This window comes from Oryx dammah, unplaced genomic scaffold, assembly GCF_014754425.2.
Source record: "Oryx dammah isolate SB20612 unplaced genomic scaffold, SCBI_Odam_1.1 HiC_scaffold_18, whole genome shotgun sequence".
NCBI lineage: Eukaryota > Metazoa > Chordata > Mammalia > Artiodactyla > Bovidae > Oryx > Oryx dammah.
The window spans coordinates 66,254,852-66,399,030 of NW_024070202.1; the positions used below are offsets into that span (position 1 = coordinate 66,254,852).

The 144,179-nt window shown below is 38.8% G+C and overlaps 1 protein-coding gene and 1 pseudogene across 2 annotated transcripts; both read right to left on the bottom strand.

Annotated features, from left to right (window-relative positions):
• Positions 1–5,511: 5,511 nt before the first annotated feature.
• On the bottom strand, positions 5,512–98,078 carry ZNRF2 (zinc and ring finger 2). Of its 2 annotated transcripts, XR_005724330.1 has the most exons (6): positions 96,949–98,078; positions 44,279–44,374; positions 30,035–30,111; positions 21,213–21,318; positions 14,527–14,606; positions 5,512–11,304 (listed from the first exon to the last, which is right to left on the bottom strand). XR_005724330.1 is itself a non-coding variant. In XM_040259701.1 (5 exons), exons 1-4 carry the CDS (start codon positions 97,400–97,402, stop codon positions 14,549–14,551), a joined length of 714 nt encoding a protein of 237 aa, XP_040115635.1. In that variant the 5' UTR covers positions 97,403–98,049; the 3' UTR covers positions 5,512–11,304; positions 14,527–14,548. The 2 variants fall into 2 exon arrangements, 1 of the variants encoding a protein (XP_040115635.1); XM_040259701.1 differs by lacking the exon at positions 30,035–30,111 and having other exon boundaries at positions 96,949–98,049.
• Positions 98,079–132,750: 34,672 nt separating this feature from the next.
• LOC120877402 lies at positions 132,751–133,180 on the bottom strand (annotated as a pseudogene).
• Between the last annotated feature and the right edge of the window lie 10,999 nt (positions 133,181–144,179).

Below are 144,179 nucleotides of genomic sequence, written 5' to 3' on the forward strand. Positions count from 1 at the left end.
TTCCTGACCCAGGGATTGAACCCAGGTCTCCTACACTGCAGGCAGATTCTTTACTGCTGAGCCACCAAGGAAGTACAACAGCTCACTAAGAGCATAGGATCCCCACACCAACTGGAGAATATCTTATTGAAGAGAGCTTAGAATTAACTACTGGTGACTCTCAAGCTGGATTTTGAAGACTCAGTTTTGTGAATGAGAATCAGGTGAACAAGCTTAGAAGTTTAAGCATGGATGTGGTAAAAAGTTAACCACTGGCTAAGGCCTGAAACTCACAAAACTGTCCCCGCAGAGCTCGACACAGGGGACAACTCAAGACAAGTGCTATTCATCAGCACTGCTAACAATTCCCATTGGTCACTTGGCTAAAACACAAGACACTCATTCCTAACTATCAATTGACCAGTTATTCAGAGCCTATGTGTGCTCACCAAAACACTAATCACAGCAAAAGTCAGTGACACTATGGAAGACAGTATGGAGATTCCTTAGAAAACTATGAATAAAATGTGACCTAATTAAACTTAAAAGCTTCTGCACAACAAAGGAACCTATAAGCAAGGTGAAAAGACAGCCTTCAGAATGGGAGAAAATAATAGCAAATGAAGCAACTGACAACTAATCTCAAAAATATACAAGCAACTCCTGCAGCTCAACTCTAGAAAAATAAACGACCCAATCAAAAAATGGGCCAAAAAATTAAACAGACATTTCTCCAAAGAAGACATACAGATGGCTAACAAACACATGAAAAGATGCTCAACATCACTCGTTATCAGAGAAATGCAAATCAAAACCACAATGAGGTACCATTTCACGCCAGTCAGAATGGCTGCGATCCAAAAGTCTACAAGCAATAAATGCTGGAGAGGGTGTGGAAAAAAGGGAACCCTCTTACACTGTTGGTGGGAATGCAAACTAGTACAGTCACTATGGAGAACAGTGTGGAGATTCCTTAAAAAACTGGAAATAGAACTGCCTTATGACCCAGCAATCCCACTGCTGGGCATACACACGGAAGAAACCAGAACTGAGACGTGTACCCCAATGTTCATCGCAGCACTGTTTATAATAGCCAGGACATGGAAACAGCCTAGATGTCCATCAGCAGATGAATGGATAAGAAAGCTGTGGTACATATACACAGTAGAGTATTACTCGCCCATTAAAAAGAATACATTTGCGTCAGTTCTAATGAGGTGGATGAAACTGGAGCCTATTATACAGAGTGAAGTAAGCCAGAAAGAAAAACACCAATCCAGTATACTAACACATACATATGGAATTTAGAAAGATGGTAATGATAACCCTGTATACGAGACAGCAAGAGACACAGATGTATAGAACAGTCTTTTGGACTCTGTGGGAGAGGGAGAGGGTGGGATGATTTGGGAGAATGGCATTGAAACATGTATAATATCATATATGAAATGAATCGCCAGTCCAGGTTCGATGCATGATACAGGATGCTTGGGGCTGGTGCACTGGGATGAACCAGAGGGATGGTACAGGGAGGGAGGCGGGAGGGGGGTTCAGGATGGGGAACACATGTATACCTGTGGCAGATTCATGTTGATGTATGGCAAAACCAACACAATATTGTAATTAACTTCCAATTAAAATAAATTTATTAAAAAAAAAAGAAAACATGAATAAAACCACCATATGACCCAGCCATACCACTATTAGGCATATACCCCAAGAAAACCAAAACTGAAAAAGACACATGTACCCCAATATTCACTGCAGCACTATTTACAACAGCTAGAACATGGTAGTAACCTAGATGTCCATTGACAGATAAATGGATAAAGAAGCTGTTAGTACATATATACAATGGAATACTATGCAAGCATAAAAAGGAACACATTTGAGTCAGTTCTAATGAGGTGGATCGACCTAGACCTTATTATTCGTAGAGTGAAGTAAGTCAGAAAGAGAAATATACATATCATATAGTGATGCATATATATGGAATCTAGAAAGATGGGACTGATGAACTTATTTTCAGGACACCAATGAAGAAACAGACACAGAGAACAGACTTATGGACAGAGGGTGGGTGTGGGGGAGGGTGAGAGAATGAAGAGTAACATGGAAATTTACAATACCATATGGAAAATAGATAGCCAAGGGGAATTTTCTGCATGACTCAGGAGAACTCAAATAGGGGCTCTGTGACAATCCAGCAAAGTGGGATGGGGAGGGAGACGGGAGGGAGAGGACATGGGTGCACCTATGGATGATTCTTGTTGATGATGGAGAAAACCACAAAATTCTGTGAATCAAGATTGCCGGGAGGAATATCAAGAACCTCAGATATGCAGATGACACCACCCTTATGGCAGAAGGTGAAGAGGAACTAAAAAGCCTCTTGATGAAAGTGAAAGAGGAGAGTGAAAAAGTTGGCTTAAAGCTCAACATTCAGAAAACGAAGATCATGGCATCCGGTCCCATCACTCCATGGGAAATAGATGGGGAAACAGTGGAAACAGTGTCAGACTTTATTTTTTTGGGCTCCAAAATCACTGCAGATGGTGACTGCAGCCATGAAATTAAAAGACGCTTACTCCTTGGAAGAAAAGTTATGACCAACCTAGATAGTATATTCAAAAGCAGAGACATTACTTTGCCGACTAAGGTCCGTGTAGTCAAGGCTATGGTTTTTCCTGTGGTCATGTATGGATGTGAGAGTTGGACTGTGAAGATGGCTGAGCGCCGAAGAATTGATGCTTTTGAACTGTGGTGTTGGAGAAGACTCTTGAGAGTCCCTTGGACTGCAAGGAGATCCAACCAGTCCATTCTGAAGGAGATCCGCCCTGGGATTTCTTTGGAAGGAATGATGCTAAAGCTGAAACTCCAGTACTTTGGCCACCTCATGAGAAGAGCTGACTCATTGGAAAAGACTCTGATGGTGGGAGGGATTGGGGGCAGGAGGAGAAGAGGACGACAGAGAATGAGATGGTTGGATGGCATCACGGACTCAATGGACATGAGTCTGAGTGAACTCTGGGAGATGGTGATGAACAGGGAGGCCTGGCGTGCTGCAATTCATGGGGTCACAAAGAGTCGGACACGACTGAGCGACTGAACTGAACTGAATTATCCTTCAATTAAAAAAATAAATTGGCCAAAAAAAAAAAGTGACATTTATGAGAGCACACAAAGAGAGCTCGTTAGGCCATCAACCTTTTCAAGACATTTCTAGCCTTTCTTGTTAAAAAAAAAAAAAAGGCCGGAAATTCTATTTCCATTTAGTAACAAAATAAGACCAGCTCTGCTCATGCATGGTAGCTCATCAACTTTGAGAAACTCAGGTCTCCAAAGTTAGAATTACAAGGCTTTCAAAAATATTCACGTTAAGGATAGAGTAGAAAAACAACCTCCTAGTCATCTGGACCTGTGTGTCTAACTAACACAGTAGCCAATGGTCACATGTGGCTCTTGAGCACTTAAAATAAGGCTAGTTCTGAATACAGATGTGCTATAAATATAAAATATATACCCAATTTTAAAGACTGAAAAAGAATGCAAAATACTTCACTGATAGTTTTTACACTGATTATATACTAAAGTGATAATAGTTTACATACTGAAATACCCTAGCAAGGCCTTTACCTTTTGCAGTGTTTGAATTCTAACAATGGTTGAACCATATACCGTTTAACTTCATTGATGGCTATCCTCTGAAAACTTGAACATGAATCCTTTTAACATTTACAGATTTAACAACATTTGAATTATTAATGATTTACTTTGAAAAGTTCATGAGATACAATAACTTGATATTTTTCTGAAATACAAATTCACATTGCTAATACTGTACAATTACAACTGCTTTCAGTTATCCAGCTACAAAATGATCAAGGTGATCCAAAAGCATTTAAATCTCAAACTGACTTTGTTGGGAAGATATTTTTTGTGTCATGTACTTTTTAAAATCTCATAAAATAATGAACACTGGATTCATAAGTTTATATGGAAAGAACCATAGAAATAAAGCACTGTGTGACTGAATTTAACAATTGCTAATAAAGATCAAAATGCAGCCAGCAGCACTCCACAGTCTTCCGGGAACTGGTCCTCTTCTGGTCCTCTTGCACAGCCTAACCTACTCATCCCAACAGCAGCATCCATTAGGACAGCAGGATTCATCCTTCCTGTCTATTTCTAAAAATACTCTTCTTCCAAGAGTAGAAGACTGGTACACAGAAAGGGTAAGGGACAAATGACTCAAAGAGAAAACTTCAAGAAGGCTTCAGTGTGTGTCTCAGGATTTCACTAAACACACCTAGGAAAGCATGGCCCTACTCCAACAGGTATCTGAGGTTAAGGGGAAGATTAGTGGTGGAGGAGTCCAAGTCACCCAACCTAGATGTCGATAACCTAGTTCAGTGAAGCCCACTTACCATATACTTGTAATAGCGTTGGCCACATTTTTGTCTAGATGCTCCCTAAACACTAAAAACAGACACACACACACACACCAGCTGTTCCTGTCTGGTTCTCTCAAGACTCTCTCATTTAAGATCCTGCAGGTCGGAACTGGTGCTCTTTATCTCTGGTTCTCCAGCAGATTCTTCAGCATAATTGGCTTTCCCAAGGGAAAGATATTCTGTCCTTAAGATTCCACCCTTCAAGATGTGGGAAAAGTACTAGCTGGGAGTTGTCTTGGTCTTACCTGTCATCCTTTACATCTAAGTGACTACCAAGATGAGTTAATTCTACTCTTTACATCTTTTAAGCTCTTCCATTTTTGCTCTATTATCATTGCTTTAGTTTTGCTCATCATCTTGCCTGAATTAATATAAACTTTCCAACATGTCTGCCACTAGTCTCATTCCTCTCTAATCTGACGGGTGGATCTGATTGTGTTTTTCCTGCTAAAAATCCTTCAATCTTAGTTTGGCACATACATCCCTTCGATATTTGTCACCTGCTTACCTCTCTAGACACAGCAAATGTCCAAGAGGGTTATGATTCTATGTGCTATGTTTTCTGCCTGAGAATACTCTTCCCAACCTCCTGCTTCCCATTTCCTTTTAATCCATATACCCTAGAGCTATGATCTATTTCTTCTTAAAGACTTAAGGTGATTCTCTTGCCTAGTCTGAGCTTAATGGCCCTTCTCCCTACCTCCACAAGAGCCTTTACTCCTTATTATATGTTTGTTTACTTATCTGCATCACATACTAAAGATTAAATTCCTGCAGATCAGTTATTCTTCATTTCTATATTCTTAGTTCCCTAACAGTCCACAGAACCAAGTAGTGCTTAATATGTAACTGCTGAAATAATCTTCAGATTTCAGCAAGAGGGAAGATCAGAATCCACCCTGTCCTCTATTACACTTACGTTTCTTAAATCAAGGTCTATGAATTACTCCTATACTTCATGAATGAAGAGAATAACAAAATTTATTCACAGATGGGCAAAAATATTTTTATTTATAAAAACTACTAACATTATTAAGTGCTTACTCTGTCTGGTGCATACACGTACTTTCCATTTAATCCTCCAACAACCTTGAGGTAGGCAGTAGTATTACCTGTTTTTATAGGCAAAAGCGAGGCACAGAAAAGTGTATTGCCAACATTAAGAAGATGGCAAAACTAGGCACTGTGGCTCCAAAATCCATGTTGTTAACCACTATGCTAAAAAATTCAATACCTCTTCCATCATGAAAACTGTGCTTCAAAAGATTAATTACTCTCCTTTTAAAAACATAATGGAATGTTACTAAAATACAATCTACATTTTAAGTTATGATTGTGCAGTGGCAGACCATCATCCCTCCCTAAAATATAATAGCTCTCCAATCACATTTCAATTACAAATTTACAAAGTAGGTTTTACATTACAAATTTCACAGTACGTCTCTTTCCTTATGGTTACAGTAGTGAAGAAAGGCCTCTTTGTCCACTACCACTACAAACAGTTGCTTCTTAAGCTATTGCAGAATTTTAATATTTTATTCAATTTTTGTGGCAATGAGTATACAAAAATAAAGAAAATTGTGACATAAGTTAATTCATGGTAACCTTTCAGAATTCAGATAATTCTGTTTTATTGTAATGTATTATCAACTTCTAGACATTAGGTGGATATGACACAAAGTTCCCTGAAAGAATTCTTCTCTTATTTTCTACTTCTCAATAGTGGGATAATTGGGCAAGATCATTTGGAAGTCTTATTTATTAAAATATTAATAATGAATTGTTCCACTTTACAGCATACAAGTTGTTCCCAAAACATTTTCTCTATTTCTTGTGATTGATGTTTTTGATACCAGGAAAACCCTAACAGAGGAAATTAAAAAGTATTACAGAAGAGCTGAGGAAACCATGAACCTCTAGAGCAGTAGAGGTAAATATTCATTATTATCATGATTTTCAAATAAGGAAACTCACACAGTCATTACAAAGCAATAAAATGTAATGGAGATCAATATCATCATCAAATCCCCAAATCTCTTGTATCTCTCTATAGGATCTGCTAATTGTATTAAATGCACACAGATGCTCAAAATGCTTTTGACTAACAACAGAACCTTTTCAAGATGCTGGCACCAGATTCACTGGTAACAGGTTGCCCAGAGAACTCTTTAAGTTTATAAACAGAAATCATTAGTACTTACCAATCTCAGCATACTAAATGAAAAAGGAAGTCATGAGAATCTAGTGACAGAAGAAATTAGTCACTTCTGATTATAAGACTTGCAATCCTGGAAGATGCCACACAGTCCAAAGCAGAGTTAAGAACCACAAAGCTGGTTAACAGATACTATAATATCACTTTTTAAAATTTCATTTCTTTCTGGGATGTGAGTTTATGCCATGCAAGCAACAAGCAACCAACAATTTATCTTATTAGCTATTGGTCTCCCCTAAGTATAGTAATGTTGCATTTTTGACTAAAACTAAACATTATCAAATCTGATTTTCTTTGATGTCTTTTACTTTCCATAGAGAATCAGACAACTTAAAAGACAAGGTATTTCTGATTCAATACAGGAATTCTGTGATTTGAAAAGAATATCCCTAGCTTAAGCAGAGCATTCATAGAATATGGTTTATTTGTAGTACTGTCTAGTGAAAGTTGCTCAGTCATGTCTGACTCTTTGCAACCCCATGGACTATACAGTCCATGCAATTCTCCAGGTCAGAATACTGGAGTGGGTTGCCATTCCCTTCTCCAGGGGATCTTCCCAACCCAGGAATCGAACCCAGGTCTCCCACATTGCAGACAGATTCTTTACCAGCTAAGCCACCAGGGAAGTCAAGTATTATCTATTATTACATAAAAATTTTTACCAGCTGTTCCTGAATAAGGATCACTACTATACTAAGTAGCAATTTCCTATATACATATACATATAAATCAAGTAACAACTGAGTTTCAGAATGAAAAAATCTGGGTAGAGAAGAAAAGGGGACAATAACACAGATGATGTAACTACCATAATATTTCTCATAATACAGCAAAGAAAAAGATCAGAAGTTACATACTTCAGAAATAAAGGGGAATGGGCCAAAGACAAAACACTGGCATGCTAGATTTTTTTTTTAAACTTAGAAAATATCTGTACATGAACAAGGGACACGTCACATTTAACCATCCACTGTCAGTATGTTCTGAGTTAACCTCAAGATAAATCAGAATGCAAGAAAATAGCCCAAATGAACTGAAAAGCTTCCTGCAACTAACAGGTTGTACTGTATTTAGAGCAATATGTATCTCTATGCACTTTTATAAAATTCTTAATAATCTGACTTACCTGGAAACTTTCTCTGTGGAAATGTAAGATGACTATTAATATCAATGTATAATAACATGGATGTCAATCAGATGGTTAAGTCAATTATTCTTGAATTTTAAAAATGTTTCATGTTTTGTTCAAATGTAATTTCCCTTCTTCAATTCTGTTAGTAAATTAAATTAGGTAATATTTACATTAAAGTCCTTTTTCAACTAAACGAATATCCTTGTGTCTTGCTGTAATGTTAAACAACTGCTTTTAAACTCCACTAAATCCAAATTTAGAAAGCAAACTAAACTTTGAAAAAAATCTGGTATTTTCATTAAGTCAAGATACATACTGCAAATATGCTCGCTCAGGCATTTCGGGGCTACATTCCAGTAGACTGTTTAGTAGGTAAAAACTGAAATAACTGTATAATATTTAAAAGAAATAGAAAACTTGCACTAAGAATCAATCAAAACCTACACAGTATCCAACAGTTAACAACGTGACTTTTTAGTTGCTTTGGCTACTACAAAAAAAATGAGTTAGAGAAACCATTATCTATATTTCAATCACAAACATTACTCTTAAAACGCACTCTATATCTGATTTAGGACCAGATCTGAAATACAGATTAAGATTATTCTTAGTTTATTTCTCTGGGAAAGAGCCAAAAGAAGACAGAATAATTGTACTCATATACATCCTTACACTCTTTTATACATTCTGGGGGAAAAAAAAAATCAGATCAGCATGAGTCAAAATTGGCAATAAACCCATTAAAACGAAGAGTGGCACTAAAGTGAAATTTCAGAATATACTGCTTTCTATACACCTAACTTAAAAACAAGTATTTACAAAGTTTCTAGAAAACTAGAACCAACTTGATAACTAGGGTTTCAATCTTTATTTTGTCTCCATAATATTCAGCTGTCAGCAGTTTCAGCTACACACTTAAACATCTAATGTGATTTTATTCGGTATCTTTATATAAATTTATAAATATTATAAGTGACATTATGCACAATATTACTTATAATATTTTCCAGATGACTTTAAATAAAAACTGGAGCATTTGGGCTTTAAAATTTTTTCAATTTCTAGATTCTTCTTTTTAAGAAGTCACTGATGGAGACTGAATTTAAAGGTAAAAAAAATGCTACTTTTTGTAAATTTTAACAAAAAGGGATCACTATGAACAGATTTATTAATAAGTAAATACTGTTCTAAACAAATATCAAGTGGCACTCGACACTGGCAAACAGTGAACTTTCCTTTCAACCACAGGAGCTTCTATTGTAGGAGCTGCAGCACAGAACCTTGTGACAAACAAAGGCTAAGTGAATGAGACTGCGAGAGTATGGTACTGGATAAAGAAGGAAAAGGGAATTTAGGCCAATAAACTTTAAAAGTCAATGAGTAAATTATACCAGAAAATCAACTTCCAAGAAAATATCAACAGCTAGCTACCACAGCTATAGTACATCTTTTCCTTTAAGAATGGAGTACAAAGTAATTCTTACCATGACAACATACCAGTAGAAAAAAAAAATCATTCACATTCTAAGAGGTTCTTCTTGCTCTGTGTGTGTGTGTGGGTGTGTGTGAGTGAGTGACAGATTAAGAGAGCACGCACGCGAGAGCAAGAGAGGGAGAACTTACAAAACTGAAAATGTGAACTAAAATGCATTCATATTAAGATTTCATGATAACAAAACATTTAAGAAGAGAATATTTTCCTTGAAGAATATTTTCCACAACTGGTTAAAAAAGCACCTATGAAACTGTGCTGTCAGCTTGTCACAATGGAGGTTTAGGATTCCTTAATCAACTGCACCATAACAGAAGGCATTTCACAGCATAACTTTAGGGAAAATGTTATCTGCTCTACAATCACACAAATGACAATTAAAAACTCTTTTTAAAAATTGTTTATAACACACAAATTTTTCTGGGTAGCAGCAGTTGCTCCTGCACGTGCCCTTAAAAAAAAATATGAAACAGAAGCAACAGAACAAGGGAAGAAAATCGAGAAGGATAAGAGCAGCAGTAAAAAAGAAAAGCAAATACTTAAATACATTAAAGAAAGCTTAAAAGAAGGAAACAGTACTGTGTAACTCTTAATTATTCTGAGTAAAGTGCACTGCTTAAATCGTCCTCTGATAACATTTTCCCTATGTTGAAAACATGAAATTTATGAATTGGTATTTTTGATACTAAAAAAAAAAAAAAAAGACATTCATTGTTGCAGCCCTGATAGCTCTCTTCCAGTACTTTGTAACCATTCAGATGTATTTTGTGGGAATATTTATTCACATAATTTTGCTTAATACATTTCTTTCTATACAAGACTGAATTTAAAACTCTCTAACATTTTAATTATAGTAATAACACATTAATAAATTATAAATTAACAAAATCTTCATGTCTGCTTTAAAAAATCATTTATCAAATGCTAAACTCCAGATTATCTGGAAAATTAAAGATGCAAATTGCTATAAATCTGGCATCCCAATTAAATTCTGATTTTTAAAAGTATATAAAAATGTCCCTCAAATTATTCCAAGTTCCACTCAAGAAAATTTTATTTTACCCTTTTCATAAGTTATTAAAGTATTACAACCTGCTAAACATTTTACCTAAATGTAGGAAAACTGCCTGGAGATGCAAAGCACATTACATGAAAAGAACACATAAAAATACCCGTTAAAACAAAGTTATTATAGCTGGCAGCACTTAAAATTGGTAATTTTTTTTTTAAGTTGCATAGCTGCAAGATGATTCATTGCTGATTACCTGTTGAGCAGTTTTATTTAAAAAGGAAATAACATATTTAATAAATTGCAATTCAGTAGATAATCCTAGATTTTATTAATTAGAATATAATATGTAACTTGATTTTTTATTCTTTGGACTGCATCCTGATAATGTTAAACCTTTAATTTAAAATAGTAATATACTGTAGCTTTCCTATGTAGAAGCCTATTTTCTACTCTCGGGGGAGAAAAAAATCGAAGAACTTGAGATCATGGTCTACATTCAGAGAATGTTTTACTGCTTGATTACATTTCTTGGTTTCACATTTAAGACTTTAATTTTTAAGAAGTAAATTACGTGGTCTTCAATTTAAGAGCTGATGAATGCAGGAACATCATGTTGGGAAAATAAAGGGTCCCCAAACTAAAAACCAAAACAAATCAAACACAAGTAGTTGTGCAGCCCTAGAGAACTTAATAAAAAGAAAATCAACTTGTAAATCAGTTAACTTTGGCGTCTGCATACAAAATGTTCACCAGTATTACCTATGTAGATGACTACTAAGGGATGTGCAGCATTTTCAAAATCCCTGTGTGTCCTTTATATGCATGTCTGGTACACTGAGTTCTGTGGCAATTGTCCTCTCTCCAGCAGGATTTTTTTCCTATATGATTGTCCATCTCTGCATTATTGAGTCTCACAGAACTTAGATATCTGGCTGAGTGTGCCTGCATTTTGTTTTTGTTTTTCCAGAGACAGATCTTCGTATCCTCTTGGTTTTTCAAGCATCTTGAAGTCAAGGAAACCTGTGTAAAAGCAAATACATTCAGCTTAAGCAATGGTCCGTGATAGTAACACAAATCAAAATTAAACACCTATTTCCCCATGAACATTGCTTTAGACTGTAAATTTTCATACACTTAGCATTTTAAAAAGCTGATAAAATCTATGTTCTGCAAAAGAAAAAATCAAGGACACCAAAGAACAAATTAAAGCTTAAAAATGTTACCCAAAAAACCCCCCAAAACAGTCCTTCCCCCTCCACAATAAAGACTACAATAGAGTACAGAAAGTACAAACACATACACATATGCACAATTCATTAATCCTTTTCCAAGTTGCTCAAAATCTCAAATTAAGAGTAGTAAATTATTTCCAAACTAATCAAGACCTTAGATATTCATGTATCTCTATTTTAGGCTGACTACTAAATTCATATGCTGAAGAGTATCAGTACATGTTGCCTTAAAAAAAAAAAAGTTTTAACACCGAATCCTCTTCAAACCCATACACTTTTAATCTAGGACAGCTAAAGAGACAGGAGGATTCATCATTTGACAAAGGCAGTCAGAACAAAGATAAAATATGAGTTGAGAAATCCCATGTATATATATTCTTAGAAATGACTCATCATTTGAAAAGACCCATAGAGACAGATTCCATCGATTCACATCCAAACCCAGGTTCCACATTGGGGGAAAAAAAAAAAAAAAAAAACTAAAGAAGATAGAAGATAACACTGATACACAGGGTAAGGAAACTGAAATGCTGTTTAAAACCAACACACACGATGTTGCCCATAAGATGAGATGCCATGTTCCCATACACCCCATAAGCTCACTGTGACACTAAAACAAAGATTTAGCTGATTAGACCAGGTAATAACAGATTTTATATCATAAGACTCCACTTACACACAAAAAAGTTTATTGACTAAAAAGACAAATTTTACCTATGGGTGAAAGACTTAGACATATTGTTTTTGGTCCATAAAATACTATATTTCATTCTATTAGCACTGGTGTTAGTACTTCTCTTAAAAAGCTTCTATAATTTAACCATAGCTTTATTTTAGTGACCCAGATGTAAGGTGACACTGAAGACGTTCCAAAGCATCTTCCTCTTCAAAATCCCTTTAACAAAGTGAGATAAAAGTATACATGCATGCATCCTCAAAATATCACTCCCATCACCTTATCTTATACAGTAACCTAATTCCAACTCATACTTAAATGTGTCAAGGTATGATCTGAATCAACTCATAGTGAAAAGGTTCAAAAGCTGATAGTTCAGCCAGGACTTCATATTTCACATGTGTAACCCTACTGTTATTAATTAATACAGAGGTCTCAAAGGTGCAGCTCTTATTCCAGCTGCAATAGCTGTTATTAAGTTACCTCAAATCTCCTTTGTCAATATTCTAATCTGTCGCTATTAAATGATCCTCATTAAGAACAACAGAATTCCTCGAATGTGTTTATTATCACAACACTTCATATTTAAGACCAGGAGTTACTGAAATAAAAGGAAGTTGGGGGGACAGCACAGAACTAGAACTTAGGATACTATCTGCTCTAGTTTCCTGCCTGCGATCACAGACATTCAGAAAAGATGGTTCTGTGACTACCTTGAGCCTCTGAACACAGAGGCAGTAACTCCTTCCAAAACAATTTCAAGATTGGCTAAAATATTCTGCTTTCATGTAAAACACAATACTTTATACCATTCTGAAGTGATACAAATAAAAAGCTTTTCATACAAATGAAGTTAGCAATTAACATTTCAAAGCTAAATGATGTCATTCAATTCACTTCATGGAACTCAAAAAAAAGAATACACAAGTGAGGTTTTGAGGTTTTCATTCAATTCACTATACATTTTCAGAAAATGCAGAATCATGAATAAGCTATGTCAACAGTGCAATACAAATTCTGTATCTAGTTTAAGAATTCTTTTCTTCTGTCTACTGTGTAGATAGGATACACAAGTGAAAGATAAAACTGAATGAATGACTATAAAAACAGCTTTCTGAAGAAAATGTTCTCACTAATAACAGCAAAACAGCAGACAACACAATCTTTGGGTTCAATTCCCAGCTCTACTAAGGAACTAGCCCTGTGACCTTGACAAGTCAAGTTTCTTACCCTCTCTAAAACTTAGTTTCCTCATCTGCATTATGGGAGTAGTTAAGAGTACTGAGCTCAAAGAATTGTTATAACAATTAGATGAGTTATTAACAGATGTAAAATGTTTAGATCAATGCCTGGTACATAATCAGTTCAGATGTTCAGTCATGTCCGACTCTTTGCGACCCCATGAACCGAAGCACACCAGGCCTCCCTGTCCATCACCAACTCCCGGAGTCCACCCACACCCATGTCCATTGTGTCGGTGATGCCATCCAACCATATCATCCTCTGTCGTCCCCTTCTCCTCCTACCCTCAATCTTTCCCGGCATCAGGGTCTTTTCTAATGAGTCAGCTCTCTGCATCAGGTATTGGAGTTTCAGCTTCAACATCAGTCCCTCCAATGAACCCCTAGGACTGATCTCCTTTACGATGGACTGGTTGGATCTCCTTGCAGTCCTAGGGACTCTCAAGTCTTCTCCAACACCACAGTTCAAAAGCATCAATTCTTCGGCGCTCAGCTTTCTTTATAGTCCAACTCTCACATCCATACATGACTACCGGAAAAACCATAGCCTTGACTAGACGGACCTTTGTTGGCAAAGTAATGTCTCTGATTTTTAATATAATAACGCAATATAAATGTTAACTAATTATGACTGAAGAACTATAATATATTGCATTACCTAAAAAACATACCTGGGAAGTTAGAAGAAGAGTGTGGAATTTGATTCTGTTGCTAACTATATAACCTTGGATTGTTGGGACAACACGCTTCTTAATGTTATGGAACTTATTTACTCTGACCCTTGGGTTTCTCATCGGTAAAATGGGGTCAGGATAGTAGTTCATGGTGTTTTTGAAAGCATTAAACTAAAATAAGTTAAAGTGCCTTAAAGTACCAAAATTGTAGAGTTTACTTAATACATGATTCTCTTCAGGAAATCAAGAAAGTTGTTTCTGTGTAACTTTTCACGTGAGTTTTCTATACAGCAGCCTAATACAATGTCTGGAACACATACACACCTCAGTGACTAAATCAATGAATAAAAACGGTGGTTGAGAATGGATGACTCAGGTAACAGTTTAAAAAGCCATTTTTTTAAAAAAGGGAAAATTACCTATAAGACAGGAAGGTGATGCTTAGTCTGAAGGGTGCTCAGGACAAGATCTATTTACTTCAAACCATTCATCTATGCAGCTAGAAAAGAAAAAAAAAGAAAAATTGAAACATGTTTAATTATCTATATAATAGTTATAATAAAAATGCTTATTGATATTAATATCTCTATAGAAAAAGAATTTGATATTTTTAACAATATTTGGCATATATAAGTAAAAGGATATTTTTATTACATTCTGATTATTCTAAGAAGGAAATAAATCTTTCCAAAATTATGCTATAAAGTACTTTAAGGTTTAAACAGAACCACCATTCCCAAAAGAGAACCTGAAGAACTACCACTTGACCGATATTCAAAGTTAAAGGCCAAATCTGGATAGATATATGTCTCCAAAATAGTTGTTCAAATTTATGCAAATGTCAACCACAAATCAAGCTTTTAAACTTTAATTCTTGACAATACTATATATTACATTTTAAAAGACTATATTTATATGGGAGTATTGAAAACCTAATTCTGTCCTTTTCTTCTGACAATACATGTACAGATACAAATAAATATACCATCATCCATTTATAAACTATCTTACAAAATGATAGGAAGTTAAATATCAGGGTGCATATATAATTATCATTATAGATCGGCATTGTTCAATGCAGTAAGCCACGAGCCACATATGGCTATTTAAATTCATTAAAATTAAAGAAAAATCCACTTGCTTAGTCACACTAGCCACATTTCAAGCACTCAACAACCACATGGCTAGTGGCTACTCTACTAGATAAAACAGACATAGAACAGAAAGTTCTATGCAGAAAGTTCTAACGATAAACTCAAGGCCTTAAGAACTTAAGTAACTTGCCCAACAGCTAGGAAATTACCCAAGCAGATTGCTTTTAAAGTGTCAAACATTCTCACAGTTAACAGTGCAAATTAATATATGCCACAAAGCCAGATGGCTTGACTAATATGCTGAAGGGCAAAATTAATAGTTATCCATCCTCACAGGTTGGTTTGATAGGTAAAACCAATAGATAAATTTAAAAGGAAAGAAGGTAAAAAGAAGATCCCATCCACACGATATTCTTACAAATATTTTAAAACAATTTGTTGCCATTAAGACTTTTGCTGTCTAAATAAATATGCCCATTTGACTTATGACACTGTTTTCAACTTGCTGTTTGACTCACTTCTGGTCTACGAGAATGCCTCTTAACAACAAAATACTGAGAACTGAACAAAATACGCCAGATGCGTTAACAATTCTCAGTACATCTGAATGTACAGTTCTGTGATCTAAAATGGGTACTTCCTATTTTATAACCATGCGATTTTAGTTCATGTAGACAAAGAAGGCATTTAAAATCCCCCCTTCTTAGATAAACTGCTATGAACCCATGTTATTTAAAACATTATATTCCCCTCCCAAGATCCAGCAGGAAATCACTCTCCTGTACTCTAAAACTGTATGTATGTATTCCAAAATAACATATAGTACTGCATCCATGTTTTACATATCAAACCTTTGTTATACGTACTGAAAACATACTGACATCTAGTTTTTAAATTTTTTATAGGTGAGTTCAGTTCAGTCGCTCAGTTGTGTCCGACTCTTCGTGACCCCATGAATCTCAGCACACCAGGCCTCCCTGTTTATCACCAACTCCCGGAGTTCACTCAGACTCACGTCCATCGAGTCCGTGATGCCATCCAGCCATCTCATCCTCTGTCGTCTCCTTCTCCTCCTGCCCCCAATCCCTCCCACCATCAGAGTCTTTTCTGATGAGTTAACTCTTCGCTTGAGGTGGCCAAAGTACTGGAGTTTCAGCTTTAGCATCATTCCTTCCAAAGAAATCCCAGGGCTGATCTTTAGGATGGACTGGTTGGATCTCCTTGCAGTCCAAGGGACTCTCAAGAGTCTTCTCCAACACCACAGTTCAAAGGCATCAATTCTTCGGCACTCAGCCTTCTTCACAGTCCAACTCTCACATCCATACATGACCACTGGAAGAACCATAGCCTTGACTAGACGGACCCTTGTTGGCAAAGTAATGTCTCTGCTTTTCAATATGCTATCTAGGTTGGTCATAACTTTCCTTCCAAGGAATAAGCGTCTTTTAATTTCATGGCTGCAGTCACCATCTGCAGTGATTTTGGAGCCCAAAAAAATAAAGTCTGACACTGTTTCCACTGTTTCCCCATCTATTTCCCATGAAGTGATGGGACCGGATGCCATGATCTTCGTCTTCTGAATGTTGAGCTTTAAGCCAACTTTTTCGCTCTCCACTTTCACTTTCATCAAGAGGCTTTTTAGTTCCTCTTCACTTTCTGCCATAAGGGTGGTGTCATCTGCATATCTGAGGTTCTTGATATTTCTCCCAGCAATCTTGACTCCAGCTTGTGTTTCTTCCAGTCCAGCGTTTCTCATGATGTACTCTGCATATAAGTTAAATAAGCAGAGTGACAATACACAGCCTTGATGTACTCCTTTTCGTGATTCAAAAAACAGTTCTGAATTTTACTGTAGTCAAATACTTCAACTTTTCTTTTTAACTTTTTGTGGAGAGGTTATCTTGGCCCCAAAATAATTCCTTGCCATGAGGTTAAGAACATCTCTCTATATTCTTTCCAACACTTTAGTTTCCATAGGCAGTTAATCTAGAATTAATTCTTATTTCAAAAGTAAAATAGAGATTCAATTAGTTTTTCATGTCAATAACTGATTCCAGTGCCATTCAATGAATAGTTTATTCCTTATTATCTTTACTATACTGTAATAACACCTTGGTAAACCAATTTTTCCATTTATTCATGTTAAACACTTATATAGCATCTATTATTTGCTAACACTTTCTAAAATTAACTCATTTAAAACCTCAGAACTACTCTACGAAGTTAATACCAGTGCTTCATTTTACAGATTAAGGCACAGGAAGTAACTTGACCAAGATGACACAATGAATTAGCAGAGGGGCTGGGATTCAAATTTTAGGAATCTTGACTCTGAACAGTCCATGTTCTTTCAGTTCAGTTCAGTCGCTCAGTCCTGTCTGACTCTTTGCAACTCCATGGACTGCAGCACGCCAGGATTCCCTGTCTATCACCAATTCCTGAAGCTTGCTCAAATTCATGTCCATCAAGTCAGTGATGCCATCCAACCATCTCATCCTGTTGCCCCCTTCTCCTCCTGCCTTCAATCTTTCCCAGCATCAGGGTCTTTTCCAGTGAGTCAGTTCTTCACATCAGGTGACCAAGTATTGGAGTACTGGCCATGTTCTTTACCTCCATGCAATGCTGAATCTCCATTTTATATGCATGGGTGTTTATGGACTCTATTCTTTTCTAGTTACTTGTCTCTATTCTTTCCACACCACCTTAATTAAGAGTCTTACAGTGAATCTGTATAGGATAAGTACCCCATCACCACCACCCAGCATCACTTACTTCTTCATGATTGTCTTGACTATTCCTGACTCTTTGCTCTTTTGTCCATATATATGTAAGAAACAACTTGTCAAGCTATCTGAAAAAACTAGTTGAGATTTGATTGAAATAGTATTAACTACATAGATTTGGGGGCAGTGACATCTTTATGATATTAAGTTTTCCCATCCACAAAATCGTATGCCACATATTTATTTTAGACCTTCTATAATATCTTCGAGGAATGTTTTAAAATCTTGAATATCTTTTTGTACGATTTATTCTTAATAAATCTTATTCCTGTTACAGTTTCTGTTGCTATTAAGTTTATTATCCTAAAAAAGTTATATATATATATATTTTTTATTTTTACTGGGATATGAATGCAACTGATTTCATATGTTGAGCTCCTATCAGACAACCTAGATAAATTCTTATTAATTTTAACATATTATCTCTTATTTTTTGCTTTTGATTTTAAATTAATAGTAAATAGAGTTTATTAAATTAATATAGTCTTCTTCCTTTGCTAATGTGGTAAATTATAAACACAAATTTTCTAATCATATAGTGTTTTTACATCACTATTAATAACATAAATCCAATTTGGTCAAGAGGTTTTATTTTACATATATACTGATGAACCTGGTTTGCTACTATGTTTTCAGATTTTACATTTATGTTCATAAATGAGAGTGTCTTTTAGTTTTCTTTCTTATACTATTCTTGTCTGATATGGGTATCAAGTATATACCATACTCATAAAATAAGTGGGAGAACCTTCCATCATTATCTACTTTTTGGAGGAATTTATGATTATTAACACAGTGTTTTGTTGTTGCTGTTTAGTTGCTAAGTCATGTTTGACTCTTTGTGACCCTGCAGCACGCCAGGATTCCCTGTCCATCACCAATTCCTGAAGCTTGCTCAAATTCATGTCCATTAAGTCAGTGATGCCATCCAACCATCTCATCCTGTCGCCCCCTTCCTCCTCCTGACTCCTCTGTCCATGGGGTTTCCCACGCAAGAAATACTAGAGTGGGTTGCCATTTCCTTCTCCAGGGGAACTTCCCAACCTAGGGACAGATCCGGCGTCTCCTGCATTATAGTCAGATTCTTTACCACTGAGCCATCACGGAAGCCCATACAATGTTTTGGCTACACGGTAAACTTGTTGTCAAACTGTCATGGTAGGCCTGTCTTTAGTTTTTGTTTCGGCTTTTTAAAAAATATTTGTTACTTTTGGGGGTTAGTCTTAATAACTACTTAGGATAGTTACTACTTTATTTGGATTTCCTATTTCTTTTCCAGTCATTTTGGACAATATTATATTTCTAAGGAAATTACCTGTTTTAAAATTTTTAGGTGAAAAGTATAAATTTTTCACAGAATTTTCCAACTATTTTAATTCCTGTTATATCTAAAGTTATGTGTTCCTTTTCATTCCAACACTGTTTATTTTTTCCTTCTAGACACAATCTTGCCAGTGGCTAACCTATTTTATTATTCTTTTCAAATAATCAACTTTTGACTTTGTTAGTCTCTATTCTAGTGTGTAATTTTTTCATTCAATTTTTTCTTCTCTGATCTTTGTTTCCTTTCTGTTTATCCTATCAATTTTCTAATTCAGTTAAAAACTTGGACTATTGATTTCCAGTCTTTCTCTCCACAGTAACACAAATCTTGCAAGGATCACTCTAGAAAAATGCTGAAAAGGTTTTCATTATTATTCAGAATATTTTCTAAGTTCTATTATGATTTCTTCTTTGATCTATAAGTTACTTAAGAGTATTTGTGAAGATCATTTATCTTTTGTCATTGACATCTAACTGTGCTCAGAGAACAGAACAGCTTTCTGTATGGTACCAGCTTTTTGTGGTTTACTAAGATCTGCCTTGTGGCCTAGCACATGACCAATTTCTATAATATTTTGTATGTCCCTGGAAAGAAAATGTATTCTCTAAATTGCTGAGTGTAGACAGACCCATTAATACTCATTAGATCAAATCTGTTCACTGTATTGCTCAATTTTTCTAGGTCTTAACTAGTTATGTGTACGCCTGTTTGACTCAATGAGAAGTATATTCAAATTTTCAATTACCATGATTTCTCAATTTTTTCTGACCATTCTACAAATATTTTACTTTGAGACTGTGTTCTTTGATGCAGGAAAGAATGGAGTTTTTATATACTATTATCATCATATAATGATATGGAGGGATTGATAATGATAATGGAGGGATTCCCCAGTGGCTCAGACAGTAAAGTGTATGCCCACAATGCGGGAGACCCGGGTTCGATCCCCAGGTCGGAAAGATCCCCTGGAGAAGGAAATGGCAACCCACTCTAGTATTCTTGCGTAGAAAATCCCATGGATGGAGGAGCCTGGTGGGCTACAGTCTATGGGGGTCTCAAAGAGTCAGACACGACTGAGCAACTTCATTCATGGATCATCATATAATACTAGTAATACTTTTTTCAATAAAGTTAATTTTCTCCAGTATTAATTTAGCTTTGTCAGTTTTATTTATTTAATATTTGCCTGGATATAGTCTTCTATCCCTTTATGTCCATATTGTTCTGTACCCTTATGTTTAAGTGTGCTGCTCATCAACAGTATATTCCAACCTTTTCATTTGTTTTCACCTGGTTAGTTTGACCATTTGGATTTATTATAATTCCTGATATTGGATTTATTTTTGCCCCTTTGTTTTGGTACTATTCACTATTTTCTCCAACCTCCACACCCTGCTTTTATATAAAATTCCAGGTTATTTCCACTATTGCTTTTAAAGTTATAGTTTTCTGTTCTTTTTGTAGTTTACTTTAAATCATCTTAAATCAAAATTTTCCTTGTTGCCCTAAAACCGAAACACTTTATCAGAAACCAGATGGGCTTTGGAGTCAAACAGACATGGCTGGAATCTCAGTTCTTTCATTTATTACTAGCCATGTGACCATGCCCCCCAGCTTATTTCCTCAATGGTACAATGAGACTGCTATAATGCTTACATAAGATAACCTATTCAAGAAGCTATGGACAATACCTGGGTCATAGTAAAGCTTAACAAATGGTAGACTTTGAGATGCAGATTTTTATTACCAACAAGGGAAAAAAGGCCTTTTTTATTTTTTTTAAAGAAATGGGGGAAGGGAGTTTCAATGAAGAAGAAACCTTTCATCCCTAACTACAAAATTTGAAACTTTGAGAAAAGTCTTTTAGTCCAATATCAATTTGGCTAACATAAAAATAAACTCACCCTTTATGATATATGCATAGACAAGGCAGTCGTGCTATAGTATCTCCCTGCTGCAGTTCTTCAAGGCATATTGCACATTCCCCAGCATCTTTACTCAGTACGTCCTCTGAGAAAAAAGAAAATGCATTTAGGACAATAGAACTGAAAGAATTATGTGAATGCTAACTTATACAGAGTGGTGTCTGGCATATTTTTGTCAGAAGCACATAAAATTCAGCACCTATATTTGAAATACTGTTTGTAATTCACTAAACAATGTTTACCTTTACTTACAGTGTCTCTGAATTTCATTTAGATTTCACTGAGGCATTACAGTTAATACAAACACAGTATACAATCTTCCAACTCGCAAACAACTTTGCTATAAGATTTTATCAGTAAGTCTGTTATTTGTAATTTAGAATTCATCCTACTAACCAATATTAATCTCGTGCCCAAAGATCCTTCCAGAGAAGGCAATGGCAACCCACTCTAGTACTCTTGCCTGGGAAATCCCATGGATGGAGGAGCCCGGTAGGCTGCAGTCCATGGGGTCACTGAGAGTCAGACACGACTGAGTGACTTCACTTTCACTTTTCACTTTCATGCATTGGAGAAGGAAATGGCAATCCACTCCAGTGTTCTTGCCTGGAGAATCCCAGGGATGGGGGAGCCTGGTGGGCTGCTGTCTATGGGGTCGCACAGAGTTGGACACGACTGAAACGACTTAGCAGCAAAGATCCTTCCCTGGTGGTTCAGTCAGTAAGGAATCTGACTGCAATGCAGGAGACTGCCTGCAATTCAGGGGATCTGGGTATGACCCCTGAGTCAGGAAGATCCCCTGGAGAAGGAAATGGCAACCCACTCCAGTATTCTTGCTGGGAAATCCCACGGACAAAGGAGAGGAGCCTGATGGGCTACAGTCTACGGCATCACAAAGAGTTGGACACAACCGAGAGACTAAACCACCACCAAGCTAGGTCAAAAAGTATAGAGAGTGTAACATGGCAGAAAAAACATTAAAATACTATTATAATTTTCAAAATTCTAAAGTAACAAAATTTCATAAGTTAAAGAAATCACCTTGAATACAGGACTTTAAAAAAATATGCTTAATTCAAGAACATACAAAACGAGGGAGATCAAAGCTTCTGTGTAGATTCTGAAAGGGATTTTTAGAAATGAGGATTTCAGACACTGGGCTCAACAATTCTTAATCCTTTTCTGCAACTACGGGAAGTTTATCCCAGACACCAATTAGATTCACTTGCAAAAGGCCCTGCAGGGTATTTTAAACACAAATACTACTGTGGTGAAACCCTTTATAAAGCAAAGTTTCCTTTTGAAAAAAAGAGAAAGAAAAGCAAACAAACAAACAAAAAGGTTTGAAAAACCTTTTTGAAAGGTTTTCTCAATTTATGTTGTATACTGAAAATTTAACATATTTTAACATTAAATTTTAATTTTTAAAAGGATTCTGCCTAAAAGTATATTAGTATATGCTTTGTGACTCTTTTTAAACAAGGAATAACTAAAACATGCCATTACTTTAGAATATGGAGAAACTTAAGTTTAGAGAACAGAAAGCAAAAGCAGGAACATGCAATATAAATTTATATCACAAATAGATAAATTACTGCTTTGGAAATAAAACTCAAACAAGCTAAAAGGTAAAAGCTGCATTAATCTCTCCCTAAATGCTTAACACAGACCAATGTAGGTAAGTTTCCCAATAGTTCCTTTTACAAAAATCCATTCTATAAATAGTTTCCCCTTTAGTGATTCATTTTGAGACAGCACATTAAGAGGAAATACAGCTCTGTTTGGTCTGTAGAAAGGAAGGTACTAGCAGATGATTTACCCATTAGGCTAGAGAGGGCAAGAGGGCAACTTCCACAGCAAAAGGAGAGGCCTTGGTAAGAAGGTCTATGCTCTCAGAATTTAGGGAATATGACCGAGGCAATTTTAGCTAACTACTGGGTAGCTCACAAACTAATACATCACATCAAAGATTTAACCAGAAAAAGAGTTTTCGGCAAGTGGAACCGGGTAAATGGAAAAATGCTAATTAACACCCCCCTATAAAGACCTACAATACCTTCTGGAACTAACACCAAAAAAAGATGTCCTTTTCATCATCTGGGATTGGGACGCAATGTATTAAGTCAAGAGATAGCCAGAACAACAGGCATGTTTCGCCTTGGAAGACAAAACAGACAAGGCAAAGGCTAACAGTTTTGTCAAGAGAACACGCTGGTCGTAACAGACACCCTTTTCCAACAACACAGGAGATAGTTCTACACATGGGCAGCACTGAGTTGTCAATTCTGAAATCAGCCTATGTTCTGTGCAGTCGAAGCACTTTACAGTCAATTAAAACAAGATGGAGCTGACCGTGGCTCAGATCATGAGCTTCTTATTGCAAAATTCAGACTTAAATTGAAGAAAGTGGGAAAACCACTGTCATTCAAATATGACAAACATCAAATCCCTTATGATTATACAGTGGAAGTGACAAACAGATTCAAGGGATTAGATCTGGTAGACAGTGACTGAAGAACTATGGACAGAGGTTTGTAACACTGTAATGAAGGGGGTGACCAAAACCAACCCAAAGAAAAAGAAATGCAAGAAGGCAAAATGGTTGTCTGAGGAGACTTAAACAGCTGAGGAAAGAAGAAAAGTGAAAAGGGAGAAAGGGAAAGATATACCTAACTGAATGCAGAATTTCAGACAATAGCAAGGAGAGATAAGAAGGCCTTCTTACACGAACTATGCAAAGAAATAGAAGAAAACAATAGGATGGGAAAGACTAGAGACCTCTTCAAGAAAACTGGTGATAACAAAGGAACATTGCATGCAATGGACAGAAATGGCAAGGACCTAACAGATGAAGGGACCTAAGAGATTAAGAAGAGGTGGCAAGAATACAGAGAAGAACTATACAAAAAAGGTCTTAATGACCTGAATAATTACGATGGTGTGGCCACTCACCTACAGCTGGACATACTGGAGTGTGACATCAAGTGAGCCTTTAGGAAGCACTCCTACAAACAAACTTGGTGGAGGTGACAGAATTCCAGTTGAGCTATTTAAAATCCTAAAAGATGATACTGTAAAAGTGCTGCATTCAATATGTCAGCAAATTTGGAAAACTCAGCAGTGGCTACGGGGCTGGAAAAGTGTCAGTTTACATTCCAAGGCCAAAGAATGTTCAAACTGCCATGCAATTTAGCTCATTTCATATACAAGCAAGGTAATGCTCAAAATCCTTCAAGCTAGGCTTCAGCAGCATGTGAACCGAGAACTTTCAGATATTCAGGAGTTCCAGAAAAACATTTACTTCTGCTTCATTGACTATGCTAAAGCTTTTGACTGTGTGGATCACAAAAACTGCACAAAATTCTTAAAAAGACGGGAATACCAGTCCACCTTACCTGTCTCCGGAGAAATCTGTGTGTAGGTCAAGAAACAATAGTCAGAGCCGTTACGGAACAACTCAGTGGTTCAAAATTGGAAAAGGACTATGTCAAGGCTGTATGCTGTCACCCTGCCTATTTTTAACATATGCAGAGTACATCATGCAAGATGCCAGGCTGGATAAAGCACGAGCTGGGATCAAGACTGTGGGAGAAATATCAACAACCTCAGATATGCAGATGATATCACTCTAATGGCACAAAGTGAAGAGGAAATAAAGAGCCTTTTGAGGGTGAAAGAGAGGAGTGAAAAAGCGGGCTTAAAACTCAGCATTAAGAGAACTAAAACCATGGCATCTGTTCCCATCACTTCATGGCAAATAAAAGGGGAAAAAGTGGAAGCAATGACAGATTTTATTTTCTTGGGCTCTAAAATCACTGCGGATGGTGACTGCAGCCATGAAAATAAAAGATGTTTGCTCTTTGAAGAAAAGTGAAACTGAAAGTGTTAGTTGCTCAGTCCTGTCTGACTCTTTTGCAACCCCATGGACTGTATAGCCCACCAGGTTTCTCTGTCCATAGGATTCTCCAGGCAAGAATACTGGAGTGGGTTGCCATTTCCTTCTCCAGGAGATCTTCCCAACTCAGGGATCGAAGCCGGGCCTCCTGCATTGCAGGCAGATTCTTTACCATCTGAGCCACCAGGGAAGCCCACAGGTATGACAAAACTAGACAGTGTATTAAAGAGTAGAGACATCACTTTGCCGACTAAGGTCCATATAATCAAAGCCATGGCTTTTCCAGTAGTCATGCACAGATGTGACAGTTGGACCATAAAGAAAGCTAAGCACTGAAGAATTGATGCTTCTGAACTTGGTGCTGGAGAAGACTCTTGAGAGTCCCTTGGAGTACAAGGAGATCAAACCAGTCCATCCTAAAGGAAATCAGTCCTGAATATTCACTGGAAGGACTGACACTGAAGCTCTAATACTTCAGCCACCTGATATGAAGAGTTGACTCACTGGAAAAGCCCCTGATGCTGAGAAAGACTGAAGGCAAAGGAGAAAGGGGTGGCAGAGGATGAGATGGCTGGATGGCGTCACTGACTCAACGGACATGAATGTGAGCAAACTCGGGGAGATAGCAGAGGACAGAGGAGCCTGGTATGCTACAGTTCATGGGGTTTCTAAGAGTCGGCCACAACGTGGCAACTGAACAAGAGTCTTCTCAAGTTTCTTTCTTGAGCCCTGAAGTCCTAACCACTGCCCTGCCCTCAAGTGCAACCCCAATTCTTTGTTCCTCCTCTTGATCTGGTTTTCCTTTATTGTTCTGAATAGCTTTCCACAAACAGGGAACCAGTTTAGTGGAAAGCACCCAGCTAATGTTAACTGCTATATCAGAACTCATAAAAGCCATCCCAGTGGCTCAGACGACATGACAAACCTGTATGTTAAGTCAGCCTGCACTATAGAAATTATCTCACTCTCAAGAAACCCAACATCAACCACAACTGTCCAATTCAGCTTTAGCTAGCCTACCTTGTCCTGGAAAATAAGACCTTCTAGTTTTATAAGGAAAGTCCCATCTTTCTAGCCAATCACGTCCTATTTCTGCAGTGCCTCTTTTAAGACCCCATAAAAGTCACTCTTACCCTAAATCCCCTGAGGAGGTGCTTGCTAGGTATTGTAGACCCCAGTCTACGGACTGTTTTCCCTTGAGTAAAAGGACATCAAACTTGTTACTAACTTTTTTAGTTTTGCCATTTGACATGAGGATGACAGCAATGAAAACAAAGAGAAAAAGATCTGAAGGAAACACTAGAAGATCACTGTACAATTGTGTAATTCCAAATGAATGTATATTCTCACCACTTAAGATTTTTTTTTTTCCACCACAGGGATAACCATGTCGTAAAATGAATCTACATCTCACAACTAACTTCAAAAAATTAACCATTTCTTTTTATCAAGCATAAGACATTATATAAAAATGCACCATGGGTTTTATATTTCACTGAGTGAGTAAAAAATGCTCCCACTAAACTGTGATATAAATCAATTTTAAGATACACCTTTTTCAGAACTGTACAATTTATTTTTTAAAAGTATGTCTTAGATTTGATGGACTAGGGTGTAAAATTTTCTACCTTCTAGAATACATTAACAACACATCTAGATTTAAGTATAAATGAACCAAAAACTCAATTAACATAAATTAGACCAGCTTTTAAAAAATAAAATGTATTGTCACATTTTTTCCATCTAAATCTCTGTAACATATTCTCAGCACCAAATAAAAGTAAGTAGAAATCCACTAGCTGCAAGCTTCCAAATTCATTGTTCACACAAATACAAATGTCTTACAATCCTTTTATGCAGACCTATGACTACCAACTCTCATTAATTGCAACAGGTGTTAAAAATCTTTGAGTTGGGAAAATTTTAGTATCTTAAAAGGCCTTGGCTATCCTGCTTACAAGAAAATTTATTTACAGTGCAACAAAGACAAATCCAATATTCATATAATTAACAGAATAATATATATTTTAAGAATATGATGATATGCTTTGCAGTTACTAAGTTAAAAAAATCTTTTTACTTCAATTTACAATGAAATATTAACATCAGTTATTTTAATCAAAGGTCTCTAAGCCCAAGTAATAAAAAATACGCACAACTATATTCTCTATGTTAAGAAAGGTATACCTGTACATACAAGAACATTCCAAACACATTAATTTCAATGCAGAAGCAGCCCAATACCCAATGTAAATGGCTTCTAATGAAATGATACCTGCTCAGAAAATTAAAAGCTGTTAACACGCTACAGCCACTGCTCAACTGCATTTTGATAAGTCACTCCGAGTTCACTCTCACTGCAAAACCTCACAGTTATTGCCTCAAGTAACAAATACTTAATTTTCAAATTTGAAAGACTTATTTCCAATAGAATCTGTCTTTATATATTTGAAAGCATTTTTCATTTTTGAAAATTCATTATGCAACATCTGGAGGTTTTCTACAGTATTCGCCTGTCCTACCCCATTATGACATTCTATTTTCATTAAAAGAGAATTTTTCAGCTTAGCAATGAGACACATGCAGAGTTAATTAGAGCCTAGAAATACTATTAAATCCAGGAGACTGAAGTGCATTTAAGCTGGGAAAAGATTATTAAAAGTCTTTAACCAGTCAACTGAAAACATTCATGAAAAAACCATCTCAAAAAATAAGGAATCAATGTTTTAGGACTAGAATATCTTAAGGGCAGACTAACCAACCAAAATTAAAATGAGGAAAGCAGAGAAGGGAACACAGACTTAACTACCATGGTTTGCTTGTGTAATCCCCCTCTCCACAGCACTGATCAGGGGAGAGATACTCAAGATTGTGAACATGAAATTAAATTTATGTTGCTTTTCCAAAAGTGTTGTCAATGTTCAACCTGACATCTCGAGTCAGTGTACTGCTTATCAGTCAAATTCTTTGATTTATTCACGTGGTCTGTGCATTAATTTAGAGATACTGATACTGGAAAAGAAGAATTAAACCAGGAAGACAGCAATGATTTTATCAAAGAAGTGGGCACCAAAATTACTTGGGTTTGTATTCCATCTCAACACAGGGAAAAAAAAAAAAAGGATTATATATATCTGGGCCCCATCCCTAGAGATTCTGAAATGTACAACTGCTTCAGAAAAACAACTGCTATCAAGGAAACACCATGCTGAAGTAGAAAGAACGTTAAGACTTAAAGTTGCAAATAATATGAATTTCCATTCTCACTATTAGGTACATAATCTCCCCAAAATGTTGGTCAACCCTGAGTTTCCTTTTGGGTATCCAAAATATTATAGAGATGAAGCTTTAAAGAATCTTACATAAAAATTTTAAGTTATAAAAACACTATATAAAATATTATCAGAAAAAACTTAATGGACTTCTCCAAAAACAAAGTTGGTTATTTTTCTTTTTCTCCCCATTCTGGTATCCCAATTGTTTCAAATTTATAAAATGTTATAAATAATCCCATGGCCAACAGAAACTTCTACCAGATACTCTAGACCTAGTCATTTCTAAAGAAAGACCTTTTATAACTCAAGGCTGGGGACAACTCCATACAAACAATATTGCCTAATTAATTTTTTAACTGTCTTGGCTTCATTCTATATTTGAAAGTACTATAAATGTCTACTTTATTACATGCTTTTAGACATAAGTCTTTTATTAATCCTATTAGGTAACTAAAATTACCTCCATTTTACAGATGAGGCTCAAATGAATTAATTTACCATAATTTACTTAACTAGTAAGTCCTGGGGTCAGGATTCAAATTTAGGCTATCTGGCCTTTTTACAACTTCAGTTTTGGTACAAGAAACAATTTCACTTGAAGAGTATAGATACAAAAAAAAAAAAAGAGTATAGATACAGAAGCAAACTATGTTGGGCTTCCCTGGTGGCTCAGACAGTAAAGCGTCTGCCTACAATGCGGGAGACCCGGGTTCGATGGAAATGGCAATCCACTCCAGCACTCTTGCCTGGAAAATCCCATGGACAGAGGAGCCTGATAGGCTACAGTCCATGGGGTCACAAAGAGTCAGACACGACTGAGCAACTTCACTTTCACTTTTTTTTTTTTTTACAACTTCATCAGTTTTGGTACAAGAAACAATTTCACTTTAAGAGTATACATACAGAAGCAAACTATGTTAGACAACTTTAGGTTAGAAGTACTAAAGATTAGTGTGGCTACCTATTTAGATTAGAGGAAGCACGCTCAAGACTGATCATATGCTTTATCTTCTGGAATTAATAAACTGCCATAAAAACTGTTATCAGAAATGAGCTTACACTTTACTATTTACTTTCTTTACAGAATACAAAAACAGCTCTGTCCAATATAACTTTCTATGATGACAAAAATAGTCTTTTATCTATGTTGTCCGAAACAGTAGCTACTAGCCACATATGGCCTGAAAATAGCACTTTAAATGTGGCCAGTGCAAAATGTGAAACCTATGTATTTCAATATAGTAGATAAGGAACATACATTTATAAACTAAAATTTTCTGTTAATTGTTATTTTACTTATAGCCTCAAGCTCTTAATTTGCATTGCCCAAAGAAATTACTTAAAATTCAAGCAGCCAAATATGCAAAATTAAAATATGTAGCAAGTACAAGCACATATCCATATAGTTATTGCAGATCAAGACAACATGAAAAAAAGCACACAGCCAAAATCCTTTAAGGGGAGGGGGGAAAAAACAACAAATAAGACCAAATTTGTTAGAGCCAGCCAACAAAACTCCATGCGAAAAAGTTATAATCATCACAACTTTATTTTCAGATTAAGCATCCAAAGGTACATGATCTTTTCAGCAAAATACAATGCCAAGCACTATTATGGGTCAGGCATTTTACCTGAAGACTTATTTTTTGTTCTTGAACCCTCAATGATAGCAGTAGAAAACAAAAGCAGCTGAAATGTGAAATAATCCCTAGAAAAATCAAGAATTAAAAAAATTCACAACATTAGTAAGAAGCAATTACTCAAAGAATGAAAAACTGGGGCTCACAGGGTTTATTAATAAGTACTTTCAGATATAAAGTTATATCTAATGGACTTTGAAGACTTTAACATTAACATTCTAGATTATAGATCCATGAGCTGTTACTGAACTCAAATACCATAAAGGGAATTAGAAATTATATTTAACAAAGGGAAACAGTCATTTTCACTGTAAAATTAATATATCAATAAAAACATAGGAGTAACCTTCACTAAACTGTCTAAAACTCAAAATTCATGGTCAGGGTCAACTTTTATCCTTTTTAGAAATTTACTTTTCTGGTTCAAGGAGCAATTGCTGGCTTCCTCTGCCTAGATGCCGTTGACATAAATGTCAATGGTTTCTTTAAATATAATTGAGAAATGACTAAACACCTAGTTGCTTTTCATTTGCATTGTTAGAAACTTACTTTAAAATTAAGACTATTCTTCAAGAGACAAAATCTGCAAATCTTCTGATGACTTGGAAAAATGTATACTCTTGGGATTTTCTGGAAATTGACATTTGGATCCTTGTCCAAGAAAACATAAGCAAAATAAAAAAGAACCCAAACTATATACTCTAAAAAGTGAAATAGACAAAAACAACACTAACTAAATACTTATAAATTCAGTTTTCATGGGCATTTTTGTTTCTAACTTGCCTAAGAAAAAAGCTCAGGATTAAGTATTCTATAAAACCAGATACCTAATAAGCTCTAAGAAGTATTACAAGTCACCTAAGAAATTTCTAAATAACCAAATTACTTCCCAATCTTCATATCAAATTAAGATGACTTTCCTTTACTCTCTCCCTATCACAAATCGCTGACTTGCTAACTCTAAATAAATGTTTACTTAAATGAGTTGTCCACATTAATACCCTGGTTTCTCTTCAGATCATATAAATGAGTTATCCACAATCAAAAGGGGGGGGGAACACAGAAAAGAAAAAAACTGCTGAATATATAAAAATAGAATAAAATACACTTTGAACTAAAGTTTCAAGTTCATTTTTGCTTTGAATCAATGCAAAGAGAAAAACATCAGTCCTAAAAAAAAAACAAAAAAGCTTATTTTCAAACTTATTTTATGATTGTATACTTTCAAATTATATTAATGTATTCAATTATAAAGTAGGCTTTAACGGCAATAACAGAAGTCAAACAATCTGGGTAATATAATGTAGCAAGTTTTAAAAACAGATGTTACAGACAGTTCTAGGTTCAAATCCCAACTCTGCAATGGATCTAGGAATAATGGGGATAACAATACCTACTTCACAGGGCAGTGGTAGGAATTAAATAAGATAAAATTCCAACACTGCAACAGATCTAGGTACATAATGGGGATAACAATACCTACTCCATAGGGCAATGGTAAGAATTTAAAATACACCTGTTAAATGTCTAGAATTGTACCTAGCAAGGAGCAGGTATGTTCTGAATACTAGTTATAGGACTACTGAGAAGAAGGGACTCTTCCTCTGAGCCTGTTATCTCCAACTGAAAGAAATTATGAAACCTGCTAGACGGGTCTCTTAAGAGTATTATGGAGATTCAATGAGAATGCAAATGGAAGACCTGAACTTTGGACAACACACAAAATTGTTTGAGCTTCATTTTCTTCAAATAAATTGTAAGTCTCAATAGTTATATCTCATATACTCTTTAATATTGATAATTAAAAATTGAAGAGCTAATGTAAAAATGCTTAACTCTAAATGTTGGTTAAATTAAACAAAATTCCATTTACTATCATATTGAAACTGAAAAATGTCAACTCAAATGGCTTATAAAAAAACATATGTCAGAACTATTATCAGATTTATGAAGTAGGAGTGTTTCTATCATTCTGTTAGAATAGATTTGAGAATGAGTGTTACAATGTGTATGTGTATGTACTGCTTTTATTAACTGAGGCTGGAGTGTGATGCTCCTTCCCTTCTGCCTCCTCCTGAGTCTATGAGGAGGAAGGAATTAGAAGGTGGAGTCTTAACCACTAGACTGCCAGGGAAGTTCCTTGTTTTTTTTTGTTTTCATTTGTTTTATTTTTCATTGGCCAAACATTTTTGATACAAACAAAAATAGAGTCTCTGAGAAGGAGGTGGCCAATACTTTGCAATCTCTGTATTCAAGAAACAATAAATTCCATGAGGAAGGGAACCTTGTAGATTCTGCTTACTCCAGCATGCAGCATGGTGTTTTGCACAGTTACTGCTTGAAAAATATTTTTTGAACAGCTAAGAAAACAGAAGATCTCAGAAGACTAAAGAAAGCACCAAGCAACAAATGAACCAATGGAGAGAGAAAACACCACAAAGTCAGAGGGCTGGAGTTTCGGTGACTCGGGCACTTAGTTTGCAGTCTGGTGACTCAGCTGAGCTCAGACTTTTTTTTTTTTTTTAAGTGTATTGACTTCTTTATCCAAGTGGTTCCTATCAGCCAATCAACCAGAAAGCACTAATATATGCAGAGCTTGACAATAAATAATAATAAGTTGATTAAAATTATAGGTAAAGAGTTTTAAGTACTATGTATACACAGGAGAGATATTTTAAATGTCCACTCCACCAAGATAATAAAGCAAAGTATGAAACTCACATGTACCTGGAGGAAAAAGGAAGGTGAGAACCAGTATTTCTCACAATAACAGTCATGCAATACTAACAACTCAGAGTTCTTTCTTGATCCCCTTATACTCTGCTACTAAATGACTGAATATTGCGACTAAATATTGCGACTAAATTACTTAAAAAAAAAAAAAAAAAAAACAACCCGGTGAGAAAAACCCTGGAGAAACTAAATCTAGATTCATCTGAAAATTCATGTAATGAAATCTCATGAAAATCAAGAAAGGGCAAATGTAAAATGCTTTCTTCAAAAAATTGTTTTAAGGAGAGGGGAAACACACTGATTCTGAACGAGGTTTATTTCTTTCTGCTCAAATTTCACTAATCCTTCAGTTGCCCAAGGCAACTTCACTACCTGAGTGAATCCATTAGAACAAGGGGAGAAGGCTGCTCCAATGGTGAAAGTACTACTCAAAGAAAAGAAGCTACTGAGTTGGGCTGAGGACAGAACTCTCTCTGCACCCAAGAACAGGGAAACTGTTTTGAACAAAAAGGGCTGGTGTGCACCAGGCTTATGACCACAAGGTTCACAAGAGGAAAGTATCTTGCATTCTATCCTCTTCTATTTGAGAAACAAATAAGTATGATCTGTGTGCACGCTAACATTATATAACAGAAAATTCATAAACTAAGTATACACAACAATGTGAATGAAGGTGAACCAAGCTAAAACCCTGAAATAGACACTTACCATAAAATCAGAACGAACGAATGAATGGAAGTAAGGCAGATGATGACTTTACAAGCAGAAATTCCTAGAAGGATTAATATTTCAGAGGAAGGGGAAAGGAAGGTCAAGGCAGAAAACTAAGTCAGTAATCTACAATAAACATCATGTAAATAAAAAACAAAAATCATTAACAAAGACATAAGAAACAGAGGATAAATCCAGGAGCTCTTGTATTGAAATCACAGGAGTCACAAGAACAGAAAAAGGAACAGAGAAAGAAATAATAATCAAAGAAATACTAGAAGAAAATAATCCCCGAGCTGACTAAAGATCTGCATTTCTAGACTGAAAAGTCTTATAAAGTCTCAATTAGAGATGGGAGCAGAGTGAACAAACAGATAGATGCATCCTGGGAACAAAAAGAGAAGTTTCAACCTTCAAAAAAAAGAAATTAATCTGTAAGCTTCCAAACTGAAAGAACAGGCAAATTAAGATGAAAGAAAAATGAGACCCAGCAAGACCTCACATCTGTAATACTGGGAATAAGAGAATACTACAATTTTACAGACTTAAAGGGGGAAAAAACTAAAATATCCTATATTTAGCTAAGATAGTAATCATATGTGAAAGCAAACAAGAAACACCTGGGAACCCAACGGCTCATTAAGTATATCATCCATGAAAGACTAAAGAAATTATTCACAAAAATGCTTTTAATGAAAAAGAAAATTAAAATAAGAAGAAAACCCTCAATATACAAATTGAAGACAGTAAGGAAAACCACTAGGCCCTGCAGGTATAACCTAAACCTAATCCCTTACGATTATACAGTGAAGGTGACAAGTAGATTCAAGGGATCAGGTCTGAGAGCCTGAAGAACTATGGATGAAAGCTCATAACACTGTACAGGAGGCAGAGACCAAAACTGCCCTTAAGAGAAAGAAACACAGGAAGGCAAAGTGGTTGTCTGACGAAGCTTTAGCAACAGTTGAGAAAAGAATATGAGAGAAAGGGAATGGAGAAATGGGAAGATTTACCAAACTGAATGCAGTTTCAGACAACAGTAAAGAGAGATAAGAAAGCCTTCTCACGTGAACAATGCAAAGAAACAGAGAAAAATAATAGAATTGGAAAGACTAAAGAAAACTGGAGATACCAAGGGAATATTTCATGCAAAGATGGGCACAATAAAGGACAGAAATGGCAAGGACCTAACAGAAGCAGAAGATATTAAGAAGAGGAAGAAAGAATACACAGAAGAACTATACAAAAAAGTTCGGATTTTTATAGTTTCAGTCCAGTTCAGTTCAGTTGCTCAGTTGTGTCTGACTCTTTGTGACCCCATGAATCGCAGCACTCCAGGCCTCCCTGTCCATCACCATCTCCCGGAGTTCACTCAGACTCCCCTCCATTGAGTCGGTGATGCCATCCAGCCATCTCATCCTCTGTCGTCCCCTTCTCCTCCTGCCTCCAATCCCTCCCAGCATCAGAGTCTTTTCTAATGAGTTAACTCTTCACATGAGGTGCCAAAGTACTGGAGTTTCAGCTTTAGCATCATTCCTTCCAAAGAAATCCCAGGGCGGATCTCCTTGCAGTCCAAGGGACTCTCAAGAGTCTTCTCCAACACCACAGTTCAAAAGCATCAATTCTTCGGTCCTCAGCTTTCTTCACAGTCCAACTCTCATATCCATACATGACCAATGGAAAAACCATAGCCTTGACTAGACGGACCTTAGTTGGCAAAGTAATGTCTCTGCTTTTGAATATGCTATCTAGGTTGGTCATAACTTTTCTTCCAAGGAGTAAGCGTCTTTTAATTTCATGGCTGCAATCACCATCTGCAGTGATTTTGGAGCTCAAAAAAATAAAGTCTGACACTGTTTTCACTGTTTCCCCATCTATTTCCCATGAGTGATGGGATCGGATGCCATGATCTTCGTTTTCTGAATGTTGAGCTTTAAGCCAACTTTTTCACTCTCCTCTTTCACTTTCATCAAGAGGCATTTTAGTTCCTCTTCACTTTCTGCCATAAGGGTGGTGTCATCTGCATATCTGACGTTATTGATATTTCTCCCAGCAATCTTGACTCCAGCTTGTGTTCCTTCCAGCCCAGCGTTTCTCATGATATACTCTGCATGTGTGAAGTCGAGTGGGCCTTAGGGAGCATTACTACAAACAAAGCTAGTAGAAGTGATGGAATTCCAGCTGAGCTAATTCAAATCCTAAAAGATTATGCTGTTAAAGTGCTGCACTCAATATGCCAGCAAATTTGGAAAACCCAACAGTGGCCACAGGACTGGAAAAGGTCAGTTCTCATTCCAATCCTAAAGAAAGGCAATGCCAAAGAATGTTCCAACTATCATACAATAAAGCTCATTTCACATGCTAGCAAGGTTATGTTCAAAATCCTTCAAGCTAGGTTTCAGCATTATGTGAACCAAGAACTTCCAGATGTACAAGTTGGATTTACAAAAGGCAGAGGAACCAGAGATCAAATTGTCAACATCTGTTGTATCACAGAAAAAGCAAGGGAATGCCAAAAAAACATCTACCTCTGCTTCACTGACTATGTTAAAGCCTTTGGCTGTGTGGATCCAACAAACTGTGGGAAATTCTTCAAGAGATGGGAATACTAGACCACATTTTTACCTGCCTCCTGAGAAACCTGTATGCAGGTCAAGACGCATCAGTTAGAATCAGACATGGAACAATGGATTGGTTCAAAATTAGGAAAGGAGTACGTCAAGGCTGTATACTATCACCCTGCATATTTAACTTACATGCAGAGTACATCATGAGAAACCCTAGGCTGGATGAAGTACAAACTGGAATCAAGATTACCAGAAGAAACATCAATAACCTCAGATATACAGATGATATCACTCTAATGGCAGAAAGTGAGGAGGAACTAAAGAGCCTCTTGATGAAGGTGAAAGAGGAGAGGGGAAAAGCTAGCTTAAAACACAACATTCAAAAAAAGAAGATCATGGCATCCAGTCTCATCACTTCATAGCATGTAGGTGGGGAAAAGTGGAAACAGTGACAGATTTTATTTTCTAGGGCTCCAAAATCACTGTCGAGGGTATACTTCAGCCATGAAATTAAAAGAGGCCTACTCCTTGGAAGAAAAACTATGACAAACCTAGACAGCATATTACAAAGCAGAGACATTACTTTGCTGACAAAAGGTACATATAGTCAAAGCTATGGTTTTTCCAGTGGTCATGTACAGATGTGAGAGTTGGACCATAAGGAAGACTAAGCACCAAAGAATTGACGCTTTCAAACCGTAGTGTTGGAGAAGACTCTTGAAAGACCGTTGGACAGCAAAAAGTTCAAACCAGTCAATCCTAAAAGAAATCAACCCTGAATATTCATTGGAAAGACAGATATTTAACCTGTAATACTATGGCCACCTGATGCAAAGAGCCACCTCACTGGAAGAGATCCTGATTCTGGGAAAGACTGAGGGCAGGAGAAGAAGGGGGCTACAGAGGATGAGATGGTTGGATGGCATCACCAACTCAATGGACATGAATTTAAGTAAACTCCAGGAAACAGTGAAGGACAGAGAAGCCTGGTGTGCTATAGTTCATGGGGTCACAAAGAGTTGGACATGACTCTGACTGAACAACAAAAACAAGGTAAAAATCTAAGACCCTGCATGGTTTCTGGTAAGCCTAAGTCAAATAACTTTAGAGAAAGCAGAATAGAGAGAAGTATGGTTTATAACATAAAAGGATTCAATAGAAAAGGAAAATAAGCCATATTTGTGTAAACAACATATCATGAAATACATAAAGCCAGAAAAAGACTGCTGCAAGGCAACTATCACCAAAAGGAACTTATAACAGTGTAAGAAAAAAATTAATGGAACTATGGCCACAGAGGGGACACTAATAAACTCTTTCCAAATTTGTCAGACTATGTAAACCAAACATAGGCAAGAATACAGAGTAACTCAATAACACAACCAAACTCAGTTTACTGGAAGTATATGCATACATATGTTTTTAAAAGAATAATATAAGTAATTTTTTTACTCTACAGAGAACATATATGCTTCTCTTATATTCATGATCTATAGAAATCAATGATGTATGTGGTCACATAGTTATTAAAAACAGTTATTATGGGCAGCATTCTCTAATAACAAGATCAGAATGACTTCCCATCACACATACTCCTCCTGTCATAAAAAAATTTATCTTCAAACTGAAGAAGCATTTTCTTCTCAGATACATATTAAAACCTCAGATACAACTAAAGCCTCTTGTAGGAAAAATATTTCTATTTCTAAAATACTTCTATTAAAATTAAAAAACTGAAAAGAAAGTAGCTTTATCCAGTCCACAGTACTCATTATTAGCTTTGTTGACAACTCTAAAGAAGCTTTTTTGAAAATACAAACTAAATATAAGCTCTGTCAAATAGCCTAAGGTTCAAAAGTACAAAGATATACAACATTAGAATGAAAAGGCCAATATAACAAAAAATAAAAATTATAATATTTGTAAGAAAATAGCATATGCAATGCAATGCTGTGGCAATTAATTAGGAAATTCAGAAGAAAAATATTTTCTAACAAAATAAAAATTCCCATAATTGACTAAGGACGTCAAAGAACATGAATATACTAATAATCAGGGAAGTTATAAGGACTGTCAAAGATTTTAAAAGTGGGGGGGGCTATACGGTTTTGCAGTCAAATTATATATATATAATATGAAAATAATAGTCCTTCCAGGGTTTATCAAATTATTCCAGAGCAAAGACGGAAAGCTTTCCCACTCATTTTATTAGCATAATCTTTAGTTAGCACAAACTTGGTAACATTGCTTTACAAGAATTATCTATGATCAAACAGTTAAATCCAGTTAATATTAGAAATCAACACAATTCAATTGAAACATTATAAAATCTACCAATGTAATTTATCAACAAATAAAGGAACAAAGCAATTAATAAAATTAGGCTGTTTTTTGCCTTAAATAAAAGAGAATGAAATGAGAATGACATATATACAATGAGGATGATTAACCATAACTCTTAGCCAGCATCTATGAAACAATGGAACACTAAAGACACATAAGACAGGTATGTCCACTGGCACCGTTATTATCAACATCATTTTTAAGCTTCAAACTAATGCAGGAATACAAAGAAAACAACAAATGTGCCTAAATGCTTGAAAATGTTATCTTCATTTGCAGGTATGTCGTAAATCTAGAAAACCCAAAGACTTGCCTAAAACCTAGCTTCTCTTTATAACCAGCAAAACCTATCTGATATTCAAAGAGTATGCAAATCTCACCCATAACAGTAGCAGAACTATAAAATAGTAGGCACAAATTTTACAAGTTTAACAATGAAGTATAGGTTCTCAGTCAATCAAATGTAGAGACAAAGCACGTTCCTTAATAGGTAAACTGACAATCTTAAAAAAACCAGCACTGAGGAAGATAGTGAACTTTTCCTTAGTAAGATTTAATAAAGTATAAAACATGTAGAGTCCAGTTCAGTCTTATGTTAATGAATAACGAATAATAGGCTATTCTATAGTCACTCATCTGTATTCTGTATATAATAAACATAAAATGTCTGAAACTAGAAAGTAAGACTTCACAATAGGAGTCCTTCACTGTGAGAATGTCACAATATGAAACCTAACAAAATTAAATCATGTTTTCCCTAAGAAAGAGAAAATTATAAAGTTTTTGTTGCTGGGGCTTACAACAGTAGCTCTCATCCACCTAAAAATCTCTTTCATCCACCACTGTAATGATAATAATAAACTAAGATTAGGTATTTCAAATTATATATGTGCCATTATACATTTTAGTGTGTCTTGGGGATACTTAAAATCAGAGAGCACATATGGACCATTAAAAATTTTTGGAAAAATATTATTTTAAATAACCACAAATGAGAATGTTAAAAATCTTAAAAAAAATTTTTTTTTTAAAGAAATGGTCTGTCTCTTAGAATTAATATCCAGGTTAAACTTCCACTTTTCTGTATTAATTTACTGATTGATTGGTGGAACCAGATATATTTATTTTATACACTGAGTTATAATCCAATACCACGCTACAGGGCTTCCCTGGTGGATCAGTTGATGAAGAATCCACCTGCAATGCAGGAAACCCAAGTTCGATCCCTGGGTCGGGAAGATCCCCTGGAGAAGGAAATGGCAACCCACTCCAGGATTACTGCCTGGAAAAATCCATGGATACAGGAGCCTGGAGGGCTATAGTCCAAGCGGTCACAAGAGGCAGACACAACGACTAAACTACCATCTCCATGCTGTATTAATTCTGTTGCTCCAGTTGTTTACTGGGAGCTCATTCAGGTTTGCTCCTCCTGTGTCCTTCATCTTTTCTGATTTTTGAGCACTTCCTTGCATTCAAATACAGTATCTTCAGGTATTTCTTTCGCTGCTCCAGTCCTGGAATCAGCTATTTCTCCAAGGAATCCTGTTTTCTTTTTACATGAGAATGGTATTTAGAAACCAAAATTTGGGTACTGGGTGTCAAAGATTTTCCAGCTGTAAAAAGATCTCTCACACCAAAAAGCATTACAAGGAAAGGTCTAAGAACTGAATACCAAGAAGTACAGTTTAAAGGGATTAAGATAAAAAGAATCCAAAGTAACAATAACCTATGAGGTACTGAGAGGTCAAAAAGCCTTGGAGATCCCAAAGTCTGCCTAGCAAAAAATGGAAGAAATCAAGCAAATCACAAGTATCATAAATATTTAGATACCAAAGGAGTGAGACTATCTAGAATATTTTTATTATTTTTTTACCTTAAAATATACAATGACCTTAATCCCTTACTCATTTTGGAAAAATCCTAAAAAAAAAAAATTCACAATTTTCACATTTTGCAAAGATCAACAACGTTGAGAGCAGCTAGGTACTTTTACAGCCTTTTTACCCCAATTTGAGTCCTCCAGTGCCAATCCTCAAGTCACCTGTGGCTCCTCCTTTCCCATTTCTAGCAATCACTGAACTCAATTCATTCTTTCTTCATCTCTTTCTCTACCTAACAATCATCTGACCATTTCATACATGAAATACCATACCATTCTTACAATCAGTCTTTAAAGAAATTATTTTCCTTACAAATATTTTTGCACATGAATACAAATAATTACACGTAATTTATTTAAAAACTTCATTATTCAGCCCTTATTTATCTTTTCACCTACAATTCTCTTATCATTCTGTTGCCCCAAACTATACCTACCTAGTTGTTATTTACAAGTATATCTTCCATTTCTCTCCAAATCTTATTAATAACAGACTAATTTATATACGTATACAATAATTTTGAAAGAGCAAAACTGTTGATAGACATGAGATGATTCGTATCTTTGCTCCAATAAAGAAGAAACATAAAAATGAGACAAATTTAGAAAGGTATTGTATAAATTTGCATTAAAATTTGTTTAAAATGAGTCTGCCTATACTACATTCTAAACAAAGTAAGAACTGTGACCAGAGGAAAAACTTTCCCTCTGAGGACAGCTCTGTAGGTTTACTCGGTTTTCTTGCACTCCAAGAAAGGTCTTTTCATTGTCTCTGTTCTGTTTCTTCAGATTTCTTATGATTCAGGAAAGCTTACCTTGAATGTTGGATTAATTTTTTAAAAATCAGTGTTATAAAAGTGATATGATAAGAACACAAAAAAAGGCAAGACAATGATTTATAAAATCATGAAACAAAATAAGAATCTATAAATTAAAAAAATATGTAATTTTCCTTCTCAAATTTTATTGAAGAAATCAGAAACAGAAATCTGAAACCTACTTTATGCTTTAGATATCTACAGAACTTCCTTCTCACTGAAATATGTTTTTTAATTTCAACTTCTATTCTACCTATCTTCTTTTATAATAGGCCATAAGAAAAAAAGGTAACAGAAACACATATCCATTTACAGTTAGTTTTTTACAATATTTTATTTCTGTACTGAATATGAAAGGATTTATGCTTCTTCAAAGAGTAAGCAAACTGCCTATCATCAAGTTTAGACCTCAGATTTCAGCTGTGCCGGCCACCATATTCCTTACAGAAAGCAGAAAAAGTATTTCTTTCCTTGAATTGCAGTTGTAAATTTATCACATCAGGTGAGAACAGGTAGTGCTCTAATTATCCCCTTGCTTCTCCATATATTATAGGAACTATTATTGCTATGTAAGACTTTTAGACATCTAATTTGGAATTAAGTTACTATGAGCTTTTAAAACAGCAAAAGAAATTTAGACTTGTCAGCACATTAAATATGGTATCCACTATATCTTTACCTCTTAAAGTCAAAGGTAATATTTATAACAACAGTTCTTGTTTACTTAACACTCACTACGAAACCTACAAAGAAGTATGTATGATTTTCACAGTAACTCTGTGAAGACAGGCACTACTTCCAGTCCTAAGTTTACAGGAGAGAAAATCAAAACCAAGATTTCACACTGGAATTAAGTATTAAAACAGAGGTCTGAACTCAGCAAGCTGAACTTAAAGATTAGTTTGTAATAAGTATCGTTGTTCTTTATAACATTTTAATTGCAAACTGGTACTGCTTTTGAGCAGCTAAATGCTAAAAGAAGGGCAATAAAACTGAATTTAGTGCCACATAAAATAGGCATACAATTCTGGTAACTGGGTAAGACTGTTTCTTGTATGACCACTTCTGATCCATCATCTTATTTATAAAGTAAATACATGCTAAATTTTAAAATTACTACACAAAACAAGAAGCATTTTCAAATTCTTTTCCCATTTAGGCTGTTACATAAGATTGAGCAGAGGAACTCTTCATTTGCCAGGATGTCTCCTCAGTTCCAGGAAAAGAATGAGAGCTCTAAATCACAAAAGATTACAAGAGAAGGAGCCGGCACTAACTTATACCTGCCTAACAAACCTCGTTTACCATGATTTTCGTGGTAATCCTCCACAACTGGCCTCCCCATCCTCACTTTCTTCTTTGTCTGCAGCTGAAGATGTTATTAAGCCCACATTATAAGCCTCCCTGGAGATCTCATTTTCTCAGGAATACCTCCTATGAACCCAGGAGGTCTACATGTTAATAAACTTTTGTTTTCCTCTTATTAATCTGTTTTCTATTACAGAGGTCTCAGCCAAGAACTCAAGGGTAAGGGGATCATTTTTTCCTTCCCCTACAGGCCTTTGCCTTAGAATTCCCACAGCCTGTGAGGGGAGAGTACACTACCAATCTGCTACCTCTATCTAACCTAAACCACTCAGTCACAGTTCTTCCTTTTCACTCATAGTTGACCACTGTCCACATTTTAAAAATTCAAGAATCATACATGTTTATAAAGAAGTTGTTTTTGCTTCTTGTTGTGAATTTCTATAGATACCCATATATAATTAACAATTTAAAACTTTTCAGGCCTACCTACCTTACAGTAGGTAGCTCTTCTTAAAAGTGGCTGAAACTTCACTTTTTCTATTAAGTTTACTAATGTCTATACTGGAATACTGTCAAATATTTAAAACCTGAATTCTTGGATCAAGGTATCCCCAAACAGGTTATATACTGCTCTTTAAGCCACCAAATAAGTGATCTATCAGAACACTTTAATGACCAGGCACAGCTCAACCAGGAAATTAAAAACTGCCAAATATCAACACGTAAGAAGACTAAATCCAAATATACTGCACAAAAAATAAACAGAATACTAAGATTATGTGCAAATATATTATATGGTAAAAGGAAATACACTTGTCTTTTAAAATTCAAGGCAAGAGTCTTAACATTTAAGGCTATTCATTTTAAAAACACTTATAATAAACATAATAATTATGGAGGAGAATAAGATAATAAAGTATGAGAAATAAGCCCAATCAGTTTTATCTCAAACTTTGAACCTGTCTTTTGTTTCTTAAGTAACTAAATTTCAATTAGATTATGCAAAGTAGCCAACTCAATTTCCTAATGCAAAAAGGTTTATATATAATCAACAGGTACATATACTATTCAAAGAAAATGCTGAAAGCTATTTTTATTTATTCACTGGAAAATGGGGGAAAGTGCTCAATTACTACTATAAGGGTGGGGCTGAAGCACTACCTTATCAAGAGAGACATTCCTAAATCACTTTGCAAAAAAGCGACTCAAAATAACATGCTCATTCCAATACTGAATTGTACTCCTACAAGTGTCTATGATCTGAGGAGAAGTCTCCGATTACTGACAAAGTGTTACTACACTGACTAAACCTTTTGGTTGGTCCTGTGCTGTAGGATCCGTCTGCTTTATTTGCTGGTATATCCCAAGTTTCTAACATTAAATGCCTCATAGGTGACAGGTGCTCAAAAAACATTTGCTAGTCAGTCAGTCAGTCTTTCAATTTCACTGTTTACTGGTACTCTTCTTACTCATTCTATTTCAAACCAAATTTTACATTTGAAAAATCTAAAATTTCTCCACGGATTTTGAAGTCTCTCTTTTTATCAGTAAAATTTTGAAAAAAGCTCTCATTTTTCCTTTATTTCACTCTATTCATCTAAAGTCACAAATGAACTACTCTTTTTTTCCCAAGTCTACTTCAAAATGTACTAAGACTACACTGAAAATTTCTCCTATGATTTTGAATATCTGGAGATTGTGGCCAGGTAAGAATGGCACGGCCAAAGTACCAGACCTAATCAGGGTATCATTTAGCTCAGGGCTCTGAGACAGTCCCTCCTGGCCTTTTCTACCTGAAACAAGAAATTCATAACACATTTTATGAAATATAACGACAATGATAATTTAAAGTATCATTTTAAAGCACTGGACTTACCATTATAGGTTATTCTTGGCTTTGTTAAACACATCACGAGATGTAAATCCATTTCATCTGAGGGTACAAATTTTGAGCATACAGGGCACTTAAATCCTAAAAAATAAAAGAAATCCATGTTACTTAACAATTTTAAATATCCAGCCTTGCTCTTTAAAAAAGCAAGGAAGAAAAAGCATTTTAAACTTCAGTATTACATGTACATTAATACACTACCAATGCACAGCTTAAGTTGGGAAAAGAGTTTGTGACTATAGTGTCTGACTTAAATCAGTTTATGAACATCATCCAATTTCAATGAAGAAAATCTGACTCACTACAAAACTCTCATATCCTCTTCTAATGTATGGGTCCAATCATTTTCATTTCTTATTTTTTCATTAATCTGAACTTATGATTTTGTTACAATAGCTTTGTATTCTGACCATCTTTCCTGACAGTACCTTTCCCAGGTTGGTACAGTACAATTTGAGTTGCAAGGTTTTATAGCTAGATAGTACCTTACAAACTATTCTATTCCACTGACCTTTTAAAGATTTATCTGATGAAGTGAAGCCTTTCATGGAACAGCAAAATCAGGTCTAGAATCTAAGACTCCTGACTCCTACTATATTGGACTTATTGCCATACCACAAGTCACAAGGCAAACAGAAAATAGACACAAATATTACTTTCCTACAATATTCAATTTGCACTAAGTACTTGCCAGCAGTACTCTATTAAAACTAAACTGGTAGACTGAAGGAGGGAATATGTTATAAATTCAGCTCTATCCTGCTCCCTCATTTACCAAGAGTAACTGTTCATCCATGGGTCCTTGCTGTTTCCCTGTAGACTTACTTAGTGCTCTCTCCTCCAACATCCCCAACCTGCATAAGCAGTGAACTGATAAAGTCCATTTATAGTCTGGTGAGGAACAACTAGTCCGAAGTGGCACAAAAAGATGGCCTGAGCCAATTCGTTTTTCTTGAAAATCAGACTGAGAAACAGCAAGAGGGTCATGGGTCAGCTGTAGACAGCTGAAGCAAAAAGGGCATGTGAAGTTAAGCGACTGCCGTGGGGTATCTTATTCTGGGTTATGTGTAGGCTGAACTTACAGGAGAAAAACTATCAGCAAGCACAGGAAAACAGCTCACATGGAGATCTTAGAGCAGATCTGCAGAGAGGAGCAAAGTGCTGTGAGAAACAACAAGAAGTAAGGGTGGTGGGAAAGAAAAAAAAAAGTCCCTAAAAGCTGACCCAGATTGTGGTAGCTTTCTACTTCTAGTATATGTGTGCTCTTAGAGACACTCTTCTCCTTTCGTCTTGACATGAAACCCTCTGCAACTCAAGACAGAGTCGAGTCATACCTCATGCAGAGCTCTGTTGAATAGGAAACGGTTTTGGCATGCATACTTAATCCATGTAACTCAACTTCCTAAATGAAATATGTGTTTCTGAGCAGTTTTTCACATTGTATTAAATACATTTCAAAAGAAAGGAATAAAGGTATATTTAATTCCCACTTCTTAAAAACCACCAAAAAAGCAAAAGAGGATCAATCTAAAATGAAACCACAAAAACAGCTACAACCCTCAAACAATTCTGACACAAATACTGCATCAGTGTGGCAAAACATGCATCAAACGGGGAGAAGACAAAGAGACTCTCAAGCAGCATTCCTATTTCCAGGACCATTAGCAATCTTTTGCTTAGAATTGCAAAAACATCCTTCCCTTGAAATTGAACAGGACATTAAAAAAATTTTTTTAACTACTTAATTCTCTAACTACTGATCAAAATCATATGCATACTGGCACATGAACTCTAAATTATCAAACAAAAGTGCACAACCATGAACCTCTGAGAGCCATCCAACTGCCCAAAAAGTAGAGCCTAAGGAAAAAAACTCTGTACAGAACCACCATATTTCTAGTTAAATACAATAAATTGATGTGTTTCTTTCTCCTCCATCTAAAACCCACTAAATTGAGAATAAATATAAAATAAGGTAAGGAAGTTGAAAGGAGACAGCAGTAGATGAAAAGATGGGCGGAACTGACAGGACTGAGAAAACAGACATACTAAGTGTCTGCAGAAGTAAGCCAATTCTCACTACATAATTCTCAAAAAACTCAAGAACCTATACCTCCAATAACTTTCCATACCAGTGATGAAGTTAACCATGAGGTTAAAATAATGGACTAATAAACAGAATAAAAGAAATTCCCAAGTCTCCAACCCATGTCATGTAGCCAAGCAACTACAGCTTTGCAATGAGAGTAGAAGAATGAGTTCACTACAGGAAAAAAAAAAAGACCCAAAACAGATTGGCTTGAGGACACCAGGTACAGAGGAGAAGGAAAGAAAACAAGGGACTGAATAAATAAATATCTATGTACAGAAAAGGGCCCTTCCTACAAATCTCCTTTTCTCTATCTCTACCAAAAAACCTGGTAGCTTCTTCTCTTAAATGAGAAATTCCACAGAATGAAACATCAAGATCCTTGTCTGTTGATAAGGTCAAGTCTTACATATAAAGCTACCAAACAGCTTTTCAGGTTTTCTTCTCATAAACATAACACAATACCAAAAAAAATTGCAGTTAAAACATAGCAGAAACAGTTTGAAACGGCTAATGAAATATTTATAACCGTTATCACAAAAGGACAATATCCTTAATATACAAAGAACTCTTTAAAAATGAGGAAAACCAAACACCTGTTAGAAAAATGGGCAAAAATGTTAAACAGACATCTCACCAAAAAGAAAGATAAGCAACCAACCCTTAAACAAGCAAAAAACTGAGCAGTGTCAGAATGTAAGATGCGCTTTCCTCTCAAGAAGTTCTGTTTATTTCTTTACTCTCATTTTAGTGGACTGAGGAGGGGAAAGAGAAGTATGTGTTTAATTCACTGCTTAATTAAAAATCCAGGTGGTTCTTTGTACATACTGTTTTCTCTTCTTGGGCTCTGTATCTCTACATTGATATCATTACTCATCCCAGACAGGCAAGAACACAAAAGACTGGCACTCATTCTCGGAGAGGCTGTGGAGAAACAGGTACTTTCACACATTGCTAGTAAGAGTACTAAAGTGTGCAACCTCTACAGAGGGCAATTTCAGAATATCTACCTAGATTACACGTGTAATCTACTAATGCTGCAATCCCATTTCTAGGATCTCTCCCTGAGGGTATACCAGCCAAAATGCCAAAAAACACATGCAGGGACAAAAGACCATGGGAAGTCGGCAAAGTAGAATGCACTCAGGGAATCTACCTCCCCACCTAGACAAAAACTGAATGGGTGGAATTTGTTTGAAGGAAATATTTTGGAAGTCTGCAACCTACTGAAGGCTTGCAACTTCCGGGGAAGGAAGGTTTGGACAATACACTGTGGTTAATTTCAGCTCTTAGCACAGAGGCAGTTAGCCTTCCCCTCCATTCCCTGCCATTTCTACATGGCAGGCAGTGGTGCACTTGTTCCTGGCAAAATTTGATTTTCAGAGTTACCACATTAGATTTAAATGTTCAGTTTTCAGGAAGAAAAAAAGAAGTTATACAAATGAACAGGGCCATTCAAAGGGGGGGGGGGGACAACCAGCAGAAACTGTCCCTGAAAAACACCTGATAGCAGATATACTAGGCAAAAACCTTTAAAATGCCTGTCTTAGAGATGCTCGATAAAGAAAGGTGTGCAGAAAGTTAAGAAAATGACAAATGAGCAATTTATCAATAGAGGACAAATAAAAACCAACAAAAATTTCTGGAGCTGAAAAGTATAATGTCTGTGTTAGCAGCTCAGTCATGTCCAACTCTCTGAGATCCCACAGACTGTGTGTAGCCCACTAGGCTCCTCTGTCCATAGGATTCTCCAGGCAAGAATACTGGAGTGAGATGCCATTTCCTTCTCCAGGGGACCTTCCCGACTCAGGTCTTCCACATCACGGGCAGATTCTTTACCATCTAAGCCACCAGGACTGAAAAGTATAATAACTGAAATGAAAAACTCGCTACAGGGATTCAAAGGCAGATTTGGACAAGAAGATGAAAGAAAACATGAGTGTGAGGATAGGACAATGAAGTTATCATGTCTTAGGAGCAGAAAGGAAAACAGACTGAAAAAAGTGAACAGGGTCTGAGACCTGTGAGACAACAAGCAGACCAAAATATACATTTGGGAGTCCCAGAAGGAGGAGAGAGAAGGGAGTAGAGAAAATATTTGAATAATGGCTGAAATCTTCCCAAATTTGATGAAAAACATGAATATAAACATGTGAGACACTCAACAGCCTCCCTGTAAGATGAGGCCCACTAGGTCATATTATAATCAAATTTTCAAAAGACAAAGAAAAAGTATTGAAAACAGGGATCCTCAATATGATTATAAGCAGATTACTCATGATAAACTTGGATTCCAGAAAGCAGCTGGCAGGTAGAGAAAAGGAAAAAACCATTAACTAAGAATCTTATATTCAGGGACTTCTCAGGTGGTCCAGTGGCTAAGACTCCACACTCCCCATGAGTGTTCGATCCCTAGTTAGGGAAGTGTATCCCACATGCTGCAACTAAGACCTACCTCAGGCGAAAAAAAATCTTATATCCAGCAAAACTTCTTCAAAAGTGAGGGAGAAATGAAATTCCCAAATAAACAAAAGCTGAAGGAGTTTGTTATCACTGACATGCCCTACCAGATATGCTCAATGGAGTCCTACAAGCAGAAATGAAAGGATACTGGACAGTAACTCAAAGCCATATGGAGGACTAAAGATCTCAGTAAACATCTTTAGATCAAGGGAAACTGTTATCAAGGTGCTATACTGGACGAACTGCACCTGAAAAGCTTCAACTATAACTGGACCTGACTTAGATAACAAGGCTGTTGTTGTTCAGTTGCTCAGTCGTGTCCACCTCTTTGGAACCCCATGGACTGCAGCACAGCAGGCTTCCCTGTCCACCACCAACTCCCGGAGCTTGCTCAAACTCATGTCCACCGAGTTGATGATGCCACCCAACTATCTCATCCTCTGTTGTCCCCTTCTCCTCCTGCCTTCAATCTTTCCCAGCATCAGGGTCTTTTCTAATGGATTGGCTCTTCACATTAGGTAACCAAAGTATTGAAGCTTCAGCTCCAACATCAGTCCTTCCAATGAATATTCAGGACTGATTTCCTTTAGGATGGACTGGCTTGATCTCCTTGCAGTCCAAAGGACTCTCAAGAGTCTTCTCCAATACCACAGTTCAAAAGCATCAATTCTTCAGCACCCAGCTTTCTTTCTAGTCCAACTCTCACATCCCTACATGACTACTGGAAAAACCATAGCTTTGACTAGATGGACCTTTGTCAGCAAAGTAATGTCTCTGCTTTTGAATATGCTGTCTAGGTTCGTCACAACTTTTCTTCCAAGGAGCAAGCGTCTTTTAATTGCACGGCTGCAGTCACCATCTGCAGTGATTTTGGAGCCCAAGAAAACAAAGTCTGTCACTGTTTCCACTGTTTCCCTATCTATCTGCTATGAAGTGATGGGACCAGATGCCATGATTTTAGCTTTCTGAATGCTGAGTTTTAACTGGACTATGCTATATAGTCTCCAAGAATAGTTGCTTTCAATTTCATGCATCCTGTTCCTCACAATGAGTCCAATTTTCCTCCCCGTGAGTATCAGTCAGCCTTAATAACTTGATCAATGGAATACATAACTGATGCTCTGGGATTTCTGAGATAAACCTCAAGAAGTCTAGCAGATTCCATTTGAGCCTTTTAGAATGTTCACTTTGGGGACATTTCTTTTCAGAACCCAGCTGACATGCTCTGGAAGTTCGAGGCACACAGAGGGGTCATGGTAGGTACTCCAGCTGACAGCCCAAGTTAACAACCAGTATCAATCGCCAGGCATACTAAGTGAGTTTCCTTAGATGTTGAGTTACTTGGACTTTCAGATGACTCCAATCTCAATTTCCAACTGCAACTGCTTGCGAGACTCCAAATAGGAAGCCCATCTACTGATCCCAGCTTACTCATCCTAGAATCTAAAGAGATAATACATTTATTTTTTAATTAAAACATAGTAATTTACTGTGACTCTTTGAAACAGTCTAATATTGGAAACACATAAAAGATTTGGTAAATAAACAATTATGCATTTACACATCTATGCAATGGCTGTATTTCTATGCAAAGCCAGTTCCCTTATTGCTGAAGCTAGCCTTTACTAGTGTGTGAGATGAGTGCAATTGTGAGGTAGTTTGAGCATTCTTTGGCATTGCCTTTCTTTGGAATTGGAATAAAAACTGACATTTTCCAGTCCTGTGGCCACTGCTGAGTTTTCCAAATTTGCTGGCATATTGAGTGCAGCACTTTCACAGCATCATCTTTCAGGATTTGAAATAGCTCAACTGGAATTCCATCACCTCCACTAGCTTTGTTCATAGTGATGCTTTCTAAGGCCCACTTGACTTCACATTCCAAGATGTCTGAGCCATCAGGGAAGCTCAAATGCAAATATAAATGGAAACAAATGAACTCATCTGTATATAAACAGATACAAAGAAAAATATACACACAAACTTATTTAGCTCATTTCTCTAAAAAGACCTAGAAGCAATGATACTTGATACCAAAAAGGACCTACTCCCAGATCTTGGGTTTTTAAATATCCCTGCCCCCTGGCACCCCCCCACCCTGCCCCCCGCGGCCAAAAAAAGGAACCAAGGATCCTTGAAGAAATGGCTGGTTTTAAGTCTGGGGCAGCAAGAAACAGTGAACCTCAAATATCTTGTTCCAGATTAAGGAAGAGTTAAGAAACTGATATACAGACACAAAAAGGCACAGCCACTTTGAAAGGGCTTCTCCTGGTCAAATTCAGACAATCTAAACATCAAAATGGATGATATAATAAATTATAATATTTTAAATTTGAAAAAATGCAAACGTACAGATGGATAATTACACATTCTGAAATATCAACTGAAATCACTTAATTAACAAAGATTAAAAGGTATTTTTAAAATGGAGAAACTGGCTGACATTAGCTTAAAAGTCCAAACTTAGTATCACCAACACAAGGGTAAGCTGACATCTGTGCTCCCTGATATGACATACTGTGGGTGTCAAGAGAGTTGGATATGACTTGGTGGCTGAACAACAACAAGGAAATTTAGAAAAAGCCTCTAATGAGATATACACCAAAACTAATAGAAAAGGGAACTCTGATAATACAATCAATGTAGAAAACAAACTTCAGCATTGCTGATCCCCCCAAAACCTTATAATTAAAAGATTCTATTTTTGCTTTATCTATTTAATTTTGTTTCTACATATTGTTTTGGTGTCCATCTTACATACTGGAGATTTTTTTTCCAAATTTCCTCAACTGTCCCAGTAATTCAAGATGATACTGTATCCATGAAACAAGAACAGGAGGCTATAAACTAGGAACAGAGAAGCAAACAAAAGTTCTGGAAAACTGAAACTTTTGGTAGAAACTAAGAATTTAAATAGATGGTTAAAGTATTAACTTCGAGGTAATAATGATGCCAACTGTTAATAACATTTACTATATAACAAGAAATTAAGCAACTCAGATGAATTTACTTATTTATCTTTACAGTCTTGAGTTAAGCACTACTATTAATCCTTTTTTTACAAATAAAAAAGAGAAAAGGTAGTTAACTTACATAAGATCAGTTAGAAATTGGCAATGAAGAGTTCAAACAGGCCTTCTGGATCCAGAGCCTAATTCTTAACCATTACTCTACATACATTGTTTAATCTCCCAGGAAGTAAAACCAAAAGTCAAACAGGAGAGTAAAGAAAATCATAAGATTGATCCAGGTGGCCTAACATCTAATCAGCTAGAAATACAATTGAGAAAACAGAAAGAAACTGTCAAAGACATAATTTCCCAAACTGAAGTTTATGAGTATACGGACTGAAAGAATGTATCCATACAACAAATGAAAATAAAGAGCCATACCAAAGTATATCACCACGAAATAACAGAGCACAAGGAAAAGAGAACAAATCCAAGTTCTGAAAATGGAAAAAGATCAGTATGAAATATCTGAAACAGTTTTCCAAACTTCTATACTCTGTCTTTCATGAAACTAATACTTTTGGAGCGTCTAGTCCACTTTTCAGAATCAGAATGGCGCTAGTGTTGTCAACAGCAACACTTGAAAAAAGACATGTAAAGCAATAACTTCAAAATTCTAAAAGAAAATTATTTCACTTGAGACTATATACAAAAACTATACATACTCACACTTGATTGACAAAAACATATTTCCCTGATTTAAAAAAACCCCATCAAAACCTTTCCTTCGTATATGCATTCTTGAGAAACTTTTAGCACATATGCTCCACTAAAATAAGGGAGTAAACAGAAGGGAGTAAACAGAAGAGGAAAACGAGAAAGACACCAAGATCTCTCATAGGAGAAAGGTGAAGGGAACTCCTTGCATAGTTCTGTAGCTGGTCAAGAAGGGGGAGCAAGGGGGGAAGAAAAGGCAGAGGACAGAGAAGGGGAAAGAGGGGAGGGGCGGGAAAGAGAGGGAAATGCAGGGAGGAGGGGCAGGGTGTGGCCTGATGAGGCTCCTTGATGTGCTCAAGCATGTGGAAACTGCACTGCACTCAGTTTTATGATTCTTCGGGCAAGTTTGGGAAAAACCGATAGGACCTTAAAAAATGAAGCAAGCAGACAGATGAGGCAATTATTCATTATGAAACAAAATACATAAAAGGAAATGCAATCCACAGTCAGAAACAATGAGGATCAATTCAAGCAAATTGTCATTTAAAACGACATTCAAAAGGTGGAAGGATAAAAAGACAGGCGATGTGAAAATCCTCACCTTCCATAACAAGCGGTTGGTAGCTAGCATTTAAAATAAATTAAAACCAGGAATACAGGTACATTTCTTACAAATAGTAATATTTACTACTTAGTAATATGTAGTAATAAAAATAGCAGCCTTTATAACCAACCAAAGTAATTTTACAAGCAACACCTACAGGTGTTGAAAACAGCTGTCCCGCAAAAAATAAAAACTGGGAGTTGGAGGAGGCTGAGGCAAGAAAAGGATTACTTTTATTCTAAGACTAGATGTATTCTGTACTTTCAAAATATACACATATCTTACATTAGTTTAATTTTTTAAACTATTTTAAAGGAAGAAGAGCATAGAACATATAAGCCAAGTAAAAAGGTTTCCACAGGAACTTAGCTGAAGCTATAGGCTGCCTCAGGTCTCTTCCTCGGCCATTTCCCCACTCTACCTTATCCCGACCTCCACGCTGTCTTCACTTACAACAGGGCCAACTAGAATTGGCTCCACTGTGTGATTAATTATAAGAAAGAATTTATTACAGGACCTAACCACTGAAATCTACTATTTAAGGAAAACAAAAACAATTAAAAGGCCTATGAATTAGACAACTTAGAAAATTAACTCAAAAAACAGCTGTCATAGTTCATGAACTAAATAATAAACCTGTAACGATAACTGCTACCAGAAGAATCAGAACTAGACAGAAATAGCTAGCAGTAACATCACTGACATGGAAAGCAGACTTATAAAAAACAAAACAGATGACAGTAATTTGAGAAAAAGATGAAATATATGGAAAACAAGGGGCTAACTGGTTCTCTCAAAGAGACTTGAATCAAAAGAACAGAACAAAATTACCAAGTATCCTAGTGAATATCTAGACAGAAAACATACGATGTCTACAATTAAGGGGGAGGATGGCAGAAATAACACTGGTCTCAGAATCATCCACAAAATAATACACACATTTTACGTGTGGGGAAGGATGGGAAAGATGTCTTCAGAACTCTTGAAAAGGGTAGGGGTGGGGGGAGTAGGACTCGAGTAATTCATATCCTCAAAAGTTCAAAGACTCAAGACTCAACCAAGAGATTAACCAGAAAAGGCTGTGGTGTTTTACACACACACACACACACACACACACACACACACGGTAGTACACTACACGTTATCATTTAATTGAATAGGTATAAAACAATCGTAGAAATTATTGCTACAGTATTAGAAATGTCAACAACGCAAAAACGCACAACTAGCAAAAACTGAGATGAGAATGGCATGATCCTGCTGTGAATAAAAGGGACAGAAAAGACTGGGATGCAAGAAGAAAATGAACAGCAGAAATGATCCAGATCACCCTGTTCTTTTAAAACTAAGTATAGAGGTACTGGGGCTTCCAAGGTGACTCAGACAGTAAAGAATCTGCCTGCAATGCAAAAAACCCGGTTCGATCCCTGGATAGGGAAGATTCCCTGGAGGAGGAAATGGCAAGCTATTCCAGTATTCTTGCCTGGAGAATTCCATGGACGAGCTACAGTCACAGGGTGGCAGAGTTGGACACAACTGAGCAACTAACACTAACTCTAGAGGTACTGAAACATTAACGTTATTATTCTCTCTCTTCTATCCTATAGAACTTTGAGGCTGTCATCAAAACCACACTCAGGGATCATCCTTTTCCCAAGAGTCTTTCTCTAAAGGCTACAGAATGCTCCACCTCAGAGCTGATTTAATCATCATCTCCCTTTGTGTTTCTTCTATACTTTGATGATACTTCCAATACTGCAATATAGCACATGGAACTCTAGTTACTTACTTGCTTGTCTATCCTCCTTACTAGCTTTAATGGTCCAGTGAAAACAGTCTTTGGAGCCCAAAGACACAGGTACAAACCTGGCTATGTAGTTTCTACTACAAACTGTGTCCCAAGGGAAGGCATATAATACATAAGTTCTCCAGGTCTGATTTCTTCCCTATAAAATGTTAGTATCACTTACATATTGATTAAGGATTAAAGATTACAAAAATGTATGTAAAGTGCCAAAAAACATAGTAGCCACTCAATAAACAGTGGTTATTACTTATTGAAATTGTTTCTTTTTCAACTTCAAGACAATTCACTTATTTTTCGTGAAGTTCTTAAAACAGTACAGTTCTAAAATGACATTCTTTAATGGTAAAATTCAGATCTTTCAGACTAAAGGAAAATGTCCTGCAACAGTTCAAAGAGATGTACCTGTGACATCAAAGTTACTTTATATATTAAACATGAACAGCACCAGTAAATTGTGAATACCTGTCCTTTTCCACTTTGATGACTAAGGCAAAAAGGTTCTTCTTTATACTCTTCAGTATCCTCTCTGGCCCAACACTACATTTACTTAACATTTGTACATTGTTTCCTTCTATAAGCAAAAAGGATTGCTCTTACACCCAAGTCTGCTAAACACAGTAGGCCCTCTGTATAAGCAAGCTCCACAGCCACAGATCCAACCATTGGGATCAAAATACTGAGGAGGAAAATATTCCAGAAAATAAAACTTGAATTTGCCATACCCTGCTAACTATTTACACAGCATTTATATTGTATTATGTATTACAGGTAACACTTTCACTTTTCACTCTCATGCACTGGGGAAGGAAATGGCAACCCACTCCAGTGTTCTTGCCTAGAGAATCCCAGGGACGGGGGAGCCTGGTGGGCTGCCGTCTCTGGGGTCGCACAGAGTCAGACACGACTGAAGCGACTTAGCAGCAGCAGCAGCAGCAGAGACAGACGATTTAAAGTGTGCATAGGTTATATACAAATATACATACGCCAATTTTTATACAAAAGACTTGAGCATAGGTGGATTTTGGTGCCCTTGGGAGTCCTAGAAACAATTTGCTTCAGACATGGGGAGACAGTGTACGGCAATCAGCAGGAAAAATCTGTTTCCACAATCAGAATTTGCTGGGCAAAACAGAAGATTATAAAGTATCAGGTTCCATTATGAGATTTACATATCAAATTGTCAGCTCTACAACAAACAAGTCATCTAATGCACTTGCTTATTAGTTGAGTCATAAACAAAATAAAGACATCAGAGAGGGTCACAGTGGAAAAGCTATCCTCAACCACTACCAGAATTCAGAGGAAAAAGAACAGGAAGATCAACTGCGCTGGCTGCTGTGAAGATATAATAGATGTCTGACTTTAGGACTCTTCTACTTCAGTCTTTATAAAAATCCAAATAGTCTGCCCCTCCCAAGGTGTGCTCACCCTTCTATAATACCCCATGGGTATGGATTTCTCTACCTGAAGATGGCACTCCCCAGTTACCCAAAGTCAAAACTATTTATCTACACACTGCCTTAAACAAAGCTCTATTCCTTCTAATCTCCATTAGGTAATTTAACTAATATAAATTTCCAGAAGGAAATGATCAACAGGTTTAAAACTCTCTAAGGTATATGTGCACTGAATGCGACAAACAGTGAAATGAATCAATGACAAAGGGACGTAGTCAAGAGATTTTTACAGCAGGTAACCTCAGCTTGCCACATCAATCTCTTCCAGTACAGTAACACAAAACAGTAGTTGCCATCTCCTATCTTCAATAACAGACATCAAGAATATTAACCTAAAGGAGTCTACAGACTGTCTTGGTTTAAACTGCTCATTTAACGAGACTAGCCTAAGTGCAAAGAAATCAAGTAACAGAATTTAGCTCTTCTGATGCCTGAGCTATCAAGCTTTCTACCACAGCACCCTGACTTGTGATCATCTTTTACATTACTGAACTAATGTACATTTTCCCTTACACTAGATGTTTTGCATAATCACTATTAACCTAATACTAACTTAGTGAAGGCAATTTAATCCTTTCTTCCAATAGAATACACCCATTCATACCTCTATGCCTTTGCTCTTAAATCCAAATGCCTTTTCTCTTATTAAAAATCTACTCCCATCCCTTCAAGCCTAGATTGGTTAAGTCTAGATTAAGTCTTTCTATCTCAATAAGACCTTTTAAAAGAATCTGAAACCATGTCCTTCTCTGTCCTACTATATTCCATTTTTAACACTCATATATATATATATGCAGCTACTACATTTCTTCTATGTAGACTTAATCTCCCAAATTTGATAATACCTGTGGGGCAGAAGTTGGATATTCTTCTAAATATTCTATTCAATCACTCTGCCTCAACATCTAGATAGATCTAGAGTCAAGACTCAGTAAATACCTAAATGCATGTGTGAATGAACTGTATAGGTGACCTGAGTTCTAAAAGGCAAGAGTGGCACAATTAAAGGCAGATAAGGAAAATTCTAATTATTGGTAACTGTCTAGTCAAGGCTATGGTTTTTCCAGTGGTCATGTATGGATGTGAGAGTTGGACTGTGAAGAAAGCTGAGTGCCGAAGAATTGATGCTTTTGAACTGTGGTGTAGGAGAAGACTCTTGAGAGTCCCTTGGACTGTAAGGAGATCCAACCAGTCCATCCTGAAGGAGACCAGCCCTGGGATTTCTTTGGAAGGACTGATGCTAAAGCTGAAACTCCAGTACTTTGGCCACCTCATTCGAAGAGTTGACTCATTGGAAAAGACTCTGATGCTGGGAGGGATTGGGGGCAGGAGGAGAAGGGGACAGCAGAGGATGAGATGGCTGGATGGCATCACGGACTCGATGGACGTGAGTCTGAGTGAACTCCGGGAGATGGTGATGGACAGGGAGGCCTGGTGTGCTGAGATTCATGGGGTCGCAAAGAGTCAGACATAACTGAGCGACTGAACTGACTGAAGCATCGTTTGCAGGAATAAACTGCATTTTGTCTTCTTAGAAATTCAGTTTAAAGATAAAATTCTAAACATGCCAATAAAAAGAAAACATGCAATAAAAAGAAAGGTAAACAGAGCAACTTCCATAAGCAAGTGTCATAATATACATGACATTCAGGAACAGGTATGGAGTAAAGCAAGATCTCATTTGCCAATAGGACTTGTTCAGAGCTTGGCAAATACAGGATTATCTGATTTGAAAAATTTCCTCGGAAAATTCAAGGCAATTCACCTTTAAAAAAAAAAAAAAAAAGACAAGATGAGCTGTAGACTGTCCTCTATCTATCATGGGTTTCTAACTGGCAAAACTTCTACTACAAGAGAAAAAGATGCTCAAAAAGCCAAAGGGAAACATTTAGGTAAAACCTATATTGTTTAAAAATGACAGCTACTTAAAAGACAAAAATAGCTCTAACAAAATTTAAATGACAGCAAAGCAAATGTTTCCACAACACAAGATAGTAGAATACATTTTTTACTCTGCTCGACAAGCATTTTTTACCAGAGTAAATGTTTAAATCTTGAATCCTAAAAATCATCAAAAACAATCCTTGAGAACCTACAAAGTAACATCAGTGTGTATCAATTTGCATAATGAACATTACTGAAGAGCTTAGTTTATGTTAGGATTATATTTTAAGTCCATTAGGAAAACTCATTATTTTCTATCACATACCCACTTGCAACAATTCTATTATTCTTTTTTCATATATTATCTTTTTAAAAAGAATGATTTCCAATGAGAATGGTAAAAGGAAATGAAATGATTTTAAGTGAAATGACCTATTTTTCTTGTCACAAAGCCTTTAGTATGCCTACTATGACACACCATAGACATTCAAATAATGGAATAAACTAAAGCCTATCCAAAGAAGTTTTATTTTTTCAAGTTACATGAGCAGACTGAAATGATTCATAAAATGTTCTAAAAGCGCTTTAAATATGTCCTGAAAGTTTCTTTGTAGTTTAAAGTGGGGGAAGAGTATAATTTATTTTGTCTCTTCTGCCTCCTGGTTTTAGAAAAGACAAAAATACTTATAGTTTGAATATTTTTATATGCTTTATACTAGGTTTTCATGTCACATGCCAGCAAGATAATGCTCAAAATCCTTCAAGCTAGGTTTGAAGGTACGTCAACCAAGAAATTCTAGATGTACAAGCTGGATCTAAAAGGCAGAGGAACCAGAGATCAAACTGCCAACATCCGCTGGATCACAGAAAAACCAAGAGAATTATAGAAAAACATCAACTTCTGCTTCACTGACACCACCCCAATGGCAGAAAGAGAAAGGGAACTAAAGAGCCTCTTGATGAAGGTGAGAGAGAGTGAAAAGCTGACTTAAAACTCAACATTAAAAAAACTTAAGATTATGGCATCCGATCCCATCACTTCATGGCAAAGAGATGGGGGCAGGGGGGATGGAAACCATCATAGGTTTTATATTCCTGGGCTCCAAAATTACTGCAGATGGTCATGGTAGCCATGATATTAAAATATGTTTGCTCCTTGGAATAAAGCTATGACAAACCTAAACAGTGTATTAAAAAGCAGAGACATCACTTTGTCAACAAAGGGCCATATATAGTCAAAGCTATGGTTTTTCCAGTAGTCATGTATAGATGTGAGAGTTAGACCATAAACAAGGCTATGTATGTGCTAAGTTGTTACAGTTGTGTCTGACTCTCTGCTACCCTACAGACTATAGCCCATGAGGCTCCTCTGTCCACGGGATTTTCTAGGCAACACTACAGGAGTCGGTTGCCATTTCCTTCTCCAGGGGATCTTCCGGACCCAGGGTCAACCCCAACTCTCTCACATTTCCTGCACTGGCAGTCAGGTCCTTTACCACTAGTGCCACCCGGGAAGCCCTAAGCTTTCGAACTGTGGTGCTGCAGAAGTCTCCTGAGAGTCCCTTGGACAGCAATGATATCAAATCAGTCAACCCTAAAAGAAATCAGTCCTGAATATTCATTGCAAGGACTGAAGCTGAAGCTCCAGCTCCAATTCTTTGGCCACCTGATGCAAAGAACTGACTCACTGGAAAAGACCCTGATGCTGGTAAAGACTGAGGGCAGGAGGAGGATGCGGTGACAGAGGATGAGATGGTTGAATGGCATCACCAACTCAATGGACTTAGGCGAAGTCTGCGCAAACTCTGGGAGGCAGTGAAGGGCAGGTAAGTTCATGGGGTCCCAAAGAGTCAGACATGACTGAGCGACGGAGTAACAACAAACAAGGCTCAAGCAATGCCCTCCAGTATTGTTTTCAAAAAGCCACTTTTCTATGTTCACTATAATCATTCCCATGCCACTTAGAAACAATTTTAAGAATGTGAATGGGTCTGAAGAGAGTATCTATTCTAATCTATGTCAACAGATAAGAAAATCCAGAGAAGTAAAAAAATTTGCCAGAAATTATAAAACAAGTCAGCAGTAGGGCCAGAACTAGGGTTCTTCTCACTACATTACCCAATTCATTCATCTACCATGAGATCTCTCTCATAAGCATTTGTAACCAATTAAACTAATAATTTATAATACAATCTACATAAAAAAGCTAGTAGGTTGGTGCAAAAGTAAATGCGGTTTTGCATTACTGAACTTTGCCATTTAATATTGGAATACGTTCTTAAATGCGGTTATGTTATACATCATTTTATATTTTTTTTTGGTATTTATTTTATTTTATTTATTTTTAATTTATTTATTTATTTTTAATTTTTACTTTACAATATACATCATTTTAATAAGCATTTCTTGCTTTATGTTTTTTGCTAAATGAATTATTACTTGTTATATATTTTATATGCATTTTAGACTACGGAAATGATATTAGACAAAAAGTAATTTTCTTATTCAAGTTGCAACTGGGTCATAAAGCAGAAGAGACAACTTGTAACATCAACAATGCATTTGGCCCAGGAGTTACTAATGAACATACAGCGCAGTGATGGTTCAAGACCTTGAAGATGAGGAGCGCAGTGGCCGACCATCAGAAGTTGTCAACGATCAACTGAGCGGATCATTGAAGCTTATCCTCTTACAATTACATAAGAAGCTGCCCAAGAGCTCTACGTCAACCATCCTACAGTCGTCTGGCATTTAAAGCAAACTGGAAAGGGGAAAAAGCTCGAAAAGTAGGTGCCACATGAGCTGGTTTCAAAAAAAAGAAAATTGTCGTTCTGAAGTGTCATCATCTCTTAGTCTATGCAATAATGAACCATTTGGAACAATAGTGAACCATTTCTTGATCAGACTGTGATGTGTGTTGAAAAGTGGATTTTATACGATGACTAGCTCAGTGGTTGGACCGAGAAGAAGGTCCAAAGCACTTCCCAAAGCCATACTGGCACCAAAAAAGGGTCCTGGTCACTGCTTGGTGGTTTGCTGCTACTCTGACCCACCACAGCTTTCTAAATCCCAGCAAAATCAGTACATCTGAGAAGTATGCTAAGCACACTGATGAGATGCTCCAAAAACTGCAACACCTGCAGCCAGAACTTTTTAAGAGAAAGAGCCCAGTTCTTCCCCACAACAACATCCGACCAGACGTCACATAACCAACACTTTAAAAGTTGAATGAATTGGGCTATGACGTTTCGCCGCAGCCACCATGTTCACCTGATCTCCCGCCAACCAACTACCACTTCTTCAAGCATCTTAACAACTTTTTGCAGAGAAAATGCTTCCACAACCAGCAGGAGGCAGAAAGTGTTTTGAAAGAGTTCGCTGAATCCTGAAGCATGGATTTTTATGCTACAGGAATAAGCAAACTTTATTTCTCACTGGCCAAACTGTGTTGACTATAATGGTTCCTATTTTGATTAACAAAGATGTGTTGGAGCCTAGTTATAACGATTTAAACTCAGGGTCCGAAACCATAATTACTTTTGCACCAACCTAATGTAACAACCATACAACAATTATAGGAGATCTATTCTGAACTTGTTTTCAAGAAGAGGTGAGATTCCTTGTGTACAGTGGCAAAATTCTACAAAATGAATGGCCAGAATTAAGAACACACACCAGGAACCACAAGCAAATCAAAATCCGTACTAGGACCCATTCCTGTACATCTTAACACATGTACTTCCCATGCCTGGGAAACCGTTCAGAAACCCAGAAAGATTAGGTACTGGAGATTCAATAATTTTCCTTCACTGATTCAAAAAGCAACTGCAGTCATAAAATGCAAGAAAAACATGTAGAAATGTTTTTGTCTTTGACATACTCACAATCTTAGAAAACAATATGGCAAAGATGCCCATCTTTTTACTTCTGTTTCTTTTTATTATTCTTTTTATTGTCTTCTGGTTTATCAATCAACTCCAAGTCAACTTTTTTCTCTTTCCTCCACCCAACTCTCTTAAATATCCCATTAGCTTTATTTTTCATCCTACATTTTGGCTTCTTTATTGTCTTGACTATTGAAAATATTACATATAACTGACAAATGTGATAAAGGAATGATCTTAACAGTGAGCCACAAGTGACAGAAGGCTTCTCTGGCACAGCAATTTGTATGAGCCCCATATTATATAAGAAAGATAATTCTAACATGGAAAATCACAGGTTCATTAAAAATTAAAGATCTTGGGGCTTTCCTGGTGGTTCAGTGGTAAAGAATCTGCCTGCCAATGCAGGAAACATGGGTTCAATCCCTGAACCGGGAAGATCCCACATGCCATGTGCCACAACTATTGAGCCTGTGCTCTAGACCTGAGAGCCACAACTACTCAAAGCCCCACGCCCTAGAGCCCATGCCCTACCACGAAACGCCACAATGAGAAGCCAACGCACCGTGACAAAGAGAAAGCCCTACTTGCCACAACTGGAGAAAGCCTGTGCACAGCGACAAAGACCCAGCACCATGGATCTTTTCTCTGGAAAACAAGTAAGATAAATCTTCCTTCTTAAACTTGTATGACTGAATTAAGAAATTAATCCATCTTACTTAAGAAAGTCAAATAGGATATGATAGACTGCTCCTATTAAACAGTTGGAAAAGGGGAACAGAAGAACTGTAGGATATGATTGACTGCACTTATTAAACAGTTGGAAAAGGGGAACAGAAGAACCATAGGCTATGACTGATTGCTCTTATTAAACTTTTGGAAAAGGGGAACAGTTAGAAAAGTAAACTACAGTAGTATGCAACAGGTCAGCTCTCATGGAAAATTAAATTTCATATGGTAATACAAACAAGATGTCCTTAATTCATAATGAATGAGTATGCCAATAATCGTATAAGAACCTAGGGATCAGTAGTTTAACAAGAACAAATGAGTCCTGTAAAATTCAATATACTGAACACCTCCTTTCATCAGTGAACCTCAAAATGGCCACATATCCCCACAGCGGGAGGAGGGCAGTGAGACAGGGCACTGAATGACCAAACACAGACAAAGGCCAAACGAGAGGAATGAGTTTTTATCCTTCACTGATGGAAACAAGTTCACTATTAGAACAGGAGGAGAATGCCTCGGTGCCAAGGGTAAATCAGTCTCTGCGTTTTGGGGACATGTTTAGTCCATTCAGGCTACTGTAACACAACACCAGAGACAAGGTAGCTAATAGCAGAAGTTTTCTCTCTCTCATAGTTCTGGAGGTCAGGGTGCCAGCACGGTCGCACAAGGGCCCTCCTTCCTGGCTGCAGATTTCTCACTGTATCCTCACACAGCGGATGGGGCTAGGGAGCTCTCTGGAGCCTCTTTACAAGGGCACTAATTTCTTCCATGAGGGCTCTACCTTCATGACCAAATCCCACCCCAAAGGCACTATCTCCTAATACCATCATCACTTTGCCCGTTAGGTTTTCAACATATTAATTTGGGGACAGGGCACAAACATTCAAATCACAACAGTATGCAAGGCATTTTTGAAACTGAACTTCAACAACAGTCACAGTTAATTCATTTTTATATAAAGGACAGTAACCTCTGCCGGAGAAGGCAATGGCAACCCACTCCAGTACTCTTGCCTGGAAAATCCCATGGACGGAGGAGCCTGGTGGGCTGCAGTCCATGGGGTCGCTGAGTCAGACATGACTGAGCGACTTCCCTTTCACTTTTCACTTTCATGCACTGGAGAAGGAAATGGCAACCCACTCCAGTGTTCTTGCCTGGAGAATCCCAGGGATAGGGGAGCCTGGTGGGCTGCCGTCTATGGGGTCACACAGAGTCGGACATGACTGAGGCGACTGAGCAGCAGCAACCTCTGCTCTGGGATGTTCTCTCAGTTGAGGGAAGAGGAGAGGGAGAGGATAGAGTAATGGCGTTTACTTTGGGAATTCACATACTAGATGGAGAAAAGTATCTTTGAGCCAGTTTCTCATCCAAGACACACACGGTACAGCTACATAATAATGCCCACAAGTCTACCGGTTCATATGTAACATATAATAAGCTAAGTGTTAGTTTTGTCATGGCTCTAGATTAACAAAGAAATAAAATCAAGGGGAAATTTTTACACAGTAGCCTTCAGAATTATTACAATGAACTCTAACCACAACAGTTAACTTTTCACACTTGTTGGCTTAAAGCAAAATACTATGAAAAACTTACACAACTGAAATTCTCAATAAGCTCAATGTTCCAAAATATTTGTTTGTAAACAGACATGTTTTCAATTCCCTTGGAAGTGCAGAAATCATATGACCAAAGCTGTAGAAACAAAGTATCAACCTGGATATAGCCCACAAGCCTTATAATTGTTTATCACCTGTTTCATTTCAGGTTCTGTAAGACACATGTATTGTCCCTATCATATTTATATTTGCTGTCTTATTAGCTATTCCAAAAACAATTTGCTAAAGGTCCAGTTCAATTTTACTTAAGCTCCTGAAGTCTTTTCAAAATGTAAATGAGAACAAAATTACTACTAGTATAGTAACCAGACTTCATTAGACTTAAAATTTTTTTCAGGAACTACAAGGCAGCTAATCATATTAGAGTCTTAAAGTCAAATGTCTTTAGAACTTTCAAGTACAAATGTAAAATATACAAAATATTTAGCTGATTAAAACATATCTTCTTCGTGTTTCGTATCAGGGTATCTACTTCCCAGCATACCACGGCAAAGTAAAGTAGACATTCAAATATTTATTGAATGAATGAACAGTGATGTACTCCCTCTAATATATCCCTCCTCGTGCCCAAATGTGATGAAGTATGGAGTTTTTTTTCTCTCTCCACAATTCTCTCCTTAGTGCTCAAGTTAACAATAGCAGCTCTGAAGAGCTAGCTAGATGACATTTTTAAAGCATGGCTCATTTATATGTCTCTTTCTCTCCCCTCCTCCCACCTCTGTCTGCCTGTCTGTCTCTCTCTCTCTCACACTACACACCATCGATGTTTTATCATGCTGTCAACTGTCAGAATTAAACCTAAATTAAAAACCACAAAATATGTGACACAATTTTCTAGAAAGTAGGAGAAGACTGAATGAACAATAGTTCATGGAATAACTATACAATAGTTATTTGGTGAACAATAGCTGGTGCCTGTCTGTTGTTGTTTCACAGAAAAAAACACATTTAAATGGTTTAATGTTCCACTCAGCCACAGAAACACAAGGAGAAGCAGACAGAATGAGGTACCTGTTCTTCTGAAAATCACAGTATAAATTCTCTCTCATCGACCATAAAAAATATGTTTTTCAAAAAAGATCAGGGAATGATAAGCACATTGCATTCTTAGAGAACTTACTTTTTAATAAAATCCTAAAATGTTTAGTGTGCACTTTATCTCTAAGGGGGATAATCTTTTATCAATCATGCTGATTAAATTTTAAAACCTTTAATGATTCCATTCACTCTCATGGAATTAGAGATTTGAAGAAGTGAAAGAAGAAAAGGTAATATCCAACCAGGAAGGCTGAAAGAGCAAGAGAACGTACAAGTACCTGGTGCAATGGCTAAAGCAGAGCTGTTAGAACACAGGTAAGGAAACAGGAAGATACAGCCAAGAATAAAAGTATATCATCTCTTCTATACTCATATTTCTTTTCTCACTATACCCTATACAAAATGAAAAAAGGTTTTAATTGGAAATGCAAAAAAATATACATTGAAAGAAAAAATCCTAGGCCAAAGATTATGCAGGGACAAAGTATACAAAATATTCACATTTATTAAGCTTCTAGAATTAGATTTAAATTATATTTGTGCCATTCTAGTTATAGCTTACACTTGAATGAGTAAATTCTCTTTTGCCCATGTAGTACATTAGTACTAATGTACTAACTTGAAATATGAGGAGATAAAATAATTAAAACAAAAATTACAAGTTAAATAGAAACCTGATACTTTAAAATCTTAAATATTTTGTTTTCTGTAAAAAACAATATGGCTTTGATGTTTAGAGATTTCTTATAGACAATAAATAATTCAATTCACCAGTGTGTGAAAATTTAACATGTCTATCACAAACACTAAATTCTTTACCAAATAACTGTTTTTAGATACACAATCAAATATAGAATATACCTAACAAAATTTGATAGGATTTTAAAAAATGCTCTTTTGGCAACCGAGGTTTTAAAATCTTATATGTTTGACTAAAAGTATTTTCAGTTACTGTCAATAATTTTTTTACATCCACTACAACAAAGAATTAATTATGAAAGCTAAACATACATTAACAGTTTAGTATCAGGAATTCTCTGGTGGCCTACTCATGACGATTCCAGGCTTTCACTGCCATGGCTTTGGTTCAATCCTGGTTAGGGAACTGTGAGACTCCACAAGCCACACAGACACATACACACACACACACAAAACAAATTAGGTAAAACTCTGCCCACTATATTTGTACTCAAATAATCTGACTCAATGTTGGCAGTATTTCCTAATATCATGTATACATAATTTAATTCTCGTGGTTTACCGTATCAAGGGCTTCCCTGGTGGCTCAGACGGTAAAGCATCTGTCTACAATGCAGGAGACCTCGGTTCGATCCCTGGGTTGGGAAGATCCGAAGGAGAAGGAAATGGCAATCCACTCTAGTGCTATTGCCTGGAAAATCCCATGGACAGAGGAGCCTGATAGGTTACAGTCCATGGGGTCGCAAAGAGTCAGACACAACTGAGTGACTTCACTTTCACTTACCATATCAAATTTGACTTAGAAATAAAAGGCTGGTTCTGTAAGAGTTTATATAAGTTTAGCAGGAGATGTGAAATCACTAGTATATGGTATTCATAGTAGAGCTGGTAGACCTGGTTCCAAATTGGGAAAGGAATACACCAAGGCTGTATACTGTCACCCTGCTTATTTAAGTTATATGCAGAGGTCATTATGAGAAACATTGGGCTGGATGAAGCACAAGCTGGAATCAAGATTGCCAGGAGAAATACCAATAACCTCAGATATGCAGATGATACCACCCTTATGGCAGAAAGTGCACAACTAAAGAGCCTCTTGATGAAAGTGAAAGAGGAGAGTGAAAAAGTTGGCTTAAAATTCAACATTCAGAAAACTAAGATCATGGTATCTGGTCCCATCACTTCATGGCAAATAGATGGGGAAACAATGGAAACAGTGACACACATTATTTTGGGGGGCTCCAAAATCACTGCAGATGGTGACTGCAGCCATGAAATTAAAAGACGCTTGCTCCTTGGAGGAAAAGTTATGACTGACCTAGACAGCTTATTAAAAAGCAGAGACATTACTTTGCTGACAAAGGTCCGTCTAGTCAAGGCTATGGTTTTTCCAGTGGTCATGTATGGATGTGAGAGTTGGACTATAGAGAAAGCTGAGCACAGAAGAATTGATGCTTTTGAACCGAGGTGTTGGAGAAGACTCTTGAGAGTTCCTTGGACTGCAAGGAAATCCAATCAGTCCGGCCTAAAGGAAATCAGTCCTGAATAGTCATTGGAAGGACTGATGCTGAAGCTGAAACTCCATTACTTTGGCCACCTGATGCCAAGAATTGACTCCTTGGAAAAAACCCTGATGCTGGGAAAGATTGAAGGTGGGAGGAAAAGGGGACTACAGAGGATGAGATGGTTGGATGATATCACTAACTCAATGGATATGAGTCTGAGTAAACTCCGAGAGTCGGTGATGGACAGGGAGGCCTGGCGTGCTACAGTCCATGAGGTCACAAAGAGTCAGACATGACTGAGCAACTGAATTGAACTGAGTAGAGCAAGGCCTAAAAGAAATGCCAACTTCCACATACAAATCAGATTCCTCACTACTAGAATATAACCCAACTCCACTTTCTTAACACATCTGCAATTAGTCCCAAGTTACTGACTTTCTTTCCCATAGGGGCTGACCTCTGGAAACTACTTCTTACCTCCTGAAAGATTCAGTTCTTCAGGGACTTCACTCTACATTAAATATTTCCCCAGCTATACAGAATTTGCTGGGAGATCCTTGTTTTTATGTGTATTCCTGTCTCTTGGGGACCCTCAACCTACAAATGGAGGGATCAAATAACAGCATTACATACTGAAGGATTTATAAATCCTTAGGACTGAAAGGAACTGACACCTTACAGCCTATTTACTGTTTATCTTAAAACTTTCTTGTAAAGAACCTGCATCTGGGGTAACTGGCAAACTGAATCTTTGAGCTAAATGCAGTCTGCCTTTGCACAGCCCTTGAATCAAAAATAGTTTTACATTTTTAAATGCCTGGGGAAAGAAACCAGAAGAATTTTTTGTGATACATGAAAATTATATGAAATTCAAAGTTCTTCCGTGTCCACTAACAGTTCTGTTGCAACACAGAGTCATGGACATGCACTTACATATTTTCCATGGCTGGCTTCATACTACACCAGTAGTAACAGAGATCAATGGCCTGCAAAGCCAAAATATTTACTATCTGGCCCTTTACTGAAAGTTTGCTGATCCCTGGAGTAAGTCATTAAGTAAGGCATTAGAGAAGTGATAAATTTCTAAGCACTCAAAAAAAAAAAAAAATTATACCAAAAGTAAAACCTAGTTAATCATTTTAAGAAGGCTAAATTTCTGACTCTACTGGTAAAAGAGACAATATTCAGTATAATTATCTAATTGAATACATTAGAAGAGTACAGAGAATGTTTGAATGTTGAATGTCAAAATCTCTCACTCATAATGTCCCAAATGTTTAAAAACTGTGCTGTGTCATTACTTTACAACAAAGGAAACTATAAGCAAGGTGAAATGAAAAGACAGCCTTCGGAATGGGAGAAAATAATAGCAAATGAAGCAACTGACAAACAACTAATCTCAAAAATATACAAGCAACTCCTGCAGCTCAACTCCAGAAAAATAAACGACCCAATCAAAAAATGGGCCAAAGAACTAAATAGACATTTCTCCAAAGAAGACATATGAATGGCTAACAAACACATGAAAAGATGCTCAACATCACTCATTATCAGAGAAATGCCACAATGAGGTACCATTTCACAGTCAGAATGGCTGCGATCCAAAAGTCTACAAGCAATAAATGCTGGAGAGGGTGTGGAGAAAAGGAAACCCTCTTACACTGTTGGTGGGAATGCAAACTAGTACAGCCACTATGGGGAACAGTGTGGAGATTCCTTAAAAAACTGGAAATAGAACCGCCTTGGCTAAGTCACTTCAGTCGTGTCTGACTCTGTGCGACCCCATAGACAGCAGCCCACCAGGCTCCCCCGTCCCTGGGATTCTCTAGGCAAAAACACTAGAGTGGGTTGCCATTTCCTTCTCCAATGCATGAAAGTGAAAAGTGAAAGTGAAGTCACTCAGTTGTATCCGACTCTTAGCGACCCCATGGACTGCAGCCTACCGGGCTCCTCCATCCATAGGATTTTCCAGGCAAGAGTACTGGAGTGGGATGCCATTGCCTTCTCCAGCCCAGCAATCTTAGTGCTGGGCAAACACACTGAGGAAAACAGAATTGAAAGAGACACGTGCACCCCAATGTTCATCACAGCACTGTTTATAATAGCCAGGACATGGAAGCAACCTAGATGTCCATCAGCAGATGAACGGATAAGAAAGCTGTGGAACATATACACAATAGAGTATTACTCAGCCATTAAAAATAATACATTTGAATCAGTTCTAATGAGGTGGAGGAAACTGGAGCCGATTATACAGAGTGAAGAAGCCAGAAAGAAAAACACCAATACAGTATACTAACACATATATATGGAATTTAGAAAGATGGTAATGATAATCCTGTATGCGAGACAGCAAAAGAGACGCAGATGTACAGAACAGACTTTTGGACTCTGTGGGAGAGGGAGAGGGTGGGATGATTTGGGAGAATGGCATTGAAGCATGTATAATATAAGAAATGAATCGCCAGTCCAGGTTCGATGCATGATACAGGATGCTTGGGGCTGGTGCACTGGGATGACCCGGAGAGATGGTATGGGGAGGGATGTGGGAGGGGGGGTTCAGGATTAGGAACTCATGTACACCTGTGGTGGATTCATGTTGATATATGGCAAAATCAACACAGTATTGTAAAGTAAAATAAATAAAAACTGTGCTCTGTCATTACTTTAGAATTTGTACATGCTTTTAATATGACGATGTCTAACTTTTTAAAACAAAAAGGTCTTCTAAACATATTCTCATCATATAAAGAAGTAGTATTATTTCAAATATGCACATTTGAGAATATGGGGTGAAATGACAAGAATATCTGGGATCTGGCTTAAAATATTTCAAAGAAAAGAGATAAAGCTAAATATGGAAAAAAATAAGTAACCGGTAAATAGGGATGCAGTTTATTAGTTCGCTGTACTATTTCTATTTCTCAGAATGTTTGAAAACTTTTCAATAATACTTTTAGAAAGTCTTCAGTAAATCTAAGAAGTCAATTTTTCCAATAGATCTGAAAAGACAAAATTCGACTGCAATTAAAAGTGAACTAAGAAAATATTGACATGTAAAAGAAAACAAAACCCTAAAACTTTTGACAACATTTTTACAGAGCAACAACAAAGTCCTGAAACACCGCCAGCCTAAGTATAAACTGATACAACTACACTGGAAAACTGTGAAATAAAGCTGAAGGTATGCACAGCATATAATTCCTCAACCCACTCCAAGGTATAAATATCAGAATAGTGATTCTCAAGCTTTAATGTGCTTAAGATTCACCTGTTTCAGTCTGCGGGACACCAGAGTTTTTCATGCAGCAGGTGAGTGTGTGGCCCATCAACTTGCATTTGTGATAAGCTCACAGATAACACCAATGCTGCTGGTCAAAGGACCACACTTTGGATTAACACCGTCCTAAAGAAACTTGTGCACATGTGCACCAGAATGCATGTTAACAAAATATTCACAGCAGCGGTATTTCTAACACTGAAATGGAAACAAACATCCAACAAAGGAATGGTAAAATAAATTGTGGTATATTCAAAGAAAGGAATGATGAGATTAACCAGCTACTGAAGGACCGAGTACACCACCCTAAAATATGTCACTCTGGTATACAGATTATTTTGAGCTGTAGGCACTGGAAAAGACAGCTAACCCACAGAGGAGCTCCCTCCGAACTCCTCTCATCTGCCCAAAGAGATACGCTCAAGAAGGAGCTCAGCTGGGGAGTTCCTTCCTCCCTGCCCCAGGAATGTCATCAATCAGGAAAACTGACTCTTACCACAGAGGAGGAGACTAAAAGTTGACAACACAGCCAGGGAAGCTTTGTCACCAACTATCACACCTCCCGTCTGTTCTTATGAAAGCCCATTCACTCTTCCTAAAGATCATTTCTCTCCCCTGAGGGACCTATATCCCCCTCTCCCCTTTCCCTGTTAAGATGATATTTAAGCCTGAATTCTAAGCCATCTTGGAGAGTTACTCATTTTTCTCTGGGTTTCTTCCATGTATACATAAATCACACATGTTAATAAGCTTGTTTTTCTCATGTTAATCTGTTTTTTATTACTAGAGTTTCAGCTAAAATCTCAGAACTGTAGAGGGAAATTATTATTCCCTCTGCATGCTACACACAAAATTAAATGAATCTTTTACCAAAAAACTGAGGAAAAGAAGAAAGATCCAAAAATAAAAATATGATTCTGCTTAATATCAAGCCAGAAAAATTAAAGGCATTCTTTAGATTGCATATATAAATGATAAACAAAAGCAAGGAAACGGTGATCTAAAAAATTATTATTCTAAGTGAAAGAAGAAGTTTCATAATCAAGAAGACAGGTTTCTGGAGTACTGGCGATGTTCTAGTCTGCATATTGATGATAGTTGCATTGGTATTCATTTTGTAAATATGAATTATTCTATCTTATGCATCTTTCTTACTTACAAATTTTTAAAGATATTTTCTTTGATGATAGAATTTTATGAAAGTGACTTCCCAGAGTTTGCTATTTGAATCTCAGTGTTCTAAATCTAGCCTCATCCTTTTAGTCAATTAAATTATAAGTTCAAAAAAATAAATATTAGCCTTGGTGGTATATGCAATGGTAATTTATCACTACAGTACAAAGCTTTGAGGGAACAGCATAACAAATAGATATTGCTATGATAAATTCTAAAAAAAAAATTTATACCTTTAAAAAATACTGAAATGGCTCAAATATCTTGAAATTTGAATTGAGAAATAACATCAACACAAAACCTAATTGCGAATTTAACACTGAAGAATCAGCGGATGAAAGCAGTATTGCTTAATCAACTCCAGTTCAGTTCAGTCGTGTCTGACTCCTTGCGACCCCATGAACTGCAGCACACCAGGCCTCCCTGTCCATCACCATCTCCTGGAGTTCACTCAGACTCACATCCATCGAGTCCGTGATGCCATCCAGCCATCTCATCCTCTGCCGTCCCCTTCTCCTCCTGCCCCCAATCCCTCCCAGCATCAGAGTCTTTTCCAATGAGTCAACTCTTCACATGAGGTGGCCAAAAGTATTGGAGTTTCAGCTTCAGTATCATTCCTTCCAAAGAAATCCCAGGGCTGATCTCCCTCAGAATGGACTGATTGGATCTCCTTGCAGTCCAAGGGACTCTCAAGAGTCTTCTCCAACACCACAGTTCAAAAGCATCAATTTTTCAGCACTCAGCTTTCTTCACAGTCCAACTCTCACATCCATACATGACCACTGGAAAAACCATAGCCTTGACTAGATGGACCTTAGTCAGCAAAGTAATGTCTCTGCTTTGTAATATGCTGTCTAGGTTGGTCATAAGTTTTCTTCCAAGGAGTAAGCGTCTTTTAATTTCATGGCTGCAGTCAACATCTGCAGTGATTTTGGAGCCCCCAAAAATAAATCAACTTCACTATCACTCAATCTATAAGTCTGCCCAAAGATAATAGTAATTATGCTTTTAATGTGTATAGAACAAGCATCTTACATGTATCTAACTGGCGAGATTTAGAAAGATTCCATATATCACAGGAAAAATAAAGTGCAGGTATGAGAAAGATTTTTCTCCTTCCCACCCCAAAAGCTCCCTCTTCCACCCCAACCCCAACAACAACAACAACAAAAAACCAGCAGCAGAAAGAAGAGTAAAAGGAGAGTGCAAGCTCCAAGAGAAATATCACTATGAAACACACAAACGATGGATGCCATTTGACACAGCATGCAAGGACAGCGGTACCTCAAAATTGAGGTCCATCAGTCCACACACAAACAAGGCAACAATGAAACCTGGGAAACCACAGGGACCATCTGGAGTCTACAAAGTTTTCACCAGCATAGGTGAGGGGAAAAAATTCCTCACGAGGTCAAAAACTTTGTAAATCTTATTGAAATACTTACCATCAAACTACTGGTTCCAGAAGGAATAGAGGTAGCAGAGTAGAAAAAAGAGGGAAAACCCAATCAATACTAAGAATAAAAAGTGGCAACACAACATCAACTCTAGGCACCTTGATTAAAATAACAAATGAATAGAAAGTATGAGGTCAAGCAGCCAACTTTCTACAAGTATTGAGAGGTGGGTTGCTGGTGCCCCTTCTGCTTCTTATCCCCATTTTGCTTATTATGTGGACAGAGTTCCTTGGCTATTCTAAAGAGCAGACCAGGGAGGGCAAAGGTTAAGACTCTAATATTCATTAAGGTCAACAAATCAATATGCAACTTAAATTACTAAGGGACCAAGAAGAACCCTTACATTTTATTCTACAGTACTGGGCTACCTAGTATTTTAGGAAAATCATCTAAGTTTATCCAGAATGTATCTATACAACTAAAGTAGTGGTTTAACATTTAAGTGAATAAAACAGATGGTTTTTATATCTGCTAGTATGGTTCATATCGAACCATCACCCTGAACAAATGAAAGGTGACATTACCTTACTTATATGTACCTAATGTGCCATAAAAGATGGAATTTTACTCACAACTTTGTTATATTAGCTTTTATTGTTTTGTAAAGTATATCATACCATCTTTTACTTACTACAGCTTCATACCCACCATTCAAAGCAATCTGTAGATAGGAGGATTTATGATTTTGGTAATAAGGATGTTAGCTCATACTTGCAGAGCACTTTGCTATTAAGTCAAGTGATTTGCTGAATGCTACACTACCTCATCTAATTTTCAAAACCACCACATGAGGCAGATACTATTTATTATAACCACTTATTTGAGGAAATACAGGTTTGGTGTTTAAATGATTTGACCAAAGTCGCAAAGGCCCAACTATATATCCAAAAATGTAAACCACTATACTGCAGAATAAGTAAGCAACTTAAAATAGTATTTTCACATTATTTCAATGTCATTTTCTTATTTCTGTGAGTGCTGAAAATATGTATGGCAGACCAATGTAACATTAATCAAAAGTTTTATGAAGAGCTTCCCAATTCGTTGATTTTCTAAGTACCTGAACATAAAGACACCACATACACAAGTAGGAAATTAAAACACTATTTTAATCTTATTTTAAAAAATCAAACTCTAGTCATAAATAAAAATACTGGACAAATAATGTTTCTCAGTGTTAACTGGTCAACTTTATTGATAACACTGGTGCGAGACTCAAATCTCTCAATCTCTCTCTCACACACACTCATTTTAAAAATAACAAAAAAGTATATTCCTTCTTGCTACAAGGAACTCAATAAATGAAACTAATGACTTACAAGAAAAACAAAAGTTTATCAAGATACCTTTAAATAACAATGTTTTAAAAGACTAGAACAAATTTGCAGATACAGTCTACATACCTTACAGATAAGTAAAAGGCATATCTTCCTTTAAGATTCGTTTAAAATAACTATTTCCCTAAGAACAGTTAAAGCTTTACACATAATATTGGAAGGCCTAAAACTTCAGAAAGCTAACTATATTTAAAGAGATGAAAAGCAATTGGTATCTCAAACAGCAAAATATTACATACCCAAGTGGTGTTCTGGTGAGTGCGTAACAACTGTTCTTCAGAGCAAAAAAAAAATCCTGACTTTCAGTATTTGCTAATTTCCATGATTTGTCTGATTTTAAGCCACCAAAGGATCATCACTGAACACAGAATTGGGAAGAGATGAGCACTAGTACATCATTTTATAGTATTTCCACCATACAGATACAATCAAATAGATGCCAATAACCTCAAGAACACATTAACAGTAAAATATAGTAAAATAACTAGGAAGTGTTGAGTTTTGAGTATTATCTTTGTTCAAAATGTAATTTATCTAACTGTATGTTTATGTAATTTTAATGATGGCTGCCCAAATCCTGAATTTAACAATTGGAGCCAGTTCCAGCACACCACTGGCATACAGTTCCCTTTTTAAGTCACCCCAGTCCTTCACTTATTTCCCTCACTTTGCTATTATACATTTTGGTGGATTAGTAAGGAAGTTTCAGCAGTTTAATCCACCAGGGCTTTCACTTATTTATTCCAAGCCTATGTAAATATTCCCTAAATCCACCTATTCTTTTTGTTCAGTTAAGCAAAAGCTACTCCCCAGGGCTTAAACATAAAAATGAGTAACAATCATTCATTCCCATTCCTCATCACAGAAAAATGAAAGCAGTGGCCAGTTTCCTTTGCTGTAAACATACTTCCCCCAACCTATTCCTTTGACATGATGGTTTTTGCCTGACCCAAGCTGATTTTAAGTTGCCTAAAAGACCAGAACAACTTACATTTACACCACTATCACACTTACTCCCCTCTCACCTGCAATGGTATGTTGCTACTACTTTACTTTCTGCCAATCTGACGGGAATAAAGTGCTCATTACTACTTTAGCTTGTATTTCCCTAGAGAGCAACCTGGCAAAATCTACCGAATTTAGTAACAGAGAAAGATGTCCCAGGAATACAGAAGAGTAGGTACCTAGGTCAATCCTAACAGAAAAAATATAAATAAAAATCTAGCATTAAAAAAAATCTTAAAAACATTAACAAGCTAGCAAGGAAGATACAAATTCCTAGGCCAGAAAATGAAAAAGGACTGAAAATCCAAAACAGTACAATGAACGGTGACAAGCTTTTGTCTTGAGGTATACATACTAAGTCACTCCAGTTGTGTCCAACTCTCTGCAACCCTAGGGACCGTAAGGTACTGAAATTCTCACACTTTAACATGCATCAGAATCACCTACATGGCCTATTTAAACAGAATGCTGCTACTTCATAGATAAACATATATATACGTGTGTGTGTATATAATTTGCCTAATTTGAATGTTATTTTTGTAATGTGGAGAAGGCAATGGCACCCCACTCCAGTACTCTTGCCTGGAAAATCCCATGGATGGAGGACCCTGGTGGGCTGCAGTCCATGGGGTCGCTAGGAGTTGGACACGACTGAGCAACTTCACTTTCACTTTTCGCTTTCATGCATTGGAGAAGGAAATGGCAACCCACTCTAGTGTTTTTGCCTAGAGAATCCCAGGGATGGGGGAGCCTAGTGGGCTGCCGTCTATGGGGTTGTACAGAGTCGGACACGACTGAGGCGACTTTGATTAATGAGAAACAGAGCAGCCAGGACCAAGGAGGTGCCTAAGACACACGATCCACCTGGGACAGGGCACTCGACAAGTACCCAGCTGTCTGAGAGGCTTGGACCCGGGAAGGGCACAAAACACACAGCCCATCTGGGTCTGTGCCCTTGCAGAGCACCTGAGAACCTGAGTAGCTTAGACCAGGAAGTGCATGAAACAAAGGGCCCACATGGGACGGTGCACTTACAGGGCACCCTGGAGCCAGAGCAGTGTGGACCTGGGAAGTACATGCCGCCTCGGGCTGAGGGAATCCCAGCGCGATCCACTCCCTGCGAGCACTCCCCACACATGCTAGCAGTATTTGTTTGGGTGTCCCTCCCTCTCCACATTACAACTGAACAAGTGAGTCTAAATAAGGGGCCACCTTGGCCTCCTCGTGTCAGGGTAGAAATTAGACACTGAGGAGACTTGGAAACAGGGAAAGCCAAAGTAAACAAAGAAGGGGGAACCACTCTGGAAGTGACAGGTGCAACAGATTAAAACTCTGCAGATAACGCTGAGGCTGTGCATTTGAGGGGAAACCACAGACCTTGAGAACAAATACAAGCCGGAACAAGGGACTGTCTGACACTGAACTGACCCCCACACTGCCCACAACAGCTCCAGAGAAACTCCTAGATAAACATCATCACGTTTTATTAAAAATTCAGTTATTATACTCCTTTAACTTTCATTTTTATAGCCTACTATTACCACAGTCACAGACAGCTAACCAAACTAATCACATGGACCACCGCCTTGTGTAACTCGATGAAACTATGAGCCATGCCATGTAGGGTCCCCGAAGATGGAAGGGTCATGGTGGAGAGTTCTGACAAACATGGTCCACGGGAGAAGGGAATGGCAAACCACTTCAGCATTTTTGCCTTGAGAAGCCCATGGACAGTATGAAAAGGCGGAAAGAATGACACTGAAAGATGAACTCCCCAGGTCGGTTGGTGACCAATATGCTACTGGAGAAGAGTAGAGAAATAAATGCAGAAAGAATGAAGAGACAGAGCCAAAGCGGAAACAATGTCCAGCTGTGGGTGTGACTGGTGATGGAAGTAAAGTCCAGTGCTGTAAAGAACAATACTGCATAGAAACCTGGAATGTTAGGTCCATGAATCAAGGTAAATTGGAAATGGTCAAACAGGAGATGGCAAGAGTGAACATCGACATTTTAGGAATTAGTGAACTAAAATGGACTGGAATGGGCGAATTTAATTCAGATGACCACTGTATCTACTACTGTGCCCAAGAATACCTTAGAAGAACTGGATTAGCTATCATAGTTAACAAAACAGTCTGAAATGCAGTACTTGGGTGCAATCTCAAAAATGACAGAATGATCTCAGTTGTTTCCAAGGCAAACCACTCAGTTTCACAGTAACCCAAGTCTATGCCCCAACCACTAATACTGAAGAAGCTGAATGGTTCTATGAAGACCTACAAGACCTTCTAGAACTAACACCCAAAAATGATGTCCTTTTCATCATAGGGGATTGGAATGCAAAGGTAGGAAGTCAAGAGATACCTGGAGTAACAGGCAAGTTTGGCCCTGGAGTACAAAATTAACAGGGCAAAGGCTCATAAATTTTGCCAAGAGAATGCACTGGTCATAGCAAACACCCTCTTCCAACAACACAAAAGATGAATTACACATGGACACCACAAGATGGTCAACACCGAAATCAGACTGATTATACTTTTTGCAATTGAAGATGGAGAAGCTCTATATAGTCAGCAAAAACAAGACCAGGAGCTGACTGTAGCTCAGATCATGAACTCATTATTGCCAAATTCAGACTTAAATTGAATAAAGTAGGGAAAACCACTCGACCATTCAGGTATGACCTCAATCAAATCCCTTATGATTATACACTGGAAGTGAGAAATAGATTTAAGGGACTAGATCTGATAGACAGGAGTGCTTTAAGAACTATGGATGGAGGTTCATGACACTGTACAGGAGGCAGTGATCAACACCATCCCCAAGAAAAGGAAATGCAAAAAGGCAAAACGGCTGTCTCAGGAGGCCTTAAACATAGCTGAGAAAAGAAGAGAAGCTAAAGGCAAAATAAAAAAGGAAAGATATACCCATGTGAATGCAAAGTTCCAAATAATAGAAAGGAGAAATAAGAAAGCCTCCTTCAGTGATCAATGCAAAGAAATAGAGGAAAACAACAGAATAGGAAAGACTAGAGATCTCTTCAAGAATATTCGATACCAAGGGAGCATTTCATGCTAGGATGGGCACAATAAAGGACAGAAACAGTATGGACCTAACAGAAGCACAAGATATTAAGAAGAGGTGGCAAGAATACACAGAAAATTTATACAAAAAAGATCTTAATGATCTAGATAACCATGATGATGTGATCACCCACCTAGAGCCAGACATCCTGGAGTGCGAGGTCAAGTGGGCCTTAGGAAGCATCACTATGAACAAAGCTAGTGGAGGTAATGGAATTCCAGCTAAGCTATCTCATGTCCTAAAAGATGATGCTGTGAAAGTGCTGCACTCAATATGCCAGCAAATTTGGAAAACTCAGCAGTGGCCACAGGACTCGAAAAGGTCAGTTTTCATCCCAATCCCAAAGAAAGGCAATGCCAAAGAATGCTCAAACTGCAGCACAATTGCACTCATCTCACACGCTTGCAAAGTAATGCTCAAAATTCTCCAAACAAGACTTCAAAAGTTTGTGAACCAAGAACACCCAAATGTTCAAGCTGGTTTTAGAAAAGGCAGAGGAACCAGAGATCAAATTGCCAACTTACACTGGAACATGGAAAAAGCAAGAGTTCCAGAAAAACATCTACTTCTGCTTTATTAACTACACAAAAGCCTTTGACTGTGTGGATCACAATAAACTGTGGAAAATTCTGAAAGAGATGGGAATACCAGACCACCTAACCTGCCTCTTGAGAAATCTGCATACAGGTCAAGAAGCAACAGCTAGAACTGGACATGAAACAACAGACTGGTTCCAAATTTGGAAAGGAGTACATCAAGGCTGTATATTGTCACCCTGCTTATTAAACTTCTATGCAGAGTACATCATGTGAAATGCTGGGCTGGATTAAGCACAAGCTGGAATCAAGATTGCCTGGAGAAATATCAATAACCTCAGATATGCAGATGACACCACCCTTATGGCAGAAAGTGAAGAGAAACTAAAGAGCCTCTTGATGAAAGTGAAACAGGAGAGTGAAAAAAGCTGCCTTAAAACTCAACATTCAAAAAGCGACGATCATGGCATCCGGTCCCATTACTTCATGGCAAATAGATGGGAAAACAATGGAGACTGTGAGAGACTTTATTTTGGGGGGCTTCAAAGTCACTGCAGATGGAGATTGCAGCTGTGAAATCAAAAGATGCTTGCCCCTGGAACAAAAGCTATGACAAACCTAGACAGCACATTAAAAAGCAGAGACACTGCTGACAAAAATCCATCTAGTCAAAGCTATGGTTTTTCCAGTAGTCATGTATGGATGTGAGAGTTGGACCATAAAGAAAGCTGAGTGCCAAAGAACTGATGCTTTTGAACTGTGGTGTTAGAGAAGACTCAAGAGTCCCTTGGACTACAAGAAGATCCATCCAGTCCATCCTAAAGGAAATCAGTCCTGAATATTCACTGGAAAGACTGATGCTGAAGCTGAAATTCCAATACTTTGGCCACCTGATGTGAAGAACTGACTCATCTGAAAAGACCCTGATGCTGGGAAAGGTTAAAGGCAGGAGGAGAAGGGGATGACAGAGGATGAATGGTTGGATGGCACCACTGACTCAATGGACATGAGTTTGAGCAAGCTCTGGGAGTTGGCGATGGACAAGGAGGCCTTGTGTGCTGCAATCCATGGGGTCACAGAGTCGGACAGGACTGAGTGACTGAACTGAACTGATATTATCATCAGCTGCAATGTTTAGTATCTAGAGTCTGATGGCAACAAAATGTTTAATGAAATTTAAATTGTATTTTAAATATATTGTTTTATGTACCAGTACTACATAATATGCACGTGTGTGTGTGTGTGTATATATATATACACACACACACACATAAAAATACATGAAGAGGAGTATGATAAAGTGACCAGTGAAGACTCAAACATAAAAGAATGGTTCTCTGGTGCAAAATTCTGTGGTGGAAATAAAATACAAATACTACTTCAAGGTAAAAAAGGAACAATGTAAAATTTCCAACAACTAAAGACTAGCATCTTCATGAATGTTATAAAGGACGCAGGCAAATCTCAAGACACTAGGATATTATATTTATATCCCATTGGATATATTTAAAACAGTGATATTAGTATTTTAAAACATCAATATTTTTAATATTCCTGAAATTATATCTCTTACAACTATTTAAACATTATGATAAAAAAAGCTAGATGTCAACTTAAAAATGAAAAAGAGGTAGATAGTTTAAAAAATTATTTGGGGATCAAAAATCAAGTAAAAGACCTAAATAGGAATTTCTCCAAAGAAGACATACAAATGGTCAACAGCACACAAAAAGATGCACACTGCTAATTATTAAAGAAATGTAAATCAAAACCATAATCAAGTGTCACCGCACACCAGTAAGATCAGCCCTCATTAAAAAGTCTACAAATAATAAATGCTGGAGAGGATGCAGAGAAACAGGAACTCTCCTGCACTGCTGGTAGGATTATAAACTGGTGAGGCACTATGGAAAACAGCATAGAGGTTTCTTAAAAAACTAAAAAGAAAGTAACCATATGATCCAACACTCCTACTCCTGAATATACACCCAGAGAAAACTCTTAACTGAAAAAGATACTCGCACCACAATATTCACAGCAGCACTATTTACAAAAGCCACGACATGGAAGCAACGTAAATGTCCATCGACAGATGAATGGATAAAGATGATGTGGTGTATATACACACACACGCACGAGGCAACTGTACTTGGCTATAAAAAGGAATGCGATATTTGCAGCAACATGGATGGACCCAGAGATTATACTACGTGAAATCAGACAGATATGTCACTTACATGTGGAATCCAAAGTACAATATGAATGAACTTATTTATAAAACAGAAACAGACTCACAGACACAGAAAATATATTTATGGTTACAAGGGGAAAGCAGGGAGGAGGGATAAATTAGGAGTTTGGGATTAGCAAATACAAAATATATATATATATATATATTGAATAAAACAGATAAACAAGGTTCTATTGTATAGAGGGAACTATATCAAGTATCAAGTAATAAACTATGATGGAAAAGAATCTGAAAAAGTATATATATATGTGTGTGTGTGCGCGTGTATATAACTAAATCACTTTGCTGTACATAAGAAGGTAACACAACACTGGAAATAAACTATACTTCAATTTTTTAAATTCAGGAGATAAAAAAGCAAAAAGGTTTAATGACCACTGTCCCAAAGTACTTGTGAACATGTGCAAAAGGAGTCATGAATAAAAACGTTCACAGCAGCATCTTTATAATAATGCAAAATCAGAAACACCACCAATTCCATCAACAATTAAAATGAATAAATTGTGGGATATTCATTCAATAGAATACAATGTATCAATAAAGATAAGTAAGCTACAGCTACAAACAACATGGATGAACTGTAAATAAAGTCATCTATTAGAATGACTCCATTTACATGGTATTCATGACGTAGTCTATTATTTGAGGACGCTTAGGTTTTAGAGATGCGTAACTTAGCAATGAAGCCATAAAGAAAGTAAGAAAAATATTTTTCTCAGAAGCAAGTATAATACAACAGAAGACCAAGAGGGAGATTCTAATAAACACTGAACTGTCCATTTCTTGGCATGGGTGGCGAACAAAAGGACTCACTTTATTAGTCTTGAAAGATGCATACAATTTTACATATTTTTCTGCATGTAAAATATATTACACAATAAAATGACTTCTAAAAATTACCCTTTGATCCAGCAATCTCCATCTGGTAATTCATCCCAGGGATAACATCAATATATAAAGAACATATGCACATTGATTTTCATTTGTTTGTAGTAGTCAAAAAAAAAAAGCTCAATAATTTATCCAACAGGGCAACTGTGAAATATCTTGCAGTCATTAAAAAGAATCTTAAGTATATTACTTGAGGAATTTTCAAAGTGTTTTAAGTGAAAAAAAAAACAAGATGTAGAAAAGTATTCATAATACAATCCATGTTATAAAACCACAAAATTCCTATGTATGTGTATATGTTATATCCATGCCTAGCACAAAGGTTCAGAAAATAAACATGAAATCAGTTTATCTGGCAGGTAAAGGTGTGGGGGGTAAAAAAGAAAAAGCAAGCAAAAAAAAATTGGTGGGAACATACATATATGTATAAAGAGATGTACCAAAGTGTCAGTGGTATTTATCTTAGCAGGTTTTCAAGCAACTTTTCAAGTAATTTGTCTTACTGGATTTTCAGGTATTTTTTATTTTCTTATATTTTTATGTGCCATTTCAAGATTTTAACAATAGCACTCAAGATTTATAAATAGGATATATTATTTTATGGCTATTGCTACTGCTAAATCACTTCAGTTGTGTCCAACTCTGTGCGACACCCACAGACGGCAGCCTACCAGCCTCCCCCGTCCCTGGGATTCTCCAGGCAAGAGTACTGGAGTGGGGTGCCATTGCCTTCTCCGATTTTATGGCTAGTAAACACTACAGTAGATACTATCATTTTGGACAAAGTATCTCTAAGGTCTAGAATAAATAATAGCCCAGCTGGTGACATCCATACAGAAACAGCCCTGGATGGTCAGTTTATAAACTGGAGAGTAAGTCACATGCTACACTAGAGAAGCTGTTTTCAAGGTGTATGCTACTAGCTGTGCTTCTTGTGTGGTAATATACATACAAATCACCTGGGCCTTTTTAAAATGCAGATTCTGTTTGAAGGGAATGGCTACCCATCCCAGTATTCTGGCCTGGAGAATTCCATGGACCGTATAGTCCATGGGGTCGCAAAGAGTCTGCCACTGAGCAAATTTCACTTTCACTTTTTCTCTTTCAATAAGTCTGGGATGGGGCCCAAATTCTGCATTTGTAATAAGCTCACAAGTAAATGTAATGCAATTGGCCCACAGAATGTACTTTAACAAGGTGGTGAGCATTTAGAATGTGAGCACTAAGTAGGGAGCACTGGGCACTTTTGCAAATACTACATCATTTAATCCTTATTAAAACTTTCTGAGGTAGGTTTAATCATTTCCATCTACAGATACCTAAACTCAAGCTCACAAGGTAACAGAGAAATACTGATGGTAGAAGAGAAATAATGCCCCCTGGTTAATTTAGTTAATGAAACCCCTTTGACGGCTCTTTCTATACCACAATTATTTCCTATTTTTAGATATCTTCTTTCAGCAGGAAAATACTACCATCATAACCTATGACTTGTCAAGTTTACATCTCAATGCAAAAATGGGGCTGCAAATCACCTAAGAGAGAGAGTGCTAGGTGTGACTCTCAAACCAGCAGCATTCCAAACTCACTGAGTCAAACACTTTGGGAGTGGGGGTGATGCCCACTAAAGTTCAAGAGCCACAGAACATCAATAAAGGATTAATGAAACAGAAGTCAAGTTACTGTGAAACTAATTAAGGAGATACTGAATTAAAAGGAGTTAACCAAATTTCTTTATAAAACTTCCCTGGCTGCAGAACTCTCTCTTCTAGGAGAATCTTATGGGACCAGTGTTTTAATATGATTAAACTCTCAAGGATCCTGTCCCAAAGCAGATTTTGTTCCATGGGGCCTGAGGGCTAAGGGCACACACCGGAAGTCAGACAAACTTAAGTATGAACCTGAGCTCTCAAAGTATGAGTAACGGTAGTACAGGAGTAGTAACAGTAAGAAGAATAGCCATGATAATGATACTGCTACCAGTTCTTTTCTGTTTATAAAAGGTACACATGTATTACTATAAGAAAATAAACGACAAAACGAGAAATTCCTACGAGCCAGATAACCAACTTTTAGTGTATGGGTATTACCTTCTGGTCTTTTTTCCTTATAGACACACAAATACACAAATTTGGTAACAAAATCACCAAAACAAAACCCGTACCACTGTATACTTAATTTTGTAGTTTCCAGTCTGTCCACTAGACAGACTTCCTGAGGACAAAAGTGGTTTTCACCTTTGCATTCCCAGTACCAGAAAGCTTACCTAGCTTCCTGCAGCTGGCATTGAATATTTTTTGACTGAGTGAATAAGAAGAATCAGATACACAGACTGTGCATGATAATAAGAGAAGAGTTTAGGTTTCTTCCATACTCAAGTTTAAAGCCAGCTAAACACAAAAGATATCTCTAAGTCCTGTGCATTGGCTTATAAAAGTTCACTGTCCCAACAAGAAACACTCTTTCTAGTGCTTGCCACATTATAAAGCTACTTTCTTTAAAAACCCTTAAGACATTAAGTATGTGGATACATAGCAAAAGCAAGAACAATGTCAATAGAATGACAGCTAATTTGGTCCCCAAAGGACCTCAATTTTCTGTGGCATAAGCTTGTCAGATTTCTCAAATTCTTCTAGCGCTCTTGACTCGGAAAGAGGAGGACTGCTTTCAGAACACCAAGGAATAATGCTGACAGAGCTAGTTTACCACCCGCTCTGAAAAAAGTGAAACCACCTCCTTCCCTGAACAAGCAACAGCATGCGCCTTTCTGCAAGTATCATTATGACTCTCTTCAGCGCACTAACCTGCAAGAGGATAGGCCTCTAGGCTGCTGTCCTAATCATTTGTTCTTACACAGCAAATTTAATTACCCTTTTGGAATTTGTAAAAATGGGAATTGTCTGCATTAGTATATTCAATTTCAAGGCACGGACAGAGTTGTTTTCTTAAGCTTCATTATTCTTCAGTCTATCCTGGAAACTGAAGCCCAAGAAAATGAAAGATGAAGGTCATAAAACAAGCTTTACTGACCTCAAGGTAGAATCTGTTCTCACCATAACCAATGACCCTTCCAAAAATATCTAATATATCAAAAGTGAATGCAGCTAACCATGTCCCTGATGGCTTTTAAGAATTTCAGTTAGGCTCTTTATACTAGCTTTTTATGAATACTCTTCTCCATAGATACTGAAGGAATCTCCAGGCTGAGGTTCTGTCTTCCTAGTCACCTTTTTCAGTCCACATAGCCTGATACATGCATCATATAAAAACTGAGGAGATTCTTCTCCCGTTCTCATCCTTGGTGAATACAGAATCCATATTCAAGATTCAGTATAGTCTGTCTCACTGTCAAAAATAGCCTAAGAACTCCTTTTTCTGGTTCTTCTTGCGTAAGACTGGAATTTCTACTAACTAGCTGTTACTGTGGATTACAGTTAAGTTGTACAGAAAACTTAAGATCTTTGACTCATTTATACTTCCTGATTTATATACAAAAACAGAAAACATAAGAAAGAAAATTAGATGTCTAGCTACTATCTACTTAATTTTTAAAAGATTTAGACTAAACCAAAAACATAGGAAATAACCAACTCTTTCATCTTTGTTCAATCACTTCTCTACATTCCTTGGACAAGTTACATTTCTCCCATGTTTAGAAGCACCGATCCTAATAACAAAGCTTCCTGAATGCTGTCCTCTTCCGAAGAATTGACAATTTGAAGAAACAATTAACCACTATATCCCACTTCGATATACTGAATACCATCTAAAACATTTAGTATCATTCAAAACCTTTTCCAATCAGATAATTTAAGATTAAAGAGTTGATAAAGTTTAGGGATAAATTAAGCATTAATTTTAAAATTAAATTTCTCCTTTATTTGAGGTATTTACACACTCAAGTATCCTACTATAAATCTATCACTGATTAAACATTGTGGGTATTCTCAGGCTTAGTGTCCACACATTAGAGGACAGTGTTACTGCAGGGAGGGAGTGGCAAGAAAAAATTTTATTAAACTTTCCAATGTCTCCTATTTTTAACTTTACAACTACCCCAAACCCTCAACATGAAGAACTACCTGTTATAAAACTAATGTATGACAACGTTGTTGTTCAGCTGTGAAGTCACGTCTGACTCTGCAATCCCATGAACTGCAGCATGCCCGTCCTTCATTATTTCCTGGAGTTTACTCAAATTCATGATCATTGAGCGGTGACACCATCCAACTATTTAATCTATGATAATAGATGGTATAATAGATGATACGATAATTTATGATAACAGAAATAGGTAATATTAATCATCTCTAAGAAGTACCGTGGGAATGACTTGGAAGGAGTCTAAGTGAACTTTTGGGGATAAAGAAAGTGTTTCCTACTTTTAACAGTGTGTTGATTACACAGTGTATTGTCAAATCTATTTGTTAAAACTCTTTAAAATGTAAATTAGGATCTGTGCATTGCAACATATGAAATGTATGTCCAGTCTCTTGTTGTGTCTGACTCTTTGAAACCCCATGGACTGTAGCCCAGACTCTTCTGTCCAGGAGATTTTTTCAAGCATAAATTCTGGAGTGGGTTGCCATTTCTTACTCCAGGGGATCTTCCTGACCCAGGAATTGAACCCGTGTCTCTTGTGTGTCCAGCATTGGCAGGTGGATTCTTTAGCACTGCGCCACCTGGGAATAAGTAAAAATACAACAAATACAGAATTGGAATTCATCTAACTTCTGATGTTCATCTCTAAATAACCAAAGAAATTATGTTTATGAAATGCAAATGAGTCAGTGCTTGTGAAGTCACTTTTCTAATCCACAAATTACCACGTAAAAACAGTATCAGTTCTATGTTTCAAGAGACACTAAAAGTGGTCTATAATATTAAGTATTCCTCATTTAAGTGTTCTCTTAGGAAACTAATTACATTCCTCTGAACAATTCTTTACATGGCAAGATGCTGAGAAGAGTGAAACGCAGGAATTAACTGAGATGTAAAGGTGACCAGGTCCACTGCTTTCAAAGATGCACTGCTTCTGAAGATGTGTCCCAGTCAAGACCTTAGAGGCCTAGACCACAGCGTGCCAAAACACCAGCAAAGCCGCATGCTCCTTTATCAAATGCCATGTCACCCAGGTTGCCTGAGATGCAGCAAATCATACAGCATAAAAACGCTAAGGTTTTGGATACTTCCCTGGAGAAGTAGCATATATTTATAAGAACTGACCTGCTTCTCACCAACCATCTCCCACCACCCACAAAATATACTCCAACTGATCAGCAATGTTTGCAGCACTTCAAATGCTTATGAAAAAACAGCTATTAAGTACAGCATAATTTTATTTGTAAGACAATTTTATGATTGCCACATTTCTATAGTCCACATTATACCTATTTTCTTTGGCTCAACAATTCAGTTTACATATATTTACTTTACACAAGTAAAAATATAACATCTGTCTGGAGCAGCAAGTTTTTATATATGATTTAGATATACAATAATTTTAGTGATCATTAGCTGTGTTCTCAAATACAAGATGTACTTGAAAACACTGAATTTACAAAATTTTACCTTCTGATTAACACAGTACATGTGCTGTAAAGCTTAATCCAGATATTCAAGGGAGATTCATGGGAATAGAAAACACATACATAAAAACTAAATACTTGGATTTTTTTTTTTTTTTTCAAAATCTGAGAAGTTGAGAAAAGTAAAGGACATGGTCTTCCTGAAGAGGGTGAGAATGAGAAGAGGGATATGAGTCTTGAATGTTTTAATTTTTGATAGCAGTTCAAATGTTAAAAAGATAAACAGATTAAACCTCACAATACCACAAAACAAGATTTATTTTTATCCTGACTTTAGAGGTGAAAAAACTAAGGTATGAAGCGGTTAAATAACTTACTTAAGGTCACACAGTGTGGATGGACTCAACCCAGGCAGCCTGACTCCGAAAACCCAAACTCCTCCCTATGATAACAGAACACAGCCATCTCATTCCGAGAGTGCATTCCATCTCCTTCGCTTCGGTGACTGATGTGTGGATAGGCACACAACTTAAATCAGAGTCCTCTTGCTACAGCTGGAGGAAAATATTCCCTTCAGGCCACTCAGATGACATGTAGATGGAAGTAAGCACGAGCCAACAGGCCATCACCTTAAATAAAGCCTATACACATATAAGAGGATAAAACTAGGTAACAAGCAAAATGAAAACTAGGGTGTGGGTGTGCATGCAGAGATCATCATGAGAAACGCTGAGCTGGATGAAGCACAAGCTGGAATCAAGACTGCCAGGAGAAATACCAATAACCTCAGATATGCAGATGGCACCACCCTTATGGCAGAAAGCAAAGAAGAACTAAACAGCCTCTTGATGAAAGTGACAGAGGAGACTCAAAGGTTGGCTTAAAATTCAACATCCAGAAAACTAACATCATGGCATCTGGTCCCATCACTTGATGGCAAATAGATGGGGAAACAATGGAAACAGTGACAAACTTTATTTGGGGGGGCTCCAAAATCACTGCAGATGGTGACGGCAGCCATGAAATTAAAAGACGCTTGCTCCTTGGAGGAAAAGTTATGACCAACCTAGGCAGCATATTAAAAAGCAGAGACATTACTTTGCCAACAAAGGTCCATCTAGTCAAAGCTACGGTTTTTCTAGTAGTCATGTATGGATGCGAGAGTTGGACTATAAAGAGAGCTGGGAGCTGAAGAACTGATGCTTTTGAACTGTGGTGTTGGAGAAGACTCCTCCGAGGTGTTGGTGTAAGAAGACTGCTGAGAGTCCCTTGGACTGCAAAGAGATCCAACCAGTCCATAATAAAGGAAATCAGTCCTGAATATTCATTGGAAGGACTGATGCTGAAGCTGAAACTCCAGTACTTTGGTCACCTGATGCGAAGAGCTGACTCATTTGAAAAGACTCTGATTCTGGGAAAGATTGAAGGTGGGAGGAGAAGGGGATGAGAGAGGATGAGATGGTTGGATGGCATCATCAACTCAATGGACATGAGTCTGAGTAAGTTCCGGGAGTTGGCGATGGACAGGGAGGCCTGGTGTGCTGCAGTCCATGGGGTCACAAGAGTCAGACGCAACTGAACTATGCATGCACATACAGAATTTCTCAATCTCAGCTCCACTGATGCTGGTTCCTGAACTTGGTCCTTTGAGTCTGTGAGCTACTGTAGGACTCTTCCTAATAATTTGAAAGAACCAAACTTCAAACTACAGTTGACCCGTGAACAATACAAATTAGAACTGTGGAGGTCAAATACGTGGACTTTTTTCAATAGTAAATACTCCAGTACACCATGAATTCCAGCAAACTCCAAGAGATAGAGAAGGACAAAGGAACCTAGCATGCTGCATTCTACTGGAGAAGAGTCGGACATGACTTAGCGACTGAACAATGACAACACACCATCTGCAGTTTGGTTGAGTCCTCCATTGCTAACCATGGATACAGAGGAATGGCTCTTTCAGAGAAGGGCTACAAATTAGACTGGACTGCCCAGAGCACCTGCACCCCTAACCCCATGCCACTCAAGGGCTGGTTGAATATCAATCTCTACATCTAGGTGACTCCACCTTCAGAGAGCTAGATATCCAGAGTCTACCAACTCTTCACCAACTTCAGTGCCACGACTCTGTCCAAGTCACTTATCTCTTGCAAGGGTTTTACACCTTTGCTTGACTCTTGCTCCTTAGGGTCGACTTCCACATGGTTCCCAGAGCAATCTTTTAAAAGCCTAAGTCAGGTTATGTCAATCTCTTCCTCAAAAAAACTCTGCAATGCGTTCCCATCTCTCTCTAAAACAAAACTCTAAAAACCACATCGACGGTGATAAGGCAGTTCATGCCCCATCCCAGTCCTTATCTACAACCCCTTGCACTCCAACTACACTGGTGTTATAACTGTTCCCAGAACACACCAGGTACAGTCATTACAAACACACCTAAGCACCTTTCTAGTTACTGTTCCTTCTCCTGGCGTTTGCTCTTCCCCTAGAGATTCTTCATGGCTTGTTTCTTTAGTTTCTGCTTGAATGTCACCTTATCAGAGAAGTTATCCCTAAAACCCTATTTAAAATAAAAACAAGTCTATAACCCACGATCTCTACCTTTCCACTCCCATTTTTCTGCATCACATTCAAAACCCTCTGAAACATGGTATATTGATATTTTACTTGTTTGTTTACTGTCTCCCCCAAGTATAATATGATGCCTATGACAGTGCAGAGATTTCTCCACTTCTATATTCTTAGGACAGTGCAAGGCAAAGTAGGTCTTCATCAAATATTTATTGAATGAACTCTGGAATACTGGGCAGTCATTAAAAATAATGCTATAAAAAATTTTAACATGATAGAAGAAACTGATTAAGCAGAAAGAGTATTTTATCAAAGAATATGTAACCAACACGTCAAAAAGGAAATCACAAGGGAAATTAGATAATATTTTTAACTGAATGTTAACAAAACACTTCAAAAATTGTGGCCTTCAGCTAAAGCAATTCTTGGGGGAAAATCTGTAGCCTTAAAATCTTATATTAGAACATCCAAAAGATTTAAAAATAAAGAATATACAAGAATGACCTCCAAAGTTTCTATCTAAAACATATGAGAAAAATAGCCATCAACATTCTATTCTGGTTATTTCCCGTGGTGATATTACAAGTGATCTGTAATTTCTTGTATGTGCCTTTCTGTATTTCCCACATTATAGCTTTCTCTAATGAACACATATTATTTTAATAATAAAAACATTTTAAACAACTTCTTTTCCTTGTGCTTTAACTGTAATCACTGGCCTCCTGCTCTGCCTGTCTCTTAAAATTCTTGCTCCCCAGGATTCTATGCTTGTGCCTCAATTTGTATCCATCCCTCAGTAATCTTAACCACTGTTCAGCTTCATTTATAATATTCAAATTGACAATTTCTCAATTTTTTTTGTAATGTCCTAAATTGGAGACATATTTCCAAATGCTTAAAAGATGCTTCTGGACAGAAATCCTCAAAATTTAACAAGCCTAAAAGGACTCATTATCATTTCCTATAACTTATTTTCTTCTTTATTTTTAATATTGGTTAATGACATCACCACACACCCCAGATCCCAACTCTATCAGTTCTATCTTAGAGAACTCAAGTGTATAACAATCTCAAATTCAACTGAGCACTGAGCAAGAACCAGCCCTGTGTTTGTAACCCTGACAACTACAATGGCCAGCCCCTAGAAAGGGCTCGATTCACATTTATTAAAGCAATACTTAGCATCTACACTATTATAACTTCTTCAAAGTAAACAGTAAATTCAAAAATATGGTTAGAACAGTTGCATGTTTCGCTGGTTAACCTAAATCTATCATCAGTGTGGGCACACGTGATTCCTGCCTCCTGATACTTACACCTTTCTGTCATTCCCTCCCTCTTGAGTATAAGCAGGACCTGTGACTTGTTTATAACCAGTGGAACGCAGCAAGGGCCATGGGCTGAGTGTCATTACGTGTACATATTTACCTAAGAGTGTAGCACCGGCCCATCTTGCGAGTTTCTCCTTTGCTGGCTTTGAAGAAGCAAGCTGCCAACAGCTTAATAACCATGAGGAAATGAATTGTAGTATTTAATAAGCAGCACAGAAAACTACCTGCAACTGAATACAATCATAACCTAAGCTATTTCTGAACTCTGTTCATACAAAGGGCATGTTTGTTCCAATTTCTAAACACTTCAATAAGTGGAGAACAATTTAATAACACCAGTCAAGTATATACATATATGTAAAATTAATTAGGAAGTATTTTGCTACATATAGCAGTTCCTATACTTCTTTTTTAACCTATTTGCTAATATACCCAATTGTGCAGATACCCAGAATACATATTAAGTATAACCTTGACACAATTCTTATAAAAACTGACAACTAATTAGTGGTATTGGTAAAGAAAATAAGTGGTTTCCAGGCAAAGTAATCCAATTGGAGAAAACTGGGGGACTTGCTGGAGACACTAGCTGTTAGTAGAACAACGGAGCTTGTACTGGCTTTGCAGTCAGCAAAGCATCAAAAGTGCTCAGGTCAGGCAGCTGCTCTCTTATCAGATGGTGCCCACTGCAACACAAACCACTCCTCCCTTGGGCACCCGCTCCACCCTGCAGGCAAGAAAACTCAAAATATTCCCAAAGCAGAAACTTTCATGAGGGAGCCCATACTTTAGCATAACAAAGTATCGAGTGTTTAAGGATTATGTGAGATTACAAATGAGAAAAATTAACCACAAGAGTTCTTGATTTCTGGGGGGTGGATGCGGGAGGAGATGGGTGACAGGATGGTGGTTAGTCATTTTTCTGAAGCAGACATTTCTCTCCTACCACTCTGTAAGTTTTCAACTGAATAAAAGAACATTCAGGAATAGAAAGCAGATTAATCACAATATCCCCAATTCAAACATCCTGGCACTAAATACTGGTAAGTAATAGTGACTGAGCATAATTCAACACAGTTAATTAATGCAGATAACACCTTAAAACCCACATCCGTCCTGAAGATTGAGAAGTTGGCCTAGAACTACATATTTTAACATATTCAGTTTTAAGCAATGACAAACTTCAATAAAAGGAAGCAATTGTTCCCAAGTAACAGGAGGCACCTGAACTACAATCACACACCCAAAGTTAAGCCAATCAATTAGGAGGTGACCAAAAGCAACCCAGTACCATCAATAAACTGTCTAGATTAATTCATCTCTCCGTCTCACTTCCAGACTCAGAGATACATGAGGACCCCACATGATTTCTCCAGAAATGATCTCCATTGACTGGCATAATTTTGTAGTCCAATTTACCTTCGATATCCTTGCTAGATAATTAAACACTATTTTCCCATCCATAATTGATGTTAACAAACATTAGCAACTTGTAGTGAAAAAAATGTAGACATACACTAAAGCCAAGAAAATCATAAGATGCCATCAAGTCTTCAATATTAGACTATTCCCTTAAAGACCTGTTTTAAAACAAAGGTGATTAAACAAAAAAAAGACTCTTGTTCACTGTAAAACTTTTGTTAAACTTAGCACTCTGAAAATAAAAAAAGAAACCTACTTGATCTAAAAATTCCTGTATGTTTTATAATCATACTCTGATATACAACTCAGTTCTAAGAAATTCTAAGAAAATTCTGTAAACTGAAATATAAATTAAGTACCTCTCTTCTATTTCTCTAGAGAGAATTAATAAGAGTGAATATAGCCACAATACATGTCCCAAAAAGAGCAAAACATAAAACCAACACAGAAAACCTCATTTAATTTGGTAATTCATTACGATGGAACTAGTTAACAATTCAACTTACCAGATGTCTAAATTTCTATGAAGTGATATTGTTTAGATTTTCCTTTTCCATAAGGGAAAGATAATTTTGTATCTGATTAGTACCATATTTTCCTATTAGGAAACAGTAACAATACAAACATCAATTAAAGTTTTATAAAATTACAGAAATAACTTTCCACTAATTTAGAAATAATCCTTGTTTCAACTTTCAGATGGAGTTCCTTTTTATTTGCCCAAACATCTGCACAATTTCTAACTGAATAAATTACTAAAAAATTAAGTCAACATGGAGTAATAATGAAGTCCAGTTTTTAAAATAAGATTCAGGGACTTTCCTGGCAGTCCAGACGTTACCACTTTGCCTTCCAGTCTGGAGAGTACAGGTTCGATTCCTGGTCAGGGAGTTAAGATCCCACATGGCTTGGGGCCAAAAATTTTAAATGTAAAACAAAAGCAATATGTAACAAACTCAAAGAGTTTAAAAAATTAAAAAAGAAATATTTATCATCTGGTTCCCTAAATCTCAGGATGACAACAAACAGGGTTCTATTAAGTTTCCCTAATGAGCCCAACTACTGAAATACAGGTAAAAAATCTCATTAACGCAAACACTGCTAGAAAGATGCTTTTTCACTCTCAAGTGTATTTCATCTCCCAGCCTTAAGTAGGATTTAATGTACTGGCACTTTGATCTGTCCGTATCATTTAGAAAGAACAGGTAATTTCTCTGATTCTCTTCCAAGTTTTCTCAACTAGAGTCCCTCATCTGAACTATCAAACACAAAATTGTCCCAGTGACTGTTTTCTCAAATTTCCTAAGAATGATACACAGCTAGAAACATTCCAAATGCACGAGAATAGTTAACTAATTGCACACAACAGATACTTTTAAGCCACTGGGGCTCCATTCTCTACAGAGACTTGGTTAGGAAACGCTGCCACAGTTCTCAGTGTCACTGTGCTTCCACTAGGCCCCAATCATGCTAACCCCTAAAATACTAAAAACGGCTAACGTGTACAAATCTAAGAACTCAGAGAAGAAAAAAGATAAATGCTTTACTTCTCCAACTTTCAGCAACCAGATCTTCTTCACCTGCTATTTCACTAAGAATTAACAGCACAGGTGTCAAATATTTGTCCCCACCCCCAGATGAAACACTTGAAACCCATACAGATAAACTCTGTTAAAAGAAAAAAAAGTCCTTTAAAAAAAGTTAAACCAGCAGTATACCAAAGAAGTTACTAATCTGATGAGCCTTTCCCTATTCCCTTTCTTTAGCAAGCTTTAGACATAACTACATGCAAATTTTAATCTTAAAATAAATATATTTTTTTAGGACCAGCTTAGCCTTTATCCTTGCCACTAATCTCCCATTCTTAAGAAACTGTCTTTTGTTATTCTTCGGTGTGGTACTACAGGACCTTCAGCTGTGTTAGTTATGAATCACAAATCACAGTACAGTCAGCACTAGTTCTTTTTCTCAAAAAGAAATGTTTTAAGGGCCAATCTTAAGAAAAGTCAGTATTTTTAGTTACAAAGAAAAAATCATTTTATAACAAGTAATTAAAATAAGTGATTAAAGTTTTATATTTTGAATATGCAAAGAGGTATTAAAAAGATGGGGGGAAACTAAACATGTCGCCTCCATTTTAAATTTGTGCTAATGTGAATACTGATAGTACAGAACAGAGCAATTACATTATTGAACATTTTACTTTACCAACTGCCTGCTCAAATTTCTCACATTTATAAACATGAGTAAAGGAAGCAGAGAAATAGAGAAGATGGTGTTTTCACTATTCACCTGTGCTCAACTGTAATTGTAGGTAACATCATGATGTGTAAAGAAAGCAATGATATGGAAATGTTTCTCTTCTATAGTCTGCATCTCTAACCAGATTTAACTTCTACTCTTCATGAACTGGGAAGGGAGTGTCTTAATTCATTTACCATTAACTGCTCTGAAAGAAAGTAGAGACCATAAAACACAACTGAAGAAGTCGAATTTGCTTTACTCAGATCAGGGGTACCCCCCTGTTTCTATCAATCCAAAAAGACATACCGTTTTGCTACTAAAATTTCCATTTTTCACAGGGTCTTTCTTGAACCCTAGCGAGCACTGCTTTTCAAAAACACCTGGGCTTTTTCTGCATTTTGTAGGCAGAGCTGTAATGATTATTGGTTTCTTTCCTTAAGAAACAGTTCTCAATTTTTAATGCTCTGTCCAAATTAAGCAGAACTCACATTCATCATTATCTAAAGTAGTTTACTGAGGTTAAAAATATACTTTTCATTAACACATTCACCTAATTAAGCATACACAGTAGGTGGGACTACTGACACAAGACATGAGAATTACAGCTCTACAATAAGTTACTCCCAAAGCGGTAACTCTTTTTCCAAACACTCATCTGTTCATTTGAGACTCTGACTTTTGGCCTTTAAAAACTGCTCACCACTCGAGTCACCAGATACAACTACATTTAGCAACGGGTCCTGACTTCCTGCTACTAAAAACCACAAGCACCAGCTATTGCGCTTGTTTTTAAAACAATATTTGCTCTCTTCACCTCCGGGAGCAAACAAGGGCTTTCTGTATGAGAAAGCCACGAAGAGGTGAGGGTGCACGCGGTGTTCAAAAACCAAACACTGGGGTCCCGCGGTAGCGGCGCTGCAGGGGTTAAGAGGCGCTCTCTCCCTCTCTCTTTCCCTCCCACTCCAAAGAGGGGTGACCCGGCCCGGCCGCGCGGCGAACCCCCGGCGCTCGGGCTGAAGGAGAAAAGGAGAAGGATAAAAATAAGCGCAGCCGCGGCCCACGTGCCGCCCGCGGGAGGCAGAGAGAGAAAGGGCCGTACCTCCAAACATGTGCGGCGAGAGGTGAGCTGGTAAGGAGCCGATCACCAGGCGCGGCCCTCCAGGACCCCCGCTCGCCGGCCGGTCCCTGCCGCCGCTGCTGCCGCCGTCCTCCGGGCTGCTGTGAACCGAGTCCTGCGAGCCGTACGGGCCGCTGCTGCTGTTGGGGATGCTGAAGGTTGACTGCGCCGCCCGGGCCCCGGAAGCCACGGTCCCCACGGCCCCGCCGAGGGAGCGGCTGCGCGGGGCCGCCGAGGCCGCCGCGGCGCCGCCGGAGGCGCTGGGCTGGTGCGCGCTGGGCACCTGAGCCGGAAACCTCCCAGCGGCTGCGGCTCGCGCCCCGCCGCCCGCGGTCCCGTTGGCCCCTCCGCTGCTGCTGCTGGAAGGTAAATCCGAGCCCGAGTACGCGCGGGTGCGGCCGTTAGCAGCGGCCGGCCCGCTCTGCTTGGCGCCCATGTCCGCCCTGCCCCGGGCCGGGCCCGTGCACAGTGCCCGGAGCGTCGGGAGGGCGGGAGCGAGCGCGGGAGCGAGCGGGCAGGGCCGAGGCGCGGAGGCCGGCGCAGAAAGAAGCCCGCACGTCCAGGGCCGCCGCCCGGCGCCCCAGGGGGCGGTCGGCGCCCGCCGCGCTTTTCTAAGGGGTGACGAGCGAGATCGACGGCCTGTCTGGGGACGCAGGAGACGAGAAGAGATGGGGAGGAAGGAGGTCCCGGCTCCCGCGGACGCCGATCGCTGGCTCCGGCGGGAGGGGCGGCTCAGGTGGCTGCGCGGCTGCCGCTGCTTTCGGTTCTGGTGCGCCGCGACGGGCCGCTGCCGCTCTCTGCCGCTGCCGCTGCGCTCTGCGCCCGGGCCCTCGGCACCGCCTCCTCCCGGGCGGCCGCCGCTACCGCCGCCATCCTCCTGCTCCCACGGCGGCTCGCGGGTGAGTGGGAGGTGCCCGCCCAGACTCCGCTGGGGCCACCTTCCCTCCTCCCCCAGCCACCCTGCTGTTATTAACTGAGAAGGAGGAAAAACGGGTGGCGCGGGAGGAGAGGACGCAGGAGGAGAGGGAGGGGCAGCGCGCGCTTCCCGGCAACCGTCACCGCGCTCCCCCAGAGGAGGGGCAGGGAGGTGGGTAGGGTCTGGACCACGAGGTGGGGCTGCTCAGAATGGAAGGAGGTACTGCTTCACCGGAAGGCGAAGGAGCAGCGCGGCCCCAGGGTGCGCCCGAACCCGCGTGTTTGGGTCGCGCACGGTGACCCCGCCCCTGCCCCCTGGCGCTGCCGGGCGGATTGGCTCCCACCGGCCTGGCCCCGCCTCCCCCCTCGCCGCGGCCTTCCCGCTCCCGCCCTGTCTCGCCTAGGTGCCTTGGTGGGGTAGGTGCTGCCACCCGCGGATTCGGTGATGGACAGGCCTCTGGCCCCGCCCTCCCCTGCAGGGCGCGCCCCCTCTCCACCGCGGGGCCTGCGCTGATTGGAGGGACGGAGCTCCTCCGGGCGCCAACCAGAAGACGGCCCCTCCTCCTGCACGTGGCCCTCGGACGCTGGACCTGACGGTGGGCAGTCTTCACCTTTTTACAGCTGGGGCTGGGTGTGTCTCGGTCCTGTGTCCCTAGCCATTGCGTTTGAGTGGGTTTCGACCTTCCTCCTTGATGTTACTCCGAGTGCGTGTTTTAAGTAAAGCGGAAGCTCACCAATCTGATAATAAAAGACTGAAAACAAAAGAAAGAATCTAGGAGGCTGAAGGCAACTTGATCTGAATTAGATCTATCCCATTTAAACACTCCGACTGTGGAGAAAGCAGAGTTGATAGAACTAAAGATAATCCAACATGATTTTCAGCTGTAGAGCAAAAACTGTAGCACAGAGACAGCTGCAACCGATTCATAAGACCTGGGGTCTAGGTCTGGGACCAAAACTAAGTGTAATCAATCATTTTACCTTTGTGGACGTTAGTTTCCTTACCTGGGATGTTTGTATCAAATCTCCACAGCACCTGCTGCTTTAAAACCCTGTACTTTCTCTAAAATGTCAATTACTACTAGGTTGGTGCAAACGCAATTGCGGTTTTTGCATTGTTTAAAGTTTCCATTTGATATTGGAATACTTTCTTAAATATGGTTGTGCTGTACATCATTTTAATGCACATTTCTTGCTTTATGTTTTTGGCTGACTTATTACTTGTTTATATTTATTTCAACTATGGCAATGATGTTAGAGAAAAAGCAAATTCAAGCGATTTTCCTATTCAAGTTCGCAGAGACAACTCACAACAACACATTTGGCGCAGGAGCTGCTTACAAATGTACAGTGCAGTGGTGGTTCAAGAAGTTTTACAGACTAGATAAAAGCCTGAAGATAAACATAGTGGCTGCCCATGGAAAGTTGACAATGACCAACTGAGAGGCTTGCAACTACATGAGAAGTTGCCCAAGAACTGAATATCAACCATTCTATAGTTGCTCAGCATCTGAAGCAAATTTGAAAGCTGAAATGCTTGAGAAGTGGGTGCATCATGAGCTGACTGAAAATGAAAAAAAAATCATCATTTTGAAGGGTTGTCTTCTCTTTTTCTACATTAGGTTCTTCTCTTATTCTCTATTGGATTGTGATATGTGACAAAAAGTGGATTTTATATGAGAACCAGTGATGACCAGTTCAGTGGTTGGACCGAGGAGAAGCTTCAAAGCACTTCCCAAAGCAAGCTTGCACCCGGAAAAGGTTATGGTCACTGATTGGTGGTCTGTTGCCGGTCTGATCCACTACAGCTTTGTGAATCCCAGCAAAACCAACACATCTGAGAAGTATGTTCAACAAATCAATGAGATGCACCAATAGCTGCAACTCCTGCAGCTGGCACTGATCGACAGAAAAGGCCCAGTTCTCCTCCTTGACAACACCTGACTGCACATCACACAACCAACGCTTCAAAAGCTGAACAAATGGGCTATGAAGTTTTGCATCATCCACCATATTCACCTGACCTCTCATCAACCGACTACCACTTCTCAAGCATCTCGAAAACTTTTTGCAGGGAAAATGCTTCCAGAGGCAGCAGAAGGCAGGAAATGCTTTCCAAGAGTTCATCGAATCCCTAAGTATTGATTTTGATACTACAGGGATAAACAAACTTATTTCTTGTTGGAAAAAATGTATTGATTATAATGGTTCCTATTTTAATTAATAAAGATGGGCTTCAGCCCAGTTATGATGATTTAAAATTCACGGTCTGAAACCGCAATTATATTTGCATCAACCTTCCAGGAAAACATCTATTTCTGCTTTATTGACTATCCCAAAGCCTTTGACTGTGTGGATTACAATAAACTGTGGAAAATTCTGAAAAAGATGGGAATACCAGATCACCTAACCTGCCTCTTGAGAAACCTATATGCAGGTCAGGAAGCAACAGTTAGAACTGGACATGGAACAACAGACTGGTTCCAAATAGGAAAAGGAGTACGTCAAGGCTGTATATTGTCACCCTGCTTATTTAACTTATATGCAGAGTACATCATGAGAAACGCTAGTCTGGAAGAAGCACAAGCTGGAATCAAGATTGCCAGGAGAAATATCAATAACGTCAGATATGCAGATGACACCACCCTTATGGCAGAAAGTGAAGAAGAACTAAAAAGCCTCTTGATGAAAGTGAAAGAGGAGAGTGAAAAAGTTGGCTTAAAGCTCAACATTCAGAAAACGAAGATCATGGCACCCGGTCCCATCACTTCATGGGAAATAGATGGGGAAACAGTGGAAACAGTGTCAGACTTTATTTTTGGGGCTCCAAAATCACTGCAGATGGTGACTGCAGCCATGAAATTAAAAGACGCTTACTCCTTGGAAGGAAAGTTATGACCAACCTAGATAGCATATTGAAAAGCAGAGACATTACTTTGCCAACAAAGGTCCGTCTAATGAAGGCAATGGTTTTTCCAGTGGTCATGTATGGATGTGAGAGTTGGACTGTGAAGAAAGCTGAGGACCGAAGAATTGATGCTTTTGAACTGTGGTGTTGGAGAAGACTTGAGAGTCCCTTGGTCAGCAAGGAGATCCAACCAGTCCATTCTAAAGATCAGTCCTGGTGTTCATTGGAAGGACTGATGCTAAAGCTGAAACTCTTAATACTTTGGCCACCTCATGTGAGGAGTTGACTCACTGGAAAAGGCTCTGATGCTGGGAGTTATTGGGGGCAGGAGAAGGGGACGACAGAGGATGAGATGGCTGGATGGCATCACCGACTCGATGGACATGAGTTTGAGTGAACTCAGGGAGTTGGTGATGGACAGGGAGGCCTGATGTGCTGCAATTCATGGGGTTGCAAAGAGTCGGACACAACTGAGCGACTGAAGTGAACTGAATAAAATTCTTCCCACTCCAGTCCAAACTGTAATGTGGTATTTTGGTGGCAAAGCATGGTCTAGATACCCAGTGGACACCCTGCTGTGACCCTTCGATCTTTAAAATGCCTAAAAGTGTTCTCTATGTGAAAATAATAGTAACTGGTATTTTTTTGTACAAACTATAGAAATACTTTGTCTTTTTTCTCATACTTGTAATGAGTAATTTATGTAATGATTATCACTTTGAAGTATGAGAACCAAGTCTTTAAACAGAAGACTATATGTATAGATATTGATGTACTCTGTGTGTGTGTGTGTGTGTGTATATATATATATATATATATATATGCTGTGTCACTTCAGTCGTGTCCGACTCTTTGTGACCCCATAGACGGCAGCCCACCAATTGCTGGGGGCCCACCAGCTGTTGGCAGCCCACCAACTCCCCCATCCCTGGGATTCTCCAGGCAAGAACACTGGAGTAGGTTGCCATTTCCTTCTCCAATGCATGAAAGTGAAAAGTGAAAGTGAAGTTGCTCAGTCGTGTCTGACCCTCAACAACCCCATGGACTGCAGCCTTCCAGGCTCCTCCATCCATGGGATTTTCCAAGCAAGAGTACTGGAGTGGTGTGCCTTTGCCTTCTCTGATATATATATATGTATGTATGTATATATAACTACTCAATTCAAATCTTGAGGTACTCAAAATTCTTTCATCTTGGGTATGAGCTTAATGAAAACCAACGTTTACTTCAGTTCAGTCACTTAGTCGTGTCCGACTCTGCAACCCCGTGGACTGCCACACACCAGGCTTCCCTTTCCATCACCAACTCCCGGAGCTTGCTCAAACTCATGTCCATCGAGTCATTGATGCCATCCAACCATCTCATCCCCTTCTTCTTCTGCCTTCAATCCTTCTCAGCATCAGAGTCTTCCAATGAGTCAGTTCTTTGCATCAGGTAGCCAAAGGATTGGAGCTTCAGCTTCAGCATCAGTCCTTCCAATGAATATTCAGGACTGATTTCCTTTAGAATGGACCGGTTTGATCTCCTTGTAGTCCAAGAGTCTCAAGAGTCTTCTCCAATACCACAGTTCAAAACCATCAGTTCTTCAGCATTCAGCTTTCTTTATGGTCCAACTCTCACATGCATACATGCATGACTACTGAAAAAAACATACCTTTGACTAGATCTTTGTCAGCAAAGTAATGTCTCTGCTGTCTAGGTTGGTCATAGCTTTTCTTCCAAGGAGCAAGCATCTTTTAATTTCATGGTGGCAGTCACCATCTGCAGTGATTTTGGAGCCCAGAAAAATACAGTCAGCCACTGTTTCCACTGTTTCCCCATCTATTTGCCATGAAGTGATGGGACCAGATGCCATGATCTTAGTTTTCTGAATGTTAAGCTTTAAGCCAACTTTTTCACTCTCCTCTTTGACTTTCATCAAGAGGCTCTTCAGTTCCTCTTTGCTTTCTGCCATAAAAGTGGTTTCATCTGCATATCTGAGGTTATTAATATTTCTCCAGGCACTCTTGATTCCAGCTTCTGTTTCATCAAGCCCAGCATTTCTCATGATGTACTCAGCATATAAGTTAAGCAGGGTGACAATATACAGCCTTGACATACTCCTTTCCCAATTTGGAACCAGTCTGTTTTTCCATGTCTGGTTTTTACTGTTGCTTCTTGACCTGCATATGGATTTCTCAGGAGACAGGTAAGTTAGTCTGGTATTCCCATCTCTTTAAGAATTTAACATTTACTTGGTAAGCAAAAATAAAGTTTGAAAGGCCAAAGTTGTTACCAAAATGATAAGCTCTAATTTAAGCAGGCAATCTAGTTATTCAATCCAATTTAAGTTTTACTGAATGAGGCCTTTGGTGGGAAACTCTGGTTCAACAGGAATTTATACCAATATGGCAAGAACTTATTGTTAATAGAGAAAAGTAGCAAATTATGATTTTCAAAGGAAGTAAAAGACTTACAGGTCTCTGAGGAGCTAACAACTGACAGTTTCACACTCATCATTATACATTTTATCATATATAAAATTTTATGTGCCATTATACATTATGCATTTTAAAAGTTTAGATAGCTATAATATGGAACAAACCCCATTCATTAGTTAAAACTGTTAAATGAAAAGATTTAACCCTATGATTCTTGCTCATATCCAAATTTACATATATTTTGCTTCAAGACATCCAAACCTATACTTTTAAGTCATTTTTACTCAGATGTTAATTACACCTAAAAAGTACTCAATATTTATTCATTTATTCCTGTCTAGAAAAAACATCTCCTTATAGTGCCAGGTTTCCAGTGTTCACACCACTCACAACACCTGGAATTTTATATTTGTTTGATTGTTTATGTCCGTTCCTCACAAAATTGTAAATTCCATGCAGGCATGGAAAGTGTCATTTTCTGGCTCACCATTTCAATGCTTGGCACACAATAACCTTTAGGTAGGTATTTGTTGAATAGTGAGAAGCCGTTTACAAACTGAACATAGAGGGTAAAAATTAGAGTTGTAATGATTATTCATTCTGCTTCATAAGTGTGTGTTTTGTGTTACTTAGTGCCAGGAACAGCATCTTAATCAGGGCAGGCTAAGCCACAAAATGGAAACAAGCCCCTTGACCTCAGGTTCATGATGCAATGAAAGCATATTACAAGTTCACTTGGTAAACCCTCTCAGCTCCCTCCAAATAGTTTCCCACTTAAGTGGCAATCCTGAGTATCTCTTCTCCAAGTGGTGACTTAGGGACCCAGGTTCTTATCTTGTAGCTAAGCAAGACCCCCGGTCCCCTCACTCCATCCCGTGCCACCCAAAGGAAAAGGACAGATATAGGAAGAACTTTTGGCCAAGACTAAAAGGTTTTGCATCCCTCTTCCCACTCTCCATGTTGGCAGAAATCAGTCACATGGTCTAACCTACCTGCAAAGGGGTCAGAAAATGTGGATTTGTGTGTGTGGCCAGGAAGGGAAAGAAATAATTTTGGCAAGCACATAGCAAACATATCTTTGCCACACAAGAACAACTGTTTGGCTATCAAACATCTAAGCTGAAATCTTTGTAAAACTTGAATCTTTACTATAAAAATTAAGTTAAAAATTTCAAGTGGCAGCTATTGTTTCTAAGCCATCAAAATGTAAAGAAAAAAATGTTGTGTCTGTATGGGTCAGCTAAATTCCTTCTGCTCTACATTGTGTGTCTAGAAATACCATCCAGCACAACTGTTCATTTAGTCATTTGGGTCAGTGATCCTCAAAGTATGGTGCCCAGATCAGTAGTATCTGCATCACCCAGAAGTTTGTCAGAAAGGCAATTTTCAGACCTCACCCACCCCCCACCCCCCAGAACTACTAAATCAAAAAGTGTTTGAACAAGCCATTGAAGGGATTCTGAGGCATGCTAATATTTAAGAACCACTTATCTCAATAACTATTAATTAACTTCAAAATAAACTATCATGTTGAAATGTGGTCATCATTTTGATTAAACACCCTCTCCATATGGACGTCTCTTGTCACTCCACTCTTAACCCCATCATCACAGGCTAACTTGAATATTCTCACTCAACACACATTAATACTCCCTTCACATTACAGATCTTGCTATTGTTATTATTCATCTTCTTGCTGTCATTAAACAATACTGTCCAGCATCTAACACAGTACCTGACACCTGTGATGGTACAATAAGTGATCTATGAATGAATGAATAGAGTGAATGAGTATTTCAGCTTAAATGGTGGTTTCCTGAAGGTTACACATGACCTTATTTCATACTTATCCTCCTTGATGGGCTTCCCAGGTGGTGCTAGTGGTAAAGAACCTGCCTGCCAATGCAAGAGACAAAAGAGCCTTGTGTTTGATCCCTGGGTCAGGAAAATCCCCTGGAGGAGGGCATGGCAACCCACTCCAGTATTCTTGCCTGGAGAATCCCATGGACAGAGGAGCCTGGTGGGCTGCAGTTCATATGGTCACAAAGAGTCGGATACGACTGAAGAAACTGAGAACACATGCACGAATCTCCCTTGATAGCTCCCTTGTGGTCGATTCCCCTTCTATTTTCTCTCTGGGTGGGACTTATTTCTTTCCCCTCAAGGATCCTGGAATTATGAAACTTTGGCCTGCTCTGTTTTTTTTTTTTCCCCTTGGCCCTCTTCCCTCTCTCCTCTGTCTCTCTCCAAACAGGGATCCACATTAAGCTGTCAGTGTGTTTTATTGTCAACCAAACAGTTCTGACTTCATTTAAAATTTGTAGCTTCTTTATTCTACCCTACCCTTTCTTCAACATTTAAAAGTGCTGCTTCATCCAAATCAGTACATTTGTACAGAACTGAACAAAGCCTTATGCGATCATACCCATGCTACATGGGATACACTCCAGTTTCTGGTCTGTTCCATTTCACTTTTGTAAAATGCTGGTTACTGCCTGATGAATTGATTTTATAGCCCACTCATGGGTTGTAATCTGTGGTTTGACAAATGATGGTCTAAATCAGTGCTTTACAAACTTCAGTGCATGAGAGAATCAACTGGAGACCTCGCTAAAACAGACTGCTGGGCCCCACCTTCAACGATTCTCCTTTCTTAGATCAGGATCGGACCTTGAGAAGGTGCTTTCTAACAAGCAGCCCAGTGATGCTGATGCCACAGGCCCTCAGAACATCCTTGGAGAAGCACGCGTCTCAAGGACACTCTCCTGTATCAAATCAGAGCTGTTGTTTTAATGTCTCAGTGACTCAAGAGACCAAAGCCCCAACTCTTTAAAACTGTTTGAAGCTTTCTCATGCTCTGTTTTCCTTTCTCCTGACAGGTTTAAATGATATTTGATCAAAGACTTTTGGGGTTCACAGTTAGTTTGTACTGTTAAAGTACTTCCTGCTGACAAAACTGGTGGCCAGAACCCCACACTGGAACAGATAAACTAGTTGTGAACTTAGTAAAAATACCTGACTGAGCAGTTTGCTGTTACCTAGTTTGAATTCCAGTCAGAGCACGTCTCTTTTGCACTTACTCTTTTCTGTGTGCTCCTCTTTCCTCTCTTGCCCACTCTTTTAAAGTTATGACGGGTCAGACCTTTGACATACAGGACAGCAGATCTACACCGGGCAGAAGGCCTGTCACGCCCATTTATCTGCTCAGTCAGGCCCACAGCCTCCCAACCAGGCTTTCCTACAGCCAGCACCAGCCCTACATTGTTTGCTAAAGTCTCCGCCATCCCACTTTCCTCTTACTATAGTATTTAAAAGGTCACGATTTTGCCTTTTCTTCTTTTTTTTTTTTTTTGGTATTATATACTATCTGATCTCCTTACCAAACTATAGGACTAGAGGTATAATTGTGTGTGTGCACTCTGTCGTGTCTGACTCTTTGCAACCCTGTAGACTATAGCCCACCAGGCTCCTCTGTCCATGGGATTCTCCAGGCAAGAATACTGGAGTGGGTTGCCATTTCCTTCTCCAGGGGATCTTTCCAATCCGGAGATCGAACCCGCATCTCTTGCATCTCCTGCACTGCAGGCGGATTCTTTACTGCTGAGCCACCGGGGAAGCCATAGGTAGAATTACCTGTCTTTAAATAGGCCTTTTTCCTATTCTTATGTTTCCTTTTTTACATAAATAAATGAGGCATCTTAACATTAAAATTTATCCTAATCCATCCTACAAAAGACTTGAGTGGTAATCAGCAACTTATATCTTAATAAAACTGAAATCAGTTGAGAGGAATATTTAGGACTCGTGTTGTTGAGTAATTTTTCATAGGACATCAATAATTTAGATAATGTCTTTAACACACTTTTGGGGGGATCACGAGTAAGCCAAATTCTTCCATCCCTTTACTTTCATTGATTCTTTAATCAATCATGCCTGTCTTCTGAAAGATGGAGCCATCGTGATAGGATTCTAACCACACACCATGACGTGGATAAGCTCAGGCCAGCATTAGGCCCTGGCTTTGCCTAGCTCTGGCTGTGGGATTTAGGACAAACCACTTCACCTGGCTAAACCTGTTTCCTCTGTAAAATGCAAATGATCATAATACCCATCGCATAGAGCAGTTGTGAGTCTCAAAAGACTCAGTCTCTATTGGAAAATACTTTGAAATTTGTTAATAGATGCACACATTTTAATCTCAATGTGATTGTCCCTAGCAGGTTGTAATAATTTGCATTACTTCTTGCACGTTATTCAGTTTAATATATACTAGTACTGACTGGGATTGATTTTACCACTTTGTATAATTAGAATACATTATTGACACAATTTAGTGGAAATAATTGTGTAGTAGTAATTTACTAATAAGTATATCACTACTCTAATTTTGATGACAATATGACATAATGGCAAATCTAATTGTCATAGGGTGGATGAATATGCATGTATGTATATAAAATTTGAAAAGAAATTGTCATTAAGAGACCAGGGACTAGTTATTTGAAATATATCTAAAGCTTTAAAAACAAAAAAATATCTTGAGTCTATAAGATAATTAAATTACGCTTTCACTAAAGAGACTTCAGCATCCTAAACAGGACTAAACATGTTGTGACAGCATTTCATGTTAATCAGTGGCCAGATCCCTAGGCTATGTCAAACACAGATTCTGAAATCATTTTCCTTTCCCAAAACAGCTTGAGATACAATGTCAGCAACTACTAATAAAAATAACTTAATTCTTGATTATCAAAATGATATGGAGTATCAATAAGAGCGTAAATGTTTATATTATGCTGTCTTCTCAGTCCACCTTGGATTGCAAACATTTTTCTCAATATTTAAAAGCCCTATTTTAAATCCATCATACAAAACAGCTGCAACACATGATGATTTTCCTCCCTTATGAAGAAATCCTCAGCTTCCCCATACTGTTTTAAATTTAAAAGGAATCCCTGCTCTGAGAGGCATACTGTCAAAAAAACCTTAAGATTTAGTGGAAAGGTGCGTCATGAGGTCAGCACCAAGGGGTGTTTCCCTGCCTCCAGAAGTGGAGAATAGCTTGGCTTGGAGAAAAAATAGCTCTCTGCTACATAATGCATGTGGGCTCTTATCCAGTGCATATACACTCGGCCCCCTGCTTCCTGTCACTTGCTGAAATCGCTATGGTTATACATCAATGATTAAATAGTATTATAAGACATTTTCCCTAACCATCTCCTCCCCAGCCCAAAAAGTAGCCAAAAGCCCCAATGAAAGCAAGCCCCTTATTTTAAGCCTAGATTGCATAAGCTTCCCAAATACAGAACTCTGTTTTATTTTTAACTCCCTACAGTGCCTGCTTCTGAGACACTCTGCACACAAGAGACATTAGCGTCCGCCGTGGATCACAACGGGCAGCCGTGACAATACCTGTCCTGAATCTCTCCTGATTTACCAGGCTGTCATCACCACATTAAGTTTGCATGTGTCCCATTTGCCATGTTCTATGCTTTTCAGCCAGGGAAGTCCATATCTCGAGTGGTCAGTTCCCTTTGGGTCACTGTTGATTGACGTATGCCGCCAGGTTAGGGCAGGTTGGAAGTGGTAAACTCATAATTGCTGGGTGATCTATCCTTGGCAACCAGAGAGAAAACAGTAATAAGAGCTACTGTTCAACTTGCCCCACCCTCTGTTTCCCAGAAACTAGCTGGGCTCTGGCTGCACTCTCAGGATTCAGGTCTAAACCAGGTAGGTTTTGAAACATAGCCCTGAACTAGGTTGTCCTTGATTCATGGAAACTGCAGAATACCTTAGGACCTGAGCTGTAGATGTCTTCATTCTTTAAGCAAAAGGTGACTGAGCATTTGTAATTGCCAGGCCCTGTGTTTACCAGTGGAGATGCAAAGTTAAACAGGGTCCCTGCCTTGGAAAAACTTACAGCCTAGAGTTAGGGGACATAGATATAAATCATGAGATAATTAGAGTGCAGTGTGATAAATGCATGCTGGAGCCGAGTGCAGGGACAGGGGTTGGGTGAAGGACAGATGAATTCCCAGAAGTGATACTGAACTGAATCTTGAGAGTTGGCTTAAGCAGCCACAGGCATTCCAGGCTGAGGGAGCATGAAGCAAGGGAGAGCTCTGAGCATCTGAAGAACAGCAAGCAGTTCATTAGAGCTGAAACAAAGAGTGGGAGGCGATGAGGCAAGCGACTAGGCTGGAAAAGTAGGCTGAGGCAAAGTTTAACTGGCTTGGTACGCTGGGCTAAGAGGTTGGAATCAATCCAGAAGACCAAAGACAACCACTTTCATAAACAGGTAAGTAGCATGATTGTATATACATTTTAGAAGGATAACTCAAGCAGTATTTTGGAGAGTTTCTTGATAGAGAGGAAAGCACAGTGGAAGAGGAAGACAAGTCAGGAGACTGATGTACAGTGGATTCAAAAGCTATTAAAAGAGTAGCCACCATAGGTCTTGGAGGCCCGTCAGGTGTTGTACATTACTGAGAAAGGACAGTCAAGGATAACAGGTAAGCTTTTGGGTCCCGGGGAGCACTAGATAGGAAAGATCAATTTTGAGAATTAGGGAAATACATTCAGCTCTACAAGGCAGAACAAAACCAGCCTTTAGGTTGTAGCAAGCCATGGAGTTAAGTTTTGTTGGCTTTAGGCATCCAATCCTATCCTGAATTTGCACAGGGATACAAACAGCTTTCTCAAAGCCCTGAATTTCATTTAGTACAATGCTTCTCAGTGCAAGAACCACATCTCCCACTCTCCAGCTCAGTGCTATTCCTGGGATAGACATTCTGAATATGCGGAACCCCAAGGGCAAGGAGAGCTAGTGCTCTGTGCAGTCAGGTTGGAGGACGACCAAATATTAATGCTGGGTGTGGCAAATTTATTTTTCCTCCTTGTTAACATTCCATGAATAAAGGAAATTTAGGCCTTGTTATTTTCCCACACAGTCTACTATGGACAGCAGTTTTCTATCACAGTGAATTAGGCTATTAAAAAACTCATCACCTCAAAAATTGCATCTTTGCCACTGGACCACCAGGAAAATCTCAGTGACTAAGATACAATTTTTGAGGTGATGAACTTTTTAATAGGCCAATTCAAGCCCTGGTCAAGGAACTAGATCCCACATGCCACAACTAACAGTTTGCATGCCACATCTAAAGATCTTACAGGCTGCAACTGATAAAGATGCCACAACAACGATCAAAGATCACTGTGCCTCAAGTGAGACCCGGCATAGACAGATACATCAGCAAATAGAACATATGTATCTAAAAACTGCATCTTATATCGTTGTACCTAAATAATGACTGTGATAGGCAGGGAAATGCCCACCTAACGAGGTCTATGCCTTTATCTATGGTACTTGTGAATATATTACCTTACATGGCAAGAGGGACTTTGCAGGTATAAATAAATGAAGGGTCTTGAGATAGGGAGATTATGATCTGAATGGGCCCAATTTAATTTCAAGGTTCCCAGAATTGAAAGAGACACATGTACCCCAATGTTCATCACAGCACTGTTTATAATAGCCAGGACATGGAAGCAATCTAGATGCCCATCGGCAGACAAATGGATAAGAAAGCTGTGGAACATATACACAATGGAATATTACTCAGCCATTAAAAAGAATACATTTGAATCAGTTCTAATGAGGTGGATGAAACTGGAGCCTATTATACAGAGTGAAGTAAGCCAGAAAGAAAAACACCAGTACAGTATACTGATGCACATATATGGAATTTAGAAAGATCGTAACAATGACCCTATATACGAGACAGCAAAAGAGACACAGATGTAAAGAAGAGATTTTTGGACTCTGTGGGAGAAGGTGAGGGAGGGATGATCTGAGAGAAGAGCATTGAAACGTGTATATTATCATATGTGAAATGGATCGCCAGTCCAGGTTCAATGCATGAGACAGGGGGCTCAAGGCTGGTGCACTGGGATGACCCAGAGGGATGGGATGGGGAGAGAGGTGGGAGGGGGTTTCAGGATGGGGAACACATGTACACCCATGGCTGATTCATGTCAATGTATGGCAAAAAACACTACAAATTGTAATTAGCCTTCAATTAAAATAAAATTTAAAAAATAATAATAATTTCAAGCTTCCTTATAGATGAAACAGGGAGGAGAAGAGCAGAGGCACTAGATATCAGTGTGGATTTTCCCAACCACCACCCTCTCTGCTCTCCAGGAGATATAGCAGACAGCATCCTGGGTCCTTCCCCAAGTCCTGGCAAACACAGGGCTATTTTCAGAACTGTAATGTCACCAAATATATACTTACATATTTTGACTTTTCAAAATGATACATGCAAGAAGAGTGATACAGTGCAAGAAGAACTCAGTGGGCCATTGCTAAAGACAGGGGGCTACAAGCCAAGGAATGCTGGTAGCTTCTCAAAGCTGGAAAAGGCAAGGAAATGGATTCTCTCGAGATCCTTCAAGAGGAACACAGTCCCACCAACATCTTGGTTTTAGTCAGTGCAACCCATTTCGGATTTTTGACCCTAATACTGCAAGATAGTAAATTTGTATTGTTTTCAGGCAATTGTTTGTGGTAATTTGTTACAGCAGCCAAGTGTGTTAGTCAGTTGTGTCGGACTTTTTGCCAGGGTCCTCTGTCCATGGAATTCTCTAGGCAAGAATACTGGAGTGGGTTGCCATTTCCTTCTCCAACAGCAGCCATAGGAAACGAATATATTGATTGTTCTTTAAGACTTCAGAAGCTCCCTGATGACAAACTGCATTAAAAAAAAATCTAATAGCCATGGCCAATTAAATTCTTAGGTAGCTAGTCATACATATTTTTTCTTGGCTTCCTGCCCTATTCGTGAGTCATGGGAGCATAAGATGCTTGATTTCCTGAAGCTAGGTATTACAAGTATCTGAGATCGCACGCTGCTTTTGAAAGACCCTAAGTGGAACACAGCGGGGACTTCCCATCACCTGCCTCAAAACAGCGTGGTAAGCTGTCTTCCAAATGCAAGCACTGAGATTAGGTCACAGCATTAAAAAGAACAGCCTTTGGTTCAGGGTTTCTGTGTTTTACAAGAGCGCTGAAAAGTCAAAATATGTAAGTATATAATATATTTGGTGAAATTACAGTTCTGAAAATAGCCCTGTGTTTGCCAGGACTTGGGTAAGGACCCAGGGTCTGGTGCATCTCCTGCAGAGGCGGTCGGGAAAGCCCACACTGACATCTAGTGATCCAAAACTGCACTGCTAAAGGCTCCAAACCTGAAACAGTTTGCGTCAACCGGTTCCTCGTTTTCGTTTTCGATGCTCTTACCCTCCTAGAGGGCTCAGGACTCGGCGTTGACCAGGAGACTGACAAGGTGACGTCAGCGGTCGTGGGCGGGGCCAAGGAGGGTCAGGCTCCTTTACGGTGTGGGGGTGTGTGTGGGTGTGGGTGTGGGTGTGTGTGTGTGGGTGTGTGTGTGGGTGTGTGTTTATACAAGGTTCAGCCGTCTAAGAATTTTGCATTTTGTTTTGAGAAATAATCATTTGTGCGCTCTATTAAAGCTACAAATTTTACTTCTAAAAGCCTTTCGGTGGTTCTGGTGACCAGACCCTTTAATGCCAAATCAGTTTAAGAGCATTTACGTTTTCAAGGTACACAAAGCAATCGCTTCGGCTGTGGTATCGGGAGCAAGGAATAATCTGCGCCAGGGACGCACAAGTGCAGCAAGTACATGCCTTTTTTTGCCCCTGGAACTTCATCTGCCTTTGATCTTCATCAGCTATGTAGCCTAAAGCACAGAAGAAATGGCAAAGAATGCCCCTTACATTTCACTTTTTTTCTCCGGATGCACATGGTGAAAATAAGTCAACAGAGTTACAATTTCTATGTTTCCTTACTTAGGGCAAAATTAGAAGCAAGACTGGGTTTTTAAAGCTGTTGCCCTAACTCAAGTACAAAATGATGAGGGCTGCACAATCATGTGAATACACTTAACTGCCACTGAGCTGTACACTTAAAGATGCTTTGAATAAACAAGGTCCTACTGTATAGCACAGAGAACTATAATCATTATCCTTAATTAAATAGTAATGAAAAAAAGTATGGAAAAGAATATACATCTGTGTAACTGAATCCCTTTGCTGTTTGCTGTATAGCGGAAATTAACATTGTAAATCAATGATACTTCAATAAGATAAAATTATTTTAATGATTAAAATTTTTGTTATGTATATTTTACCACCAAAAAAAAAACTTAGTAAGAGGCTGACCTGCATCAGAAACAGTGGGAAAGGAACAAGAGTCTACAGGCCTAATGAAATGATTGGGTGGAGATTTGTTTTCATTCCATGGGCAGATTGTGAACAAATAATAAACTCTAGAAGATTAATGCCAAAAAACACTCTTACAACTGTCTGAAACAGTGTGGAATAACTTCATCAGATTTTACAATGAAGTGTATTTTTTCTGTACATTTAGAACATTTTCTTTTATGGCATAAAAATACCAAGCTTCAAACAAATCATACAGATGGGAAAATAAAATGTGCTACACTAAAATCACACAGATTTAGCAGAGAAAGGGCAAAAAGAAAACACACACACAAACACTTCATGAGGGATCTCTGATTCAGTTTTGAGTGTCAGAAGTAAGAAAGAGATAAAAAGCATTTCCAGAATTGAGTTCTTTGTAAGCCAAGCAAAAACAAAAACGATATTTAAATAGGAGGAACTTCAGACATGACTTGCGCAAAGAGCAGATTCACAGGTTTGGAAATGACAATTTGTTACTTTTTAGAATTTGTAACATATTGAAATTATGATTCATTGGCATTCCAGGGAGGAATTATGAGAGATCTGGAATTTCTTCAGTAAAATGCAACATTTCAATTAACATTCAGATATACATCTATGGAGTTTCTCTAGTATGTCTTTTAACACACGTCATCAGTTCAGTTCAGTTCAGTCGCTCAGTCGTGACTGCCTCTTCGCAACCCCATGAACCATAGCACTCCAGGCCTCCCTGTCCATCACCAACTCTCGGAGTTCACCCAAATCCATGTCCATTGAGTCAACGATGCCATCCAACCATCTCATCCTCTGTCGTCCCCTTCTCCTGCCTTCAATCTTTCCCAGCATCAGGGTCTTTTCAAATGAGTCAGCTCTTCGCATGAGGTGGCCAAAGGATTGGAGTTTCAACTTCAACATCAGTCCTTCCAGTGAACACCCACCCAGGACTGATCTCCTTTAGGATGGACTGGTTGGATCTCCTTGCAGTCCAAGGCTCTCCAACACCACAGTTCAAAAGCATCAATTCTTCAGCGCTCAGCTTTCTTTGTAGTCCAACACTCACATCCTTACATGACCACTGGAAAAACCATAGCCTTGACTAGATGGACCTTTGTTAACAAAGTAATGTCTCTGCTTTTTAATATGCTGTCTGGGTTGGTCATAACTTTCCTTCCAAGAAGTAAGGTCTTTTAAGACACGTCATACTACTAATAAATTTTGCTCTGTTTCTTTATGCCTGCCCCTCTCCAATGACTGGGTGATGTGAAAAATACTGTCAAGACCGTCAATGCCAATATGGCAGCTACAATTAAGATTTCATTTTAATACAGCAGGATTTTCTTTTTCTTTTATTAGGATTTGTTTCCTACTAAATTAAAGTTATTTGATAATAACTAATGACTTTCAGTAGTAAAAGCTCACAAAGAACTGAAAAAGAATAATTTGAAAACAAAAATTTTTTAAGCCCCATCATTCAGAATATTTACTTAGTTTGATACACATGAACTTTAGAGAAATGAGTTTTGGAAAGCAAGAGTATCTCCTCGAGGAGTTTTATAAACTCAGTCACTATGCAGGGGAAAAGCAAATGTCTGCTGTCTTCAGTGCTCAATATTAGAATGATAATGACCTATAGTCAAATTTAAAATAGTGATGACTTGATAAAGTGAATAATAGAAACTGTCTTGTTTTTCATAATTTAGTGTAATCAAGCTAATGGATTTTGTATACTTTTCCAAACTACTTAATGGATATTTTATGATGAAAAATAATTATCTTTCTTGTCAGGCAAGATATAAAGAACCCAGATTTCCTCATTTGAAGAGTGGATAGCATCAGAAATAAGTTTATATCTGTTGAAGCAGTAATTCTAGGCATTGATCTACAGACTGATGCAGGTATGTGATGAAGCCTTCACAGTTAACTAAGGAAAATTAGTTCAATGCAGCACTTGCTTTCTTATCTAGAAAAAGCTAAATGTCTTCCAACAATATGATGGTACCTCCAAAAATTAAGCATTCAATTACCATATGATCCAGCAATCCCACCTCTGGGATTATACTCAAAAGAATTGAAAGCAGTAACTCAAACAGATTTCTTCACCCTGTTCATAGCAGCATTACTAGAAATAGCCAAAAGGTGGGAGGAACCTGCGTTCATCTGTGGATGAATGGATTAAAATAATGTAGTATATGCATATGATAAAATATTATTCATATTTTTTTTACTCGAACAATAGACATTTATTTCTCACAGCTCTGGAGCTGGGAAGTCCAAAATCAAGGTGCCAGTAGACCTGGTGTCAGGTGAGAGCCTCCTGATTTGTAAATTACTATCTTCTCATTGTATTCTCACATAGTGGGGAGCAGAGGGACAGCAGAAAGGAAGGAAACTGTGACACACGCTCCAACAGGGATGAAACCTGAAGACTGGAAAGGAGTCAGTCACAAAAACAAACAAACAAAAATACTGTGTGATTCCTCTTACATGAGGTACCTAAAGCAGTCAAATTCATAGAGACCAAAAGTAGAACGGTGGTTGTCAGGGGCTAGGGGGAGGGGGATATTGTGAGTTGTTAAGGGGTACAGAATTTTAGTTTGGCAGGATGAAAAATTTTGGAGGCTGCTTACACAATAATTGAACATAATTAACATTACCCAACCGTACACTTAGAAATGGTTAAGATGGGAAATTTTCTGCTACCATATTTAAAATTTCTTAAGGCTAAACATATTCACTTCACAAAACTTTCCTTTAAGATTATGTCCTTCCTAATCTTATGATAATTGTAGAGAGCAGTAGTTTGGGGAATTTGGTGCTTTTTGTTTTGGGTTTTTTTTTGCTTATTTGGGATTTTTTTTACTTCCTTATTTGACACAATGAAATATTGGCATCCTGATATTAATTCCCCAACTCATTTTGAATTTTTATTCACCTGTGAAACCTAAAAGGTGGGGAACCATTGCTGAAGAGATTAGTGGCTCTCACTTTTGCTTTTCTTACCTTTCCCACAGCCTCAATAGGGCATACTGCCAGCTGGACTTTTGGCCTTAAAAGGGCAGGGTGCATATCAAAAGAGCCGGGAGTCATGTCCCTTAGATAAAGACCCTGGGTGATTCTAATAGGGCCTTCTCCCCACACCCAAATGGCAATGACCATTTCCCAAACCCAGCTAAACTGAGAATACCTGCTCAGCAGTATTAATATATCCAGGATATTTGAGTGGGGTTAGAAAGGACCTTGAATATTCATTGGAAGGAATGATGCTGAAGCTGAAGCTCCAATACTATAGCCACCAGATGTGAAGAGCCAACTCATTGGAAAAGACCCTGATGCTGGGAAAGGTTGAAGGCAAAAGCAGAAGAGGGTGGCAGAGGATAAGATGGTTAGATAGCATCACCAACTCAATGGACATGAATCTGAGCAAACTCTGGGAGATACTGAAGGACAGGGAAGCCTGGCATGCTTTGGCCCTTGGAGTCACAGTCAGACATGTCTTAGTGACTGAACAACAACAAGAAAGCGCCTGGATACCTCATTCATTAATTCACCATCTGGACTTCTGCACAGGTCTATGCCTTAGTCTACCTGAAAATGGGTAGAATTTATAGGGAAGGCAAGTCCTTCTGAAATATCCAACAACCGAAACCATACAGAAGGCTTTTTTTTTTTTTAATTTCTGATACAAATCCTTCACACTGGAATTTGAACACATCTTTCTTTACTCTTCCAGGCTGTTATTTCAATATTCTAGGTTATTTTTTCCTGCAAGGGAAAATGGAAGGATTTAAGTCTGGTCTTCCAAACTGCAGATGTGACCCATTAGTGATGCAGAAAGCCAGTTCAATTAGGCATGACCAGTATTTATTTTTTTAATGCAGGAAGAGTATTGAAATACTAGAAAACATCAAAGTGCATTACATGTAGTGAAGGTAAATATTACTTCATTGGATTCATCAAATGATCTTTATAATCTGTTATGGCTTCAAATTCTATGACTCTCACTTTCATAGTAAATACAGAACTCTCCCTTCACCCATACCAGCTTCCCACTCCCCTCAACAAATCCAGGGCTTCCCAGGTGGCTCAATGGCTCAATTTGCCTGGAAAACCCCATAGACAGAGGAGCCTGGCAGGCTCCACAGAGTGAAAAAGAGTCAAACACAACTGAGCAACTGAGCACAGGTGCAACAGATCCAAGAACTCCTATTTGCCTTTGAAACCCTCCACCCTGATTCTTTCCTCTGGATCTGCCTGGCCAATGGAGTAATGATTTTCACAGTGCTTATTCTACAATATTGTAATTGTTTGTTCACCTTCCCACAGAGCTGTGCCTAATCTTTGGCAGGGTCAATTGCACATAAGAGAAATGAGTTAAGGAAGAAAGGAAGAAGGAACCAAGCTATATTTGCCTCAAGGAGTGGTTCTCAGACCTCGCATCACATCAGCATTCCCCTGGGAAGCTTTTTATAAGTTTGATACTGAAACCATAACCAGACAAAGCAGAATTGCTGTCAGTGGAACCCAGGCATCAGGATTCTTTCAAGCTCCCTATGGAAGTCCAGTCTCTGTGGGGTCTCTGGTGCACACAAGGTTTGTTTAAGCCCTCCAAGGGTCTCTGGTGGCTATGGGGTTTGATGCTAAACATGATTTTGTCCCTCCTACTGTCTTGTTGGGGCTTCTCCTTTGCTCTTGGATATGGGGTATCTTTTTTGGTGGATCCAACATTCTCCTGCTGATGACTGTTCACCAACGAGTTGTAATTTTGGAGTTCTCACAGGAGAAGATGAGCACATGTCCTTCTACTCCACCATAAATTGTCAAGTTTTTTGTTCAAGCTGGACTTAGAAAAGGCAGAGGAACCAGAGATCAAATTGCCAACATCAATTGGATCATCAAAAAAGCAAGAGAGTTCCAGAAATACATCTACTTCTGCATTGTTGACTACACCAAAGCCTTTGACTATGTGGATCACAACAAATTGTGGAAAATTCTTGAAGACATGGGAATATCGGACCACCTGACCTCCTGAGAAATCTGTATGCAGGTTAAGAAGCAACAGTTAGAACTGGACATGGAACAACAGACTGGTTCCAAATCGGGAAAGGAGTATGTCAAGGCTGTATATTGTCACCCTGCTTATTCAACTTATGTGCAGAGTACATCATGAGAAGTGCTGGGCTGGATGAAACACAAGCTGGAATCAAGATTTCCGGGAGAAATATCAATAACCTCAGATATGCAGATGACACCACCCTTATGGCAGAAAGTGAAGAACTAAAAAGCCTCTTGATGAAAGAGAAGAGTGAAAAAGACTTAAAACTCAACATTCAGAAAACTAAGATCATGGCATCCAGTCCCATTACTTCACGGCAAATATAGGGAAACAATGGAAACAGTGAGAGACTTTATTTTGGGAGGCTCCAAAATCACTGCAGATGGTGATTGCAGCCATGAAATTAAAAGACCCTTGCTCCTTGGAAGAAAAGCTATGACCAACCTAGACAGCATATTAAAAAGCAGAGACATTACTTTGCCAACAAAGGTCCATCTTGTCAAAGCTATGGTTTTTCCAGTAGTCATGTATGGATGTAAGAGTTGGACTATAAAGAAAGCTGAGTGCCAAAGAATTGATGCTTTTGAGCTGCGGTCCTTGGAGAAGACTATAGAGAGTCCCTTGGGCTGCAAGGAGATCCAACCAGTCCATTCTAAAGGAAATCAGTCCTGAATATTCATTGGAAGGACTGCTGCTAAGTTGCTTCAGTCGTGTCTGACTCTGTGCGACCCCATAGACTGCAGCCCACCAGGCTCCCCCATCCCTGGGATTCTCCAGGCAAGAACACTGGAGTGGGTTACCATTTCCTTCTCCAAAGGACTGCTGCTGAAGCTGAAACTCCAATCCTTTGGCGATCTGCTGTGAAGAGCTGACTCATTTGAGAAGACCCTGATGCTGGGAAAGATTGAAGGCAGGAGGAGAAGGGTACGTCAGAGGATGAGATGGTTGGATGGCATCATTGACTCAATGGACATGAGTTTGAGTAAACTCCAGGAGTTGGTGATGGACAGGGAAGCCTGGCATGCTGCAGTCCATGGGGTCACAAAAGTCAGACATGACTGAGAAACTGAACTGAACTGACGGAAGTCCAATGTGCAGACAAGGTTGATACCCACTGGTTTAGACAGGACCTGGGATCATGTTACAGTGCCGATTCTGGTTTCTTAGGTCTGGACTGGGGTCCAGGAATTTTCAAGCATACTTCCTGGTAATACCAATGTTGCTGGTCTGCATATGTTTGAGGAGCTAGAATATATTATGGATGCTGACAATATAGAATGAACCAAGATAGCAAAATCAAACAGAGCTGGAGGACCGTGAAGTTAGTGACCAGCTATGTGACTTCTGATGTAAACTTCCTGGTACAGTTTCTTACTAGCTGTGTGACCCTAGGCTAGTTACTTAAAGGTTTTCCCATCTGATAATGGAAACATAACAGTATTGAACTCATGTGGTAGTGAAGACCAAGCAGCAAACGTCATAAAGACCTTGGCACATACATGTGTTTATTAGTATTATGATTATGCATTCCAACTCCACTTACAATCTTTATGCCCTTGGTAAGTTACTTAACCTCTCTGAGTTTCAGTTTCCTCAAATATAAAATGGGAACACATAATATCTATCCTACAAAATTGGCCTTACATAAAAAAAAAAATGGTACATAAACTTAGCACAGTATCTGACCCATGGACATGGTCAATAAATGGTTATTCTTTGAATTAGTTTCATTTGTATTGGAATAAATCATTCTGACCTACCATAGGTACATTCTCTATTTAGCCATCTGCCAGAACTCAGAACCTCCTCCTGCCCACCCCCTCCTGCCTACCCCCTCCACAGGCCCTAGGCTGTGGGGACAGATGACAGAAGATGGAAAGCTCATCTCTTTATTTCAACATGTTACAGTTCAACAGCAGGACTTGTTTTTGCCATCCTATTGAGTTTACTTGGGTAGGTTTTGGCAGCAGCAATTATTCTCCTTATTTCTTTACAGATGAAGAAGAAATAGACTTGGCTCTGACATGTCAGATTTTCTCAAGCAAGTCCCACATGGAGGATAAAAGCTCTCAATTCTAAAAAGAGCCAGAGAAAATACTCCTGGCTTCATGCTCCTTTAAAGCCTCTCTTTCAAAACACTTTGAAGGCCTACAATGTGCCAGGTGTTGTACTAGTTTCAAACAAACCTTTGAACAAATTGCTACAAGATCATAGGCAGGACTCTGGGGGATGGTGGGAAGCAATCTCTGATGGGGGGAGGTGGGGCCAGACAGGATATAGTGTTTACCGAAGAGGTGCTATTTTGGTTGGGCCGTGAAAGTCAAAGAGGAATCAGTAATAAGGGGAAGGTTGCTTAGGAAGAGGAAATGGCATAGACAGTAGCGAGGAGGTGGGCAACAGCTTGGTATGTTTGCGGAATAGCAGGTGTCCAGAATGGAAGAAGACAGAGCCAAAAAGTTAGCCTGGAGCCAAACTGTGAGTTAGATAAAAGAGTGAATTTTATCCTGTTAGCCATGCTAGAATGACCACATAATTCATCATCCAAATGGGTCACTTTTGAGAATAGAAGGGCATGCTAACCAGATGGGATAACACAACGCCCAACATAAAACTGAAATTTTTCAAGCTAACAGGGCGATTCAGTCACCCTAGCATTGCCACATCTGTAAGGCCTGACACTGTTCAGATATGTCTGTATTATAGAGGGGAGTCTGATAGCAATGCACATAGGAAAGCAGAGGGGGTGCCCATACTCAAGGGGATAACTGGGAACCCAGTGGGGTTGGAGAGGAGAGGCGTCTAAGAATGTTTTATTCAGAAATGGAATGAATCGATTATATGGAGAAAGAGAGAATATGTAACAACTCAGTATTTCTAGGCTGGGTAACATGGAGACTAAGGAAGACAAGAAGAGAAGCAGGTTTGGGGAAACCAGTTTGTACAATCTGAGGCATGCTGAGCTGGAGATATTTGCTAAATATTGGTGTCAATGTCAGTGTCCAGCAGGCTGAGCTGGAGACATGGGGCTCCCAGGTGGAGATGGGAGGTATAGGGGGACGAAGGATCAAGTTATTCATGCAGCACTCACAAACAAGACAGACATCGTCCTTGACAGCAGAGCATCCATCACAGCTGATCTTAGAGCGGTGCCGGTGGAAGCCAGGCCACTGCTTGCTGAAGATCGCTTGGGAATGAGTACTAGAAGGTAACTAGAAACCACTATTTCCAGGAAGTCAACAACCAGCAGGAAAAGGAGTTACAGCCACTTGAAGGAGAGGCAATTTCCCTGCTGTATTTTCCTCATGCTGTTTACTTCTAAGTCTGGTATAACATGTGGTTAGAAAATTAGAGGAAAAGCAGTTGAATTCACCCCATGTCCCTTGGGTCTAAAATTCAGTCAGGAGAGCTGAACTTGAAATGATTTTCCTCGTCCAAAGTGATGGTAGCTTTAAACCATTATGTTAAAGAGTGTATTTTCCAGCCCCAAATCTTGTTGTCTTGGCTTGTATTTGGATGTAACTTGGTAATGGCCCCATTAGGACATTTTAGTGTATAATCCTTTTGCACATGTATTGTGAGCCACTATAGATTAGCTATTATAAATAGTGAAAATGTCAATGAAAAGAATTTTATATAATGAATACTCATGATTCTGTGTGTAAAGACCAAAGATGGATGAATCAGTGCCCTCAGAACCTGAAGAAAGCAATGACTTTGCAAAGACAAAGGCCTTGACTAACTTTGACCTAAAGATACTGCAGGTCACCAAACTTGTCCTTATAGTGGGTCATCTCCAGTGAGAGAGACTTATGGGCTCTTCTATAATATAAAGCTAGAAAGAAACCCAGGTAAGAGAAAGCTCAGAGAAAGAGAACTGCCTTGAAAAATGATCAGAGTGTAACTATGAGAAGATGAAGCTATCAAGGGCTGCAATTCTTGCCTTTACATCCTGATGTATGAAAGTATGAGTAAAAATAGTTTGTTGGCATTAAGAAATGTTCCCACAGGTAGACCATCCTTGTTGTATTGATAACAGCTCTCCATTTTTTATCTTAGTGTAATTTCCATGTACTTAAAATTCTCATTAAAATTTTTTTGGTCATATTCCCCCTTGAGAATTTCTCTATCGTTGCTTTTTCCTACTGGCTATGCATATGATAACTTTTATTTCTCAAATTTCAAACACTGACACTACTATCCATCAGTCTCAGGTAACTTCTTAGTCATAGGAAACTTAGGTACCTGCTCAATATCCTTTTCCCTGAAGCAGTATCATCATTCAGGAAGATTTCAAAATCCTTGTGGACACCCGCTGTCTTAGTCCATTTAAACTGCTAATACAAAATACCATAAACTGAGTGGCTTATAAACCACAGGAATTTGTTTCTCACAGTGCTGAACCTGAGAAGATCTTGAATCAAGGTGCCAGTAGATTTGTTGTTTGCTGAAGGCCTCCTTCCTGGATGGTCATTTTTTTCCTCACATGATGGAAGGGGCTGGGAAAGATTGAGGGCAGGAGGAGAAGGGGGTGGCAACAGAGGATGAGATGGTTGGATGTCATCACTGATTCAATGGACATGAGTTGTGCAACTCTGGGAGATAGTGAAAGACAGAGAAGCCTGGCATGCTGCAGTCCATGGGGTTGCAGAGAGTCAGATGCAGCTTAGCAACTGCACAGGGAGCTCTCTGAGGCCTCTTTTATGAGGGCACTAATCCCATTCATGAGTGTACCACCTTCATGATCTAATTGCTTTTCAGAGGCCCCACCTCAGAATACCATCACCTTGAGGGTTATTATTTAAACACATGAATTTTGGGAGGATACAAACATAGGGACCATGGTATCCTCTCCTCAGCCTGGCCTCAAAAATCCATTACCTGCCACCTTCCTCCACAGCAGTGGCATTTACCTACCCTCCACTCCAACTATCCATTCCCACGATCCTACCCTGAATCTTGTCATTACTTTAAACTATTCCACTATTTCAAAACATGAACCCACCTGCAATGTAGGAGACCTGGGTTCGATCCCTGGGTTGGGAAGATCCCCTGGAGAAGGGCATGGCAACACACTCCAGTATTCTTGCTTGGAGAATCCCCATGGACAGAGGAGCCTGGTGGGCTACAGTCCATGGGGTCGCAAAGAATTGGACATGACATGAGTGACTAAGCATACACACTGTACTCCACTATTTCAAAACACATACTTGTTTTCCCCATTAAGACTTCACTGGAGTAATGTCAGTGAAAATGGCAGAGTAAGGATCTCCAAAAATCTTTTCCTCCATAAAAACAAGGAGGAAACTGGCAAAAAGTTGTCAGAATCAACTTTTTCAAAACTCTAGAAATTAATCAAAGATTGCAGGAATTCAAGAAGTTTTTATTCAAGAAAAACAGTTGAATCTTACTAAGAAGAGTGAGTTTAATTTGGTTCCCATTACCCACATCCCCCAGCTCTGTAGCCTTGAAAACCAATAGCCAACAATCACAGTGAAAATCAGCATGCCGACAGCAACAGGACAGGGTAAAATGAAACCAGAGCACCTGCAAAGCCTCTTTCTCACAGAACAGTCATGATTTGACCTGTCTGCTGTTCCCCTGAAATATTCCAATTGCAAGACAGGCTTTGACTTCTTTTGGAGCTCACCCAGTATGAAAAGCCTTTTCCCTGAGGACTTTTGTTGAAAATACTTAGAAGCAATTATTTAACCTCATGACTACTCTGAGGCAATGGATATCTGTTGGCAAACAGTAGGCTAACCTAAAAGCTTAAAAGGAAAGGCTGGGGGAATGCCCATAAGGACTTTGAAAAACTCCAACATATTCCTGGAAAACTAGAAAGCTGTGGTCGTACATGGGACTGTTGCATATGCTTAGGAAAGACCTGAGAAGGCCCTAAGTTCTCACTGCTACGCAACCTAACGTTGAAGCTGTGTGTAGGCAGGAAGTGTAAGCTAAGGCAGAGTTGTCAATCGCCTAACTGGATGTTGAAGGCATGCCTCAACACGTATGCAAGGGCCCTCTGCAAAGAAAGAAAGATCCATTGGTTCCCAACATTTAAGGAAATTTCTATCTAATAATTACCTAACCACTAAGCAAACAAACAAAATGATCAGACATGAAGGAATTAATAGGCAATTTAATGATAATATTTGGAAACTTCAATATGATTCAATAATGGATAGAGCAACTAGAGAGAAAGTCAAGAACTGTTACAACTCAGTAATAATAAGACAAATAACCCAACTGAAAATGAGCAAAGAATATTTACAAATATCCAATAAGCACATGAAGAGATGCTTAACGTCATTAGTCATCAAGCAAATCAAAACCACAATGAAATATCACTTCATACCCACTAAGATAGCTATCATATAAAAGATGAAAATAAATTTAAAAGAAAACAGACTCATGAGAGGGTAGTGGGGAAGACAGACAATAACAGGTGTTGGCAGGATATAAAGAAACTGGAACCCCCTAGTGATTGCTCATGGAGTGTAAAATTGCACAGCCACTTCAAAAACAGTTTAATAATTCCTCAAAAACACCCTAAACATAGAGTTATCATAAGACCCAGAAATGCTATTTCTAGACATACCCCTAAGAGATTCGAAAATGTGTCACACGAAAGGGGGTAAACAACGTCATTCATAATAGTCAAAAGGTGGAAACAATTCAACTGTCTGTCAATTGATTAACAACATGTGATATAACATACAGAGGAATATTGTGCTGTGCTGTGCTTAGTCACACAGTCGTAGCCCACTGTTTGCCACCCCGTGGACTGCAGCACACCAGGCTTCCCTGTCCTTCACTATCTTCCAGAGTTTGCTCAAACTCATGTCTGTTGATGCCACCTACCCATCTCATCTTCTGTTGCCCCCTTCTTCTCCTGCCCTTGATCTTTCCCAGCATCAGGGTTTTTTTTTCTCAATGAGTCAGCTCTTCGCACCAAGTGGCCAAAGTATTGAAGATTCAGAATCAGTCCTTTCAGTGAATATTCAGTGTTGATTTCCTTTAGGATCGACTGGTTTGATCGCCTTGCTGTCCAACGTACCCTCAAGAGTCTTCTTCAGAATTACAATTCAAAAGCATCAATTCTTCAGCATATTGCATTGGATAATAGTTTATTTTTAGTTTTGTTGTTTTCAAAAAGCAGAGAAGAGACTGGTTCTGCATCAGAGGTCTTTGGATTTATTAACACAAAACTATTCCAACCAATTTTTCCCAAAAATATTTCCAAAAGACTAAAATACCTCAGCAGGGAATCTCAACATTCTCTGTGCACAAGATATTATCTTACTAAGGGAATCTTCTTTCTGGCAGGGCTGTCTCTATGCTGTGCCAGGAAGCATAGACCTCACAAGTGAAGCATCTTCAATAAGTGCAGTAACTAAAGAAAAATTAATTGCTGCCTTCACAGTGCTCTTGTGTGATCTATCAGAAGGTATGGTCAGAAAAAAACACAAATACTAGACAACTCTGCAGAGATGATATCATTACTTCTGCTATTATTGAACTACCCTATGAGAAAAGCATTTGAAGTTGATCCACACCAAGCCAGTTTGTATAGGTCAGAGCAAAGATTAATTATTGCCAAAATAAATGAAGAGTGCATGCTAACAGTGCTAAATCCAAGATGTAATCTTGCTTGTCTGAGAAGTCCTCGTTGAGATGAAAACAGGGCAAACCTTAAAGCACTATCTCACTGGTAACTAGCAGGATCCCTGAGGATCCCTTGTACAGGTAAAGACAAATGTCACATATACCCTATGTCTGCCTGACCTGCACCATCTTCTCTCCAGCTATTTTGACCATAAAAGTACCTAGATTGCTTGGAACTTCCCACTAAACATAAAGCCTACAAAGGCTTTGAAACATAGAAGGTGGATGCTGAGGATAAAGGAAACAGGTTTAGTTTTGAATAGGGGACAACCACATTGTACCAAAGCACAACAGAGACTCTATGGAGAGTTGGTAAAAGACCCTCTGATGAACAGATTTGTATGAGGTGGTAGTAGAGGCTGTATGTGTATTTACGTGTGTTTATACATGTGCCTCGGGTAGAAGCGAGTGGGGGAATTGTAAGGTGAGGTGAGTCAGATGAACAAAAGGGAACTGGGGTGAAGGAGATGATAAAGAATACCCCTGCAACCTTAGGGAGCCAATATGACTTCCCAGCGAGTCAAGGGACCATGCCCGTGGCTGTATGACTTCCCAGCGAGTCAAGGGACCACGCCTGTGGCTGACATTGTGTCTTCTCTCTCCATACATGACAACATGAAAGGGAGCCAGTGGAGACAGTGGGAATCTCTAGAATGGAGACTGTTTGGCCTGAACTTGCTTTGTCACTGTCTTTAAACCAGCTGGCAGTGGTGGAAATGAGAAATAACAAGATGGGTTAACTTCAGTGGATTTAAATAGAAATCGAGCCCTCGGCCCATGAGGATTTATTGCAGTGGGATGTCATCCCTCTCCATGACCCGCAGCAGAACGCTGGGGCAGCCTGTCAAGCCTGAGCAGCCAGCCTGACGCAGTGGTCCTCTGCGGAGCATCCTTAATTGCCAGCCCTTGCTGAGGGACTGCTTGTTCAAGGGTGGTGAAGAACAAGAGAACCAGATCAGACAAGATGTCTCTTCCAACTTCCCTGAACATCTAATTTTAGGATTGTTATTAGACATGAATATGTCTAGAAAACGATCTCTTGCAAGTAACTGGCACCAAGCTGGGATTATTAAAAAAGAGATTTAGGGGACTTCCCTGGTGGTCCAGTGGCTAAGACTGTGTTCCCAGCGTGGGAGGCCCGGGTTCAATCCTTGTTGGGAGAACTAGAGCCCACATGCTGCAACTAAGTCTTGGTGAAGACACATAAATAAATAAAAATAAATACTAAAAGCATTTTTAATAAATAAAAATGAGATTGGGGAAAGAACTGGGTATAGCTAAGATCTTTATGAGAACTAGTTCTGGGCAACCAGACATAACTTGATAGAAGGCTCATTTATAATGCAAATCTCCCTACCACAAATAATCTTATTTCTTTTTAAATAAAGTTTTTTAGTGTCTTTTCACCTTAGTGTTTTTCAAATAATCTTAAAGGAATAAGTCAAATCACCTAAAAATCTACCACTCAGAGGCAACAATTGTTGTCATTTCAACACATTTATTTCTAGTTTTCCTTCCATTAATTTTTCTTTATGTAGTTGCTATCTGGATGTCTACATTAGTAGCACTTATTTTTCTTTTTTTGTTTGCAAGGATGGAAGATTTGCTAAAGTTACCTTAGGTATTAATAATTAAATAATGGAAGTTTATTGTAAAAAATGGAGGTCTGCCATCATGAAATCCCAGAAAAAGAACAGACAGGTTCCATGGTGTCTAGAATGTAGTTTTGAAACTTCAGGTCATTCAGGGCCCAGTATAGGTTAATTAGCAACTAAGGTCCTTGGTGCCCTTTCATTTATTTAACCCTCTGTGTTGGTGGCAGACCTGCAAAAATGTCTCCTGTTCTATGCTCTCCTCTAGAACCTTGAAGTGAAAGTTGCTCAGTCGTGTCCAACTCTTTGTGACTCCATGGACTGTAGCCTGCCACCAGGCTTCTCTCTCCTCTGTGGAATTCTCCAGGCCAGAATACTGGAGTGGGTAGCCATTCCCTTTCTCAGCTGATCTTCCCAACCCAAGCATTGAACCCAGGTTTCCCACATTGCAGGCAGATTCTTTACCATCTGAGCCACCAGGAAAGCCTAACCATTCCTCCAACAAGAAGTGGAGTTATGATCATCCCTTTGAAAGTAGGATGACTCTTACGACTGCCTTGACCTTGAGCCTGGTAAAAGTGACATTCCTTGACTTCCAGGTCTAGGTCATAAAAATACCATGTGCTTATTAAAAAGAAAACTATGTTCTTCAGGGGCTTCCCTGCTGGCTCAGATGGTAAAGAATTTGCCTGCAATGTAGGAGACCTGGGTTTGATCCCTGGGTTGGGAAGATCCCCTGGAAAAGGGAACACCTACCCACTCCAGTATTCTGGCCTGGAGAATTCGATGGACAGAGGAGCCTGTCAGATTACAGAATGTGGTGTCACAAAGAGTCTGACATGTCTGAGTCACTTTCACTTTCATGTTCTTCAGCCCTGTCCCGATGAAACCCAGTCACCATGCTGTGTGTGAAAAGTCCATGGAGAGGTTCATAGCTAGTGACGGGCCTGCACATGCAGCCACGTGAGGGAGCCATCTTGAAGAGGGATCCTCTATCCAATCCTCCACTAACTTCCCGACAGGCTCTTCTCAGGGAACAGACACCAACTGTCCCCATTAAGCTCTGCCCACAAATTATAGATTTGTGAACAAGGTTACTTTTTATTGGTGTTTTACGGCACTTCACAGAACTGTAAAAAAAAGTTCTTCACAACCCAGATAATCACGATGGTGTGATCACTCACATTAACCTAGAGCCAGACATCCTGGAATGTGAAGTCAAGTGGGCCTTAGAAAGCATCACTATGAACAAAGCTAGTGGAGGTGATATAATTCCAGTTGAGCTATTTCAAACCCTAAAAGATGATGCTGTGAAAGTGCTGCACTCAATATGCCAGCAAACTTGGAAAACTCAGCAGTGGCCACAGGACTGGAAAAGGTCAGTTTTCATTCTAATCCCAAAGAAAGGCAATGCCAAAGAATGCTCAAACTACCACACAATTGCACTCATCTCACACGCTAGTAAAGTAATGCTCAAAATTCTCCAAGCCAGGCTTCAACAGTACGTGAACCAAGAACTTCCAGATGTTCAAGCTGGTTTTAGAAAAGGCAGAGGAACCAGAGATCAAATTGCCAACACCTGCTGGATCATTAAAAAACAAAAGAATTCCAGAAAACATCTATTTCTGCTTTATTGACTATGCCAAAGCCTTTGACTATGTGGATCACAATAAACTGTGGAAAATTCTGAAAGATGAGAATATCAGACTACCTGACCTGCCTCTTAAGAAATCTGTTTCCAGGTCAGCGAGCAACAGTTAGAACTGGACATGGAACAACAGACTTGTTCCAAATAGGAAAAGGAGTACGTCAAGGCTGTATATTGTCACCCTGCTTATTTAACTTCTATGCAGAGTACATCATGAGAAACGCTGGGCTGAAAGAAGCACAAGCTGGAATCAAGATTGCCAGGAGAAATATCAAGAACCTCAGATATGCAGATGACACCACCCTTATGGCAGAGTGTGAAGAGGAACTAAAAAGCTGGTTGATGAAGCTGAAAGAGGAGAGTGAAAAAGTTGGCTTAAAGCTCAACATTCAGAAAACTAAGATCATGGCATCCAGTCCCATCATTTCATGACCAATAGATGGGGAAACAGTGGAAACGGTGGCTGGCATTATTTTGGGAGGCTCCAAAATCACTGCAGATGGTGACTGCAGCCATGAAATTAAAAGACACTTACTCCTTGGAAGGAAAGTTATGACCAACCCAGACAGCATATTAAAAAGCAGAGACATTACTTTGCCAACAAAGGTCTGTCTAGTCAAGGCTATGGTTTTTCCAGTAGTCATGTATGGATGTGAGAGTTGGACTGTGAAGAAGGCTGAGCGCCGAAGAATTGATGCTTTTGAACTGTGGTGTTGGAGAACACTTTTGAGAGATCCTTGGACTGCAAGAAGATCCAACCAGTCCATTCTAAAGGAGATCAGTCCTGAGTGTTCATTGGAAGGACTGATGTTGAAGCTGAATCTTCAATTCTTTGGCCATCTGATGCGAAGCACTGACTCATTATAAAAGGCCCTGATGCTGGGAAAGATTGATGGCGGGAGGAGAAGGGAACGACAGATGATGAGATGGTTGGATGGCATCACCAACTCAAATGAACATGAGTTTGAGTAAACTCTGGGAGTTGGTGATGGCATGCTGCAGTCCATGGGGTCTCAAAGAGTCAGACAGGACTGAGTGACTGAACTGAACTGAAGGCACTACATTTGGGGATGGCTTGTTAAAGCAGAGACATTACTTTGCCGACTAAGGTCCGTCTAGTCAAGGCTATGGTTTTTCCAGCAGTCATGTATGGATGTGAGAGTTGGACTGTGAAGAAGGCTGAGCACCAAAGAACTGATGCTTTTGAACTGTGGTGTTGGAGAAGACTCTTGAGAGTCCCTTGGACTGCAAGGAGATCCAACTAGTCCATTCTGAAGGAGATCAGCCCTGGGATTTCTTAGGAGGGAATGATGCTAAAGCTGAAACTCCAGTACTTTGGCCACCTCATGCGAAGAGTTGACTCACTGGAAAAGACTCTGATGCTGGGAGGGATTGGGGGCAGGAGGAGAAGGGGATGGCAGAGCATGAGATGGTTGGATGGCATCACCGACTCGATGGATGTGAGTCTGAGTGAACTCTGGGAGTTGGTGATGAACAGGGAGGCCTGGCATGCTGCGATTCATGGGGTTGCAAAGAGTCAGACACGACTGAGCGACTGAACTGAACTGAACTGAAGGCACTACATTTGGGGATGGCTTGTTAATACCGCAAGAGAAAACTGGTACACTGTTTCAGTCACCACATGATGGAGATCCTATTCATCTTCACCTCTCCTCTGCTTCCAAGTGCTTTTCTCTCCCCAAGCTTCAGGTTCAGCCTGTGCCAAGGAAAGCTCTGCACGGTTTCAGTGAATCACCGTCTCCCCTGCTGATCATCCTGTAAATAAACTGGCTTCCCTTGGTCAGGTTTCTACCCCTGGGCCAGCTGGAAAGGTCACTGGCTAAAAGACCCCTTAGAGGGAACTGTAGGAATGCCTGGCATTTTAAGGCCTCTAATAGACAGTTTTGTTGTTGTTGTTTAGTCACTGAGTTGTGTCCAGTCTTTTGTGACCCCATAGACTCTAGCCTGCCAGGTTCCTCTGTCCATGGGATTCTCCAGGCAAGAATACTGGGATGGGTGGCCATTCTCTTCTCCAGGGGATCTTCTCGACCCAGGGATTGAACCCAGGTCTCCTGTGTTGGCAGGCAGATTCTTTACCACCGTTTCACCTGGGAAGCCAGATCACTTCATAGATACATCATAATCTACTGAATCATTACTTCGTTGAACATTTAAGCTATTTGTAGAAACTTTCTTTTCTTCCTTCCTTTTTCCTTCCTTCTTTCTTTGCTATATTAAGTAATGATGTAACAAACATCTTTTGTTATAAAGCTTTGTTTCCCTAAGAAAAATGTTTCCCTAAAAATGGAATTACACTGTCAATGGATGAAATGTTTCAAGTCTCTTGAAGTGTACTGCTAAAAGATGCCCAGGAAGTCCATATCACTTATCTTCTTAATGATGGGATGTAATATCATTATATGTATATATATACACACACACATATATATATATATCACATCCTAACTAGCAGTGAATTGCTAAATTGTTGAAAAATCATTGTTACTTTGATGGTTTGAAAATGGTAAAGTCTTACTTCAACCTGCATTTCTTTCATTTATGAAGTTGAATATTTCTTCTTTTTTCACAACTATTACTTTATTTATATTACTATGCTTAAGTTGGGCTTCCCTGGTGGCTCAGCTGGTAAAGAATCTGCCTGCAATGCAGGAGACCTGGGTTTGATCCCTGGACTGGGAAGATTCCCTAGGGATAAGAAAAGCTACCCATTCCAGTATTCTGGCCTGGAGAATTCCATGGACTACAGTCTATGGGGTCGAAAAGAGTCAGACACAACTGAGAGAACTTTACTTTCACTTTCATGCTTAAGTTACATAGAGAAGACTAACAACCTTTGCACTGGCCACAAATTCAGATCTCTTCTTTGAACTTAGCAAATCAAGTGAAATAACTGGATTTTTTTTTTTTAAGTTTTAAAATGAAGCCCAGAAAAATTTAAAAACCATGCTCTTGACACATTTTCCTTTCAAAATGTCCATAAAACACTTTTTCACTCTAATAGCACAGACTCTTTTCCTCCCATAGCCCACCATGTAGCTGAAGGTAGACTATTCTGCCTCAAGATATAAACACAGGGGAAAAAAAATAACAGCATCTGCATAATATTCTCTCTACACACTGCTGTTGGATGGAAAATAGAAAATTTTTAAAAAGAGAGAAAGATTCCATCATAGATTCTCATAACTTCTTTCCACAGTTCATGAATCAGACTCTGATGCTAAGGTGACAACGTATGTAAGTAGAGTTTTGTTTCCAGTGAAAGAGACCTGGGGAAAGATGGATTTATCTCTTTTTCTTCAAGAGTTATCAGATGGTTCATGCTCCTCCTCAAAGCCCTCACTTTCTTGAACTAGAGCACTTTTCAGGGTCACATGGCCTTGCTTATAAAATTGGCTGTCTTCAGTGGCAAACTCATAGATCCATCCCAGTTTGCTATTGCAGTTTTTGCAGCTCACATTTTGAACCAAGTGATAACTAGAGAGCATGACCCAGTTTTGAAATTCACAGGTTGACTACCTTGTTATAAAGAAATGCTCTGCATCACAATACTGTAAAGTAATTATCCTCCAAGTAAAATAAATAAAGAAGTGTTTTTGGAAAAGAAATGTTCTGCTAGTGGCACCTGTGAATTGCATGGAGATGAATTCTGAGCAGTTGGTCAGGATCATATCAGTTTGCACAGGAAAACAGATGGGTACCACTGATATCAAGGAAAATCCTGCCCATTTTTATAGCTGAAGCTCTAAATACCCTCAAGTGGCTGTGAGATCATGCCTGCCAATAACTCTTCGCTCCCCAACTGGGATAAAGCCTTGAACATTTTTTCAAATGTGTCTGTACCATTTCTATTTTCTTTTTTGTGATTTGTCAGTATATACATGGAAGTTCTTCGTGGCTTAGAAATGCGAATATAAGAGGAAGTTTCATTGTAAAGAATCTGCCTGCAATATGGGAGACCTAGGTTTGATCCGTGGGTCAGGAAGATCCTCTGGATAAAGGGAATGGCTATCCACTCCGGTATTCTTGCCTGGAGAATCCCATGGACAGAGGAGCCTGGTGGGCTACAGTGCACAGAGTCGCAAAGAGTCTTCCCCACACCCTACTGCATGTTCCTCTGTATTTCCCCAGAGGATTCTTCGAAGGCATTTTTCTATGATTAGCATTAACAACCAAATCACTTACTACTTCTTTTAAACCTGAAAAAAATACCATTATTTCTCTAAATCTTAATGATTTTTTAAGGCTCTGTGCTCTCCACTCATGTGATGGTTAATTTTATGTGTCAACTTGACTGGGCTAAGGAATGCCCAGATAGCTGGTAAAATATTATTTCTGGAAGAAATTAGCATTTGAATCAGTAGACTGTATAAAGAAGAGATTAGCATTTGAATCAATAGACTGTGTAAAGAAGATTGCCCTCACCAAGGCAGGTGGGTGTCACCAAATCCGTTGAGGAACTGAATAAGACAAAAAGCTGGAGGAAGGGGAAAAATCATTTTCTTTCCTTGGGCTGGGACATCCATCTCTTTCCTCCCTTAGACATCCAGGGCTCCTGGCTCTGTAGCCTTTGGATTCAGACTAAATTACCCCACCAGCTTTCCTGGTTCTCAGTCTGTAGACAGCAGATCAGACTGTGAAATTTCTCAACATCCTTATTCACACGATCAAATTTCTATAATACATCTCCTCTTACATGTGCATACGTACATACTAAGTCACTTTAGTTGTGTCTGACTCTTTGCAACCCCATAGACTGTAGCCCGCCAGGCTCCTCTATCCATGGGATTCTCCAGGCAAGAATACTGGAGTGGGCTGCCATTTCCTTCTCCAGGGGATCTTCCCGACCCAGGGATCGAACCCACATCTCCTGCATTGGTGGACAGGTTCTTTGCCACTAGCACCAAAGAAGCCCCTCCCCTTATATATATCTCTATATATCCTACTGGTTTTGTTTCTCCATAGAACCCTGACTAGTACAATCCAGTACCACCAGTATATCAACTCCCTACAGGCCCAAAACATAACACTGTCAGGTCAAACTGCAAAGCAAAATCTTGGTAGAAAATTTGGTTACATAGGTTATATCCCCTATGTTATTATCAAAGGCTGGTGTTTTTGAATGACAATACACCTTCTAGAAAAGAGAGTGTCCCTGAAGGCAAGATTATTTAATATTTAAGGAAACTGGATTTTTCATTTTAAAAAAATGGTGAAAAGCCAGTCAGTGGAGAGATAAGGAAGCAAGGTGAACACCCTCTGCACCATTGCCCATCCATCCAGCAGATCACAACCAGGAACATCAACACCATCAGATGGGGCAGGTGTTTCCAGCGACCTCAGTTATGACTGAAAGTACCCGTGATTTCACAGTCGTAATTCATAATAACCCACTATGTCTTCTGTGTGAAACCGAGTGACAGATGTAAATCCTACCACAGTCATGATCCACTCCAGGGGCTCTGAGGGTGACAGCTGGTTCTAGGGCCTGGGGGAACCTGACACTTTGGACATCTGTTGCAAAGAGAATAGGTGACTGCACAAGGAAAGCCAGCTTGAAGGGAGTCCCCTGCTCATAGTTTTCAGAGACATATGTTGACTGGCATTTACTGCTCATTAGCCCAGATATCTCTGAGAGATTCTGCCTAAACTACTATAAATCTCTTATTTGAGCAGCTTGGAGATGGCCATGTATATTCATGGGGAGAAAGAATAAGCTGGTGTGTTTTTCTGAAAGGAGAGATCAGCAAAAGGTCAGCCCCATGTCCCCTCGAGCACAGCTAACAAGCATGCCTCACACACATACCCCTTCCTGAGCCCTTGGCAGACATCAGTAATCAATGATTGTAGGTGGTCACTGCCAAGACTGGTTTCCGAATCTATTTCAGGGCAGGGAGCCACTACCTGCCCTTCAGCTTTAATTCTCCTAAAGAAACTTTGCCATCTCTGGCCTAGTTTCCCCAATTCACTGGGGACAGCATAAGTATTTTTAGCTATATTTCCTGCTTTTCTGCCAGGAGCCTCAGATTCCAGCTCCCCTTTCTCGAGGCACCCTTTATGCCCTTCACTCTTTGTGACTCTCCATGGTCACAACTTACCCGCAAGGCACTGGCAGAGTTAGGGAAGACATTCAGTGTATTTAACAACTGGTTCAGCCCAGGTGCTCATCAACCAGAATGGCTCCCTACCTGTAAACAACCAGGAAGACAGCCCTACCATGGTGCCAGTTACCTTGGAGAAGCATGGCAGGCAGCCAGAGCGCTGGTATTTTCAGGCAGCGTTTAAAAGAGATGCTGACTTGTACACTCAATAAAAACAGAACCGTCTGGAAATTCCAAGCAACTTGAATTACTGTGACTGCACGGTCCCGATTTATGGTTGTCATGCTGCTGGCCCTAGTATATTCCTTGTCCTTCTGAAGGCTATGTGTGATGTTGTCCTTTCTGGGATCTTTAGCATGACTGGGTTATCACCTCCCACCACACACACACAAACACACACACACCCCAATCGTCTGGTATTCTCCACAGCTAAGGGTTTTTCTCTTCGGCCCATTTTTCATACTGAAACATATCCAGAAAATGAGCTGTTATTTGAAAGTTTATGCACTTCCCTCTCAGCACTAGGGTACAAGAACACTGTCCTTTATTGGTTAAAAAAAAAAAAACAGCAATAAAAGAAAAAGCTCCACTGAGCAAGTGAATGATTATATCCTCTTTGAATGAAATGTGTCTTAGAACTGGTTCCCAAAGGATTCCTTGGATCCTCTGCTGCCCTTAGCTCCCTGGTTTGTTTGTTAAAACACGGATTCCAGGCCACTACCCTAGACCTACTGAAGGGGAACCCACAGACAGGGCAGCCTGCATGTTACCTTCCTAACTAAACTTTGCAAACCTGGGGCTTAGAGACTTTTAGTCATTCTGCCCAAAGACTTACTTAACCTTCTCTTGAACTGATTTCTTAACAATAAAGTCTTGAACATTCAGAACTTTAGCCTTTCTTTGTCACCATCACAGTAGAAGTTAATCACAGATAAGACAAGGTATGAGGCATAGAAACAAACTCTAGCCTGTGTGCCACTGAACACAAGGCCAATCGCTGGTTATGGCCTGGGAGGGCAAATTAACCATTTGTTTTTGTGTCATGAAATTTAGTCAGTATGGATTATTCTTATGGACAGAGGGAAAAGCAAGGATAGGTTATACAGAAGAAGAGATAATCCAGAATATTTTCTACCTAGCTCTGAAAGGTTCTCAGAAACACAGTGTGTCTTAAGCAACTTGGTCTCACTTGCTCCCTGGCCTTGGAACCTCTTCAGAGTCCTTTACACACTCCACAGACAAGAAGAGGCCCTGGTATCATGGATTAACTAGTCCTGGTCAACTCTGGATTGCCTCTGTTAACAGTGAGTGTATGTGTCCCTATATCTATTAGAAGTAGAATGCTTTCTTTTTAGGTATCAGGATTAAAATGCCAGGGGCTCCTCTGGTGGCTCAGACAGTAAAGAATCTGCCTGTAACTCAAGAGACCTGGATTTGATCCATGGGTTGGGTAGATCCCCTGGAGGAGGGTATGGCAATCCACTCCAATCTTCTTGCCTGGAGAATCCTTTGGACAAAGGAGCCTGGTGGGCCACAATCCAGGGGTCGCACAGAGTCTGATATGACTGAAGCGACTTAGCACAACACAGAATTAAAATGCCAGTCCCCAGATGGTCTTCAATTGACATCAAAAGTATAACCCAGATTAAAATATGTGTCTTATGGTTTTATTTGGGGAAATAAGCTTAGTAAGGTTAGAAGACCTTGGACTTTGGGCTCAGAAAAACTGAGTTCAAATTTAGACTTTGCTGGTTAACAACTCAGGACCTTGATCAAGTGACTTGTCATCTGAGTTTCAGATTTTTCCCATTTTAAATTGGCATAATACTTCCAACTTCATAGAGTTACTAAGGAGATTTAATGCAGTAATAGACATGAAAGCACCAAATGCAGTTCCTGGCACAGTATACACTCAATAAATGTTAGTATCCTTCCACTTAAGAAGCTGGGTAAATTTCCAAAGCTTAGATTATCTCTGCTAGCCAAAGGAAGTTAATCATTGACTGAAAAAAACAGGTCACAAAAGATCTAGGAAATAATAACAAGGTTGTCCTTCAGCTCAATGTTTCTAAGCAGACTTTGGAATCTTATGGACGACTACATTTTTTGGATGTTAAAAACACCAGTTTAACTCCAAAGGATAGGAAGAACATTATCTCAGAGGAAAGAATATTGGCAACAATACGCACATTCACACATTGACATCAGATGTACACACACCACATTTATCCTTTTATTCTCATTGATGGAAAGACCCAATTGTAATTGGTTCTTGGGGAACCCACTGTTCTAGAAGCAACACAAAATCTGTCTTCTTAGCCCACAGAACTCCATTAATCAGCATCTCACTCCAGAAACCTTCCTTGGGACTCAGCAACAGAGGTGCCACAAATCCCTGGCAAGCCTATATCAGTGTATGACCCGCCCTGTGGTCAAGCTTCCCATGGAACGGGCACGGCCACAGCCACTAATTCCAATAGCCTTTGCCAAATTCCTCGGGACATGAGTAGGAAAAGGTATTCTTTCCATTTCACATATGAAAAAAATCAAGCAAATACAAAACTATAAATAATTTTTCTAATTCACATTGATCCAGTGGTGAAAACAGAATGCAAAATCATATTTTAAAGATGGAACTGATATACAAATATTTGAGAGCAACCCAGCAGTTACCTCTCCTCTATCCTGCAGGCACACAAATAGAATAAGTAGGGCAACTGAATCTGCCAGCGCCAGTCTGGACAGCAAAAATGACGCTAATGTTTTCTTTATTTCCAAGATTATGTGTACTCTATAAGCCAGTTATTTAAAGAGAAGTTTACATGTGTTTTTTTTTCTAAGATATAAACATGGATATTTCTTTAGAGAATATAGCAAATGTTTAAAATCTGATAAATCTCAAATATCACAAATCTAAAAAAAACATTTTGAATGTCAATTAAATGTTTGACATACTTCTATACTCTTTTTTTTTTTTTTAATTTGAAGGATTTGGGCATTACTGATATCAGAAATGTTGCATTTAAATTAAGGAGTTTCAGGATCCACTGAGTAGTGAAGTGGAGGGACGAGAGTAAATCATCTGCAGAGGGAAAAAACAGGCCCAGAGAGGCAAAGTGACTTGACCTCCAGAAGTCAGATTCTGGTCCTCATTCTGCTAAAGGCTCACTGTGAGATGGCAGCAAGTTTCTCAGCTTTTCTATCTCAGTCTAATGTCTCTAACACTACACTTCATATTCTAAAGGCTGCGGTCATCAACATGTTTGCCCAAATACAAAGTAAAATGCTTTGGATTTATATAGAGAAAGCTTTCATCATGAGTTAAAGCATTACTATTGACAAATAGTTATAGACCATTTGGGAGTAACGATGTTTTCTGCTGCTGGTGTCTGTCCTTCAAGAGCTAGGTGAGCACTGCAGATCGAGATGAAAGACAAGTATTTTTTTTTCTTTTTTTGTGGAAAGAATTCACTGGTGTGTTTTTTCTATTTATTAAAAAAATTTTTTTTACAATGTTGTGTTGGTTTCTGCCATACAACAATGCAAAGAGAGACAAATTTTTTGGGTTAAAAGTATCTCTCCCACAGACTTGTGGTTGCCAAGAGGTTGGGGGGCAGGGGAAGGGAGGGAAGGACTAGGAGTTTGGGATTAGGATATACAATTATATGTAGAATATGGATAGACAACAAGGTCCTACTGCATAGCATAGGGAACTATATTCAATATCCTATGATAAACCATAATGAAAAAGAATATATATGCATAACTGAATCATTCTGCTGTACAGTATAAATTAACGCAACGTTGCAAATCAACCATACTTCATTTTTTTTAAAAAGATGCCTCTCCCCACTCAGCATGTGCCAGGGCCTGAAATTCCCACCATTTGTCTCTTCTTTGGGTCAAGATGGTGCTTTCATTCATTTGTTCATCCATGCACTTACTTCACAGTTACTAACTGAACCCCTGGGTGGGCCAGGCACTGGGCGTCCAGCGGTGTAGGGCCCTCATGGTATTTGTCATCTCCTGGAGCAGATAGACATTAGACGGTTATGAAATTGCTGTATCTGGTAGCAAGATGTAAGAAGGAAAAGAGCAAAGCCAGGGCTTAGTTAAGGAGGCTGAGATTGAAGGGTGGGAAGGAGTTAACAGCTGAGTGGAGAGGGACAACTCCTCTAGGCAGCACTGGCCACAGCTTCGGGCCAAGGTCCAGGGTAATCAAGAGCTTGGTGAGCTTCAGGAGTTGTCCCTGAGGCTGAAGCAAAGCATGTGAGAGGGATAGTTGTAGGAACTCAACTGGAGACTTTACCAGGGTCTAATAGCTCCAAAAAATAACTTTACTACTAAAAAACATTGCCTAGTCTAGGTTCGATGCAGGGTGCAGGATGCTTGGGGCTGGTGCACTGGGAGGGATGGTGTGGGTGGGGAGGTCGAAGAGGGGTTCGCAATTGGGAACACATGTACACCCATGGCGGATTCATGTTGATGTGTGGCAAAACCAATACAATATTGTAAAGTAAAAAAATAATAATTTTTTTAATGTAAAAAAAAAAAAAAGAACATTGCCTTGAGTACAAACAAAGACACTGGATAACTTGGTGAGAACAAGCATTGCAGGTTGGCGAGCCTCAGTTGGGGCATGACAAAGGACAGTCAGAGTTGATGCAGGAGAAGAAAGAATGGTCTGAAAGGGACAGTTGAGTAGGAACTCTATCTCACCCCATGGGCAGACACATTGGGTAGCTGTGGGTACCACAAGGGTTGGGAAGACCAATGGGTGTCAGACCTTATTCAGTGTCATGACTGAGTCACCACCTGGACTGAGGTCTAAGGCTGCTTCATCAACCATATGCCTCCATTGGTCTGGCTCTGAAGCTGATTACAGTCATGGCATCATGGGACTGGAGGGGCCAGGATGAGAGTCGAGTTCAAGTTGTTCATTTTACAGGTTATAATTATAGGGCTCAATTCAGTTGAAGTGAAGCTCCCAACTAGTGGTGAAATCGAGGTCAGTTTCCGACTCTCATGCACCCTGCTGTACCCACTCTCCATATGGTAGATCATGAGCTTCTCTATGTAATCAGAATTAGCTGTCACTGGAATTGAGTCAGATACAGTCAGATAGTAGGTGCTCAAGAATTACAGGTTGAAGTAAATTACTTTCCTGTATCAGATTTTCCTTTGATTTCTTTTCAAATTCGTATAGATGAAACACCAAACCAGATAACTATAGTCCTATACTCACATGAACTTGTGAGTCATCGACATCCTTCCAAAGAATCGCTGTTTTGCCAGCTAAAACTAGCATTTGGGACTTTCCTAGACGTCCAGTGTGGTTAAGAATCCCCCTTGCAATGCAGGGGATATTGGTTCAATCCCTGGTCCCAGAAGATCCCACATGCCACAGAGCAGCTAAGCCCTGTGTACCAACTACTGAGCCAGTCCCTTAGAGCCCGCAAACCACAACTGCTGAACTCCCACGCAGCAACTACTGAAACCCGTACTCCTAGAGTTGGTGTTCTGCAGCAAAAGAAGCCACCACAGAAACTGACTGCAATGAAGAGCAGCTTTCACTCACTGCAACTAAGGCAAGCCCCAGTACAGCAGAGAAGACCCATCACAGCCCAAAAATAAATAAATAAATAAATATTTTTTAAAAAACTAATACTGGGAATAAAGAATATTTAGGGAAATGAAATACTTGAAATGCATCATTATACTCATCAAAGAAATTGAGTAGAATCTGAAACAGGCTTCTTTTTAGTTAAACTAAATATATTGAAATCCATAGTCTGTTCATACAAAGGGGGGGAGAAAAGTTAGAGGTAGGTGAAGGGGTGAATAATAGATTATTTCACTTCCAGGAGAGATTGTGTTGAAAAAAAAACCCTAAAATCAGAATTTTTAAACATTAAAACAAAGGACACGATAGTTAACAATTGGATGGTAGGAATTAGTAAAATTTTGGCTCTGAATGTGTTTTTAAGAAGTACCAGAAGGAGATCACATAAAAGGCATTTCCCCGAGAATATATTAATCTGCTGTGTGTGTATGTGTTGTGTGCATGTGAGCTTCTGCCACAGGAGCAAGTGCTGTTTCCATGGCAACCGGGGTCCGGGAGGAAGGATTCCTTGCCATGAAGCAATCTTTTTAGATTCAGACACACTTATAAAGATCCATGATCTGAACACTATGAAGGAGAGATTTTGAAACCAAAAGAAAAAATTATTCTAATATTCTTTAAGATGACCCCTAAGAGGTCCAACTATCATCCCTGCCTCCCTCAGTCTTTCTCACATGCTGGATTTATCTTCTAGCTCCAGTGTGAATTTGGGCTATATTTTTAAACACATGGCACTCTTGTTTCCCCAAATCCAGCCCAGCTCTCACCTTAGTCAGTGTTTCCATCTATTGAATCCCTAGGGGTTTCTCAACATGGCTGTAGAAAAGGACAAAGATCTCATAATCATTGATCCTGAATGCAAACTGTTTTTTAAAAATGTGAGAAATTTGACTATATATCCAAAGTTCCTACAGTGGTAGTCCTTGGTCTAGAATGTCTGACTTCTCTTTGAGACGGTTAAAAAATAAGGAAGCCTTAGTTTTTAGTCCCACATTTTTATTCTTGGACAGGGGGTTTGCCAACTTTTCCCTTTATTCCTTTAAAAAAATTTTTTTTAAGATTTATTCGTTTCTTTATTTTATTTATGCTGTCCTGGGTCTTCATTGCTACATGCAGGCCTTTGCCAGTTGCAGTGAGCAAGAGCTGCTCTCTAGGTGCAATGCTTGGGCTTCTCATTGCCGTGGTTTCTCTTGTTGCAGGGCACGGGCTCTAGGTGTGCTCAGGCTTCAGTAGTTGCAATTCGTGGGCTCAGTAGTTGTGGCACACAGGCAGGACGTGGGATCTTCCTGGACCAGGGATCAAACCTGTGTCCCCTGCATTGGCAGGCAGATTCTTTACCACTGAGCCACCAGGGAAGCCATCCCTTTCTTCTTATTTCACCTTTGCGTGTCAGCAAATTTCCATGCAAGAATAAATGACCCTTTTGCCTTAAGTGAGAAACTTGATGTTTGAGGCTCTGCTCTTGATCTTCTCTGAGCTTTTCCTCAAAGATATATAAGGTGATTTCTAACAGTGGCTCCTTATTGAAATTTTGTTACTTCTAATTAATTCTCAGAAAAAATGATGCTGTTGCTTCCTTGTTTTATTTTCCTGTCTGTCAGGGCCTAGAAATTCCAGAAATAGTCATCTTGATTAAAAAGAATGTCTTGAGTTTTTAAAACATATTTTGAAGAGAATAAGCTTAGGCACTTATCCATCATTGTTTCCTTATGGGACACTTGGATCATGCTTTCTTAACCTGCAGTCTGATACTGGATGCACAGTTTGTCACTTAACAAGCAGGAGGGTATAGATCTTCCAGCCTAGCTTCTGATGCTCAGAATTGAATTCAGCATCAGAGTCCACTTTTAAGAGTAAACTCCATTGAGATTAATGTCTCTTTAATATAAGATGATGTGGGGGATAAATTAGAAGTTTGCAATTAACATATACAATACTGCATGTAAAATAGAGAAATAAGAACCTACTGTATAGCACAGGAAACTAAACTTTTAGGTTGGGGTTTCCAGGGGGCTCAGTGGTAAAGAATCCACTTGCCAGGCAGAGACATAGGTTTGATCCCTGGGTCAGGAAGATCCCCTGGAGAAGGAAATGGCAACCCACTTCAGTATTTTTGCCTGGGAAATCCCATGGACAAAGCAGCTTGGTGGGGTGCAGTCAATGGGGTCTCAGAAGAATTGGATAAGACTTAGTGACTAACCAACAACAAAAACAGTAGACTATAAAGAAAAAGAATCTGGAAAAAATAGGTATATGTGAATGTATAACTAAATCACTTTGTACACCTAAAACGAACACAACATTGTCAATCAACTGCTCTGCAATAAAAATTTTTAATAAATAAATAACATAAAATGACTAAGCATATAACTGAGCAGAAAGCAAGCTCTTCATTCAGCTATGAGTATTCAAGATCGTGTGCATCTCAATAATAAACCATAGCAGGCAGAATTCAGACTGTAAGCTGGGTATACAAAGGTGAATATAAGATAGCATAGTGCCGGCACACAGAAGTCAATTGGTAAATATTGTTGATATTCATCTCCCGCCCACACTCATCTGTAAAAAAAGATCAAGTGATGATCCAACCCATCTTAAAAGCAAAACACTTCTTTGCTATATTTAGAGAAGATAAATACACCAGCCCAGATGATGATTGTCTTCCTCACTGTGCACAACTTATTGTCCCCTCTTGAGAAAGAATGTGAATCTGATCCATCTGGTCACCTCTGCTTTCTGAATCAGTACCTCGTATGGAAACTGTAAGAAAAGAAAAACCCAATCTCCTTCCAATTCTTCTAATCACAAGATGCCCATAGTCATAGGGATCAGGAACAGTTAAATAATACATGCATTCTTTTGCTTCCTTTTTCTCCTTCTATTTGCATTTCCTGATGGATTAAAATAGTTAAGAGTTCAGCTTGGAAAACAAAGAAGCAATGGTTACAACAATACTGTTTTTCTATGGACTGTGCTCACAGTGCAATCACGAGGATAAAGTTAT

Bases quoted from the DNA above. Each gene is read 5' to 3' on its own strand.
- ZNRF2 (XM_040259701.1), bottom strand. From the start codon at position 97,402: ATGGGCGCCAAGCAGAGCGGGCCGGCCGCTGCTAACGGCCGCACCCGC. The intron at 44,375-96,948 runs GTACGGCCCTTT...TTTATTTTTTAG, and splicing joins CTCGCCGCACATGTTTGGAG to GATTTAAGTGCCCTGTATGC. The intron at 14,607-21,212 runs GTGAGTTTATTT...TTTCTTTTCTAG, and splicing joins CTATGCATATATCATAAAGG to CTGCATAGATGAATGGTTTG.